The 144179-nt window shown below is 43.6% G+C and overlaps 3 protein-coding genes across 4 annotated transcripts in view; 2 read left to right on the top strand and 1 right to left on the bottom strand.

The window, feature by feature from the left end:
• The window catches only part of C2H13orf42 (chromosome 2 C13orf42 homolog), a 15229-nt gene extending 1112 nt beyond the window's left edge, over nucleotides 1–14117 (top strand). The window contains exons 2-3 of the mRNA XM_040339617.1: nucleotides 8723–8870; nucleotides 13809–14117. Of these exons, the coding sequence (XP_040195551.1) occupies nucleotides 8723–8870; nucleotides 13809–14035 (375 nt within the window). The 3' untranslated portion in view covers nucleotides 14036–14117. The remainder of the gene's footprint in view (nucleotides 1–8722; nucleotides 8871–13808) is intronic.
• A 10207-nt stretch (nucleotides 14118–24324) lies between these two features.
• On the top strand, nucleotides 24325–80991 carry LOC120928211 (guanylate cyclase soluble subunit beta-2-like). The gene is made up of 16 exons (XM_040339320.1): nucleotides 24325–24375; nucleotides 27513–27586; nucleotides 31700–31794; nucleotides 37581–37741; nucleotides 40291–40390; nucleotides 42296–42492; nucleotides 44494–44563; nucleotides 47133–47236; nucleotides 51923–52139; nucleotides 56286–56606; nucleotides 59175–59323; nucleotides 61580–61726; nucleotides 66385–66539; nucleotides 72226–72395; nucleotides 77602–77727; nucleotides 80486–80991. The coding sequence occupies exons 1-16, from the start codon at nucleotides 24325–24327 to the stop codon at nucleotides 80989–80991; spliced, it is 2643 nt and encodes an 880-aa protein (XP_040195254.1).
• A 10568-nt stretch (nucleotides 80992–91559) lies between these two features.
• On the bottom strand, nucleotides 91560–134667 carry RNASEH2B (ribonuclease H2 subunit B). Of its 2 annotated transcripts, XM_040340323.1 has the most exons (11): nucleotides 134525–134666; nucleotides 132001–132072; nucleotides 122051–122158; nucleotides 119732–119808; nucleotides 119146–119263; nucleotides 116022–116086; nucleotides 111422–111527; nucleotides 107970–108051; nucleotides 106445–106487; nucleotides 106068–106142; nucleotides 91560–91818 (listed from the first exon to the last, which is right to left on the bottom strand). In XM_040340323.1, the coding sequence occupies exons 1-11, from the start codon at nucleotides 134586–134588 to the stop codon at nucleotides 91711–91713; spliced, it is 918 nt and encodes a 305-aa protein (XP_040196257.1). In that variant the 5' UTR covers nucleotides 134589–134666; the 3' UTR covers nucleotides 91560–91710. The 2 variants fall into 2 exon arrangements, with proteins under 2 accessions (XP_040196257.1, XP_040196258.1); XM_040340324.1 differs by lacking the exon at nucleotides 106068–106142 and having other exon boundaries at nucleotides 134525–134667.
• Between the last annotated feature and the right edge of the window lie 9512 nt (nucleotides 134668–144179).

Below are 144179 nucleotides of genomic sequence, written 5' to 3'. Positions count from 1 at the left end.
ACTTATTTTTTTCCATTTAAGTTACACTGCCTTAAAATTTCTACCTAAGTGCCCGATCCACAAAGCACTTACCTAGAAATTTTGGGCTGTGTAACTTAAATTCCGCCGGCGCAAGGCGTTCCTCTTCAAATGGGGGCGATTCCCATTTAAATGAGGAGCGCTCCCGCGCCGGTCGTACTGCGCATGCTCTTGACGTCATTTTCCCGACGTGCATAGCGCGAAATTACGTTACGCCGTGCTTTGTGGATCGCGTCGGGTCAATAAAGTTGCGTCGGGAAAAAAAAAAAGATACGGCGGAAAAGATAAATAAAAAAAAATAAATAAAAATGGCGTCGCGGGACAGAAGGGTCTGCTTTTACATGGTGTACTAACTTTACACCTTGTAAAAGCAGCCCTAAATTTGCGTATGCAAACTAAAACTTATGGAGAAAAAACTAAGCTGAAAAGCTTCGTGGATCTCCGTAAGTGCTAATTTGCATACCCGAGGCGGCATTTCGACACGAAATGCCCCCAGCGGCGGATGCGGTACTGCATCCTAAGATCCGGCAGTGTAAGTCCCTTACACATGCCGGATCTTCTGCCTAACTATGGAAAACTGATTCTGTGGATCAGTTCCATAGTTAGGAACAGGGATACGACGGAGTAACAGCAGTTACGCCGTCGTATCCCTTTTGTGGATTTGGCCCTTGATCCCCAAGCAAACCATGACTTGGTACTTGGTGAAGAAATCCTTGTTGGCAAGCACAGAGATAAGACATTTCTTGTAGTTGGTGACCAGGGTCTAGATTCACATAGCCCGCCCTAACTTTGCGGCGGCGTAGTGTATCGTGTTTACACTACGCCGCCGTAAGTTAGCGAGGCAAGTACATGTTTCACAAAGTACTTGCCTGCTAAGTTACGGCGGCGTAGCCTAAAGCGAGCGGGTGTAAGGGCGCCTAATTCAAAATAGGCTGAGGGGGCGTGTTCTATGTTAATTTGTGTTGACCTGAAGTGATTGACGTTTTTTTGGAACTGCGCATGCGCCGTCCGCCTACATATCCCAGTGTGCATTGCGGCAAAGTACGCCGCACGGGCCTATTGGTTTCAACTTTGACGTAAATGAGGTAAATCCCTATTCATGGACGACTTACGCAAACGACGTAAAATTTTCAAATTTCGACGCGGGAACAACGGCCATACTTAACATTGGCTACGCCACCTAGGGGGCATGTTTATCTTTAGGCGGCCTATCTCTTACGGAAACGGCGTATCTTTAATGCGACGGGCGGATGTACGTTCGTGAATAGGCGTATCTAGTGATTTACATATTCTACGCCGACTGCAATGGAAGCGCCACCTAGCGGTCAGCCTAAATATTGCACCCTAAGATAGGACGACACAAGCCGTCGTATCTTAGATAGGTTTAAGTGTATCTCTGTTTGAGAATACACTTAAACTTAGGACAGCGCAAATTCCGAGTTAGGTCAGCGTATCTACTGATACGCCGGCCTAACTCTTACTGAATCTAGCTACAGGCTTTCACACTCAGGAGGGATTTGGTCCACTCTTCTTTACAGATCTTCTCTAAATCCTTACGGACATTCTTTCTTGGCCGCCTCTTGGCAACTCGAAGTTTCAGCCCCCTCCATACATTTTCTATAGAATTAAGATCTGGTAAATGACTGGGCCACTCCATGGCATTAATGTGCTTCTTCTTGAGCCACTCCTTTGTTGCCTTGGTGGCATGTTTTGGGTCATTGTCATGCTGGGAGAACCATCCACAAACTATCTTCAGTGTTCTGGCTGAGGGAACAAGGTTCTCATCCAAGATTTTACAATACATGGCCATGACCCTAAGAACACCATCCCTACAGTGAAGCATGGAGGTGGAAACATTATGCTTTGGGGCTGTTTCTCTGCTAAAGGTACAGACCGACTTTGCTGCATTGGTGGGGCCAATAGATGGGGCCATGTTTTGTAAAATCTTGGATGAGAATCTTTTTCCCTCAGCCAGAACACTGAAGATGGGTCATGGATGGGTCTTTCAGCATGACAATGACCCAAAACATACCTCCAAGGCAACAAAGGAGTGGCTCAAGAAGAAGCACATTAAGGTCATGGAGTGGCCTAGCCAGTCTCCAAACCTTAATCCTATAGAAAATGTATGGAAGAAGCCTTTGCTTTTTTGGAAGTGGGCAAACTTACAAAATATGCAGGGGATCAGATAATTATTTTCCCCAATATAAATTATATATATATATATATATATATATATATATATATATATATATATATATAAAATCTATACAGGGTATATATATATATATATATAGAGAGAGAGAGAGAGATATACAGTACTGTATATCTATATATTATAGAAAATAATCAAACCCCCCCTTTAAAATAATCAACTGTACATACAACTGAAATAAACAAAAAAATAAAAAAAAACCTTTGGGGTATTTAGAAATACAAAGAAAAGTGTAAAATACTAACAAAGGCCTGCATGATAGGGCCAAAGGCTGGCAGCACCAAGAGTAGATACTTCCCCAAGTAATAAGAGAGACATTCCCCCCCCCCCGTCCTAGTAGGGGTATGGAGCATGGACATATCCGTACAACTGTACAGGTCACCATGTATGGGTCTCGATCTTCAGGTTATTAAGAACCGGTGTCTACAATTTGCAACCAGCAATCCCAAATTTTGTTATGCCTGTCCACAACTTTATCCCAGAGATCTTTTGCCAGAGCCTTGCCACCCATAGTTAATTGTTTGCTTCAGTTGCACTATCAGGGACTGAAATGATCCAGGAAAGCGCTTTACATGCTGAGCTTATCAAACTGATCATAGCTGATTACAGTTGAAAGTTAAATGGCTTTGTGTGCCATTGAGAAGATGATCAGCTACACCTGATTGAGTCATTTTTAGGTATATGTCCCTAATTGTGCAAGAGGCTGGATCTGACAAAATCTCATGTGCCTGGTGACCGGTCCTTTTTCTGCCTCTGAACTTCCAGTGGAGTTAACAGCTTGAAGTCTTCTGTGAAGCTGCCATGAATGATGCCCAATGAGGACCTGTCCCCTGATTAAGCCCCAGTAGGTAGGGCAAAATTGGATGTGGGGAAACCCACATTCTATTCAAATAAATCAGGGTGTGTGGTTTGGTGGAGACATTTAGGCTGAGGCTGCTCTTTATTGTTTATTCACCTGGGCTGGTCGGGAGTAGCGGCGATCCTTTGCTCTTTTCGGTTGTTGTATTTTTGTGTTCACTATTGTTTGATGTTGCCACTTAGGAGCTCAGCTTCTCATATTATCTGCAATATGACTTGGGTCATACCAATGTACCAATGTAGCGGGCAGCTGTTTTTCTCTGCTGGCCCTGCTTTAAATTTAGAGGGTAATCAGGATTAGTTACCTATTTGTTTTCAAATTTGGGCCTCTGTTCCAGCCATGGCTGTACTGCAGGTGACCACTATTGTTGTCTGGGGTGTCAGTACCACACCAGGCCGAGGGTGGCAGCAGTGAGATTAAGGTGTGTTGGGTATTCTTGCTCAGCGGCCAATCATTGAGGGTTTTTCTCCTCGCTGTGCATGCTGGGGAAGAGTATTTAAGGGACAGACATCATAGGTGTGGGGTCGTCTTCGTCCGCCCTGGACAGTCATCCCGCCGCCCCTGTGTGTGGCCCTTCTGGCCGGGGGTGCATGTTCAGAATTTCCTGGCTCTGGGACCACGTTGGTCTGGAGTCGTGTCTTGCAGAGCAGGCCCAGTATTTAGACCGGGTTTGCATTGACAAAGTGGTCCTGCGCTATCCATCCTAGAGGGAGGAAGCCGCCGAATGAAGTACCTATCTGGAGAGCACCCAGCACGAGGCTGGTACACTCAGGGGAGGCATGGACTTCATTGAAGGACACATTACTACTGAAAGGCTGAGCAGTGATCGCCCATCTGTTTCCTGATTCCACAAGTAACTACTTCGAAAAGAAGAGATCCGGGTGCTTAATCCTAAAATGAGAGGATTCTGGACCGAACGTATCTCCACCTTTGGGAAGGTCAGTGGCAGAGACTATACCAAGGTTCCGTGTGGCGCCCTGGCTGCTAGGACTAGTGAGAGAGGCCTATCCAGGGGCACACTACCCACTCTGGCTAGAGTGGCGACGAGAGTTCATGTCTGGAAGCAGGAGTGCCTCTTATCAAGTTCTACACCTGAACCCACTACCTATACCCTATTCAACCTATTGTTCGTTCTTTTACCACGTTCGGTAAATAAAGCAGAGAAAAAGGAACGCAGCGTGTGGACATTGACTTGTTTCAGCTCTTATCCGGTACCCTAGACGGTGGAGAAATAGAGGTAACGTGCCACCCAAAACTAACCAGCAGCTCCTTCGGGAGTAGTGCTACACCAACATGGAGCTCAATGTGAGTTTCCCAATTTACTGGGTATATTCACCTTATTTGGACTCTGGTGATAAGTATGTGGGCTGGTTTTAGGTGATTGTATTGTTTTTGTATGTGTAATGAAGTTTATTGTTATCTATTTTTCCAGATATAGTGGTGTAGACATTTTTTGTTGTTTGGGGTTGCTGCAGAGATGTATACTGGTTGTTCCTTTTACTTTCTGCACACTCAATGGTGCTGGTTCGTTTGGCAGATATGGTCAGGTTTTTTGATATCTGTGTTCCCATTGGGGAAATACACTCTCTATTTTTGTTCCAATAACCATTTTAGCTGGGACTGAAAGTGAGGGAAAATCCAAAATTTAGAGTCGTCACCAAACCGAAATGCTTTTGAGTTATTTCCTCTTACTACCCTTTGAGCAGTACCCAGGCTGCCTTGAATAATGGCCACTGCCAACAGCTGGTCTACCTCCAGATTACACAGGTTCCAGGGCCCGTACAAGGGAGCGAACCCTTCCATCCACCTGACTGAGCTTGTTTAAACCCTCAGTCTCAGGGATAATCACCCGCTGAGTACAGTGCCTGCTTCCAGAACTCTGCAACCAGGTCTGGAAAGATAACAGTCCTTCTGCTACACTTCCCAGACATTCGCTGTGGATATACTTCCTATGCACATATTTAGTCCAGATCCAGATCTTAATAAAAAACCTAAAGATCTTGCATTCACTATATCTGATCTCCCACAGTACACAGAACATGGAAATGTACCGTATTTATCGGCGTATACCGCGCACTTTTTTGCCCTGAAAATCAGGGCAAAATTGTGGGTGCGCGGTATACGGCGATACCCGCTTTCCCGTGCTAAGTTTGAATACTGCGCCGACATATACCGAGCGCAGTACACTCGTGTATTGTCGGGCAGTCTCGGGTCCTCTCGCGCTGACGTCCTGGACGTACAGGACGTCAGCGCGAGAGTTGCCGAGCCTGCCCGACGATACACGAGTGTACTGCGCTCTGTATATGTCGGCGCAGTATTCAAACTCGGCGCGGGAAACGAGCGGGGAGGACGCGAGGACGCCGCAGAAGGACGCCGGACCCGACGAAGAGGACACCCGAAGCCGCAGACGGACGCCGGACCCCGACGAGGCTGCCGATGGACGCCGCGCAAGACACCAAAACTGTAAGTACAAAAAAAAAAAATTTCCACAAGAATTCGGGGCAAGTTTAGGGGTGCGCGGTATACGCGGGAGCGCGCTATACCCCGATAAATACGGTAATTATTTTAGTAAATATATACTGCTAAATACCATTTCACATCAGCGGTATATAGCAGTGTTGTGACTTCTATCAGTGTCTGGTTAAAGCTTGTCTGACTGTCCTATGAGGCTGCGGGACCCCTGACCTTCTGTCTGGACTGTGCTGATTGGCCCTGTTCTGATCACATGCACCCTCCCAAAAAAACTCTCTAGCAATAAACACCAAACTGAGCATGTGCAGATTGTCCCCAATGCTCTGTACTATCAGGTGATGGATTGGGGACATTGCTTGATGGCTTTAACGTTATCCAGGAAATGGTGAAACTGAATACAGTTCTCAGTTGATGGTAGTTAATGGAGGGTCTTCGTGTGGGAGGCATTTGTACCTTTGTAATAATCAAGTAAGTTGACTCTAACTAGGCCCTCTAACCACCCATGGCGGTACTGTACTCTTCTTGCCTCAATGCTACCCCCATTCCTTTCAGACCAATCACTGTGGGGGACCCCTCTGCAGCCCCTCCCCCCTTAGTGGGAGAGCAGGAAAAACCTCAACAGCCCTCCTCTCTGTTTAGGTCTTTCATGCAGCACAGCACACTGAGCCGCAACTCCACCCACCTTATTTAGAGGCTCTCACAATGCTCAACAGAGTAGGAAGAGCATCCCTTAAAGCGGGAGTTCACCCAATGATGTTTTTTTTTTCTCTTTTCCCTTTAGATTCCTGCTCGTTTTGTCTAGGGGAATCGGCTAGTTGTTTTAAAATATGAGCCGTACTTACCCGTTTTCGAGATGCATCTTCTCCGTCGCTTCCGGGTATGGGTCTTCGGGAGCGGGCGTTCCTTCTTGATTGACAGTCTTCCGAGAGGCTTCCGACAGTCGCATCCATCGCGTCACTAGTAGCCGAAAGAAGCCGATTGTCGGTGCGGCTCTATACTGCGCCTGCGCACCGACGTTCGGCTTCTTTCGGAAAATCGTGACGCGATGGATGCGACCGTCGGAAGCCTCTCGGAAGACTGTCAATCAAAATAGGAACGCCCAGTCCCGCAGCCCATACCCGGAAGCGGCGGAGAAGATGCATCTCGTAAACGGTAAGTAATGCTCATATTTTAAAACAACTAGCCGATTCCCCTAGACAAAACAAGCATCCATCTAGGGGGAAAAAGTTTTATGTACGGATGAACCCCCGCTTTAAAGGGGTTGTAAACCCTCATGTTTTTTCAACTTAATGCATCCTATGCAATAAGGTGAAAAAACTTCTGTTACTGACAGCCCCCCATTTTACTCACCCAAGCCCCCTATTTCCCACGCTGGAGACGTGGACAGGAGGAGAAAAATCTTCTTAGTAGGGACACTGACACCAATAATAGGTCTAACGCTCTAACCCTCTCTTATGCTATCCAAAACAAAATAAAACATGTGCTATGGATGTATACATGAAGTAGTTGCTTACGTACATATAACATGTGCTTATGCCACTATGTTGAATTGACTTTGCCTTGTGTGTGATTAAATTAAATGTACAAAATCTACCAGGAGCCTCCCCCCTGTGTTTTCGGGGATGCGGCCAAAAGGCAACGGCATATCATGTACAGTATGGTGGATGTGCCCAAAGGTTTGCGGATTCTGGATCCGCACGTACAATTTTATCTATTCCCCCACCAGGACTAAGGCTGGGTTCACACCTATGTGTTTCCCCACATCCAATTCGCATAGCAGGAGAATGTGACCGGCTCTCTATGGAGCCTTTTTACATATCTCCTGGGCTGCTGTGGAGATTTCAGGGCCAAAATTCAGGCAAAGATTCAGCCCTGATTTGTCTCTGAAACGGAGACGCACATCGTTCCTGTGCGATCCACAGCCGGTTCCAGTGTGAACCGAACCTAAGGCACTCTTCGGACACTCTGTTGGGGGACCCCCGAGACCCATCCCTCATCTCTGTCTTCAGTCCTGGACCTGGTGATGCTGTGTCTCGAGTTGTGTCCAAAGATCATAGCATCACCCACCCTTATCTGAGTTACAGAACAAGTGCAGTTACTCAGAAAGGGTACTAGTTGAGGGGGAACATGGCTACAAGTGGGTGGTTCCCTATAATCAGGGACAGGACTGCCCAAAAGGTGGACATATCAGGTGTGGGATGTGGGTGGGGGTGTTCTGAAGACTGGGCTGAAGATAATTGCAAGTGCAATCCATTACGGGTCCTCTTGTCAGGGTCAGTGCTACCACTAGGCAAACTAGGCAGCTCTCAGTGCGTCCGGCCACTGGTGTTCCTATTCTCTTCTGTCTGCAGCAAGCAACTAAGTCTCAGCATCAGCAAGCAGCTGTCGCTTGGTTCGCACATAGTGTCATAGACACATTGGCGGCAGAGGACTGTGTCTGTGTCCCGATTCCGGAGTAAATGGAAGCAAGCAAACATTCATTGATGGGCACTGGTAGGTTGCATTTCATGGGCGCTGGTAGGCTGTGTTTCAAAGGCGCTGGTGAGGCTGCATTGATGGGCACTGGTGAGGCTGCATTTGATGAGTGCTGGTGAGGCTGTATTTGATGGGCGCTGGTAAGGCTGCATTTGATGGGCGCTGGTGGGGCTGTATTTGATGGGCGCTGGTGAGGCAGAATTGATGGGTGCTGGTTGGCTTCTTTGATGGGCGCTGGTAAGGCTGCATTTGATGGGCACTGGTTAGGCTGCATTTGAAGGGCGCAGGTAAGGCTATTTTTGATGGGCGCTGGTGATACTGCATTGATGGGCGCTGGTGAGGCTGCATTGATGGGCACTGCTGAGGCTGCATTGATGGGTGCTGGTGAGGCTGCATTTAATGGGTGCTGGTGTGGCTACATTTGAAGGGCGCTTCATTAAAAAGGTGGGATATACATGGGCAGGGGAAAGGGGGTGGAGCCAAGGGGACAGCAACATGAGGTTTTCGCCTAGGGAGTAAAAAATCCTTGCACTAGCCCTGCCTCTTGTCCAGTAGCAATGAACTGGGCTGCTAAAATAAAAGTTACACTGCTGCATTTTGTGTATTTCTGGGAGTATCTTTCATTAGAAATTACACTACAGAAAGAACTTGGAGAATACACAGTTGACTACTGTTTTTTTACACAGGTCTCAAAGGGAATTTTGGAGCATCATCTCAACAGTGACATCCAAGATGCAATAGCTTATTTTGACTCGGTTATTGCAGAACTGGACACGGAGAGAAAAATAAGGACACTCCCAAGTGATTTCAAGCATGCCGATGTTGACTTTGATGGTTTGTGCTTTTTTTGTTATCAATATATATAACGATGGTCTAAAAGTTGCCTACCAAAGAAAAACAGGACAGAAATTGCTGATCTCCTTCCGAACTGCTGGCAGTGGTTACCTGACTTCAGTATTTTCTGCGTCATTTGCCCCGAACAAGTATGCATTTCTAGAAAGACTGTTTAAATTCTTAAAGTGACAATTTCCTATAGGAGATATGAAGCTGCTTTTGCTGATAAAATTCTAGTTGCCTGGCTTTTATTCCTACTTCAATATATTCTGAGCTACTGATCTGAAACAAGTATAAAATGCAAGAAAATCTGTGAAAAGTCAGAAATCCTAAAGTGGGTGTAAATATAGAAGGTTTTGTTCCTTAAAGTGGAGTTCCACCCATAAATATAACATTACATCAGTAGTTTTAAAAAAATGTCATTAGTCCTTTACAATTTTTTTTTTTTTTTTTAGATGCCTTCAAAGTGTTGTTGCTAGGCAGAATAGTTAATCTTCCCACTTCCTGCACCTAGGTGCTTAATGCTTCCTAACCTACACCGCACAGACTCCTGGGAATGTAGTGGGTGTAACTTTCCAGGAGTCTGTGCACTCCCCAGTCTCAAAGAATCATGTGACTTGGACAGCACAGGTGCTGAAACCTGATCTGGCACTGCTTGTGCAGCACTGAGCATGTGTGAGATCTGCAAGGCTGAAATCCAGGAAGTCATGCAGTCTGGCTTCATGATGCCCACACTTAAGATGGCCCCAGTCAATTTCTATTTTATAAAGTGTCTAAATGCTGTAACAACCTAACAAAACTGACCTTAATTTACAGACTAACTTTAATAGAATACATTAAGCTTGTGTATTACAGGGGTATTTATATTTAAAAAGTGAAATTGTGGCCGGAACTCCGCTTTAATTCATTCTATGCATCAAGGTAAAAAAAACTTTTACCCCACAGCCCCCCTAAATACTCATCTGAACCGATCCTGGTCCAGTGCTGAGCATGTCTGAGCCATCTTCTCCCCTCTCTCGGCTCTCAGAGGCTTGGCTGACAATCAAAACCTGTGATCAGAGTGGGGGGTAGGGCTGAGCCTATTGCGTCTATTCAGCTCGGAAGCAAGCATGCATGAGTGCCCCCATAGGAAGCAGCTTGCTATGGGGGCACTCAGCGGGGAGGAGGGGTAAGGATCCAGGGGCTGGGACCCGAGGAGAGGAGTATTGGGGCTGCTCTGTGCAAAATCATTGCATAGAGCAGGCAAATATAACATGTTTGTTATTTTAAAGAAAACATCCCAGAAGGGTTACAATTACTTTAAAGAGGAACTGCAGTCTGTTCACATAATTTGTAATAAAAATATCTTTGCCATTCTGAAGCTCCCCTCCAACCACTTTGCATATTATTTTATATATACTGTGATTCTGTACTTGCCAAATATGCTGCAGAAATCTCCTTCCACTAACTCTGGCTGCAGCCATTTTAACTGTGGGCAGCTGAAGCTGCTGCCTGTTCACTTCCTGGATTTACACAGACACACAGAAGCAAACACATATATATATACACATATATACAGACAGACTCACACCTCTTCTTGCCTGCACATTTCTCCTCTGTGGATGAATACACAAAGATCTCTGCACCCTCTCCACCCTCATCTCTGCACCCTCTCCACCCTCATCCAGCCCCCTCCAGCTCTACAGTTCTGATTGGCCCTCGTATGACTCACCCCCCCCCCCCCCCCGGCAAACTCTCACAAGAGTGAGAGAGAAAGCTGTGCATGATGTCATAAGCCTCGGCTTTTTACCAGACAAACAGGAAGTGGACTGTATAAGGTATTTACTGGCAGAAAATAAATGTTTTACTATCCAAAGTTAAAACAACAAGGGGCAGAGAATAATAGATGGAAAGTTAAAAATTACTGAAGTTCCGCTTTAAGCTGGCTATGCAGTAGCAACATTTTTTTGACATTTTTAATTTTACAAACATTTGTTGTATTTTGGAATCATTCGTAGGGTCAAATCAGCGTTAATTTTCGATGAGAAAAATGTAAACGAGCAGGATGCAAAATTTCATTCTGAAATCAAATATTAAAAGAAATTTAAATCTAAAAGTAAATAGACAATAAATTTAGTTTTGAACAACATTAGCCAAGTAATTGAATTTTAGAATGTTTATATGAATTTTCATGAGAAAGTTGTTGGAAGATATACTAGTGTATGGCCAGCTTTAGCAAATTAGTGTTCCGCTGTCAAAATGTCAGCAAGACAGCCTTATCTATGATGGCTGTATGCCATTTAGCTCATATTGCTCCTCCCCCCTCCCTCCCTTCCCCGCTTTCCCTTCTTTCCCCAAAGGCATTGCAGTATGATAAAAGCTCATTGTTGCGGTATCAACAGGAATAACAGTACATTTTCCAACTTTTTCCAACTGTCCATCTCCCAGGAGCACTCATTGTGAGCATCCTTGCTCCATTCACATAGAGAATTTGCATGAATCTGCAAACTCCTTGTCATATGTGTGCAAATCTTAGCAACAGACTGGAAGAAAAATAATATTGGGAGTATAGCTTGATGGCATCATCTTGTTGTGCCTACAATTACCTTTTTGATATTGTACATCCTCTAAACCAGGGATCTCCAAACTTTCTAAGCAAAGCCACTTTACTGTTCATCAGGCTTTAGGGGGGCCAGACTGTGGCCATCGGGAGTAGAAAAAAGTCCCAGCATCAGTTGGAGTAAACTTGCCCCATCTTCGGTATCAGTGAGAGCAATTGTGCCCCATCACTTGTGTCATTGGGAGAAATTATGCACCAATCATTGGTGTCTTTGGTAGGAATTGTGCCTGTCATTGGGCCCCATTGATGATGTCATTGGGAGGAATTGTGCCCCATCTTTGGTGTCTTTTGTAGGAATTGTGCCCCGTCATTGGGCCCCATTGATGATGTCATTGTGAGGAATTGTGCCCCATCTTTGGTGTCTTTTGTAGGAATTGTGCCCCGTCATTGGGCCCCATTGATGATGTCATTGGGAGTAATTGTGCCTCATCTTTGGTGTCTTTGGTAGGAATTTTCCCCCATCATTGGGCCCCATTGTTGATGTCATTGGGAAGAATTGTGCCCCGTCATTGGGCCCCAGTGTTGATGTCATTGGGTGGAATTGGGCCCCATTTTTGGTGTCATTGGGCCCAATTGTTGGTGTCATTATGAGTAACTGTGTACCATTGTTGGTGTCAGTGAATGAAATAGTTCCCCAAGGGCCGGATAAATGCAAGCAAAGGGCCGCATCCGGCCCCCGGGCCGCAGTTTGGAGACCACTGCTCTAAACATCAGCCCTATGGGTCCCACACCGTTTGAGGGCCTCGCAACAATGGATCAAAATAATATTGATTGGATCTTGAAAGCAAATGAATGAAGCTTTTGTTAAATTTTTTGCAAAAAATTAATCAACCCAAACAATTAAAAACTTTACATTAAAGCTACAGAGAAAATACTGTATTAATGTAATGTACCCAATAACAACCTAAAGTACATAAACCATAGACATTAGGTTCACATTACAGTTTGGATCTTAAAAGCTCATCTTCTTTTAGCTGTCAGTTTGTAATGTACAGTAGTGATGGTCATCTTCATCTTGCGGCCAACATGCACAATACTTGAGAAATAGAAAAAATGGCTGCACATCCAAAGTTTCCAAAAGTGCCTTTTATTGCAGACGGTCAAAATACACCAGGAACACCAGATGTTAGTCACATAGACGCGTTTCACAATAACGGTAATGATTAAGCATGTGTGAAACGCGTCTACGTGACTAACACCTGGTGTTCCTGGTGTATTTTGACCATCTGCAATAAAGGGCACTTTTAGAAACTTTGAATGTGCAGCCATTTTTTCTTTTTCTCAAGTTTTTACGGAGGCGGGCCGGGGCTAGCACTCCTGCTTGGTTCCAATCAAGGTATTGCACACACCTGGAGCAGCAGATTCCTCTTCTTTTGATTTATGCACAATACTTAGTTGTAATCGCACTATAGTAGGGGTCTCAAACTGGCGGCCCTCCAGCTGTTGGGAAACTACAAATCCCATGAGGCATTGCAAGGCTGACAGTTACAAGCATGACTCCCACAGGCAGACTTGTAGTTTTGCAACAGCTGGAGGGCCACCAGTTTGAGACCCCTGCACTAGAGCATGCGCACGAGAAACCTCCATAAAGTTGTTAGGTTTCGTCTGCCTAGTGGCCTCCCCAGAGTTTAATCCAGCACTGTCCTTTGTCAGGGGAAGCTTCCAAATATTCACTGAGTGAATAAAGGTTTCTGCACATGCAAGATTGAGATGTGAATATCATTTTCACAGGGTAGAGCATGGTGGCGCCTGCCTTTAACCCAAATTATGGTAGCATTGGTGTCACATTTGGCACCTTTCAGGGGGTAGGGGGGCAGATACCTGTCCAATATTGGTATTTGCTCCCACTTCTGGGCATAGATCGCCACAGTATCCACAGCGATCTACAACATGTCCGGCTCCCCTGCTGTCTTCTAGGAGACACACTGGTCCCAGAAGACAGCAGGGACCAGTGAGACAGCACAGCGCAACTCGAGCATGCGCAGTAGGGAACCAGGAAGTGAAGCTGCAAGGCTTCACTTCCTGATTCCCTTACCGAAGATGGCGGTGCCTCCACCTGGGAGCTGAGGGACGAATCGGCTTCGGGTGAAGACATTGCGGGCGCCTTGGGCAGGTAAGTGTCCTAATATTAAAAGTCAACAGCTGTAGTATTTAAAGGGGGAACTCTGCTTTAAGAGTAGGATTAGGTGACCTCAGAACAAAGATATTATTTGAGCAAGATTATTATCTAATCCAACCTAGCCAGTATAAAGCCTTGTTGACCCTCAGGACATATCCTCTATACCTATTACCTATATTTATGCTATATGGATTTAGTACTGTTTGTTTTCTTTATGCAGTGGCCACCAGTAGCCGGGAACATAGTTTACATTCAAACTGGATTATGCGATCACCACGAAGAACCACAGAAGACATCATCAAAGCATCAGCCTACAGCCAGTCTTGGAGAAGTAGCTTCGGGACCACAAATATGAAGAGGATAGAACGATATCCAATTTATTTGCCGAAAGCTGTGGAAGGGGCCTTTAACACACTGAAATTTAAACCTAAGCCTAAGCGAAAGTAAGTGAAGTATAGAATGGTTAAAAGACTATGTTAAATTTAACCTAAAATGCATATGCATAAGGGCTAGTTGCCATTGTCTCTGATAGGACAGATCAATGGTACTTTAGGTGGATATGGAAAATTCCATAACTGAAGGACGAATTAGGGTCAGTTCACCTAAAAAGTCTCTTATTTTGAGAAGATGATGATAAATAATCAACAATAAGTTTTATTAGTATCTGCCAGGGGCTCAAGTGGTGTGTTCCCTACACCAGAGAACTCAATTTCTCCGCCATGCCACATCCATTAGGAGAGGATCTGAGTAACGTTGGTGGATTTTCACGTATACTGAACCAAGGAACTATGGGGAAGTAACATTGCCAATGGAGTCTACTAACACCAACTATTATTAGATATTCAGGAAATCTTTGATGAAAATATACCTTGGCTGGATCACTTGCTACTCCGCAACAGACACTCTACAGCAGACCAGAGGACATCAATGTCTGCTAGTATGTAGGCAATTCAATTTACAACATCATCATCAAACGTACCTAGCTACTCGACCAAATACATTATATCTCACAAAGATTAGACTGTTGTTAAACCTCTATAAAAAAAAAGACAAAAATGGTTCATGATAAAGAGAATGTTATTAATTTCAATTTCATTCAAGCTCTGCTCTTCAGTTACCTATTTCAAGCTAACGGACATTTAGAATTAAAGTATTTGTATAGTCATGACCCAAATTCACCCCCAGATCGCCCTCTCAAGCATATGCCAGCTTTATTTCTTCTTTTACATCATTCCTGTAGCAATTATGACAACCCTGTAATGTCATCAATAGACCTATGAAATTCTTGCTGGGGCAGCTGTTGGGAGGAGGGATTACTAGGATTACTAAGTTAGTCCCCAGACCTACATCTTCCAAGAGCCTTTTCCCTACACACACACAACCAATCAGCTTTCAGATTTTATTGTCAATTGAACAAGCTGAAGTTAGAAGCTGATTGGCTAGCATTCACAGCTACACCAGATTTAGCGCTCTGCGGTTTCTAGTAAATTAACCCCACTATGTGGGCAGACTCTTGGAAGCTAAGACAGGGGGCCGGATTCAGAGAGCTTTGCCTATCTTTAGGCGGGCGTAGCGTATCTCAGATACACTACGCCGCCGTAAGTTTGAGCAGCAAGTTGTGTATTCACATACAACTTGCACTTAAACTTACGGCAGCGCAGTGTAACTGGACCGGCGTAAGCCCGCCTAATTCAAAGTAGGCTGGTTGGGGGCGTGTACTATGTAAAATAGTAGTGACCCCACGTTTTTGACGTTTTCAACGAACGGCCCATGCGCCATCCGTGGACATATCCTAGTGTGCATGCTCCAAATGACGTCGGCAAATCGTCATGCTTTCGACGTGAACGTAAATCACGTCCAGCCCTATTCGCGAATGACTTACGCAAACAACGTAAAAAATTCAAATTTCGTTGCGGGAACGACGGCCATACTTAAAGCGGTTCTCCACCCTAAAGTGGAGTCCCACTGATCGGAACCCTCCCCCCTCCGGTGTCACATTTGACACCTTTCAGGGGGGAGGGGGGTGCAGATACCTGTCTAAAGACAGCTTTAACATTGGCTGCGCCTCATAGACCCAGGGGTAACTATACGCCGGAAAAAGCCTAACGTAAACGACGTAAAAAAATGCGCTGGGCAGACGTACGTTTGTGAATCGGCGTATCTACCTAATTTGCATATTCCTCGCTGAAATCGACGGAAGCGCCACCTATCGGCCAGCGTAAATATGCAGCCTAAGATACGACGGTGTAAGACACTTACGCCTGTCGGATCTTAGGGAAATCTATGCGTAACTGATTCTAAGAATCAGGCGCATAGATACGATGGCGCACAATCGGACTTACGACGGCGTATCTGGAGATACGTCGTCGTAAGTCTCTCTGAATCTGGCCCAGGAAAGTTAAATTGTTTTGATGTGAAAAGATATGAAAAGGGACAGGGAGGGGCAGGGGTAACTTAATTTATGTAGCCCAGCAGGGGAGAATTTATGCAAGACTGACAATGCTGCTTGGGATTTCAGTGCAACAGAGGCAACATTGTCAACCAATTGCAGAAAGTTAGGTGCTCATTCATTTTCTGGCAGGATCACCACATATTTTGTCTGTACTTGCAGTGTTTTTATTTCCATTTCCATTTCAGCTAAAGCTCTCTTCAAAACAGAACATCAGACAAAGAGGAAATACGTATGCATGTTTTTTTTTCTTTTATATACTTAGTCTGGTGATCCAAGAACTACTGTCAGACAGTGCAGCCAGGTTAGTGACAACACAACTTTCTCATTGACCCTAATAATAAGAGATTGATGAAGCATCAGCATGCCCATGGGGTCATCATAGAGCCCCTGTCAGCATACCCCTAGTATCAGACAGACAGCACTGGGCAATAATGAGCTTGATTGGCTTAGAGGGCTGTGCTAGCCTGTGCCAATCTGAAGAGATTACAAACAGCTAATATGAAGATTAATTCAAGTACTTATATCAGCTGTATTTAAACATACAGTAAATGCAGTGATTTTTAATAACAACTATTTAAATGAAACAGTGATTTTTAAGCACCTACCGAGTGCTCGCAGTATATATTTTACATGTGCAGGATGAAAAATGTTGTTTTGTTTCGTTTTGATTCGTTATTAAATTACATTCGTTTTCGGGATTCATTTCGTATTCGAAAAAAATTCTACCGCATTCGAAAAAACTCTACCGCATTCGAAATAATTCTAACGCATTCGAAAACAAATCTATCGAATTCGAAAAAAATTATCAAATTCGAAATAATGCTACCACATTTAAACAAAACTATATATAACCATTTCCTGAAATTCGAAATTCGTATAGAATGAAATCGAATTTGAATAGAAAAGATTAAAATAGAATCGAAAATACTAGAAAAGAATAGTATAGAAAAACAATAGCACAGAACAGAAAAAAAATATTTTATATATTTCTATATATATACATCGAACGTGGTAGTTTTTTCTAATTTAGTAGATTTTTTTCAAATGCGGTATTTTTTTCTAATTCGGTAGATTTTTTTCAAATGTGGTAGAATTTTTTCGAATCTAATAAAATTTTTCAAATTTGATCGACTTTTTAGGAATTCGGTCAAAATTTTTTCAAATTCTAATATGTAACTAATCTTTTATAATCTTTTCTCTTCAAATTCGATTTCATTCAATAAGAAATTTGAATTTCGTATAAAATGAATTCAAATTCGAATAGAAAAGTTTAGAATGGAATAGAAAAGAAAAACAAGAGAATAGAATAAAATATAATATATATTATAATTGATTCTATTTTGTTCTATTGTTTTTCTAGTTTATTAACTTTTCTATTATTTTCTATTCTACTCTATCCTAATCTTTTCTATTCCAATTCGATTTCATTCTATATGAAATTAGAATTTTGGAAAATGGTTATATGTAAAAAAAAAATCGAATGTGGTAGTTTTTTCTAATTTAGTAGATTTTTTTTCAAATGCGATAGAATATTTTGGAATGCAGTAGATTTTTTCTAATCTAATTAAATTTTTCAAATTGGATCGACTTTTTAGGAATTCGGTCAACATTTTTTCAAATTCTAATATGAAACTAATCTTTTATAATCTTTTCTATTCAAATTCGATTTCATTCAATAAGAAATTAGAATTTCGTATAAAATGAATTCAAATTCGAATAGAAAAGATTAGAATGGAATAGAAAAGAAAAACAAGAGAATAGAATAAAATATAATATATATTATAATTGATTCTATTCTGTTCTATTGTTTTTCTATTCTTTTATATTTTAGTTTCCATAAATTTTAATTATTTTCCAATCTATTTTAGAATTCAAATTTATACTATTCGAGTTTCGGAAGACTGTCGTGTTCTATTATATTACATTCTATTAACTTCTATTCTATTCTTTTTGATTCTATTGTTTTATTGTTTTATATTCTATTTTATTGTAGTTTTTAGAAAATCGATTTATATTGTTTTCAAATTCGATTCGAATTTCGTTCGCGTTTTTTTCGAATTTGTTTAAATTCGTTAATTTTGTAATTCGGAAATTCGGATGCATCCGAATTTCCGAATAATTAAAAATTTGTCCGAATTCGAAACGAAACTAAATGCACATATCTAGTATATATACTGTGAGCGAGCGGCAGGTACAGGCACAGTTACATACATGTATGTGACTGGCCTTGTTCCAGATTTGGGGTGCATGCATGATTGGACGCAGCCCAAGTCTGGCGGCAAAATTAAGCCAATAATTTCAGCTGAAACCTGTTGATCAACTGTATCCAATCACACACAGAGTTCTGTGTTTACAAACACTCACAACTCTGAATGTACAGGAACAGCGATCTGGCTGTTTCTTCTCCCTGAAAAGCAGGGAGAAAAAACAGCCAGATCAGAAAGAAAAAGCAGCACGCTTTATACATTGTTAGGCATACAGTTAATCCCTCAATTTCCCATAGATGTTAACCCTTTCCCAGCCAGTGTCATTAGTACAGTGTCAGTGTACATTATTATCACTGATCCCTGTATTAGTATCACTAGCGACATCTGTGTCAGTTAGTGACCTTCCTAGACAGTGTCTTTTAGCTTCAGATTGCCCGCCACCCTATCACAGTCCCACTATATGTTGCTGATCCCCGCCATTACAGTATAGCATCTATAGCTGCATACATTCCTGTTTATATACCATATTTTGGAGATGCTGTAACCTTTTCACAAACCAATCAATATACACTTATTAGGATTTTTTTTTATACCAAAGACATGTAGCAGAATACATTGCACCCTAAATTTATGAAGAAATTTTATTTTTTTATTGGACAGGTTTTATAACAGGAAGTAGAAAATATAATTTATTTTTTTTCTTAAAATGTATTAACCTTTTTCGTATATAATAAAAAAAACACCACCAAAAGAAAGCTCTATTTGTGTAGTGCTGAATAGCAAACAATGCCTTGGTCATGAAAGGAGTAAAACCTTTTGGAGGTCAAGTGGTTAACAATCTGCCTGGAGTTAAAGTGTTACTAAACTCACAACTCTAAAATCAGTGTGTATATGCAGTAAAGCATGCATATTACACTATATATATATATAAGGGGTTAACCCTTATGTATAAAAAGGCTGTTTGATCCTGTCTCATCTGATCCTCCCCTTCTTCCACAGTCCCCAATATATCTCCTGATAGTACAGATTCTGGAGGACAAGCTGCACATGCTCAGTTTGATGTGTATTGCTAGAGAGCTTTTTTTTTCTTGGGAGAGTGCATGTGATCATCAAAGGGACAATCAGCACTGCCCAGACAGAGGGTCATGGGGTCTTGCCTCCTCATAGGACAATCATGGGAGAATGAAAGCTCCTCCTACAAGCTTAAACCAGACACTGATTGAAGTCACAAGACTGCTCTAACTGCTGATGTTAGAAGGTATTTAGCCGTTTATATTTGATAAAACGATTGCATTTCCATGTTGTGTGTACTTTGGGAGAGCAGATATAGTGAATGCAGGTACCTGGGTTTAGTAACACTTTAAGCTTTTAAGCTCACGGTGCTTTGTAAAAATCCATTGAAAAAAGGAATTGGATTTGGTTATCCTCTGTGAAAACAAATGAGCTGACATCTACCCCTTAGCTCAGAGATATGCAATTAGAGGACCTCCAGCTGTTGCAGAACTACAAATCCCATGAGGCATAGAGAGACTCTCACAGCCACAAGCATGACACCCAGAGGCAGAGGCATGATGGGACTTGTAGTTTTGCAACAGCTGGAGGTCCGCTAAACTAACGTGTTTCTGCTTACAAAGCCTTATGCCGCGTATACACAATCATTTTTCGGCTTGTAAAAAACGTCATTTTTCAGCCTCTAGAAAAAACGAATTTTTTTCCAACTTCATCATTAAAATGGTCTTGCCCACACACGATCGTTAAAAAAAAAAGCTTTAACAAAGCGCGGTGACGTACAACACGTACGACGGCACTATAAAGGGGAAGTTTCATGCGAATGGTGCCACCCTTTGGGCTGCTTTAGCTGATTCCGTGTTAGTAAAAGACGATTCGTGCTTTTCTGTCTGTTACAGCGTGATGAATGTGCTTACGCCATTCCAAACGCTAGTTTTACCAGAACGACCGCTCCGGTCTCATAACTTACTTCTAAGCATGCACAGGTTTTTTACGTAGTTTTAGCCCACATACGATCATTTTTTACAACTCGAAAAACGACTTTGTTTAAAACGTTGTTAAAAAATGCAGTATGTTTGAATTTTTTTTGTCGTTTTTCAGAACCCGAAAAATGATGTGAAGCCCACAAACGATCATTTTAAATTACATTTTTAAAAAACGTTATTTTTTACAAGCCGAAAAATTAGCGTGTGTAGTTTTTCCCGACGCGATTCTTGGCAAGAATCTCTTGCCGCTTGAGTGTACACACGGCAAGAATGCGGTGACGTCATTGCGTATGACGAACATGCGCTCGTCACATTCGATGCCGTCGCCGCCATCTTGCTTCACCCTACCTATGCCGTGGAAGCTACCGAGCATGCTTCAAAGTCATTTCGAGCATGTGCGGGTTTCCACGGCGACAGGTAAGTATACACACTCTCGAGTTTCTCGTCGGGAAACAGACCGCCAAGAATCTCGACGAGAAAATAGAGATCGAGATTCTGGCCAGATTTCCAGATGAGAAACCTGAAAGCCTCGTACAAACGCTCGGTTTACTCGGCAAGAAAGCTCTGCCAGCAGTTTTCTTGCTGGTTCTTGCCAAGAAAACCAAGCGTGTGTACGAGGCTTCACTCATGGCTTTGAGTTAGGCTATGTAAGCCAAAACGCGTTAGCTTTCTGATCTATACTGGACTAATGATTTTTAATAAGTAAACTCTGTCCTCCTAAGTTACTTTAAATATGACTATATACAGAAAGAGAGTGTTGATTAATTCAAGCGACTTTACTGCCTTTCAATACCATGCAGCACATGGCTTGTGAATGTAAATGATCAGTTGGGAACGGACTGATCATTTACATTACATTTTTTACTACTGGAATTGTGATCTGTAACTAATTGGATTCTTGCTTGGTAATGTTTGTGGATATTAGGTGAACAAAGGATTGTATGATAATATATGGCCAAGTAGAACAACCAATGGCTACTTTTGTTGCTTCTTATATAAGCTGAACTGGACAGTATGTAGAACACAAGTATAAAAGTGCCACTTACATTGTGAACAAGTGTTTGCTCCAAATATCTCAGCATGTATGATATACAGAATGTCAGTAATTAATATAGTGGTAATATATGAGACTGGAATTGGCAGGAAATCTCAAGAAAGAAGAACAGCTCCTGTCACTGAATATGATGAATTGTTTGCCATGCGTTTGATAAGTCTTCCAGAAAAGTCAACTCACCATGAAATTGCATTAAATAAAACATCATAATTTTGTATTTAATCTTTTTTCTGTGTGTGTGTGTTTTTAAATGTAATTAAAGGTTCATGTTTTATACTTCATGCTGATGAACTTCTATGTGTTTTTTGTCAGTAGAGTGCAGTAAATCAAAACAACTAATCAGATTCCAGTTTATTGAACTCAGACCAGTGAAATATGAGTTCTGATTAGTTGCTATGGACTATCCGCACTTTGAGCTATTTTTGCATACAGTGGAGAAAATAATTATTTGACCCCCTGCAGATTTGGAAGTTTGCCCACTTATCAACCAAAAATGCAGAAAAAAACACATGATACAAATGTTATAAATTGAGTTTCAGTTCAGAGAGTAAAATAAGTATTTGATCCCCAAGCAAAACATGACTTAGTACTTGGTGGAGAAACCCTTGTTGGCAAGCACAGAGGTAAGACATTTGTTGTAGTTGGTTACCAGGTTTGCACACATCTCAGGAGGGATTTCGGTCCACTCTACAGATCTTCTCTAAATCCTTAAGGTTTCTTGGCAAAGCTTGACAACTCGAAGTTTCAGCTCCCTCCATACATTTTCTATAGTATTAAGGTCTGGAGACTGGCTAGGCCACTCCATGACCTTAATGTGCTTTTTCCTAAACAACTCCTTTTTTCTCTTTGGCGGTATGTTTTGGGTTACTGTCGTGCTGGAAGACCCATCCACTACCTATCTTCAGTGTTCTGGCAGAGTGAAGAAGGTTCTCATCCAAGATTTTACAATACATGGCCCTGTCCATTAGCCCCTCAATGTGAGTGAGTGAGAAACTTATATAGTGCAACACATGCGAACTGAATCGCCTCTGGGCGCTTGGTATCCATTCCCTGGGCCCTCAGAAGAGATGGGTCTTGATCTTTCTCCTGAAGGCCAGGTGGTTTACCTCCAACCGGATGTTGGTTGGTAGAGCGTTCCATAGTCTGGGTCCTTGGACCGCAAATCTTCATTCTCCTTTGGACTTGTATCTGGCTTTGGGTATCTGGAGTAGATTTTGGTTGGTGGATCGCAGAATGCGATTGGTGTTGTGAGCTTTTAGTTTTTCGCATAGATATTGGGGGGCATTTCCCAGAATACACTTATGCGTTAGACAGAGTGCCTTGAAAGTGATTCTGTCTTTTTTTTTTCAACTAACAATTTTTTTATTTTCAGAAAAGGTCCATACAAAATATAGCAGCGGTTCAAGTACATTAGGAAGGCGGGTGTACAAAATTCTAGCTAACTGGACTTACACAGTGGCTTCGTACTTATTTATGCTATCAGTAACATGTAACACAACTGGAGATCAAAGAAGAGGGGGGTATAAGAAAGGGATGGGGTGAAGAGAGGGAGAGGGAAGAAGAAAAAGGAGGGGGGAAGAGGACAGGGGTGGGGAGGGGGGGGGGAGGCAATGATTCTGTCTTTTACTGGCAACCAATGAAGGGATCTCAGAGAAGATGAGATTGATTCCCATGGTTTTTTCCCAGTTACAAGTCGAGCGGCCGTATTTTGAACGACTTGCAGACGAGTGATTTGGTACTTTGGGAGTCCAAGATAGAGGGCATTTGCATAGTCAAGTCTGGAGTTGATAATTGTTCCCACCACGACTGCTATGTCTTTTTTTGGGAAAAAGGGAGTGAGTCTGCGTAGTAGGCGCAGCAGATGGTGAGATCCGCTGACTACTGACCCTATTTGTGCATCCATTGTCATGTTGGTGTCGAAGATGACTCAGAGACTTTTGACTTTGGTGCTAGGGGTGATGGTTTGACCCAGAATGGGCGGGGGCGTCCATGTTGTTGCGGGATGAATCTTTCAATTGGCCTGAAACAGGAGAAGTTCTGTTTTTGAGCCATTGAGTTTAAGATAACTCTTAAGCCTCGTACACACGGCCGAGGAACTCGACGTGCCAAACACATCGAGTTCCTCGGCCAGTTCAGCCCTGAAGCCGCCGAGGAGCTCGGCGGGACGAGAGCTCCCATAGAACAACGAGGAAATAGAGAACATGTTCTCTATTTCCTCGTCGAGCTCCTCGTCGGCTTCCTCGGCTGAAAGTGTACACACGACCAGTTTCCTCGGCAGAATTCAGCCAGAAACTCGGTCGGAAGCTGAATTCTGCCGAGGAAACTGGTCGTGTGTACGGGGCCTGAGTCATCCAATTTTCTATCAAAGAAAGGCATTTCTCTAGTCCGAGATTATGATCCTTTTTGTTGCAGATGCGAAAATATAGTTGTGTGTCGTCTGCAGTGTGTAGAGTGGTAGAGTAACTTCTGGTTACTGATGATTTCAAAAAGAGGGCGTAGATAGATATTGAACAGAACCGGCTACAATGGGGATACCTGGGGGACTCCGCATGACACCGTGCGTTTTTCAGAAGTGAAAGGACCAAGTTTCACGATTTGTGATCGGTTTTCCAAGAAGGAGAACCAAGATAAATCACATTCCCCGACTTTGGCTACTTCAGCTAGCCGTGTCAGCATTAATTGGTGGTCTACCGTATCAAACGCTGCGCTTAGATCCAGCAGTACTAGAAGACAAGATTCTAGCTGTTGTACAACCACTTTCTCCATTACCTTGGAGAAGACATTTAGGCCTGTTATTGGACGACGGTGGTTAGGGTCTTTGGGGTCGAGGGTGTTTTTTTTTTAGAATTGGTTTGATTATACCTTGTTTCAGCAAGGGTGGCACCATGCCTTCCTTGAATGACTGGTTTATAAGCTGCATGATAGCTGGTGCCAAAATATCGGCACATTCTTTCAGCAGTGTAGTGGGAATGATATCATTGGGCGCTGTGGTATTTCGCAAAGTCCCGATGATATTTTTAGTGGCATCGATGGAAATGGGTTTTAGAGTGAAGTTAGATGATTGCGGGGGAATTATGTGGGTATTAGGTTTGTGATTTAGGGGGGGGGGGTGGATGGAGGTTCTATTTTGCTGAATACTTTCACGAATTCTTTCAATTTTATTGATGAAATAATCCGATAATTAGTTGCAAAAATCTTGTCAATCAGAATTAGGGGCTTCTAGACAGACTGGGTTCATGGCCTTGGTGACTAGATTGAAGAGTTCACGGGGGCGGTTTAGGTCATTGGTGATAATATTGGAAAAAAAAATTTTTTTTTGGCAATAAAGATTTCTTTATGCTATTTTTTGTTATTATCTTATAGATAGTGTGATTTTCCTCTGAAGAGCTTCTTTTCCAGGCTGCTTCAGCTCTTCTGCGCTCTTGCTTTAGCAACGACAGCTGGTCGTTAAACCAGCTGGAGTTGTTTTTCCGGATGCACGTTGTGCGTTTTGGCGCTACTAAGTCAGCTGACTGTAGTATAGCCTGGTTTATGGCATCAATAGTTTCTGTGGCTGTTTGATGTGGTTGGATTGTTTTTATTTTGTTCCCTAATTCAGTTTTGAAGAGCTTTGAATGGAGCTTCTTCTGAGATCTAGTCCAGTGTGTTGTCACTAGTTTTAGAGTTTTTTTTGAGGGGGCATTTATGGTAATTGTGAATTTAATGGCATGGTGATCTGTCCATGGCTGCGGCTCATTTTCCTGAATATTAATTTCCAGATCTTGTCTGAAAATGAGATCGAGCGTGTGGCCTGAAGTATGTGTGGGCCCACATACTAGTTGCTGCAGACCTAAGAGTTGGCCCAGAGGTTAAAATCCCAGATCAGCAGGAGGTGTTTGGTGTTTAGGGTATAGGTGGAGATGAACTCTGTCAATGACATGAGCAGGTGCGTTTTTGGACCTGGTGGTCTATAGCAGAGTAGAATGTGAACGGTGTCCTGGGGGTTTGTTTGTAGTTGCAGAGTGAGGGTTTCCATGAATGTGACGAAGTCGGCCTGTACCTTTAGCAGAGAAACAGCCCCAAAGCATAATGTTTCCACCTCCATGCTTGACTGTAGGGATGGTGTTCTTAGGTTCAAAATAAGCATTTTTCACATGCCTGTACATGTGCCTTCTTGAGGAAGTGGACACAGCAGGATTTCAATCTATGGTAGCATATTGTGTTACTATTGGTTTGCTTGGTTACTGTGGTCCCAACTGCATGGAGATCTTGTGCAGGTCTACAATGTTGTCCCTGACAGCTCTTTGGTCTTACCCATGATGGTGAGGTTTGAATGGAAGAAAGAGATTCTGTGGACAGGTGTCTTTTATTCACATAACCAGTTGTCGTTGTGAACACCTTCTTAAATTGACAGGACCAATTTGTACACCACATGAGAACAGGAACATTTTCTAAAGCCGGAGCGACTTCAGTAGTGCCAATTAAGACAGCTCTCATTGACTAACATGGGATTGTACTAATGACACTGGCAGGGAAGGGGCAATCAAAGGGTTACATGTTTCTCTAGGGGGTGCTTTTTAACTGTGTGTGTGTGTGGAAGGGGGTGCTTTAACTGTAAGGCCGGGTACTCACGACCAAACATGTATGGTGAAAGCGGTCCGTCGGACCGTTTTCACCATACATGTCTGCCAGAGGGCTTCTGTACGATGGTTGTACGCACCATCGTACAGAAGTCCGCGCGTAAACAATACGCGGGGCGTGTCCGCGGTGTCGCCGCGTCGATGACGCGGTGTCGCCGCGACAATGACGCGGCGACGTGGGCGGCCCGCCTTTAAAATGCTTCCACGCATGCGTCGAAGTCATTCGACGCATGCGAGGGACGGCGGGCGCCTGGACATGTACGGTAGGTCTGTACTGACGACCGTACATGTCCGAGCGGGCAGAATTCCAGCGGACTGTTTTAAAACAAGTCCAGGAATATTTGTCCGCTGGGAAAAGGCCCGGCGGGCAAATGTTTGCTGGAATTCGGCCCGCTCGCGCCCACACACGACCAAACATGTCTGCTGAAACTGGCCTGCGGGCCAGTTTCAGCAGACATGTTTGCTCGTGAGTATGGGGCCTAAGAAGACAGAGATCAGTGTTCCTGCTTAGCAGAAACACAAGATCTCTATCTTCTCCTGTCACCGAACGGCGATCTGCCTTGTTTACGTTTTGTCTGCCACAGGAGCGATCGGCAGGTCCTGGTGGGTACAATCAGAGTGGGAGCGGGTCGCAGAAGCACGCGTGCATGCTGCAGACCCTGAAGAAGAAAATCCCACACAGGTACGTGATTTTATGCTAAAGGGCCACCCTTCCACAGTATATGTACGTGGGGAAATCCTTAAACGGTAATGACCAATGAATGCAAACCTATAGAGGGGAAATTTTGGATAATTAAGTAAAGAAATTACATCCATAATGATGTCTGAACTTTACTGATCTGCCCATCTGCAAATACTGGTAATTTCCAGAACCTGTGGACTGATAATTAATTTCCATGGATGTTGAGCTACTTCTGTAACCCCTCAAGGAAGCGATACCTTGTGGTGAACAATCAAGGTGCAATCTATAGGGATCTGGACATTGCAAATTAGAGAATTGGGGACACTACACTCTACTCCATAGATTCCTGGGTTACGGATTTCTATTAATTTACTATAAAAGTTTTATGCTCTTACATTTTACATACTATAATCAGTTCAGTTATGTGGTGCTAGTTAGCCTGACTTGAAATCCATACTTTTTTGTTGTTGCCATGCCTCTATTCCCACTGCCCCAAACAGGTTTGCTAAATGAACAGTGGTTGTATGTAATCTCCATAATCTTATTGGCACAGTTAAAACAGCGCAAAAGGGTGACAGAGAAATACATTTCACAAGTCCACTAACAAGTCACCTGGAGACAAGACAGCCGCTCTGCTTTTCTCAGCTCAACCATGGTAGGTAAACCATTCATTCGCTTGCCATTCTCATAGGATCAAGAAAATAAGATTGGGTATAAAAATGTTATATGAAGTCTTATGGGGTGAAGTATAATTATGTCCTGGTAATTCAAATATTTATTAAATATATTTGTGCCTTATTTTTAAATTCAGAATGAAAGGCTAAAATCTTTTTTGGCACCTTATTATAATATATATCTTATATGGATTCAAGCGCATTAAGCAATTTTAATAATTGTTGTTTCTCTACATTTCTAGTATGGATTCATTAATACTTGTTTAAAATCATTAGTAATGGAAAAATTTGGGGATGAAGCATGGCAAAAGTTAAAGTAAGTAGAAACAGTAATATTTATTTAACATTTTAGCTGTTTTTGTTTATTCTCTTTTTTTTTGTTCTATTTATTTATTTATTTTTACACAGTTTCTTACAGATAGTAATTAATAGGAACCATGATACTACTAATACATTAGGTACAAAATGTGTCAAATTCTTAACAAAAACATTTATACGTATTAAAAAAAAAAAAAACAGGCAAAGTAAATTATTTAATACTTGCTTAAAATTGTTAGAAAGGGGATGAAACACAGCATAAATGAAAGTACGGTAAGTAGAAATGCTAATATTTATTTGAAATTTTAGCTGGTGGGTTGTTTGTTATATTCTCTTTCTTTTAGTACAATTTTTTTTTTAACACAGTTTTTTTACAGAAAATAATGAATAGAAGCCATGATACTACTAATAATAATTCTTTTTTTTTAATCAAGAAAATATTTTATTGAGACAAAGTAAACATACATTTCCATAAGTGCAGGATATGAATCAATGATCAAGGATACAAACAAAAAGATTACGTACTTTATCAAGGCAAGTAAACGATAGTAGTAAAAGAGGGGGTTGATCCCAACCCCATTCAGCAATCAACCTATTTTTTTTAATTTTTAGGCTCTTTAATATTACCCCGACCTTACTTCAGGGACTAATAATAATTCTTAACAAAAACCTTAATATGTATTTTAAAAATTTAATGAATTATTACTTTTTTTAAATTGCTAGTAATGGAAAAATTTGGGAATGAAACATGGCAAAGAAATAACGTAAGTAGAAACAGTAAAGTCCCATAAATATTAGTGTTTCTGCTTACTTTAATTTTTGCCATGTTTCATCCCTAAACATTTATCCAAAAACATTTTTGTACCTAATACAGTATATTAGTAGCATCATGGCTTATTATCTGTTAGAAACTGTTAACAGTACACACCGATCTGTCCATTTTAGCGGGTGGGTTGTTTTTGTTATATTCTCTTTCTTTTCTTTTAGTTCTATTTTTTATTTATGTTTTACTTTTAACAGTTTCTAACAGACAATAAGCCATGGTGCTACTAATATACTGTATTAGGTACAAAAATGATTTTGGATACAAGTTTAGGGATTAAACATGGCAAAACATAAAGTAAGCAGAAACACTAATATTTACCGTATTTATTATCATTTTAGCTGGTGGGTTATTTGTTGCATTCTATTCTGACATGTATCCTATTCTGACATGTATCCTTCATCTTTTAGCTCTATTTTTTTTAATAGTTTCTTGCAGATAATAATTCATAGAAGCTATTAAACTAATAATAATACTTAACATAAACCTTTATAAGTATTAAAAAAAAGTAAATGTTTGCTGGAAGGTCTGTTACGTATGCAGATTGTGTCCTATTTTGTACATCTTCCTTTATGCTATATCCCATGCTTTTGTATGTTGTAAGCAATTATTTTCAATAAAAAGTTATTTGAGAAAAAAAAAAAGTAAATGAATTAATACTTGTTTAAAATTGCTAGTAATGGAAACATTTGGGAATGAAACATGGTAAAGAAATAAAGTTTTAGCTGGTGGGTTGTTTCTGTTATATTCTTTTTCTTTTAGTTCTATTTTTATTTTTTATTTTTTTACTTTTAACAGTTTCTAACAGATAATAAGCCATGACACTTCTAATATACTAGGTACAAAAATGTTTTTGGATAACAATTCTTAACAAAAACTTTTATATGTAGAAAAAAAGAAAACAAAAAGGGCAAAGTAAATTAATCAATACCTGTTTAAAATTGCTAGTTATGGAAAATTTGGGGGATAAAACATGGGAAAAATTAAAGTAAGTAGAAACAGTAAAGTCTATATTTATTTGAGATTTTATCTAGTGGGTTGTTTTTGTTATATTATCTTTCTTTTAGTTCTATTTTATTTTTTTAATTTAACACAGTTTCTTACAGATAGTAATTAATAGAAGCCACGATACTACTAAAACAGTATGTACAAATAGTTTTTGGATAAAAATTCTTAACAAAAACTTTTATATGTATTAAAAAAAAAGAAAACGGGCAAAGTAAAAAGTGAAATAAATACATACTTACATTTATAGTGCATATTGTATATGATATGCTATGCTATGCTAGTATGTACTGCAATTTACCACATATTTGAAAAAAATTATTTTGCTCTGTAGAATACGATGGTGCATACTTGAAGTTTTTTGTTTCAATATGAAAATACCGTATCCCTTCCATCCAAGATAGGCTATTAAACTACTTATTTCCTTAATTTAATAGGCATTCATGTTGTAATGGATACAAATTATGTGTAAATACAGATTAAAATATACAGTATGTGAGGGCCCAAACTTATAAGACATAGGGCCAGATCCAGAGAGCAAGTATGCCAGCGTATCTACTGATACGCCGGCGTACTTTCAAATTTCCCGCGTCGTATCTTTAGTTTGAATCCTCAAACCAAGATACGACGGCATTTGGGTAAGATCCGACAGGTGACGGCTTCGGATCTTAGATGCAATACTTCGGCGCCCGCTGGGTGGAGTTCGCGTTGTTTTCCGCGTCGGGTATGCAAATTAGAGATTTACGACGATCCACGAACGTACGCGCGGCCAGCGCATTTTCTAACGCCGTCTGTAGTCGGCTTTTTCCGGCGTATAGTTAAAGCTGGCATTTTGCGGCGTATAGATAGACTTGCCATGTAAAGTATGGCCGTCGTTCCCGCGTCGAAATTTGAATTTTTTTTTTTGCGTAAGTTGTCCGTGAATAGGGATGGACGTAACTCACGTCTAAGTTAAACAAATGACGTCCTAGCGACGTCATTTAGCGCAATGCACGGCGGGAAATTTCGGGACGACACATGCGCAGTTCATTCGGCGCGGGGACGCGCTTCATTTAAATGAAACCCGCCCCCAACCCACCCAATTTGAAATCCGCCGTCAGAAATACACTACGCCGCCGTAACTTACGGCGCAAACTCGCTGAGGATTCGAATATACGCCAGGTAAGGTACGGCGGCGTAGTGTATCTCTGATACGCTGCGCCGATCTAAATGTATGTGGATCTGGCCCATAGTCACTAGGATTACTTTTACATTAAAACGGAATCGCCAGCTGAAAAAAATGATATCTTGGTCATTCGCTATTGTCACACAATAACCCACCCTTTTTTAAAACCTATTAGAGCCTCTGGCTCTAATCACGTGCTTCCAAAGAAAAAAAAAAACACACCCCCTTTGGAATCCATGCGTCTGGCGCCCTGCATGTAGATTAGGGGGCTGGATGCATGGATTGGGGGTGGTGCCCATGCGCCCCTAATGAACGCGCCGCCACTGTTCAAATGCATTTTAAGTATAAGCAATAACACACTGGGGACTTTTTTGTTGATCCTGGTCCATTTTTACTAAATCCAGTTGAAGAACTGAATATAGGATAGGAGTGACAGATCTCAAACTTTTGGATCCTAGGTCATGTTATGGGTGGCCAGGCATTGCCTAGATTACATGGTCTTTGGCGTTGTGGGGGTTCAATTTTTTTAGACACTGCAGAAAATCTATTGTCTTCCATTTCAGGCAGACTTGTATTAAGATAAATGATAAGAGGATAGGCAAAGCGCCGCTAAGCTACAGTAGGTTACCCATAGATACATTTTTCTGTTGTTCTGCCAGTGAGCTGAAAAAAAACCCCAGATTCCTCCATACACAGAGGTGAAGGTGGATGAAGGAATCCTCCCCAATGTGCCATTGTATTCTAACCGCGGGGACTCCTCCACTGTCAGAATACATTGATCAGCGGCTGCAGCCGATGGCCGGAAAAAGATTCCCAACATTCCCATTTGACAGATGTAGATTGTTAGATTGACTTCTGTTGAGCAAGAATAGCCATAGATGGAATAAAGTTCAGTTGGTCCCTGCTGAATTCCAATCCATCTATGGCCAGCTTAAGGCAGACTCTGCCTAAGTAAGGAGTACCCAGTTATGATGAATAGGTAATCCAATAGTGTCATTGGTTCAGGCATTAGAAATAATTAGTGGTGTGGTCTATCTGCTCTCGAGACAGGAATGATATTGATTATAACACTGCATTATTCTATGCTAAAGCATAATGGATGTATATTTCTTTTGCAGAAGTTTGGCTGGTGTTCAGGATACATTTATGACTTATGAAGTTTATGATGATGTTATTACAATACGAATGGTTAAAGAAGCTTGCAATATGCTTAGTAAGTGTTCTATTAATATTACACAAGCCAACACACATTTTGGTGCCTTAAATATTAGACTTCTTCCTGGGTATAAATGACCAGCTGATTCCAAAAATGGCCCCAATTCCCATATCAGCTCTAGTTTTTGAGATAAAGCATAAATGCCATTTGGCACTCTTCAATATGGTCACCCATCAAAAATCAACATATAAATATATCAAAATGCATTGGGATGATTCTGGCAGTACCATAGTGAATTAGCCCTTACCTCTACGGTGCTTGATCTGCATAAAGACGATCATAACTATAATACAGTTAATAATTACACTTTAGGATCCAATGTTTCCAAAGTTAAATTATAGTTGGAAGTACATAACACTCTCACTATATCTGCTAAGTTGTAAACACAAATTAGGTAACAGAAAAACAAGCTGATCATCTTTTTGAATACATTGACCATATCTAAGAAACTAGAGCTGATGCAGTCTAGCCAATGCAATTATCTGAATCAGTGCCCCAAATAACCCTTAGCTTAAAAAAATATATATTTTTATCACCACATATCAATACTAAAGCCCTGATTATCCAAAGTGACTCCTCCTCTTTTAATACTCTTTATCATCTCCTTCTGTCCACACTCTGGTGCTCCCTTCCTTTCCTGCACTTCCAGTGTGTACTCCATCCTTTCCAATGCTGCTACTTTCTTTAATGCACTCTGGGCCAGATTCACAAAAGGGATACGCCGGCGTTTCTCCCGATACGCCGTCGTATCTCTGTTTCTATCTATGCGACTGATTCATAGAATCAGTTACGCATTGATATCCCTAAGATACGACAGGTGTAATAGTTTTACACTGCCGGATCTTAGGATGCAGTTCCGCGGCTGCCGCTGGGGGGAGTTTGCGTCGTAAACCAGCGTCGGGTATGCAAATTAGGAGTTACGGCCGATCCACGACGGTTTTTCGCGTTCGCTACGTCGCCGCTAGTATAGTTTCCCGTCGCTAAGTTACACTTTTTTTTTGGTGCCTTAACTTTAGTCATTGCTGTCTAAAGTATGGCCGTCGTTCCCGCGTCGAAATTTAAAAATCAACGTCATTTGCGTAAGCCGTCCGGGAATACGGAAGTACGCTACGCGCATCGCCATTCAAAAAAATGACGTCACGGCGCACAAAGCACGGCGGGAATTAGGAAACGGAGCATGAGCAGTAGGTCCGGCGCGGGAGCGCGCCTAATTTAAATGGCACACGCCCATTTGAATTGGCCCGCCTTGCGCCGGAGGCCGCGGCCGTAGGTTTTTATCGCAAGTGCTTGGTGAATCAGGCACTTGCGATGAAAAATTGTGGCGGCATAACTTATCTAGGATAAGTTACGCCGCCGCGATTCTTCGTGAATCTGGCCCTCTGATTTTTATATGCTCCCCTATTTTTTTTTCATTGCTCAATCCCAGAATCATTGGACTTCTTATCCTTTCTGGTATATCCATCCTTTCCCTGGTCTACCCAGTCCTCTTTCCACTCTTGGAGTCCCTTCAGACAATATTTCTAGGCTGATTGCCCTACCTCCAATCACCAGGCATTGAGAGTCCCTAGAATGGCCATAAATTGCTGGAGCCAAATAAAAGGAAAATTAATGGAAAGCTTAAAATGTTGCTAAACCCAGGAGTCAGACCCTGCATTCACTATATCTGGTCTCCCACAGTACACAGAACATGTAAATGCAATTATTTTAGTAAATATAAACTGCTAAATACCTTTTTCTCATCAGCAGTATATAGCAGTCGTGTGACTCTTATCAGCATCTGGTTAAAGCTTGTAGGAGGCGTTTTCATTCTCCCCTGATTGTCCTATAAGGATGCAGGACCCCTGATCCTCTGTCTGGGCAGTGCTGATTGGCCCTGTGCTGATCACATGCACACTCCCAAGAAAAAACTCTCTAGCAATACACACCAAACTGAGCATGTGCAGCTTGTCCCCAAGCTCTGTACTATCAGGAAATTATTAGGGGACATTGGGAAAAGGGAAGGATCAAAGGAGACAGGATCAAACAGCATTTTTACACTAAGTAGATGATTAACCCCTTAGGTTCCATAGTGAGTATAACACACATGCTTTACTGCATATACAGATTGATTCTTACTGTTGTGGGTTTAGTAACACTTTAACCCCCCTGACGGTAAACCCGAGCGTGACTCGGGGTTGGTTTTTCATGTTAGGATCGGTAACCCCGAGTCACGCTCGGGCTGGACGGGCTTACCTTTCGCTGGATCCACAGGCTTGGTTTACTTACCTTGTCCCTGGATCCAGCGATGCCACCCCGCTGTGTGAGCGAGCGGGACCTCCTCGCTCGATTCACAGTCCCCGTGTGCCGCCGATCTCCGTTCCCTGCGATGTTACGACGCACGGGGGCGGAGAACGGCGCCAAATTCAAAAAAGTAAACAAACACTTTACATACAGTATACTGTAATCTTATAGATTACAGTACTGTATGTAAAAAATACACACACCCCTTGTCCCTAGTGGTCTGCCCAGTGCCCTACATGTACTTTTATATAATAAAAAATGTAATTTCTGCCTAAAAACTGTAGATTGTCCAAAAGTGTCCCTTTATGTCAAAAATGGTTTTAGATCAGCTAGAAAACAGCGATAATAAATTATAATCACTTGCAGAATTGTGCGATAGCGATTTGTGGGGAAATTCGTCATAAAAAAAAAAAATAATGACAGCGACAATTCTGCAACTGCAAATTTCAGTGATTTTGAGTTGATTACATTATTGAATAATTTTTATTATAATTATATTATTATTTGTTATAATTATGTATAATTATTTATTATATTATAATTTATAATTTTGTTTTAAAAAAAAAAATCATACCCGGGATGCCTACAAGACTCTTGCTTGGTCAGATTTAAGTGAGTTATTTCTAAAAATTACAGACCTACAGTATAAAACGCCAAGTTTCCTTGCAAAATAATTGTACCGCTTTTGGTACGTAATTCCAGACAGAATCATACCGCCAGGGAGGTTAAATATGGATTTTTTTTATTTATTTTTTTTGTTTAGTTAGAAAAGCTGTGTACCATCAGGGAGATTTTCCTTTATCTTCTGTCCCGGATGCCCAGAAGAAAGTGGGAGAAATCCTATCTTGGACTGCAGTCTCTGATATAGGTGTACCTGTTTGCAGATTTTTCCTTTATTCATATCCCAGTGACAACCATAAACTTTTAGGTTTCACATTACTTTTTGATCTAGTGATAATGGTCACCAGGGCAAATAAAAAGGGTGACCGTTTCCAGCAGGGACACAGACAGGAATAAAAACCTTTCATTGGGTTTTAGCTTTAGATACACTTATATAATTACTTCCAGACCGCCCGCAGGTAAATATCATCAAGCCCGCTCCAGTTTAGGGACATGTAGAGTTCCACTCCTGTGACCACTGTATCCATCGGACACAGCACATTACAATTATTGGTAACCGGGAATCATATGATCGATATGATTGGTCATGGATTTCCATTCAGTAACAGCTTGCTTACAGTTGTGATCTGCAAATGGCCCACAGCAATCACATGCTACCTGGCTACCTGTACCATGTGATTAGCTGTATCCAATCACACAGATCACAACCATAATCAAACAGTTCATGAATGTTAACCCATTCATGACAGCTAAAACTATTGCTTATAGAGTAATCATCACTGTATAAGCAATAACAGTATTTAAAAAAAAATCCCTCATCACCCCTCAGAGTAGTACAGTGTCACTATGGTGACACCGAACTACTCTGATGACAGCATTATGTGTATTACAGTTGTGATCTGCAAATGGCCCACAGCAATCACATGGTACCTGGCTACCTGTACCATGTGATTAGCTGTATCCAAACAGATCACAACCATAATCAAGCTGTTCATGAATGTTAACCCATTCATGACAGCTAAAACTATTGCTTATACAGTAAGCATCGCTGTATAAGCAATAACAGTATTTAAAAAAATCTCTGATCACCCTCCAGAGTAGTACAGTGTCACTATGGCGACACTGAACTACTCTAATGACAGCATGTACAAAATAATTTAAAAAAAAATTTAATAAAAATTTGTAGTGTATTTTTTTTATATACTGTCACCAGTATCCCTGATCACCACCACACCAGTCATATGATGATGCTGTACTGCACTGGTGAAAGTGAATTTTCTTTTAATTTCTTAATTTTCCCAAAATTGTGACAAAAAATTACAACTTCATAAAACTACTTTTCAAAAAGGGGTCATTTGGGGATATTTGTACTGTCCTGGCATTTTAAGGGCCTCAAGAAATTAGATCGGCCATCAGTACATCAGAATTGATCGATTTTCAGATATACAGTATATCAGAGTTTGTAGACACTACAACTTTCACACAAACCAATTAATATACATATGTAGCAGAATCAGTGGCGGCTGGTGCTCAAAATTTTTGGGGGGGGCGCAAACGAAAAAAAAAAATTGCAGCCTCACTGTGCCATCAATTGTCACCACTGTGCCATGCCATCAAATGCAGTCACTGTGCCATGCCATAAAACGCAGCCACTGTGTCATCAATTGTCACCACTGTGCCATGCCATCAAACGCAGCCACTGTGCCATCAATTCTCACCACTGTGCCACGCCATCAAACGTAGCTACTGTGCCATGCCATCAAACGCAGCCACTGTGCCATGCCATCAAACGCAGCCACTGTGCCATGCCATCAAACGTAGCTACTGTGCCATGCCATCAAACGCAGCCACTGTGCCATGCCAGCATAAACTTTAAATGCCATCTATAAACTATAAATGCCCTCTATATTCTATAAATGCCATTAATATTCTATAAACAATAAATACCATTTATATGCTATAAACTATAAATGTATGCCCAGGAGCCGCACACACACACACACACACACACACACACACGGGGGGAGCCCACTGACACAACCCACGTGCAGTAGTACAAAGCATGGATGCTGGAAGCTGGTGGTGTGAATGCTCAGCCCTGTGTGCGATCAGACAAAGACACAATACCTGGGCGGTGGTGGCGGCGGTGTGGTGTCACTGGCGGCGGTGTCACTGGCGGTGTCGGCTGTGTGTGTCCCGGGCGGTTTAGCCAATCAGGTTACCGATAGCCAGAAGCGGTCAACCTGATTGGCTGAGACGCCTGTCAGTCTTATCCAAGGAACGCACGCCGGTACGTTCCCTGGATAAGCATCCGGAAGGCTGAGGGCTGTACTCGGAAAGCTTCCGTGCAGCCAACCAGCTGCCGCTATTCAGATGGTCGGCGCTCATATCCGAGTCCGACCATCTGAATCCGGCCAGCGGCGACAATAACATCGATTCATGCAATGCATGAATCAATGTTATTAGTCAGTGGTATGTGCGGGAGCCAGAGGGGGTGGCGTTCCAGCGCCCTCTATGGACGAACAGCCACTGAGCAGAATACATTTTGGCATAAATTTATGAAGACATTTGATATTATTGAATATGATATATAAAAGAAAGTAGAAAATATATTTTTTTCGTCTATATCGCAAAGAATATAAAAAATCCAGTGGTGATCAAATACCACCAAAATATTTGTGTAAAAAAATTATACAAATTTCTTTTGTGTACAGTGTCGCATGACTGCGCAATCGCCAGTTAAAGAAGCGCAGTGCAGAATAGCAAAAAATGGCCTAGTCATGAAGGGGATAAAACCTTCTGGAGTTCAAGTAGTTAACTCTGTAAACCATACAGCAAAAATTCAGAACTTTAACGGTATAAATGTATTATTATATTTTCAGATGTATCAGAAGAAGAAGTTTTAAAGCTATTCGGAGAATATTTCTTCTCCTTTTGTAAGCAATCTGGATATGACAGAATGTTAAGAACATTGGGGGGAAATCTAATGGAATTTATTGAGAATCTAGATGCCCTTCACAGTTTCCTGACACTCTCTTACAAGGTATTGCCTAATACAGTTTAACATTTTTTTCCCCCCAAATTTTTTTATTGTTTTCTGGATAAGATTTACAAATACAAGATTACAAGACAGAGTATAGCAAACAAAACATATACTGGGTATAAGGGAAAAAAATTGTATATAGGAACTATATAATATTAAGTCATATTTATTATTAAGCATGGATGAACGGTTTGGAATTTTGTCCATACCCAAAAAGGAAGAGAAAGTTAAATAAAGCAAAATAAAATAAATTAGAATTAAAATAAAATTTATCTGAAGGTTTAGTCTAATATGGTAGCTCTGATAATAAAGGATGTGGCATGCAGCTCAGTAGATTGTTTTAAAAAAGAGCTGGATGCATTCCTAAATGCACAAAATATAACAAGATATTAATGCCTGGAGGTAGCTGATACAATATCTGATTGCCTTCTAGAGGAATCAGGAAGAATTTCCTTTCTCCCATTGTTTCAAATTGGACCACACCTTATTGTTTTTTTCCTGCCTCTGGATAAATAATAGGTATAGGATTGTGAAAATGGTGGTTTTCTTATATATTTTTTTTTGGTTGAACTAGATCAGTGGCAGGGGCGGACCGACCATTTGGGCACTGCCCGGGGGCCCCATGCCCCTAGGGGGCACCGTCAGGGTTTCCAGCCTCAGTAAAACCAGGGACAGTATGTAAAAATATGTTTGTTTTTTTTTAATCCCAAGGTTATAGCTGCCCCGCTGTCTTTTCAGTGTGTGTATGTGAATTCTGTGTGTATGTATACTGTGTGTGTATACTGTGTATGTATACTATATGTGTGTGTATACTGTGTGGTCCCATAATCTCCTATTGTCTGGGGGCCCCATAAACTCCTATTGCCTGGGGCCCCATAATCTCCTATTGCCCGGGGGCCCTATGAGTTGTCAGTCGGCCCCTGATCAGTGGTCTCCAAACTGTGGCCCTTTGCTAGCCTTTATCCGGCCTTTGGATGTAACGGCTCTAGGGAACGGGAGTGAACCACAACTGCAGATGCAAGGATTTCAAAGCGCTTCTTTATGTGACAACTCAGTATTAGCCCCATGCATCACTCCTCACAAACAGGAGTTTGGGGGATCTCTACATCAGCTCTCTGTCACATAAGGAAAGGCATTGAGCTACTAAAAATGGACACATTACAACATGCGACCAGAGCTTAGCGTTTAAAATTATAGTATGTACTAAAAAATTGCAATGCACAACTGTACGCTAGTGATTATGAGTATTAGATAGCGTTGTGCATTAGGCGACCAAGGGAGAAGGTATAGAATACTTCAACCCTTAGCATAGAAAGTTTAGGCGAACATGTTCCTGCAACTTTAGGGCATAGGCCCATTTACAAGTAGCACTTATGTCAGCACGTAGTAAATAAGCGTTGTAGTGACAACTACTAGTTACATAAGAGTAGCACGGCTACGGCTGACTACAACAGAACAGGGCATCTGTCTCCTTTGAATGCCTTTTTAGGCAGGAGACCAGGTGCAGTGCATCGAACTGAATTCAAGAAAACCGCCGTTAGCGGCGCACTTCCGCGTTCCAAGCTGGAACGCACCACGCCGCCGGGCGATGACATCATGACGCGAGCGCCGTATGCGTTCCAGCACGGAATGCATTACGGCACTGAAAGCGGCTGTTGTGACAGGGAACAGCCGGCGGCAGAAGCGGCTGTTACATTGGAACACTATCCTTGCACTGACACTCAATTACTCCCTCTGAAACCAACGATGGGACACAATTCCTTCCACTGATACCCGCTCACACAAATGAAAGGGCACAATTCCTCCCACAGACACCAATGATGGGACACAATTCATTTCATTGGCAACAACAATGGTGCACTAGTCCTCCCACTGACACCAACGATGGGGCACGATTCCTCCCACTGACACCAACGATGGGGCACGATTCCTCCCACTGACACCAACGATGGGGCACTAGTCTACCAACTGACTTCAAATATAGGGCATTGTCTACTCCAGCTGGACATGAGGACATTTTCTACTCCCACTGGTCCTACTCTGGCCCTCCTAAAGTCTGAAGGACAGTAAACTGGCCCTTTGTTTAGAAAGTTTGGAGACCCCTGAACTAGATGGACATTCCATAGAGGGTGGTGACTGTTTTTATTGGTGTATTATTCATAACCTGAAAAAGTCTGGTTACCTTGCATGGCAGAAAACACTGCCCCCCACCACCACAAACATTTTTTAAAAATGCAATAGTTAGTAATCTTCTATGTTATATGTCCTTAAAGTAATAATAAAGATGAAAGTTGCCTAGTAAAGAATGCACCACGCATCAGCATTTCTATGGGAAATCGCATTGAAACCACAGACCTCAGCAAACATGCATAGTGACCTCAGGGGAAATTCTATGAGCAGGGTTAGATTATTTTAGCCTATTGTTCCCCAGCGATGAGTGCACACAGACAATGCTCCCTTGTTTGATGTTCCTTGTGCCTACTGAGAGCTGGTCAACCATTTCTAAATATATGACAGCCATATGATGCTAATAATTTATTATTCCATAGGAAATGAATGCACCATCTTTTCGAGTGGAGAAAAAAAATGATGGATCCATGTTTCTTCATTACTACTCGGACAGAAGTGGATTTTATCATATAGTGCCAGGTGTGGGAAGATCTAGGCTTTCTCCTGTATTTGGTATGGTCAGAAAACATATGAATGTTGTACTAATAGTGGCACTGTGCAGTCCCAACTGGCTGACTAGAAAAATGATCACATGCTAAAGATGTACACTACAGTGGAAAAGTTTTAGGCAGGTGAGAAAATGCTGTAATTTAAAGTGATACTGAATGTCTTTTTTTTTTAGTTAAAAATAAAAAAATGTATACTTACCTGCTCTGTGCAGTGGTTTTGCACAGAGCAGCATAGATCCTCCTCTTCTCTGGTCCCTCACTGGCCCCTCTCTTCAGCCAAGTGCACCTACAGCAAGCAGCTTGCTATGGGGACACCCGAGCCGAGACGCTGCTCACTGACTCACTGACTTTGACAGCAGCGGGAGCCAATGGTGCCTGCTGCTGTGTCTCAGCCAATCAGGAGGGGGAGTCTTGGACAGCCGCATCTCTCATGCAATATCGCTGAATCTAGATGGGGCTGCTGCACACAGAAGGTTTCTTATCTTGATGCATAGAATCCATTAAGATAAAAAAAAACTTCTGACTTTAGAACAACTTTAAAAATGGCTCTGTGACGTAAGCAGGTGACCCCACCCCCTCTCACATCATGTGACATCACGTAAGAGAGGTGGCGGGGTCACCCGTTTACATCACCAGGTGGCCTAGCCCTCAGCTAGATAACAATTGTCAAAGCAAAAAGGCTGCAGTCAGGGGGAGTCTCCCATCGAGGAAGAGTTTTTCTATTTTTTTTTCTCGGCCCGTCTGCGCTGTGATCGAAGATTGATGGACATTGCAGGACATTTTTTTTTTTTTTTTCATAAAGGACTTGTCCCAAACTGTCTGTCATTTATACATTTTTTACACTTTTTTTGGTGAATGTGGGGGGTACAATGTACCCCATACCCATTCACATAGGAGTGTCGGGATCTGTGGGTCCCCTTGTTAAAGTTGGCTTCCAGATTCCGATAAGCCCCCTATCCGTAGACCCCCACAACCACCGGGCAAGGGATATGGGGAAGAGGCCCCCAAAACCCCCTTCCCATGTTGAGGGCATGTGGCCCGGTAATGTTCACGGGGGGGCGCTTTTTTGTCATCCCCCTTTTTCATGCCAGATTGCGTATTCCGATAAGGGTCTGGTATGGATTTTGGGGGGACCCCCACACCATTTTTTTCATTTTAGAATGGGGTCGAAAAAATGAAAGTTGATTTCACCCTACTAATGATTAGAAAATCAAAGAAAAGGTTTGTACAATGAATTTTTTTAAATGGAATTCTGCTAGTGCATGCCCAGCATAAGGTGGTTCCAAAGGCCCAAAGTTATATACCTTCATGTATTCTATGCATGAAGATAAAAAACCTTCTGTGTGCAGCAGCTCCCCCCCCCCCATTACTTACCTGAGCCCATCACAATGCAGCGATGTGCATGAGAGCAGCAGCTCTCTGGGGTTTTTTGCCTCCACATTGGCTGAAACAGCAGTGGCAGTCAATGGCCCTGGCTATTCTCAATCACAGCCAGTGAGTCAATGAGGAGAGAGCAAGGGGGGGGGGGGGGGCGAGCATCACTCTGTGTCTGAATGAAGAGACAGAGCAGCGGCTTGGGAGCAAGCCTGCTCAGGTGCCTCCATAGCAAGCTGCTTGCTCTGGCGGCAGGAGCCAGGAGTGGCTGCAGGGGACCCAAGAAATGTTGTTTTAAAAAAATATATAAAAAAAAGACTTTAATATCACTTTACCTGGTGCCTGTTAGACTGCACAGTATATTAAGGCCCCCTCCAAAGTCCTTTATTAGATAAGTGGAGGTAAGACTATGAAAATTATGTATATTATATATTTTTCTGCTGAACTTTAATCTGGATCCTCACTGTTTCAATAGCCCCGATTGTTTCACCTACTCTCACAGGGATAATAGAATCTGTGGCAAAAGATTTCTTTAACAGCGAAATAACCATGAGCATTGTCTATCATACGAAGGAGAAGGATCGCACTGGGAAGCGTGAACATGTTGTATTTGAAATTCTCCAGAATACAGAAGCTCAGAAGAAAACAATGAGGACGAGGCTAAATTTAGAGGATAAAATTAACTTTCTTCAAGATCAGGTAAGCAATTATGGTCTTAACAAGTGACTAATACTTTTTGAGCTTGTCTATTGTGGATACAGGGTTTCACTAAAGCCCTGTACACACGCTCGGTTTTCTCTGCGGTAAAAAGTCCACCGAAAAAAACAAGGGGAAAGCCGAGAACCCGGCAGGAAAACTGCCATGGAGCTTTGGCCGGGATGCTCCATCAGCACTGCCTCGCAGTCTTTCCCATAGGAAAGCAGTAGATCTGGCGGGAAAAAAAACTCTGGGAATCCCGACGAGAAAATAGAGAGCAGGTTCTCTATTTTCCCAACGGGATTCCCGGCTGTTTTCCTGATGGGAAAACTGCGAGGAAGCATACACACATCCGGTTTTCCCGGCCAAAAGCTCTCCTGGCAGTTTTCCTGCCAGGAAAACCGGGAGCGTGTACGAGGCTTAACAGTAAGACTAATATTAATGTAAACCTGTGTTAGGCTTAGAGCATACAAACTTTGATGTACTGTATTTATTGGCGTATAACACTCACTTTTTTTACCCTGAAAATAGAGGGTAAACTGTGCCTGCATGTTATACGCAGGGGGCTGTGGAAAGTTTTTTCCTGAAACTTAACCCTAATGCTGCGTACACACGATCTGTTTGTCTGATGAAAACGGTCTGATGGACCGTTTTCATCAGACTAACCTATCGTGTGTGGGCCCCATCGTTTTTTTACCCATCAGTCAAAAAACTAGGAACTTGTTTTAAAATTATCTGATGGATAAAAAACCTATAGAAAAAAACGATCGTCTGTGGGTACGTCCAACGGTTAAAAATCCACGCATGCTCAGAATCAAGTCGACGCATGCTTGGAAGCATTGAACTTCATTTTTTTCAGCACGTCGTTGTGTTTTACTTCACCGCGTTCTGACACGATCGTTTTTTTAACTGATGGTGTGTAGGCACGACTGATCATCAGTCAGCTTCATCGGATAACTGATGAAAAAATCCATCAGACCGTTTTCATCAGACAAACTGATCGTGTGTACAGGGCATTAAAGTTAGGGTGCGTGTTATACGCCGATAAATACGGCAATTTCAGTGGCTTACAGCATGTCAACTTTTCTTTAGCAATGCGATCCTCCAATGCCACCAGGATCCCCCTTTAGTGTTTCCATTTTGTGATAAAGTAGACCATGCATGTCCAATGAACTCATCCCATAATGCAATGAGTTAAGCTTTGGCACTGCAAAGTGGGGGAGTAATTTTTCTGTGGATATGCAAAGAGATTTTTTCAACCAGATTAACTATGTAACTAAGTAATTTGAACACATGGTGCATCCGTTTAAACTTAGGGAATTCTAGACAAACATTAGAAAATCTCAGTGTTTGGTAATAAATCATTAAAAGACTCATAAATACTCATTGTTGCGCTGAACTCTCCAATGTCTAGATAGTTGTCCATCCATTGTGGTACTTGATTCCAAGGCATTTCTTGCAAAAACTAGGTCACTCATGGCCATCGTAATTTAGGATTACATTAATGCCGAGGGTTATATTAAGGGAGCTGGCAGTTTTTACAACCTGAATAAAAATACATCCTGCACAGTACCTTTAGATGCTTTTGGGAGGGTGCACTGCCAATGGAAATCCAAGGTACAAAAATGGCCAGCACACCAATGGGTAAAGACCTCAAAACTTTACTGACATCTGTCACTTTGAGAAAGGAGGCCATATCGTCTCTTAAATGTTGGTGGTTTTGATGCTTACCTACCAAGTGCTTAAGATCCTGTTATTGCAACTAAAGTTTTGAGGTATGTACTCTTTGATGGTCTGACCATTTTTGCACTTTGGTTTTCATAACCTGGCAGCTACTTAAGAAATGTGCTTGTAGAACCTTATAGAACATGAGTTTATAGGAAATGACTGTATTTAATATTTCTAGTGTTGGGCAATGTTTCACAATATTACACAGCTGCCTATTCTTTTTTTTTACATTAACAGGATCATAACAATACAAAAACAAGTATGGATGTAAATAAGATATTATCTTGCTGTCCTGTAAAGAAGTCCCATTGGGATATCATAAGGAATGTGGTCATGTTCGGAAGAGGTTTGTGACCTGCAGTTTGCATGATCTCCTACTGCACCCAGCTCACATCTATCAAAATTACCTATGAACCTAACACTAATGCTACATAGGAAATACCTCCAGAGATTTTAAAATCTTTAGAAGTTTGGCAGTGTTAAGTTACATGTATTGAAACAGCAAGTGTCAGGGGTGAACAAAAATGGACTTTGTAGGCACCAATTATAAAAATATGAATACATTTATTGACACAGAACCCAAAAGGGTTGTTGAACCAACAGCAAGAATAATACAATAAAATTAATTAAAACATTAAAACAAAAAGAAAAAAAATTCACAGCAACAGCCGTGTTGACAGCAACATAATCCAATAATGATCCAAAAGGAGGCATCAGATCTCCAAAGAGATGTAATGACTATCATATATAGTAAAACAGAGAAAAGCTCAACATGTTTCACAGAGGCCGCTTCTTCGGGAGCTATTGATATTTGTAAAAGAGAACAGACCATTATTGGTTTCTGGATTATTGGTTTCTGGATTATATAGACATACAAAATATATATTAAAAAACGTTAGCAAGAAGAATATACCACGTGCATTAAAGCACCGTAGAGCAATCAAGACATGCGAGTAGAGAACCACCAAGTGTGTCACCATAAGAAGACTGCATACTAGGGGCCCAGCAACACATGGATGTGGGGACACATCAGAAAAGATAATGTAGAAACAGTATGGTATTTTATACCAACAGTATAAGGATGTTAATTGGTTGATTAATTCAATCCAATATAATAAACCATCCATAACTGCTCATAAGGAAAGGGCTAATCCAAAAAGAAGAGAGTGCACTTGTATAAGTATAATATCACCACCACCAAAGCCATATAATAAGGCAACTCAGGAAATGCCATACAAAATATTGGAATATGCTTAAAGATGGATAATCTTAAACAAGATTATGATAGTGGGTAATGCATTCAAACTTCCAACAATGCCTCATTAGTATCCAAGGTGAAGCACATCAATCATAGACAAACAAAGAGAAAAAACAAAAAGGGAATAGAACAGTCATGATAATGTTACTAGTTAGATCTAGTGAATAAAATAAAGAGCGTGACTAAATAAGTGTAAAAATTACATAGGAGCCCATACCTATTTATCAGCCACAGGATGTTAAACCATGGCCCGGTAGGCTAGATGTGTGAGGATGGTTTGAAAACCAGTAAAGTGAAGCAAGTGTCACAAAGTTTACACAGTAAGATTTAGCCAAGTAAGTTATCGCAATAGCTGTGTCATTGATGTGGTATTTGGTAAAGATAGAAAAAACAGAAAGCATGGACACTAGGTAAGCTTGCTGATAAAAAGCCCAAAGAACAGTGCATATAAAATTCGGAAAGTACATACCACCAAAAGGGCAGTCATAGAGGAAATCCGATGGGAAACAGTTGGTGGAAGTGTTACCTACAAGCCGGGCTGCACATCAAGCATTAAATGTGCATCCCAGTCACGTGTGCGACGTCGATTTCCGCATCACGTGACTCGGCCAACACACAGGCGGACCAATTCCAGCACGCCAGCCACCCAGGCAACTTTGAGGATGCCACACCATGGAGGTCGGCTGTGTGTGAAAGAGCATCTGTGAAAGGAGAGGAGAATGAGACCAGCCCCACCCAGTGGTCCCAGTAAGGCATGCCGACAAACGGCAGCCTGTATGATGGAAAAAAAAACAGCTGGGAAATGCCAACATGGAAATGGGGGGCCACAAAAATCCATTCCAAACGGCAGAGCACAGTGAATAACAGCGCGCTCCACGGTTGAATGGCCGCACATCCCCATCCAAAGAGCCCAAAAGAGTACACTAGTCCTAGTGACAACAGGTGTGTATTTCAAATCCGCTCGCATGTGTTGAGCAGTAATAAACAGATAAAAACCAACAGTACAAAAAATATATATAATACATACATGATATATATATTATACATACATAATAATAATGTAAGTAGGCATATAAATATATGACAAACAGTTATGTTATATACAGTTTATTTGTAAGCAAACAATAAATGAGACGAGGGAGGGGGGGAAAGGGGGGGGAAAAGGGATAAGGAAAACAGAGGGACAAGGAAAGGGGGGGGGAAGGGGAGGGGGAAGAAAAAAAGGGGGGGTGAAAGGGAATGAAAAAAGAGGGAAAGAACAGGGCAGAACAGATTAAGAGGGCCCAGACTAAGTAAGTAATCGGTTTAATTGAAAAGGTACCATAGGTATTACATAAATGATTTATACGTTTGTAGCACATTAATATAATTGTCCCCTTGTGTCTACATCTGTAGGCAGCGTAAAGTAAATATTGTATAGCAGCTGTGATTAAATTAATAACATGATACATAGCAAGTGTATTTTTCCCTGTCAGGGCAGACAAAAAAACGTATATTAAATTGTAAGATGCAAACACAATGTAGGCTAAGGACGAACATAATACTGATTACATTAACATAAATATCTAATAAAAAAACATTTAAAAAATGCTGACTTTGTATTACAGTAGAAATCATTTTTTTATGAATTGTTTCCTTTTTGCTTACTTCTCTTCAGGAAGTTTGCTAAATTCTTTCCAACCAGTATATCCAGACAGATTGTGGATGGACGAGAAGGCATTTTGTAATGAATTTCCTTTCCATATTGTGTTTGATAAAGAGGTAAAAGCAAAACTTTTTTTTTTTTTTTTTTTTAAGTAGACTAGGAGAACACTGTGCTAATGCACTAATCTGAGCCAACCATGTGCTTATGGAGCTGAAATAGGTTAGGGCACAGGCAGCTATTTGTTTACCAGATTTGGAATATGGGACGATTACCAAGTTTGATAAAGGTGAAGGTTCTAAAAGAATCTAATCGCCCAATAATCAAGACTTATAATTATGTAGCATCACTAGTTATAATTGTCTCTCTCTTGTTCATTAACAGTTAGTAAGCACTATTGTGCAACAAATGTACTGGCACTGGCTGAAATATCTCATAACCTAGCCAAACAAACCATTGCAAAAACATGGTAGAAACAATATGTATACTTCACATAAGTTAAACAATGCATGGACACATTTTTTATAAATGAAAAACTTACCAGCACACTCTTTGATACCCACAAGGAATTCCCCAATGTGTGTTCCCCATGGAACCATTACACCAATGCCCCACTTGTGATTGACAGTCATACTTTTTAATAAATACTGATGTTAGGAGGTGACCATCAGGACCAGGGGTCAAGTCCTGGGGAAAAACGTGTGGGAACTCCCACCCAAGATCCACTCCCCCACCAAAAAAAAAATGATATGCTCATATGCATAATTACTAAACCGCATGTTTTTTTTTTCCGATCAACTTATGTTACTGGCCGCTTTAAGCAAGTTCTTTCTAAATCCCACGATAACTCACGGCAGACCTCCGCAATGTCTCCTGGGAACAATGACAAAAGCTCCCAGGAGACACTGCGGCATCGAGGAAGTGACGGAATACCCGCACACTACCTGATGAATCCATATACAGGAAGCGGCCAGTAACAAAGGATTACTAAGGTTCGCCTGCCCCTGACAATGACTCGAGCTGGGCATCGCCGCTTAGTGAAGGATTGGCTCGGCTGCTCTCGGCTGCTCTAGTCCTGCAAAGGGAACTGCGTTCCTGCTGTGAAAAAAGTGCAGGAACTCCGTTCCCACGCGTTCCCGCAGGACTTGAGCCCTGATCAGGACAGTCATACTTTTTAATAAATACTGATGTTGGGAGGTGACCATCAGAAATTCCCAGCAACTCCTTAACTAATAAAGAAAAAAACAGTGCAGCGCTAGTGAGTGATATTGTGCTCATATAAATTAATAATAAACAAAAAAAGTCATTCTGGAATAAACTGAAAATTTAGCCAGAATAGGAAAAAACATAAAAATGCAGATGGATATATGAAGAAAAAGTCTTAAAAAGCCACGAAACAAAGTTCATATGACTCTATCCAGTAATTTTCCTTGTGAAAGAGAAGTGGATTGTGCAGACAATGTGAAAGACTCTTGATTGATGTGAGGTAAGCTGTCACCAATACACCCGTGAGGAAGGATAAGATTGCCTGCTTACCAGATGAAAAGACTGTTTTGCATCAGTCTAATAGGGCCTGTGGGAAGTCTGGTCTCCCAATACCTTAGCCGTCAAGATAACCACGGTATAGCTCAGCATACAATCCGAAGAGTCATAAACCAAAAAAAAGAGAAGAAGGACCTCTCATAGCGTATAACGTTTAAAAATAGAAGAGGGTTTAATAAAAATTGCACTTACAATTAGGCAATATAAATACAGCATGGATAGCAAAACGTCTCCGATCTCTTGTTCCGATGCTTCTCGCTACTCGGTCAGGAAAACACAGCCGGCGTTCAGGACGGAACGCGATGACGTCACGGCACCCTACGATCGTTTCTTCGCTAATGGACTTCAACGGGGGAGTAAGCCGGATGTTGACGTCAACATCCGGCTTACTCCCCCGTTGAAGTCCATTAGCGACGAAACGATCGTAGGGTGCCGTGACGTCATCGCGTTCCGTCCTGAACGCCGGCTGTGTTTTCCTGACCGAGTAGCGAGAAGCATCGGAACAAGAGATCGGAGACGTTTTGCTATCCATGCTGTATTTATATTGCCTAATTGTAAGTGCAATTTTTATTAAACCCTCTTCTATTTTTAAACGTTATACGCTATGAGAGGTCCTTCTTCTCTTTTTTTTGGTTTATGACTCTTCGGATTGTATGCTGAGCTATACCGTGGTTATCTTGACGGCTAAGGTATTGGGAGACCAGACTTCCCACAGGCCCTATTAGACTGATGCAAAACAGTCTTTTCATCTGGTAAGCAGGCAATCTTATCCTTCCTCACGGGTGTATTGGTGACAGCTTACCTCACATCAATCAAGAGTCTTTCACATTGTCTGCACAATCCACTTCTCTTTCACAAGGAAAATTACTGGATAGAGTCATATGAACTTTGTTTCGTGGCTTTTTAAGACTTTTTCTTCATATATCCATCTGCATTTTTATGTTTTTTCCTATTCTGGCTAAATTTTCAGTTTATTCCAGAATGACTTTTTTTGTTTATTATTAATTTATATGAGCACAATATCACTCACTAGCGCTGCACTGTTTTTTTCTTTTTTATGTTACCAAGTTGTTGTACACAATTTAGTGCTAGCAGCTATTTACATTTATAATTCAATATTTAATTTAGCGCAGCGTCAACCTTTTGGTTTTTGTTTATTTCTATACTCCTTAACTAATGCCCTGTACACACAATCGGAATTTCCTACAGCAAAAGTCCGATGTGAGCTTTTAAACGAAAATTCCGACCGTGTGTATGCTCCATCGGACTTTTGCTGTCGGAATTTAGGACCACAACAATTTCGATCCATGTATGACCAACGTTCTTCTTTATTTTTGGAAATCCTGCAGGCTAATGGAAACTTATGTCTGTGACCAACTGTGCAGGCTTGTTATTAGTATTGATGTGCCTTTTGTGCTGGCTTTATCTGTTTTGACATGAAGCTTTTTGCAATGTTCATTCGATTTTGTAAAGGTTAGCAGGGTCAAATACATTTTTTTTTTTTTTTACCATAGTGATGAGAAAACTCAAAGGAGTGGGATGGAAACAATTTCTCCAATAAACAAAGTTTTAACTGTGAATGTGTTTTTTGTTAAAGAAACGTCATACATAGTGTAATGAAACCTGTTTAATAGATCTGAGATTTCATTCAAATAGTAGGTCTGGATGAAATTTTAAGGGTTTTGGGACAAAGTTGACTCAGTGAGGTTGATTTATTAAAGGGAAGTAGACTGTTCACTTTGCAAGGGCAGTTTCACTGTGTATGGGAATTTACCCCAGATTATTTTGGACTCGGACAAATGTCTATACGATTATCTGCACCTGGCCTGATTCAAATATAATATATACGTGCCGTGCAGGTGGAAGAAGAAAACACAGTGACACTTCGTTCAGCTAAATTAATCTTCTTGTTTATTGCTCTGGACATATAGCCCTTCTTATAGTGAAGCATGAGTCATTGTTTGCAATGCAGTAACATAGCCATAGCTGTGTTGTCATCCATGGATTGGGTGATTCTTTATCTAAGTCTTTTAGCCATATCTATCCAGTCTTTTGGAGGTCTCAGCAATCCTTGTTTTCCTTGATCGGAGGGGGTGCCTAGTCAGCATTTTGAGCAAGTAGATTTTTAGCATGTATATGGTACATACCGTATTTATTGGGGTATAGCGCGCTCCCGTGTATAACGCGCACCCCTAAAGTTGCAGCGGATTCCTGTGGAAAAAAGTTTTTTGTACTTACAGTTTTGGTGTCTTGTGCGGCGTCCATCGGCGGCCTTGTCGGGTCCGGTGTCCGTCTGCGGCTTTGGGTGTCCTCTTCGTCGGGTCCGGCGTCCTTCTGCGGCGTCCTCCGCGCTCATTTTCCGCGCCGAGTTTGAATACTGCGCCGACATATACAGAGCGCAGTACACTTGTGTATTGTCGGGCAGGCTCGGCAACTCTCGTGCTGACGTCCTGTACATCCAGGACGTGAGCGCGGAAGGAGCCAAGACTGCCGACTATACCCGAGTGTACTGCACTCGGTATATGTCGGCGCAGTATTTAAACTCGGCGCGGGAAAGCGGGTATCGGCGTATACCGCGCACCCACGATTTTGCCCTGATTTTCAGGGCAAAAAAGTGCGCGGTATACGCCGATAAATACGGTAATAGAAATAGCCATTTAATGTGAGTATTAAACAATCCATAACAAGAGCTTAGTGAATGAAGTGAAGATCTGCTGACTTCCATCTAATCATGTTCAAGCAAAAATGCATTTTTTTTCCACATGATTGGGTATATTTTATATAGTGGCATTTTACCACATTCACTAAGTTCTGGGGAAAACTCCAATGTAAAGTGCAACTTTGTTGCGAAGTAAACAACCTATTTCCCTTTAATAAATCAAGCCCATTGATGGCAAGAAAGAAAGTTCAAATGAATGATTTTTCAGAAATTCTACATTCTGGCAAGCTTTATTTCTGTGATGCCTCCCAAGAGCCCCTTTACCTCTGAAAAGGACTAGATTCACCCATGTCCAGTGGCAGACAGAAAATGACAATTGTAAAAAAAAAAAACTTAACTGCAATTAGAAAATGTTGTGGTTTAGTGCTACATCTCTAAGCCTGAGCCTAGAAGTGTTTAATGCACTTTTAGGCATAAAATCCTTCAGGTCATTATGCAGATCTGCAAATGAGAGTTGATCTTTATAAGTTTTGGGCCACTGATTACAATGAAGCCTTCATCCTTACTAAAACAGTCTATATGGTGTTATCTTTTCATGGTATAGCTAAGGGTAAAACAGTCTGGAGTGAACATACAGAAATATGTTCCTGGAATACAGATAATGGACATCAGGCTGGATGAATATTTCACAATTGTGCATCCACAAGTCACATTTACCATTGCCAACATTCAGACTTTTACCAACAGTCAGTTTGTGTTGAGAACAAAGCAGGAAATGATGCCAGAATCCTGGAAGAAGCAACCAATGTTGAAACTTAGAGGTATGTACTATTGTGTACTTATCTGTATACAGAGTTGCTTTTGTTTTTGTAATACTTTATTCAGACACCACTGCTTCTTATACAAACCACATTGAACAAATAAATAGTATACCGTTATTTCAAAATATAATTTATGACTATTCGAGTCGGCCAGAAGATGGTGGCCAGATTTCAGTAGATATGGCCCGACACCCTTGAGTAGAATGTGGTATATATACACTTGTCTTTTGCAAGCATATGGATCTATAAACTTTACACTAATATTGTTGGCTGAAAATAAAATCCACCTACGCAAGAACCTTCTACCAAAGTTAGGTCTGCTGATAGGACACAAATGTCCCTTATTTCATAAATTTCTGTAGGACTGGATGACTTTCATCTTATACCTGCAAGTAACTTGGGTAGTAGGGCTGCATTATTGCAATTTTTTGTATTTTGTCATTTTTCATACCTGCTTCATAGAACCAGACTACATACTGGCAAAATCAGTTAACCCTCACCCTTTGCAGCTCACTATAAAACAAAACGGAAGTGTTCCTACCTGTGGACTAATACATAAGACATTGGGTCTGAGCATTCCCAGCTTTTCACCAGCATTCAATGCTATTTAGACCCAGAAGATGAGGTAGGATATGTTCCTACCTGTGGACTAATACATAAGACATTGGGTCTGAGCATTCCCAGCTTTTCACCAGCATTCAATGCTATTTAGACCCAGAAGATGAGGTAGGATATGTTCCTACCTGTGGACTAATACATAAGACATTGGGTCTGAGCATTCCCAGCTTTTCACCAGCATTCAATGCTATTTAGACCCAGAAGATGAGGTAGGATATTTAAATTAACAGATTAGGTAATCTTAAACGGCAAAAACGGAGAACACTTTGAGGTTAAAATCCTCCTCAAGCATAACAAACAGAGTCTATGTCAGTGTTGCCAACCTATTAGATTGAAATTTACTGACACAACACCCAACATTTACTGGCACAGCCAAGTTTTTACTGGCATTTCCAAAAGTTACAAAATTACAGTTTTAAGTGCAAATTAGAGTATTTAGGCTACAAACAAATACATTATGCAATTAGCAATATTATGTAAGGTAGATAATAAGGCAAAAAACATATTTCTTATTTTATTTTTTATATTGTAAGTAACCAGCCTCAGTAGGGCAAGAAATTACAATCGGCGGCACACACACATAAAGTTGACTCTTAGGCCTTGTACACACGACCGGATCTGTCCGATGAAAACGGTCCGCGGACCGTTTTCATCGGACATGTCCGCTGGGATCATTTGGTCTGATGGCTGTACACACCATCAGACCAAATTTCCCGCGGACAGGATATGTGGTGACGTGGCCGCGCCGTGGCCGCGGCGACGTGCGCGACCATGGAAGGTCAATGCTTCCACGCATGCGTCGAATCACTTCGACGCATGCGAGGGCTTTCGACCGAGCGGACATGTCCGGTGAGTCGTACAGACGACTGAACATGTCCGACGGACAGGCTTCCAGCGGACATGTTTCTTAGCATACTAAGAAACATTTGTCCGCTGGAAACCTGTCCGCTAGGCCAGGGAATCCGGTCCGGTCGGCCGTACAGACGACCGAACATGTCCGCGGAAACTGGTCTGCAGACCAGTTTAAGCAGACATGTTCGGTCGTGTGTACGAGGCCTCACAGTTACACCGACAGCAGTGTGCAGCTGCACAGATGATGACGAGACCTCACTGACACAACACGTTCCCTCCTGAGTCACAGTGACAGTCTCTCTCCAAGCCAAGTGGTCCCTCCAGTCCAGTCCACTCCAGTCTAAACAGCACTGACAGTCCTGGTCCCAGCCTGCCTTGCTCCCATACACAAGGCTCTGGCCACAGTGCTTGGCGAGATTTCACCTTGAAATCACACGACATGCTCAGGCACCGCCTCCATCAGAGCTGCCTGATCACACTGTGGCAAGCACTCGGATGTTCCCAGCCGGCTCCGGAACAAACCGAGCATCACAGTCATGATTTTTACTGGCAACCTTTTACTTTTACTGGCATTTACTGGCAGAGGAAAATTGTCTGTTTTTTACTGACTGCCAGTTTATTGCCACACAGGAAAATGTTTTGCAAAATCTTGCTGCAAGCACTGCCTGCACTTTAATTAATGTCAAGCGAAAATCATGAAATGTCCAGGGATTTAGATCAAGGATGGCCAAATATTTCCCTGTCCTTTTATTCTTAGGTATAGACATTTTACCTTCCAAGGCCACCTTTAAGCTGCTGGTACGTGTCTCAATGCTACCCCAATCTGAGCAATCAACACAATGATTCAGCGAGGATCTAAATGATCTCTTTAACCACTTCTCTACTTCTCTGGGTGTTTTTCAGATTTGGTGTTTACAAGACTAAAACAGTTTTTTTCGCTAGAAAATTACTTAAAACCCCCAAACATTATATATATATTTTTTCTAACACCCTAGAGAATAAAATGGCGATCATTGTAATACTTTTTGTCACACCATATTTGCGCAGCGGTCTTACAAGTGCACTTTTTTGGGAAAAAATTAACTTTTTTGAATTAAAAAATAAGACAGCAATAAATTTGGCCCAATTTTTTTATATAGTGTGAAAGATAATGTTATGCCAAGTAAAATGATAGCCAACATGTCACGCTTAAAAATTGTGCCCGCTCGTGGCATGGCGTCAAACTTTTACCCTTAAAAATCTCGATAGGCGACGTTTAAAAAATTCTATAGGTTGCATTTTTTTGAGCTACAGAGGAGGTCTAGGGCTAGAATTATTGCTCTCGCTCTAACGATCGCGGCGATACCTCACTTGTGTGGTTTGAACACTGTTTTCATATGCGTTCGCTTCTGCGCGCAAGCTCGTCGGGACAGGGCGCTTTAAAAAAAAATGTTTTTCTTATTTATTTTTATTTATTTTATTATTTTTTACACTGGAAAAAATATTAAAATAATTAATCACTTTTATTCCTATTACAAGGAATGTAAACATCCCTTGTAATAGAAAAAAGCATGACAGGTCCTCTTAAATATGAGATCTGGGGTCAAAAAGACCTCACATCTCATATTTAGACTTGAATGCAAAAAAAAAAAAAAAAAAAAAATGTAAATTTTGTCATTTGAAAAAATGACAACAAAAAAATGTCTCTTTAAGACGCTGGGCGGGACTGACGTTTTGACGTCACTTCCGCCCAACAATGCTATGGGGACGGGTGGGGGCCATCTTGCCCTCACTCGTATCCCCACAGAGCAGGCTGAAGCACCCGATCGCCTCCGCCGCTACCGACGGCTCCGGTAAGCGGGGGAGGGCACGGGAGAGCGGCGGGTCCCTACCGCCGCCGATAACGGTGATCTCGCGGCGAATCCGCCGCGGAGACCACCGTTATCTTTTACAGGACCGCTCACACTAGAGACTTGTAAAGCGCAACAACACACATGCGAACTAAAGATGGATATCTCGGTTGTGGTAGCAGCTGCTGCCGTTACCGAGATATCCATCTTTAAAGTGCCGCCGTATATAGTCGTAAGGCGGTCGGGAAGTGGTTAAAGGAGTTGTAAAGGAAATTTTTTTTTTTTTTTTTTGCTGAAATGACTGTTTACAGGGTATAGAGACATAATAGTTAACTTATTCCTTTTAAAATTGATTAAAAATAGATAAAAATCAATCATATAATGTACCTCTAGTTTTGTTTTTGCATCTAGTTTTGTTTTTGCATGTTATCCTGCCTCTGTGCTAGACAGAGCCATAGAGCAGTGATGGTTTAGAAAATGAAACTAGAAGCTCCCAGTACTGTGGTCATCAGGAAACAGACAACCAGAAAGTGTCCAGAACAGAGAAGGATTACAGCAAAAACGAACAATGAGGACATGAAACCAGGACTGCAGTAAGGTAAAGAAAGCTATTTAGCTAAAAAAAAAAATTCCTTTAGTGACCCTTTAAGCCTTTTCTCTATTCACAGAAGATATTAGTTTGGGGATTTTGAAATATATTGAAACATTTTACAAGATTGTTATAGATATTCAGACTACATTGTTTAATAAAATTGTCTATGACCTCAGTATACCATCACCAATTCTGGTGTTTATTGACCAATTAACTGCTCTAAACCTTTCAATTTCTAATCTAAAATTTTACAAGGGTACATGATTTGGATGGAATCCATACAATGCATGATCTACATGTGTTCTCCAAAACTACGCAGCCTACAGGAACTAGAAGAGAGAAACATGCACATTTCTGATATAGCAAAACATGATGTAACCAGGGACTTGATCCTACTGAACCACCAGAGACTGGCTGAGATAGAACTGACCAACCAGCTGGAGAAGAAGAAGGAAGAGTTACGCATCCTGTCTAAAAACCTGGAGATCGAGAAGAAGAAGACAGAGACCTTGTTATATGCCATGCTTCCCCCTCATGTGGCCAATCAGCTAAAGGAAGGCAAGAAAGTCCAAGCAGGTATTTACTTCATAAATAATAATAATAAAAAAACATAAATTGCCACCACTGTGCCCATCAATTGCCACCACTGTGCCCATCAAGCGCAGCCACTGTGCCCATCAAGCGCAGCCACTGTGCCCATCAAACACAGCCACTGTACCCATCAAACACAGCCACTGTACCCATCAAACACAGCCACTGTACCATCAAAAGCAGCTACTGTACCCATCAATTGCTGCTAGTGTGCTGGGCAATCTTCTGGGACCTGTGACGTGTCCCAGAAGATTGCAGAGAGGGAGGTGGGAGAGGAGAACTTCCATATGGCGCCACAGTGCCATGAGTAGAAGTGGGAGCTGGGTACCTGTCAAAGCTAGGTACCCCCCCCCCCCAAAAAAAATGACATGCCAAATGTGGTTACTTCAATTGCATAGGTGAGAACTGGACCCAAAGACAGTATTGGACATACATGTGTTTTGGAAGTACTCAGCCCAATCAAATATTAGAGATGTATTATTAGAGACGCGCTCCTAAGGGAGCACATTTGGCGCAGTACAAATCCCATATTAAATCAATGTACCACAAAACGTGCAGGGTTGAGAATCAATGATCTAAAGTAGTTGGATCACCAACAGGATTATCTGCCTGCTCTTACCAGCCATTCTCAGCCAGGATTTTAACAAGAGATTCCAAGCATGATTACTGACCAGTCTGCACAACAACCAAATTGGCCCCATCTTTGCCCTTTCACGTGCAACTTTTTTTTTTAAACCTTACATACTTACTAGAGAGTAGAATAAAAGAACCACATTTATTTTGTAAATCAGTTGTCCATTCATCTAATGAGCACAGGACCAGTTTCTCCCTTAGCACCACTCTATAGCTACACTATATTACCAAAAGTATTGGGACGCCTGCCTTTACATGCACATGAACTTTAATGGCATCCCAGTCTGCGTCCATAGGGTTCAATATTGAATTGACCCACCCTTTGCAGCTATAACAGCTTCAACTCTTCTAGGAAGGCTGTCCACAAGGTTTAGGAGTGTGTCTATGGGAATGTTTGACCATTCTTCCAGAAGCGCTATATTGAGGTCAGGCACTGATGTGGATGAGAACGCCTGGCTCACAGTCTCCGGCTCTAATTTGTCTCAAAGGAGTTCTATCGGGTTGAGGTCAGAATTCTGTGGAGGCCAGTCAAGTTCCTCCATCCCAAACTCACTCATCCATGTCTTTATGGATCTTGTTTGTGCACTGGTACGCAGTCATGTTGGAACAGGAAGGGGCCATCCCCAAACTGTTTCCACAAAGTTGGGAGCATTAAATTGGCCAAAATGTCTTGGTATGCTGATGCCCTTGGAGTTCCCTTCACTGGAACTAAGGGGCCAAGCCAAACCCCTGAAATACAACCCCACACCATAATCCCCCCTCCACCAAATGATTTCAACCAGTGCACAAATCAGTTCATAAAGACATGGATGAGCAAGTTTGGGGTGGAGGAACTTGTCTGGCTTGCACAGAGTCCTGACCTCAACCTGATGGAATACCTTTGGGATGAATTAAAGTGGAGACTGCGAGCCAGGCATTCTCATCCAACATCAGTACCTGACCTCACAAATGTGCTTCTGGAAGAATAGTCAAACATTCCCATAGACACACTCCTAAACCTTGTGGACAGCCTTCCAATAATATTTGAACCTGTTATAGCTGCAAAGGGTGGGCTAACTCAATATTGATACAAACTAAGACTGGATGCCATTAAAGTTCATGTGCGTGTAAAGGCAGGCGGCCCAATACTTTTGGTAATATAGGCCCAGATTCTCGTAGATAGGCATAAAACTGCGGCAGGGTAACGTATGTCATTTACGTTACGCCGCCGCAAGTTTTACAGGCAAGTGCTTTATTCACAAAGAACTTGCCTGTAAAGTTGCGGCGGCGTAGCGTCATTTCCCCGGCGCAAGCCCGCCTAATTCAAATGAGTCGGGTAGGGGGCGTGGAGCACTTAAATTAGGCGCGTTCCCGTCCCGAACGTACTGCGCATGCGCCGTCCGGAAAATATCCCAGGGTGCATTGCTCCAAATGACGTCGCAAGGACGTCATTGGTTTCGACGTGAACGTAAATGGCGTCCAGCCCCATTCACGGACGACTTACGCAAACAACGTAAATTTTTAAATTTCGACGCAGGAACGATGGCCATACTTAACATTGTTGCCCCTCATATAGCAGGGGCAACTTTACGCGTCGCAAATCTAACGTAAACGTCGTAACTTCACTGCGTCGACCGCGCGTACGTTCGGGGATTTGCGTATTTTGATAATTTGCATACTCGACGGGGAAAACGACGGAGGCGACACCTAGCGGCGAAAAAAAAAATTGCATTTAAGATCCGACAGCGTAAGAGCCTTACGCCTGTCGGATCTAATGGTTACCTATGCGTAACTGATTCTAAGAATCAGTCGCATAGATACGACGGCCCAGATTAGGACCTACGACGGCGTACATTGCGTTGCGCCGTTGTAAGCCCTTTCAGAATCTGGGCCACTGTGTATATGTCTTGATGTATACTAACTGATTATTTTTCCTTGCAGGAGAATTTCCAACTTGTACAATACTCTTCAGTGATGTAGTGACATTTACAAACATATGTTCTGCTTGTGAGCCCATCCAAATTGTCAACATGCTCAATGCAATGTACTCAAGGTTTGATCATCTTACAAATGTCCATGATGTATACAAGGTACAACTTCATAATTTAAATGAACCAATTAAAAAAAAAAAAAGTAAAAAAGAAAGAACCTACCTTCTGTGCAAAAGGCGTAGATCCTGTCTGGTGCTCCACATCCTATTACAGTCCTTGCAAAGATCCTATGATTAATATTTGTAATAACACTCCAATCCACAGATGAACTCTATATGACAAACGGCCACTCAGGCTCTGAGATTTACATTAAGGGAGGGCAAGAGAAGCATGATTGTGTGCCCCAAACACAGAAGCATTGGTTTCCTTTTAAATAAACAGTATCTCACAAAAGTGAGTACACCCCTCACATTTTTATAAATATTTTATTATATCTTTTTATGTGACAACACAGAAGAACTGACACTTTGCTACAATGTAAAGTAGTGAGTGTTCAGCTTGTATAACAGTGTACATTTGCTGTCCCCCCAAAATAACTCAACACACAGCCATTAATGTCTAAACCACTGGCAACAAAAGTGAGTACACCCCTAAGTGAAAATGTCCAAATTGGGCCTAATTAGCCATTTTTCCTCTACGGTGTCATGTGACTCGTTGGCGTTACAAGGTCTCAGGCGTGAATGGGGAGCAGGTGTGTTAAATTTGGTGTTATCGCTCTCACTCTCTCATACTGGTCACTGGAAGTTCAACATGGCACCTTGTGGCAAAAAACTCTTTGAGGGTCTACATAAAGATGGCCTAGGCTAAAAGAAGATTGCCAAGACCCTGAAACTGAGCTGCAGCACGGTGGCCAAAACCATACAGCGGTTTAACAGGATAGGTTCCACTCAGAACAGGTCTCGACCAAAGAAGTTGAGTGCACGTGCTCAGCATCATAATTAGAGGTTGTCTTTGGGAAGAGGTTGAAGGGGTGGAAGGTCAGCCCGTCAGTGCTCAGCCAATACGCCGCACACTGCATCAAATTGGTTTGCATGGCTGTCGTCCCAAAAGGAAGCCTCTTCTAAAGATGATGCACAAGAAAGTACAGACAAACAGACTAAGGCAATGGATTACTGGAACCATGTCCTGTGGTCTGATGAGACCAAGTTAAACTTATTTGGTTCAGATGGTGTCAAGCGTGTGTGGTGGCAACCAGGTGAGGAGAACAAAGACAAGTGTGTCTTGCCTACAGTCAAGCATGGTGGTGGGAGTATCATGGTCTGGGGCTGTATGAGTGCTGCCAGCGCTGGGGAGCTACAGTTCATTGAGGGAACCATGAATGCCAACATGTACTGTGACATACTGAAGCAGAGCATGATCCCCTCCCTTCGGAGACTGGTCTGCAGGGCAGTATTCCAACATGATAACAATCCCAAACACACCTCCAAGATGACCACTGCCTTGCTAAAGAAATTGAGGGTAAAGGTGATTGACTGGCCAAGCATTTCTCCAGACCTAAACCTTATTGAGCATCTGTGAGGCATCCTCAAACAGAAGGTGGAGGAGCGCAAGGTCTCTAACATCCACTAGCTCTGTGATGTCGCCATGGAGGAGTGGAAGAGGATTCTAGTGGCAACCTTTGAAGCTCTTGTGAACTCCATGCCCAAGAGGGTTAAAGGGGTTGTAAACCCTCATGTTTTTTTCACCTTAATGCATTCTATGAATTAAGGGAAAAAAAACTTCTGACAGTGACCGCCCCCCAGCTCCCCCGTTTTACTCACCGCTATACCTCTCTGCTCAGGGTTCTCGGGTCTTGATTGGATAGATTGATAGCAGCGCAGCCAATAGACGCCGAATGCTGGACTTGGGAGTGTGCAAGGAAACCCCCGGGAGAGCGCTTCTCCTAGGGGGTTATACAATACGGGGAGGCAACACAAAACATTGCTATTTTGGACCCATTTTGGACATTTTCACTTAGGGGTGTACTCACTTTTGTTGCCATCGGTTTAATCATTAATAGCTGTGTGTTGAGTTAATTTGAGGTAACAGCAATTTTACACTGTTATACAAGTTGTACACTCACTACTTTACATTGTAGCAAAGTGCCTTTTCTTCAGTGTTGTCAAAGGTTATAATAAAATATTTACAAAAATGTGAGGGGTGTACTCACTTTTGTGAGATACTGTTTATGAAAGATTATAATGATAAACAAGACACAAAAAAATTTAAAAATTATTAATGTTAAAATAGAGATGTATTTATGGTTTCTTTTGCGTTATTGTAAACAATGTACATATTGAATACCTTGCACTAAAATGTACATCCTTATGAAAATAGAAATCCCACCAAATTCTTTGTTTGTTGTTTCTTTTACAGGTAGAAACTATAGGTGATGCATATATGGTGGTGGGAGGTGTTCCCATACCTGTGGAAACTCACGTGGAGAGAGTTGCAAATTTTGCCCTTGGCATGAGAATTGCAGCCAGAGAAGTTATCAATCCCATAACTGGAGATCCTATTCAGGTGACTGAATTGTTGGGGTAGGGAGTTCCAGAGGATGGGAGAGGCTCTGGAAAAATTCTGGAGGTGAGCATGGGAGGAGGTGACAAGGGAGCTAGGGAGAAGAAGATTTTGGGAAGAACGAAGAGAACGATTTGGTTGGTATTTTGAGAGGTTTAATGATGTAGCTGGGGGGAGTGTTGTGGATGGCTTTAAAAGATGATGTTAGTATCTGGAATGCAGAGGCGGCTCTAGGATTTGTGGGGCCTTAGGAAAAACTTAGACATGAGGCCCAACTCACGGCCATAATGGGAAAAAAAATTCAAGTCCGTCCATTAGCGACGCAGCAGGCGTTCCCTTAACAATGGATGAGTCATCAGCTGTCAGCAGTGTTGCAGCCAATGAGGGAGTTGCAGCAGGGTTCCCTGCTGACAGCGGAACGTAAAGAAAAAACTTTTCTCAGCAATAAAAAAATGTGAAAAAAACGTCCCGCCAATTCATATCAGACCCTTTCGGTCCAGTATGGATTTAAAGGGGCAATCCACTCCAAAAAAAAAAAAGAGTGCCATGGGTTCCCCCCAAAACCCATACCAGACCCTAATTTGGGGATGCAGCGTGGCAGGCCAGGAAACCCTGCTGACAGCTAATGACTTATCCATTGTTAAGGATACGGCGGCCGACTTCCTGCCCTCTCCTTAACCAGCTATTGTTAAGAATGCCAGCGGCCCACTCCTGAAGGAGACAAGGCTCTTAACGCTGCCTGAGCACAGCAGCGTTAAGGTCCCCTGTCCCTCAAAACTAGGGTAATGTGTTCAGCAAAGTAGGCTACTGCAAGGCCCCTGTTATTGCGAGGCCTTAGGCAACCACCTAATGTGCCTAATTAAAGAGAAGCCTCTGCTGGAATGCATTCTGTTGGGTGAGCAGAAGCCAGTGGAGGGATTGGCAGAGAGGGATAGCAGACACTAAACGATTGGGAAGGTGGAGGAGTCTGGCAGCAGCATTCATGACGGACTGAAGGAAGCATGCCAAAGTAAAGTACGCCAATGAGGGAGTTGTAGTAGCTGAAGCAAGAGGGGGCGTATTTTGGAGATGTTGCAGAGGTTGAGGTGGCAAGCTTTGGACAGTAATAGGATGTGGGGCCAAAAGGATGGTTTAGAGGCCAGGATTACACCTAGCCCCTCGGCATGGAAGGACGAGTTGATAGTTGATAGTTGAGCCATTGATTTTGATGGAGAAGTCAGGGGAAGGGGAACGTGGGGGAGGAAATATTATGAGCTCAGTTTTGGACAGGCTGAGTTTGAGGAAGTGGTGTGACATCCAAACTGATATGTGGGATAGTAAATTTGTGATGCGTGAGGAGACTGGTGGTGAGGATCGGAGGGGTAGGGGAGGATCACTAGGTGAAAACAGAGGACCAAAACCTGGAAAAAATAGAAAACTAACACAGTCACCACTATCTACTAATCTAATGATTGGTAAGCTGCAATATTTTACATATTTGGTTTTAAGTTCAATACCGCTTTAATTCTTAAAAAGTAAATCCACTTTTCTGACCATGTTTCATGTTACACTTATTTTATCAGATATTTAATTAGATATTAGATATACATTCAGATAATGAAGATTAATAATTCAGAATACATATTTTAAAACCCATTAACAAATAGTTTTTATGTACAGTAAAACCTTGGTTTGAGAGTAACTTGGTTTGAGAGCGTTTTGCAAGACAAGCAAAATGTTTTAATAAATGTTGCCTTGATATACAAGCGATTTCTTGATATAAGAGTAGCGTCATGTCACAACTGAGTATAAAAAAGAAGAGAGGGGCCTCTAAGGCCTCGTACACACGGACAGATCCGATCGTGTGTACAGGCTAGCGGACAGATTTCCAGCGGACAAATGTTTCTTAGCATGCTAAGAAACATGTCCGCTGGAAAGCTGTCCGGCGGACATGTCCGCTGGTTAGTACATCTAACAAGCAGACCGAAATCCCGCGCATGCGTCGAATTGATTTGACGCATGCGTAGAAGCATTGAACTCGCACGAGAGAGAACGTTGGTGTCGTCTACGTCACCGCGTTCTCTGTCCGTGCGGATTTCGGTTTGATGGTGTGTACAGCCATCAGACCGAAATCTCCGAGCGGACATGTCCGACGAAAACGGTCCGCAGACCGTTTTCATCGGACATGTCCGCTGGTGTGTACGAGGCCTAAGTGTAGCAATATGGTTACATTTAATGAATGTACAACATTTAGCAACTTATTGCTACACATATGCCCTGTACACACGATCGGTTCATCCGATGAAAACAGTCTGATGGATTTTTTCCTCAGATATACAATGAAGCTGACTTTCATCAGTCGTGCCTACACACCATCAGTTAAAAAAACAATCGTGTCAGAACGCGGTGACGTAAAACACAACGACGTGCTGAGAAAAATGAAGTTCAATGCTTCCAAGCATGCGTCGACTTGATTCTGAGCATGCGCAGATTTTTAACCGATGGACGTGCCTACAGACGATCGTTTTTTTCTATCGTTTTTTTTTAACCATCAGATAATTTTAAAACAAGTTCCTAGTTTTTTCACCGATGGATAAAAAACCGATGGGGCCTACACACGATCGATTCGTCTGATGAAAAGCAGTCCATCAGACCGTTTTCATCAGACGAACCGATCGTGTGTACGCGGCATTAGAGATGCCGCTCTTCTCTTTTATAGCCTTTAAAAAAAATGCTTTGATATACAAGTGCTTTGGACTACAAGCATGTTTCTGGAACGAATTATGCTCACAAACCAAGGTTTTACTGTACACTGATATAGTGACATTTACAAACATGTTCTGCCTCTAAACCCATCCAAATCGTCAACATGCTCAATGCAATGTACTCAGGGCTTCACTGTGTCAAATGTCCACTATGTATACAAGGTAAAGCTTTGTAAATAAAGTGATTACATTTTAAAAAGGAAAAAGAAAAGAAAGAACCTACCCTTCTATGTAAGTCACTCTTTAGTGTCTGTACTTACTTTCCCTGTTCCTGGCTGGTGTCCCACATCCCAGGTACAGTCCTTGCAAGGACCCTATGTTAATACAGACTACCCTATGATAGGTATTTGCATTCTGTGATGCCGCGTACACACGATCATTTTTCGGCATGAAAGAAAACATAGTTTTTCAGCATTTCCAAAAAACAAAGTTTTTCCAACCTCATCATTAAAAACTACATTACCCACACACCATTGTTTAAAAAAAATGATGAACAAAGCGTGGTGACGTACAACACGTACGACGGCACTCTAAAGGGGAAGTTCTATTCGCCTTTGGGCTGCTTTAGCTGATTCCATGTTAGTAAAAGACGATTTGCGCTTTTCTGTCTGTTACAACGTGATGAATGTGCTTACTCCATTATGAACAGTAGTTTTATCAGAATGAGCGCTCCCGTCTCATAACTTGCTTCTGAGCATGCGCGAGTTTAAAACGTTGTTTTAGCCCACACACTATCATTTTTTACAACCTGAAAAATGAAATTTTTTAAAACGACAATAAAAAAGCAGCATGTTCAAATTTTTTTTTTTGCAGCCCACACACGATCATTTTAAATTACGTTTTTAAAAACAACGTTTTCTTTCATGCCGAAAAATGATCGTGTGTACTCGGCATTAGACCAACCACTTCAATCCTTAAAGAGATTGAAAACTCTTTTGAAAAAAAAAACCTGCAAGACAAAGGCATAATAAGCTAGTATGCATCGCAGAATAACTCATTATGAAATACTTACCTTAGAATGAAGCCCCCACACCGCAAGGGCGGCTGACATTTTTCCCAGATTTTTTTTCCGGATTTGTAGGCTCCAGCACTGTGATTGGCCAAAGCCGTGATGACATTTACAGCACCTGGCTCAGAAGGCAATGACATTCACGGGCACCTGGCTCGGAAGGCAATGATATTTACGGGCACCTGGCTCGGAAGGCAATAACATTTACAGCACCTGGCTCTGAAGGCAATGATATTTACGGGCACCTGGCTCGGAAGGCAATAACATTTACAGCACCTGGCTCTGAAGGCAATGATATTTACGGGCACCTGGCTCGGAAGGCAATGACATTCATGGGCACCTGGCTCGGAAGGCAATGATATTTACGGGCACCTGGCTCGGAAGGCAATGATATTTACGGGCACCTGGCTCAGAAGGCAATGACATTCATGGGCACCTGGCTCGGAAGGCAATGATATTTACGGGCACCTGGCTCAGAAGGCAATGACATTCATGGCACCTGGCTAGGAAGGCAGCCAAAGCCGTTCCATCAGAGCGCATGCGACAGTGATGTCACTGGCTGCATGTAATGTAAATATCTCCTAAACGATACATGCTTGGGCGATATTTACACTACCTATAGGTAAATGTCTGCAGAGGAAGTTTACTTCCTCTTTAAAGGCCAAGTTCACTTTTCTGACTATATTTCATGTTTATATCATATGTTATATTTCATCGGATATACTGTAGATTTACATTTAGATTGCGAGGATTAATAATTCAGAAGACATTTTTCAAAAACCATTAACAACAAATATATTTCATCCTGTCTATCCAAATGGAATAAAAACAAATTTGGGAGCTATCTACAAGGCTGGTATCTTACACTTACAGCATAACCAATGATCACTTACTTTTTTTCATTTCAGATCAGAGTTGGGATTCACACAGGGCCTGTATTAGCAGGAGTTGTTGGTGATAAAATGCCCAGATACTGCCTATTTGGAGACACTGTGAATACAGCTTCCAGGATGGAGAGTCATGGGGTTCCAGATAAAATCCACCTTAGTCCAACAACTTTCCAGTAAGAACGCAAAAAAAAAAAAAATACAATAATGAAAAAATAAAAAACAGAAAAAAACTAAGGGCCAGATCCTCAAAAGAGATACGACGGCGTATCTACTGATACGCCGTCGTATCCCTGTTTCTATCTTTGGAACTGATCCACAGAATCAGTTTCCAAAAGATAGGCAGAAGATCCGACATGTGTAAGGGACTTACACTGCCGGATCTTAGGATGCAGTACCGCATCCGCCGCTGGGGGCATTTCGAGTCGAAATGCCGCTTCGCGTATGCAAATGAGCACTTACGGAGATCCACGAAGCGGTTTAGCTTCGTGAAATCTCCGTAAATACTTACGTTGCAATCGTAAAATTAGGGCTGCTTTTACAAAGTGTAAACTGTTTACACCTTGTAAAAGTAGACCCTTCTTACCCGCGACGCTGTTATTTATTTTTTCCCGCCGTATCTTTTTTTTCCCCCGACGCAACTTTTTTTACCCGGCGCGATTCTCAAAACTCGGCGTAACGTAAAACCGCTCTATGCACGTCGGGAAAATGAAAAAGTACGTCCGGCGCGGGAGCACGCCTAATTTAAATGGGACTCGCCCCATGAAAATAGGAACGCCTTGCGCCGGACGGATTTAAGTTACACAGCCGAAAATTTCTAGGTAAGTGCTTTGTGGATCGGGCACTTAGGTAGAAATTTTGCGGCAGTGTAACTTAAATCAGAATATTTAAGTTACGGCGGCTCTTTGTGGATCTGGCCCTAAATATGATAGGTTATATATGATATAAGCCAATTTGAGAAGAAACACAATCCTGTAGCTAAATGCCCAGACCAAAGTAAACAGTTTCAGTATGCATTGGTTAACTTGACAATAACCCTATGACTAACTTTCTTACTTGAACAACATTTACCTTTGCTTTTGAAGCATATCTACATCCTACTTTTACATTTGACGTATTCCATGCGACACAATGTTAAAGTGACGCATTTTAGAACTACCTGAATTTGGTGCACGAGTCACTGTCATAAGGAAAAGTTTTGCAAATGCTTTATGAATTTGGTGGAATACATCAACAATAGAGATTAATGCCAGAGACGTGGCGCTCTAGATTTATTGAATTACCCCCAATCCCTGGAATTCATCAAGCCTGACACAGACAGATTTTTTAAAAGTGTCTCTCATGTGTTCTAAAAGTGGTGTGGCATGCACCAAATTCATCTCCCGTCTAGAACTTGTACATAGTTACATAGTTAGTCAGGCTGAAAAAAAGACACAAGTCCATCTAGTTCATACATAAAAAAAAAAAAAAAAAAAATTATCATACAATCCCATATACCCAAATCTATACCCACAGTTGATCCAGAGGAAGTCGAAAAACCCCAGCAGAGCATGCTTCAATTTCCTACAGCAGTGGAAAAAAATAATTCCTGATCCCCCGAGAGGCAATCGGATTTTCCCCTGGATCAACTTTATCTATAAATGTCAGTACCCAGTTATATTATGTACATTTAGGAACGAATCCAGACCTTTCTTAAAGCAATCTACTGAGCTGGCCAGAACCAACTCCGGAGGGAGTCTATTACACATTTTCACAGCTCTTACTGTGAAGAAACCTTTCCGTGTTGGAGATGAAGAGTGCCCCCTTGTCCTCTGTGTTGACCGCAAAGTGAATAACTCAACACCAAGTTCACTATATGGACCCATTATATATTTGTACATGTTGATCATATCCCCCCCTTTATCTCCTCTTCTCAAGAGTGAATAAATTAAATTCCTCTAATCTTCCTTATAGCTTTCCTCATACATGAATTTGGCTTTTGCTGCACCACTTTTAGAATGCACACTAGACATTTTTGTCAAATCTATCTGTAAAAGACAGAAATAGAGGCGCTTCTTAATTAAAACTGTAAAACATTTAATAACACAATAAATAAAAGCACTTATGCCGCGTACACACGACCGCTATTCATGTCATTGAAAAAAACAACGTTTTTCTCGAGGTGATTCCTCTCAAGCCTGCCTTGCATACACATGATCGTAAAAAAAAATGCTCGAGCAAAGCGTGGTGATGTACAACACGTACAACGGCAATATAAAGGGGATATTTCATTTGAATGGTGCCACCCTTTTTATGCTGATTTTGTGTTACTGCGTGTTATTAAAAGTTTGGTGAGAGACGATTCACGCTTTTCAGTCTTCGTGCTTTTCAGTCTGTTACAGCGTGGCGAATGTGCTATCTCCATTACGAACGCTAGTTTTACCAGAACGAGCGCTCCTGTCTCATAACTTGCTTCTGAGCACGTGTGTTTTCCCACCTCGTTAAAGCCTACACACAATTGTTTTTCATGACGCGAAAAACAACGAGAAAAAATAGAGCAGGTTCTAAATTTTTAACGGGCATTTTTCTTGTTGAGAAAAATGCTCTGGAGCATACACACGACCGTTTTTCCCGACCAATTAAAAAAATAGAATTTTTCTCGTCATGAAAAACGGTCGTGTGCATGCAGCATCACATCTTGGTAAGTGAAGTAAGGCACATCAGGGGTCCTGTAGGGTGAGTCTGTGCTCTCGCCAGACTTCTGCTGTGGATGCTTCATCCTGCCTGGTCTCCTGTGTACACCGATCGTCTGCTCAGAGTGTGACTTTAACAGTAAGAGGGGCTAGAATGCATGTCACGGCACTCTAGCCCCGGCAATGTTTGACGTCACTCGGTAAGATGCAACGTGTTTCTGAGCGTGCGCTCTGCCGATGGTATTGACGTCACAAGCCCGACGCTGCAGTCTACGTGCGTTCTATCCCCTCTTCCTGTTCCTGGACCCCCTGATGTGCCTTACTACACTTACCGAGATGTAAGTGCTTTTATACATTGTGTTAATAAATGCTTTAAAGTTTTACCTAAGAGGCGCCTCTACTTCTGTCTTTTACATGTTCCCTGGAGTATGCTTCTTTTTCCCTCAAGAGGCTTGCCGTAAGCTCTGAACTGTTATTATCACCACATGACTTATATCTGCTGTTCACTATTAGAGACTTGTTCCCCCCTCTTATTACCTTCCACAGCTATCCTATAGACCACCCAACCCATGATTGATGCCCCCCCACCATTATCAGTGATTAACAGCTTGAGCCAGTTTAATTCCATTGTAAAATCTATCTATGCCAGCTTATCTCTGTATGCCAAAAAATGGTGTTAATTAGCTTCACTTTTGGAAGATACAAACTGCCAGTATTTTATTTTGGATTTAATGCATTGAATGCGACACAATTGATTTAGGTGCATTCAATGCGACAACATGTAAAATGGGCACATTTAGGAATTTGGGGCATGAGTCGGTGTTGCATACACTTCATGAATGAGTCGGTGTTGCAAACACGTCATGAATTTGGCGCAATATCTTAACAAGAGGAATTAAACACTAGAAAAAGTGGTGCACCAGCTTTATTGAATTCCTCCCAACATCTTTAAATCTCTCAGGCCTCGTATACACGACCGAGTTTCTCGGCAAAAACCAGCAAGAAACTTGCTGGGAGATATTTTTTTGCCGAGGAAACCGGTCGTGTGTACATTTTCGTCGAGGAAGCTGTCGAGAAACTCAACGAGCCAAAAAGAGAGCAAGTTCTCTATTTCCTCGACGGGAATGGAGAAACTTGCCTTGTCGAGTTCCTCGACAGCCTAACAGGGAACTCGATGAGGAAAACGATGTGTTTCGCCCGTCGAGTTCCTCGGTCGTGTGTACGAGGCTTCACTCTATAGCAGACTGCTGCATGACTTTGAAGTTGAAGTCAATGCTTTGGGACTGGATGCTGAAGATCAGTATTTAAAACATACTAGATTGAGGATTACACTCTAAGGCAGGGGTCCTCAAACTTTTTAAACAGGGGGCCAGTTCACAGTCCCTCAGACTGTTGGGGGGCCGGACTATAGTTTAAAACAACCTATGAACCTATGCACACATCTTATTTGAAGTGCAAAAAAACAGGAAAAACCAATACAAAATTTAAAATAAAGAACAATTTTAATCAATATAAACATATTAGTATTTTACAAACTCCCCTCATCACAGAACCCCTCCCCAACACAGACCCCCCCTCATCACAGAACCCCTCCCCAATACAGACCCCCCTCATCACGGAACCCCTCCCAAACACAGACCCCCCACATCACGGACCCCCCATCATCACAGATTCCTCTTCATCACAGATCCCCCCCATCAAAGATTCCCCCCATGTTAGGCCCCCCTTCACAAAGCCCCCCTAACACAAACTGCTCTCCATCACAAAGTCCCCAATAACTGACCCGCCATAGCAAAGCCCCCCAACACAAACACCTCTATATCACAAAGCCCCTGATAACAGACCCCCCACCACAAACTCCTCTCCATCAAAATGCCCCCATAACAGATCCTCCCCATCATAAAGCCCCCCAACACAAACTCCTCTCCATCACAAAACCCAAAATAACAGACCCCCAATAACAGATCCCCCATCACAGACTCCTCTCCATCACCAATTCCCCCCATCAAAAAGTCCCCACATTAGGTCCCCCCCCCATAGCAGATCCCCCATCACAAAGCCCACCCAACACAAAATCCTCTCCTCACATAGCCCCACATTACAGACCCCCCTATCACAGACTCCCTCATCGCAGATCTCCCCCCCATCACAGATCCCCCCATCAATATTACACTGCCGCCCCTTCTATACCATCCCAGCACTCCGCCTGTCTGCTACCTCAATCACACAAGACGCGAAGCATGGCAGGTCCGGACAAAGGGCGGCACTTTGCTAGTGAAAGGCAGGTGTTTGATTGCTGAAACCGCCCCGCTGCTTAACTAAAAAGACCCGCCTTTTGTCCAGACCTGTCGTGTTTCTCATCTTGTGTGCTAAAAAGGTAGCAGAGGGGAGGGGGATTGCTGCGATATTAAAGGTGCCGTCCGCGTGCCAGGTAAATCACACTGGTGACCCCTGCTCTAAGGGAACATTACTTACAGAGACTGTTATTTTCTAAAAACATTTGTAACCGCAGTAGCCCAAAAGATAAGGACCATTATACTCACTTCTACTGAGATCTGAGTCTCCTATTTTCTGTTTGTTCCAGTGCTGCAGTCGTTGTCATCCTCTTCGGAACTTTGGGAGTAACACGCTGTAGAACCTTCTGCTGACACTTATGTCATTACGAGATTTAGCAATAACCTAAGGGTCAGAGGATAGAAAACCACAATACACATTGGGAAACTATGTTCGCACCTTTGATAGTTTGCAAGTTGAATGTATTGCATGTAGGGGACTTAGGCCCCTTTCACACGGGTGCCTTGGTCTTGTGGATTCTGCTTGCTCAGCGGGGGTCCTGTCCACCCCGCTGTGCAGAGTGGACATGGACACAGTTCCTCTATGGGAAAATTGGGTGAAATCGGACCGCCTGTCCGTTTTCATACAATCCGCCAGACAGATTAAAAATAGAACCACCCTCCATCTGGAATTTACGGGCAGGATCAGATTGGATGGCAGCGGGTGTCCGCTGACATCCGCTGCTTCATAGAGGAGACTGAAGGGTCCGATCAGGTCCGCCTGAAAAACTGAAAGGGCGGACCTGATCAGAAAGCCTGCGTGAAAGGACCCTTACTGTATTACCTCTTCACCTGCAGGGTGCTGCTGGTTCATTTTTTTAGCCTCTTAAAAAACTTTTAATTAAATCATTATACAGGGCCTTGAAACACAAGGACTTCGACATCGTGGACAGAGGAATTATTGATGTAAAAGGGAAAGGGAAAATGAACACATATTTTCTAATTAAGAACTTGCTTCTATCTGAAGAGGAAATTATGGGCATGCCAAAATGTGAAGACCCTCAGGCAGAACATAATCTGACTGCTGGTAAGTGATGGTCTTTGTATTCCACATTCTGTGAACCTTTTGGCTAAAGCCCATGCAAGCCAATTGATACATTTTGTTTTACTTTTCCACTTATTGCGGAGACTTTCCTTCACTTTTTGTCCCAGTAACAGTTGACTCTGGAACAGGAAGGGTCGGGAAATGTTGTCAACAGGGAAAAACAATTAATAGCAGGCAGGGCCGCCATCAGGGGGGTACAAGCAGTACACCTGTAAGGGGCCCGGATGGCAACCCCCTTTAAAAAAATATATTTTTTTTTTAATTTTTTGTTTTTAGAGGTCCGGAGGTCCCCAGGGGCCCGAAGGCCCCCAAGGCCCCGGATGGCAACCCCCCCCTTATTTTTTATAAAAAACAAATATTTTTTTCTAATATATATGTATATATTTTTTTTAGGGGTACGGGGGGCCCGGAGATCCCCAGGGCCCGGATGACAACCCCCCTTTTTTTTATATTATTTTATTTCTTTTTTATATATATATTTTTATTAAAGGGCTCAGAGATCCCCAGGGCCCCATGTGGCAAACCCCCTTTTTTTTTAAATGTTTATTTATTTATTTTTTATTAAAGGGCCCAGAGGTCCCCAGGGCCCTGGATGGCAACCCCCCCTTTTTTTTAATAAATGTTTTTATTTATTTCTTTTTTTATATATTTTTTTATTTTAGGGCCCAGAGGTTTCTTTTTTTATTATTATTATTAAAGGGCCCAGAGGTCCCGGATGGCAACCCCCCTTTTTTGTAATTTCTTTTTATAAAAAAAAATTGTATATATATATATATATACACACACACACACACACACACACACACATATATATATATATATATATATATATATATATATATATATTTGTATTTATTTATTTTTTATTAAAGGGCACAGAGGTCCTCAGGGCCCCGGATGGCTACCCCCCCTTTTTTATATATATTTTTCTTTATTTCTTCTTTTTTTTGTAAAGGCCCCCCCGCTTCTCAATTCGCCCCCGCCCCCCCCCCCCCGCTTCTCTGCTCCAGGGGGCCCATGCCTGAAGCTGTGTAAGGGGCCCCATAATTCCCGATGGCTGCCCTGATAGCAGGGATAGCGATAAAAACATTTTTAGAGTGGGGAAGGGTTAAATCTTCTGATGGGATTTTATTGCTGTCCATTTTTTCCCCTTACTTCCTGTCCTGTTCACAAGTAGTTCTTGGGACATGATGTGAAGGGCAGGAAGTAGGGTTGCCACCTTTACTTCAAGTCACACAGCAATTTTTTTTTATAGTATAAACTATACATATATTTTGCAATTAAAAAATATTTCTAATCACATGAAGTTAATCACAAGAGTCCCCCTTTACATCTGAACCCACAGAGTTCCCTTACACAGTAAAGCGGGATTCTGCAGACTCTGATGTAAGGGAGTACTCTGGGGACTGTAACATAAGGGATGATCTGAGAACCCTGATTTAAGGAGGGACACTGGGAACTCTGATGCACGGAGAGGACTCTTATGTAAGGGGGGACACTGTGGCCTCTGGTGTGAAAAGGAACTGTGATATAAGGGGGGCTCTGAGAACCCTGACTTACCTTAGTGTACTCACTCAGAGGCAGGAGAGAGAAGGGGGAGACTTCAGTCACAGACAGGGATGGATGGTAAGCTCACTCACCCCTTGGCAGTCAGCACTTCTCACCCAGACGTATCTGAGGCTGCTGCACTTCAAATTTTCGGTCCCAACTTTCCTTTTCTGAAGCCCAGTGCCTGGGATTGGAGTGTGGGCAGACACAGAGGGGTAGGGGCGGGAGGAAGAGGAGCAGATCGAGCCCTCTCTTCTCTTCCATCTGTATTTGAGGGGATTGTTAGTGCTGGCTTTGGGCAGTGTGAAAGAGAATGTAATAGACACCCTCAGCTTAGACAACTGGAAGCAGCAACCCTGCTGGGAGGCCATAGTCCAGTCTGAATAATGTGTCCGGGTTTTAGGCAGTTTGAAACTCAGACAGATGATTCCAAACCCGAACTGTCCGGGTGAATCCTGGACAGGTGGCAACCCTAGCAGGAAGTTATAAAAGCAGGGAGTGAGGAAGAACCTTTGTAAAGTATATGGGAACCAACTATAACCAACAGAAAAACTTGGACTATAGGCACCAGTACATAAAGATTGACAATTTTTTTTGTTGGTTATAGTTGGTTGCCATATACGCTTAGGGACATGGCACAGTAGACTACTTGGTACACCCCCAGTGCCACCTGGGGAGTTACATACTTAACACTATCCATGCCTTTGTAAAGTAGGTACTGTTGTTTCGAGAATTACCTTCATGTCATTATATTTCACTAGTATTCAGAACTGACCAGCTTTATTTAGAAAGAAAATCCAATTTTTCATTTATTATGCTTTTTTTAGAAACATGTGTACATTTAATTACTCTCATGTAAATGATAGTTCTTCATTTGTACATTTGCTTTCTCTTTCAAAGCAAACACTATGAGGCAGTATAACTATGTAGGTTATGGTGAGAAGGTACCAACGAAATTAAAAATCCCTCCAACCGAATCAGAGCAAAGCACAGTAAAGTCTTTTCAGAAAAGAAGATATTTACATGTCTCATTGCATTTAATAATATAATTATTCCTTATTTCAGGACAATGGGCAGTGCAAAGCAAATCATTCCTTTGCACTGCATCAGCCAGAACCGCTGGTGCTAATATAGACTAATATTATAGAGACATTTATTTCAAATTGCATACAGCCGTTTCAGGCTTTTTGTCCATCAACGATAGAGTGCATGGATACCATGGACTCTATGGAGTAGGGTTTGGGACCCCTGGGATCGTACAAACATACACACTATGGTGACAAGGTCTAAAAGAAATCAAAAAACCCTACAACCATATCAATGAAGATTGATCCTCTTAATTTTGGGATATGCAATTTCCTTGTCTTCTAAGAAGGCTTTACTATGCTACACATTAAATGGGGAGCATTTGTGAGGTCAGTTACCGATGTTGGCAAAGAAGGCCTGGCTCATTATTGGCATTCCAATTCATCCCAAAGGTGTTCAGTGGGGTTGGGATAGGGGGTCTCTGCGGGGCTCCTAAATGTCTCCAAACCAAACTCTTTACTACACGGACCTGGCTTTGTGCACAGAGGCCAGTCATTCTAGTACAAAAAAAGGGCCGTCCCCCCAAACTGTTTGGAGGGGTACAACTGTCTAACAACTTTGTACTGAATGCTGTAGCATCAATAGTACCTTTCACTAGAAAGACATAAATTAAAAATAATTCAGAGGGGTGTTCACATAATCCTGCCCATAAAAAATACTGATAAAATGAAATTATATTTGTATGTGATATTAGGTTTTCACTTGGGAGGAGGAAATCAAGGATGATTTTTGTGTGTTAACAAAAGAAATCTGAGGATGTGTTGCAAGAATACCAACATCTAAGAAGATGTACCAAAATGAAGTTGCTGGCTTCTGTCTCTAATGCCTTCTACACACGATCGGAATTTCCAATGAAAAAAGTCAGACAGAACTTTTTCATCAGATATTCCGACCGTGTGTGTGCCCCATCGTAAATTCCGACGAACTTACAGTTGTATTCAAAATTATTCAACCCCCACTGAAATTGATTGTTTTGGCCAGTTTGACATTGATTTTGATCATTCAGTCATCCTGCTTACAATTAAATCAAAGAGGCACGTGTAGGTCAGACAAATATAACATAACATTTATAATGAAATAACCACAAATGTCTTTTCTGTGCTCACATCATTATCAGTTTTATTCAACCCCCAAGTGACATTCAATCTTAGTACTTAGTACAACATCCTTTTACAGTTATAACAGCTTTTAAACGTGAAGCATTGCTTGACACAAGTGTCTTGCAGCGATCTACGGGTATCTTCGCCCATTCGTCATGGGCAAAAGCCTCCAGTTCAGTCACATTCTTAGGCTTGCGCACTGCAACTGCTTTCTTTATGTCCCACCAGAGGTTCTCAATCGGATTTAAGTCTGGTGACTGCGATGGCCACTCCAAAATGTTCCAGCCTTTAATCTGCAACCATGCTCTAGTGGACTGGGAGGTATGCTTGGGATCATTGTGAAGAGTAATCACCTCTTCTCTTGTCTTCCTGGACCATTCTCTTGACTTCACCATGTTTGTAACCACACCAGTAAATGTCTAGAAGGAGCTGAGTATCACAGTCATTTTAAAGCTGCCTATGGTGCTAATTAGGCTTTATTGCTGCTCCCTGACATACACAGGTGTTTTCAATACCTGATTGAAAACACTTCAATGAACCTCTGTTCTTCAGAGTGGTAGTCTTTAAGGGGTTGAATAATTGTGTAAATAAAGAATTCACAAAATAAACATTTACTACTGTATTACAAAACCAATTGATGTCATTTTAGTTGCATATGGTTCTTTAAGAAGTCCTTGTAGGATTTCATTCTGAATACAATTACAAATGTACACTAAATTCCCTAAAACCCTTTACAGCATTGGGGGGTTGAATAATTTTGAACACAACTGTAGAAAGAGAACATGTTCTCTTTTTTTCCGATGAAAAAGATTTCTATCGTAAATTCCAGCTTAAACTATTTATATTTAATGTTTTTTTTTTATATATTCATTTACCACTTACACTATAGCTGTGAGTAAATTGGCGCGGAATTTTTCACTAATCGTAAATTCCATTCGCCTGTATGGAACTCTGACGGAGAAAAAAACACGCATGCTCGGAAGCATTGAACTTCATTTTTCTCGGCTCGTCGTAGTGTTGTACGTCACCACGTTTTGGACGGTCGGAATTTGGTGTGACAGTGTGTATGCAAGATAGCTTGAACGGAATTCTGTCAGAAAAATCCATCAGAGTTTATCCTGACGGAAATTCCGACCGTGTGTATGGGGCATAAGAGTTTGAGGAGTGTAGCATTGTGTGTAACCTCTTAGACAGGGAGATTTTGAGCTTACAAGATTGCTTCTCTCTATTGTTTCTGCAGTGAAGAGCCTAATTTTTTTTAATTTCTTTTCATGTGGTTTTGCTCACTTTTTGCTGATAATATGCTATTACCTGGCATTTGCCCTTTTCCCCATTAGAAGTAAGTAATGCATTCTCGTAAATTCCTACCATGACAAAAAGATTTTGACAAAAACCATGGATCATGTACTGTTGCTGTAGGTGAAATAAAGTATAACAAATGTTCTTTATTGCAGTTTTGGATCAACTAGGAACTAGAGAGGATTATGTAATAAATGGAACAGAAGATGAAGTTGCATTGGACCAGAAGACCAGCGATACAAACAATCAGCCCTCAACCACCGCTACTTCAAGAACATGCCGTATTCTGTAGACAATTCACATTTTTACCAGCATCTGTTTGATAATATACAGTAGATTCATGAAACACTTCTCTTCTCTTCTCTATAAGTGCAATATATATTTTGACTGAAAGCTATTTTAGAAAAACTAGTACAAAAATAGTCACTGTGTAATCACTACTGTAAGAAAAAAATTCACTATTTTCCAGCTAGTAAACATTTCTCTACATTGTAATTCCTTGAATTTTATACTCTAACCCAGTGGTCTCCAAACTGCAGCCTGTGGGCCAAATGTGGCCCTTTGCTTTGCTTTATTAGGGCCTTGGGGCACTATTCCTCTTACTGATGCCAACAAGGGGGCACCATTCCTTCTACTGACACCAACAGTGGGAAACCATTCCTCACCTGACACCAACAATTGGGCATTTTTCCTTCCACTGACACCAATAATGGGACACTATTCCTCTCAGACACAAGCAATGGGGCATAATTCCTCTCACTAATATGAACAAATAGGCACTATTTCGCCTGTTAATACCAATGATGTGTCACTATCCCTCCTTCTATTGGCTACAGGCACTATGTCTTTTTTTACACCCACTGATGCTGGTTAATTTTTTTTTTTTTTTATACCAAACCCATAGCAAACTGACATGGTACAGTGCAACATATACACAAAACAACAACATAGTAGAATCACGTCTAAGGCCCCGTACACACGACCGAACATGTCCGCTGAAACTGGTCCGCAGACCAGTTTCAGCGGACATGTTCGGTCGTCTGTACGTCAGACCGGACAATTTTCCGACGGATCGGACAGGTTTCCAGTGGACAAATGTTTCTTAGCATGCTAAGAAACATGTCCGCTGGAAGCTTGTCCGTCGGACATGTTCGGTCGTCTGTACAGACTCACCGTACATGTCCGCTCGGCCGAAAGCCCTCGCATGCGTCGAAGTGATTCGACTCATGCATGGAAGCATTGACCTTCCAGGGCCGCGCACATCGCCGCGTCACCGCGTATCGTGTCCGCGCGGATTTCTGTCTGATGGTGTGTACAACCATCAGACAGAAATCTCGAGCGGACATGTCCGCTGAAAACGGTCCGGCGGACCGTTTTCAGCGGACAGTCCATCGTGTGTACGAGGCCTAACAGAACAACCATTGCAGATGAGGGAGCAATTTTTACTTCTGCTGGCCCCCCTAAAGTCTGAAGGACAGTAAACCGGCCCATTGTTTAAGTTTGGAGACCCCTGCTCTAACAGATAGGCTTCAGAGACATCTGCTCCTCTAGATGTTAATAAGCTGCCCAGTGACATTATCTATTATCTCATTATTGTGATTTGCAGCTCTGAACCTGTGTCGGCACTCAAAAAATATAAAACCAGACGATCAGCCAGAATTTCGAAGTAATTACCAGTATTTCTGGCTTTAGTTATGCATTTTATGCACATGTTAGCACTATATGTACTGTCCAATCATATGACAACTTCTAGTTTCAAACTACAATAAAGTGATTTACTGTGTATTTTCAATAATTGTTATTTTTTTTTTTGTCACTCTTTTTGTGTTCTAGACTGAATGGGGAAGGGTCAGACGTGATTAGGGTTTGGTTGTCTATGTCCCCCATAAGGAGTTTTACTCAACTAAAAGGTTTCTGTTTTTATGCTAACAGACCAGTTAGCCTTACATCAGCATCCTAACATCAATAGTATGCAAGTTCTTGGAGGGGATGATAAGGGACTATATACAAGATTTTAGTAATGACAACGGTATCATTAGCAGTAATCAGCATGGATTCATGAAGAATCATTCTTGCCAAACCAATCTATTAACCTTCTATGAGGAGGTGAGTTGACTTCTATATAAAGGAAGTCCCATAGACGTGGTGTATGTGGACTTTTCAAAAGCATTTGATACAGTTCCCCATAAATGTTTACTGTACAAAGTAAGGCCCGTTTTCATGGACCATAGGGTGAGTACATGGATTGAAAACGGACAACAAGGGCGAGTTTAGAGGGTGGTGATAAATGGGGAGTCCTTGGAATGGTCGGGGTTGGTAGTAGGGTCCCCCAGGGTTCTGTCCTGGGACCAATCCTATTTAATTTATTTATAAACGATCTGGAGGATGGGGTAAACAGCTCAAGCTCTGTATTTGCAGATGACACTAGGCAGGGAAATAACTTCTCCACAGGATGTGGAAACTGTGCAAGAAGATCTGAACAAATTATTGGGGTGGGCAACTACATGGCAAATGAGGTTTGGAGGAAATTAGTTATGAAGAAAGGTTACGAGCACTGAACTTATTCTCTTTGGAGAAGAGACGACCAGGAGACAGGACTTCCTATTACAGATGGCACTGAGTAAACAGGAGATTCTCCTGTATGTAATTTGACAGCACTCCTTCCCCCCTCCGAGGCAGCGCCGATAAATACAGTATATATATTTTGTGGCCCTGGGGGCCACAAAAGATATATATCCAAATTACTAGGGGGCCACATTAAACTGGAACGGGGGCCACAATTGGCCCGCGGGCCGGACTTTGGACATGCCTGTGTTATAGCGTCTACAAACTATGAGGTATATTTATGGCATTTTTATTACACCCAGCAGGCATCCCTGCTGTCCATCTCCTCAGCTCTCGCCCAGCTGCACACCATGATCAGCACGCTGACTGCAGCAGTCTCTGACGTGCAAACAAGAGTATGACTCCTAGAGGTGAGCCCAGCGGTGACCTTCCGAGATGTGGTTGCATCGCCCGTCTTGGCACTACCACCCACAGGTACACTGGACACTAGTTCCACTATTTTCCCTGCCGGCATCAGTAAGGACATCCTGGAGGGAAAGGATGTTAACCTGGCCTCCCTGCTCATCTCGGTCCACAATCTGGCCGAGAATAAATCCTACAGCTGGGGGCACTTGTTCGTGGTTCTGAAGGCCAAAGACCCCAGGCTCAATCGCAGACTGTCGATCACCGGGTTTGTGCTGGCTTTCAGCATGTATAGGGAAGTGTTGTGCTCGGCCAACCCCGGCAGGAGGAAAGAGATAGATTTGTACCGCCATAGTGTGGTTGACATAGGATACAAATACGGAGGCTCTGCGTTTTACGGCTACCACCACTCGAATTGGAGCATCATGGACACTGAGCTGTTCTGTCGCCACTTCTCCTCCATGCACACAGCAAACTGGTGCTCTAATATGGACGCCAGACGCAGCAGCTCAGGTCTGGGGACACACCTGGGTGGGGCAGACCGTGGTCTTCTCCACGGACAACTTAGCCACGGCTGAGATTGTCAACAAAGGCAGGTCCAAGTCCCTGGCCATCATGTTCTTCCTACGGAGGATGGTGCAGCTGTCCCTTCACTACAATTTCAATGTGCACTGTACTTACATACCTGGCAAGTGCAATCTCGCAGCAGATGCACTATCCCATCTCAATTTTCCTTTGTATTCAGTTGGAGGGCTCCGACCATAAATTAGAAGGCAGGTATGGTGGCCTGAATTTATGGGAGGAGCCCGGGCGAGGGTGGGTATTTAAGCAGCCCACTAACCTTTGTTCTTTGTCGGATCAAGTGCGCATTACCCTCCCTCTCATCACCTTTACAGGACACTTCCTTCTTATCCCTCTTCTACAATCAACCAATTGGGCATACCCAAAGATATCTCGGGTATGCCCCCTTTTTGGTGTACCAGCCAGCTGACCAGGGCACACCTCAGGTCTATGTTATGTTGTGAGTCTTGTGATGTCTTTATGTGGTTTCACGTCTATCTTGGTTGGAGGGCTCCGACCATAGATGCAAGTTATACCGTCGCAAGTGGCTAAAGAAATGTTTTGATCACTTTTATTGCTGTCAAAAGGAATGTAAACATCCCTTGTGACAGCAATAGCAGTGACAGGCACTCTTTATGGAGAGATTGGGGGTCTATTAGATACCCCCATCTCTGCTTTGGGCTCCAATACAGCCGATCAGACACAGATTGGTCCGATCGGTTACTTCACTGGCTGCAATGGGGCCAGTAAACAAAGAGCCGGAAACAAACAGCTTCAGTTCCTCTCACGGCCGTATCGATAATGGTCTTCTCGATCACCTGTAAAAGTATTCCAGTGGCTGCTTAGCTTACTAAGACTACTTTTACATGAAAAAGAATTGCTGGGGCTTAAAAAATGACATCGGGGTCATGGTTGTAGCCTCAACCATGATCCCGGTACAACTGCTTCTCTACCATGATGTGTAAATATACTGTGGCTCGTAGGGAAGCAGTTAAAAAATAACTCCAGTATTTTTGCTTGTATACGATTTGGTGACAGAAGTCAACAGAGTTGAAAGCATTTGTTACCCCAGAACTTCATGTCCCTGATATGTGGCTGTTGTACCATGTACTTTGTATAAGAAAGTATCCTGTTCTCTTTGTATTGCTTCCTTTGTGTGAAATCCCTGGTGTTCCTGACAGTCCCTCTGCTTTCCTAATAAAAAAAAAAATGATCGCACTAAGCAGGAGAGCACACCATGGTCAGTTCTCCATGCTGGAAACTCAAGTATGTTCTCCCCCAATGATCAGACTTGTCCTGACACGCTCCGTTGCAGAGCCATTCACTGGGAAGCTCAGTGTCCTACTGCTTCTCTTGCCCCCAGCTAATATGCAGCTGAGAACCGAGGGAATGTGATCACTTATAAAAAAAGGTATTTATAATGATTTTTCTATATCTATACACACATGATTTGCCTTTCTTTTCTATATTAAATTGAATAGACTGTTTTACAAGGTGATCCTTTACCATCACTTTAACCTCATTCACTCTAGTGAACAGTTGATTTGCCTTTAGTAAATCAACACCAATATCTCACCCATCTAATATCCAGTCCCAATTAGATGGGGAAGTTGGGTGCATATCATTTACATGGCTATAGCCATCAGAAAATCTGAAGATATTTAGTTTGTATATGTGAAACTATAGATTCAGTAAAGGGTGCTTTCTGTGCATAAGCAACGTGCCTAAAGTATATTATCTGCTTATGCATGAAGAAATAAGTAGTGTCACGTGAAGTTTTCTTTTACCAGTCATCCATTAATGAGTGATTAACTACACCTGTCACTAGGATAACCCTTATTAAACTGACCCCGTGACAAACATGAAGGGATCTCGTAGTGCACATACCCGTCTTCCTAAGCACCTTCACATTTTCAAATAGAAATATATAAAAACCATAAAGCAAAAAACGGAGATCTGGCGTTCTGTCTTCCATACCTTCTTGTTGGCTACCCATCACGGACTGTCAAATACAAAACAGTGAATGGGCCAGCTTTCAACACTACTAGTCCCATGAAAAATATGAAAGTACCATGGGGAGTTTTACCACTATCCTAAAAGTTTTTACTTATTCATAATGACTAAAAACATTGAACTCTAAGGCTAGGCTAGCCACATATGGCGATTCAGTTCGCATGTGCCACGCTATATAAGTTTTTCATTCATTCATTCATATGCATAGATAGATTCCTCCATCCACACCATGCCCAACACCAAGTGTTTTGTTGGTTTTTGTATTTAAACAACACCAACAACTGTGGCTGCCTGGATACCAAAACAGTGACTGCCTCTGATAGGATGCAGGCATTATTCGGCTTACATTTTTTCACCGGGCTCAGTGTATTTTTAAATCAACATTTGTTGAGCAAGGTAGAAACCTTTGACCGTCCACAGTTGAATGTTGGATGATTCAGCTGAAATCAGCCAAATTTGAGCAGTGTATGGCCAGCTCAAGGGTTCCATTTTAAAAGCAACCGTTTCTCCTTCAGTCAAAGGGTTCTCTCAGACCCAGAGGACGTCCTGGGACGTCCTCGGCTTTGTGCGGTGATATCTGAATGATGCCTGCAGCTGCAGGCATCATTCAGATATCGCCGTCTTCAGCCGGCGATTCTGTGCACCAGAAGAATGATCAAAGCGGCGGTTCCACCACTCGATCGATCGTCTAGGCAGCGGGAGGGGACGTCCCCCCCCTCCCGCCGCCATCCGGTGCTTCTCCGGGCTCTCCCGTGCCATCGGGGGCCGGAGAGCGAATCGGCCGGCGCTCGTTGGTGAACCATAGAGATGACTGGTGACCAGACGGTCACAGTCATCTCTATGACCGTCGGAGGTCCGGGCGCGACGTTATTACGTCACGCCCAGTACCCGAAAGTAAACAAAGCCGCTATCGCGGCTGTCGGCATGTAATCGGTGATTTGTTTTTCACCGATTTCATGCTTGTAAGCCTGTAGGAGAGATGTGGGGTCTTATTGACCCCACATCTCTCCATAAAGAGGACCTGTCACAGTGATTCGTATTACAAGGGATGTTTACATTCCTTGTAATAGGAATAAAAGTGATAAAAAAAAATGTAAAAAAAAAAAGTGTAAAAATAAAAAAATTAAGTAAAAATAAAAAAATAATAATAATAAGAAAAAAAAATTAAAAACGCCCCTGTCCCGGTCGCTCGCGTGAAGAAGCGAACGCACATGCAAGTCCCACCCACATATGTAAACACCGTTCAAACCTCACATGTGAGGTATCATCGCGTGCGTTAGAGCGCGTGCAACAATTCTAGCACTAGACCTCTGTAACTCAAAAATAGTAACCTGTAAAAAAAATTAAAGCGTCGCCTATGGAGATTTTTAAGTACCGAAGTTTGAAAAATTATTGCGCAAATACCGTGGGAGAAAAAAAAGTTACAATGACTGCCATTTTATTCCCTAGGGTGTCTGCTAAAAAAAATATATAATGTTTTGATGTTTGTGATTTTTACATAAAGGAGAAAAGTGCCAAAATAGGCCCGGTAACAAAGTGGTTAAGCAGAGGGATGCCTAACACACATTAGACTCTACATTGTGGCCTGCATTTTATGAGTGGGCTTTAAAATGCAGGCTGCAAGAATATGGATTCAGCTTTTTTCAGCAAGGCGGAGTACAATTAAATGATTAGACATGCTCTATAATGAGCTAGCAAGCAATTTATCCCTGAGTGGTCACACCTTTTCCTTCAAGGCAACAGGTGATAATTGCCTATGTGGACACAGGGAATATGGCAATCCCCATGAGCCTCTAAATTTCACACCTCACTATCAACAGAGCTGAGCCTAAATAATCCCTAGATGTAAATGCTGCTTGGGATAGAAAACATTAACAATTTTATGAAAACCAGAGGCAGCACTTCAGGCCTTGGTCACAGTTGATCTGTGGTAACCAGTCATTCAGTTGTGGTGGGACTCTTGTATGCTCTACTTGCTTAAATGTCCCCCTGCTTAAATGTCCTCCAGGTGGGTAGTACTTAGATTATGGATTTATATGCTTGACATGGTAATTAGAACAGATAAAGAAGAATCATTGCAGATTTTAGAAAACCTGTTTTTTAGATGTTATTATAGTCTCAGTCTCAATAGGTAAATGTATGCAAAAGTTCACATACAAATGCACAATCAGATCTGTGCCATTATAATCAATTTAAAGATAAGAATGAAAGCAGTTATAGTAGTGGACTATAATGGCACATGATTAATGAATTTTAGTATTAAAAGTGTGAATAGTTTTAGTGAACTATGCTACAAGAAGGATTTTTACATATATTTTTGTGTTTGTTGTCACGTCCTCTTGGTATCTTGGACTGAATCTATGATCACACAGGATCTTTTGCAATTCTACAACCTTAATAAATTTCCTTTATTTACAAATGCCTCTACAGCCTTCAGAATAAACTTACCTCAGTACAGCACTAGGAAGACCCTCTTCATTTCTCAACTTTACTTGCACAATGGCACCGTTGTCCCTCCAGGGAAAAGGAAACACGTTCACCCAAATTGCATAAAGGCGGTCCTCCAGGCCTCCCCCTTCAGTTTTCACAAGAACCGCTGGAAGGCTCTGAAAGACATAACACACTGGCACAATGTCAGTATACGTCGCCAACACCAGTCAAAATAACACTGGGTGGGAAACCAGGATGTCCTGAAAGACTCCTAGAAAAAAAGAGTTACCCGTAAGTCCAACTCTGGTTTTTTACTTTTGTCTTCCAAGACAGCCTCTGAGATAATAAGCAAGAAATGTACTCGGTCAGGGCGGGACTACTCCCTGGAGGACCTTTCGTCTGAATGTCTGCTCCTTATCGGACAACAAATCCAGACAGTAATGCTTTGTGAATGTGGAGTAGCTGGATGATGTTGCCACTCTGCAGATATCCTCAGGAGTGGCAATGGCCCTCTCTGCCCATGAAGCGGAGACAGCCCTGGTTGAATGTGCCTTAACTAGGGGCACTTGCCTTCCTGCCAAGCCATATGCCTCCATAAAGGGTCATTCTAATCCATCTTGCAATAGAAAATTTTGACGCACGACATCCCTTGCGTGCCCCCACAAAATTAACAAATAAAAGATTCTGACTTCCTGAAGCTTACTGATCTCTAGATAAGCCAACAAGCTTCTCCTAATCTAAAGGTTTCCTCCTCATCTACTTCAGAGGTGGGAAAAAAATGTTGGCAAGATAATGTCCTGCGTTCTGTGAAATGCAGAAGATACTTTAGGGAGGAAACTAGGATCTGTTTGAGCACAACCCTCTACTCCATAATTAACAAAAATGGCTTTCAAATCAAGAGCGCCTGCAACTGACTCCCCCTTCTGGCTAAAGTGATTGCTATCACAAAAAAAGTACCACACACTTAACCTATGATTTCTCCAGGGGTTCAAAGGGACTACCTGTAAGCGACAAGGACAGATCCCAGGTGGGGCAGGCCCAAACCTTCACTGTCCTGGACCTAGAGAGGGCCTTGAAGAAGTTCTTAACAAATCGATCTTGCTGTAGTGAGACTTGAAGAAAAACACTCAAGGCGGTGGCCTGCACCTATAGCCTGCTGATAGAAAGGCCTAACTCTACACCTGCCTGGAAAAAATCCAGTAATGCAGGAATCCCTGGTTGTTTCAGCCCAGGAATGGAACCTTCTCCAGACTTTGGTACAAATGGCCCTGGTTATTGGCTTGTGGCAGTTTAGAAGGGTCTTAATCAATCTCTGAGGAACAGCTGTTAAGGGCCCAGGGGTTCTCAGATACCACGCTGTTAGTCTGAGGGTCTCTACCCGTGGGTGCCCGATAGGACCCCGAGTGACAAGATCCTCCCTCACCGGGAGTGGCAACTGAGTATATATGGCGAGCCTCCTTAGGTTGGCAAACCAGGCTCTCTTCGGCCAAAACTGAGTTATCAGAATGAGGTCTGTCGCTTAGGTCAAAAACTTCTGGAGAACGGCAGCTATTAGTCTCACTGGGGGAAAGGCATAGCAAAGGCTGAATCGCCATGCAATGGCAAAAGTGTCTATTCCTCTGGCTCGATCCAGTGGATGGAGGGAGAAGAACTGTATGACCTTCTTGTTGCTCTCTGAGGCAAAGAGGTCTACCTTTCGGCCTTCCCCAAGACCTCATGATCCCCTCGAACACATCCATGTCGAGAGACTATTCATCCTGTCTTATTCGCTGGCAGATGAGAAAATCCGCCAGCGAATTCTGCGCTTCTTTTAAATGAATGGCAGCCAACGAAGCCTGCTATAAACTGCAGGACAGAGCTCCTGTTCCCCACCTGCTTGTTTATATATGTGACAGCCGCTGCATTGTCTGGCCGCACCTGCAGATGCTGCCCCCATATCTGAAACGGGAATGTCTCTATAACTCTCTGAATCGCCAGGAACTCCCTCCGATTTGAGGTCCATCTGGCTTCCACTGGAGACAAAGTTCCCTGAGCTAAAGCTTCCTGTAAGTGGGCACCCCAGCCAAAAGAACTGGCGTCCGTTTACATCACTAATGCTGATGGTCTCGACCATAGAAGGCCCCTGTCCAGATTACGACAGGCCTGCTACCACCACAGCGCCCTCTTAAATTTGGTTGGTAGGGGCATAGGCTGTTCTAAGCTCTGCTGGTCGCCATCCCAACAAAGTAGCATGCGACCCTGTAGTGGACGCTGGTGAAGTCTAGCCCAGGGGACTGCTGGGAAACAGGACGTCATCAAACCTATCACCCTCATGACCTCTCTGATCTGGGCTTCTTGATTGGTTTGAAGCCATGCCACTGCCTGCTCGATCTTCTCAAGCTTTGCTGCAGGGAGAAAGACTTTCATCTCTATTGAGGAGATTCTGTACCCCAACACTGCACCTCCTGTGTTGGGACTTGTCCCAGTTAATAAACCAACCGAGGGACTGCAGGAAATCCTGTGCTTCTTTTCTTGCAAGTCCTCCTCCAGTTGCCGAAAGGATTGGGCAACAAACAGCAGATCGTCCAGGTAGGGGATTACAGTAATGGCCTTGATTCTTAACAGGGCTAAAGCCTCTGCCAGGACTTTCATAAAAATCCTCGGAGAGGGTGCTAGTCCGAATGGAAGTGCCAAAACTGAAAATGAAGAACTTTTGAATCTAGCCAGCCTGAGAAACTTCTGAAAAACCTGATGTATTGGGATATGCAGGTATGCATCCCTGAGATCGATTGTTGCCACATAGGAAACAGGAGATTTGTTATTATGAAAATGGACTCCATTCTGAAGCGCTTGTACTTCACAAACCTGTTTAGAGGCCGGAGATTGAGTATTAACCTGAACTTGCCTGATGGCGTTCTGACCACGAACACATGGGAATATACTCCCTGGCAGCGTTCCTTCTGAGGCACCTGCTGATCCACTAGCTCCCCTAACAGAAGACTCAGAGCCTTTGCTTTTTCCCAATCTCTGGGTAAAGGTGACCAGAAAGCTGGAAAGGGGAATTGAATGCCAACTTGTAGCCATTATCCATTATGTCTAATATGAATGGACTTGAAGTTGCCATGGTCCATTGTGGAAGGAAGTCCCCCAGTCTCCCTCCCACCGGGATGCAGGAGTCACTGGGGCTTCATTGTGGCTTGAGGAAGATTGAATAAGATTCCTCCTCTTCCTTGCCTTTTGTGCCCTACCCAGTGCTTTTTAGGGTGGCCATCTCTCTCCCGTTGGCCCTGCAGCCTGGGGCCTTGAAAAAAACGTTTAGTCTGCCTTTTTCTTGTTTTCTGGGGAAAATAAATAAATAAATATCCCGAGTTAGCTCCAGTGCCTCCTGGAGACTAGGTCCAAACAGGTGATCACCTGAAAAAGGTAATCCACAAAGTTTGTTTCAATGGTTCGTCACCCGTCCAAGCTTTCAACCACACAGTCCTTCTTGCGGCATTCACCAGTGCTGCTGACCTAGCTGCCAACTTCACAGATTCTGCCGAGGCAATCTGCCAAAAAACCAACTGCCTTAAATAACAATGGAATATATTTAAGTTGTTGCGGCTTGGACGTGCCTGCCTGTGAGACTGTGTTAACCAACACTCCAAGTTTCTGGCAATGCATGTAGCTGCTAGGGCTGGCTTTAAACCAATAGACAAAGCCCTTTTTAACAGCACATCCCCACTTTTGTCCATGGGGTCCCCAAGTGACCCCAGGTCATCAAAAGCCAAATCGGTCTTTTTAGAGACCTTGGCCAGCAGTGCAGCCAACTTGGGAACTTTTTTTTTCCAAGGATGGGCCGCATCCTTTTCGAAAGGGAATCTACGCTTAAGGCTGCCTAAGAGGAACTCCAGCAAGATCAACTTCACAAGAGACTTATGTATGGGGAATACCCCGACCTTCTGCGCACTAGACTCTTGGTACATGAGGTTGTGCTTTAAGAGTCATACCGACTCCTCCTGAATCTCCAAGATGTCATAGATCGCCTTGAGTAAGTCCCCCACACCGTCCAGCGACAACCTGTACCTGGACCCCCTGCAGGAATCCTCCTCTCCCTCAGACGCTTAGTCTGCCTGAGAGGAGGCGAGTGACCTGGGTTCCCTCTTCCTGACTAGGTTTAGACAGGGAAGGCCTACTCACTGCCCTGGATAGGGATGTCGAGGGACCCTGCATCCTATCCATCATCCTTTTAAAAACACAGGTATCAAACACAAGTCCCGCGGGCCTCCAGGCCATTTCATGTGGCCCTCGCACCTCTCATGCAGCTGCAGAAGAGCTCCAGCCCTCTTCCAGACCCTTACTTTCTGCTTTCAACCAATGCATTCAGCTTCCTCCCAGCAGCAGCATAAGGAAAGGGGGGTGCACTGTGATGTAAGGTAGAGTGGGGGGACGCAACTTCTAAAGGTGGGGTGACTCTTGACGTCTAATGTAAGGGAAGGGGATGCACTGGATATCTAATCTTACAGATACAACCGGCCCTTTTGAGAACAATCATAATGCTGATTGGGCCCACAATGAAATTGAGTTTGATATCCCTGCTTTAAAAGATTGGAACGTGGATGCAATCTCATCCTTAACGGACGTGTCGTCACAGAATCATCCTTGACCAGACTACCGACACATTCAGGGCAAAGTGGTTTCTCTCAATTGGTGCCTAACTTTGACTCACATACAGCACATTTTCTCCTAAGAGGCTGCATCTGGATCCTGGCAATGGTGGTGCATTCCTCGCAAAAGTGGATGCTGCATTCCTAGCAATGGTGAGGCTACATTCAAGGCAAATGATGGGTCTGCAGATGGGCACTGACCCTTATTTTGCTTCACAGTTCTTTATTTAAAACTACATTTTGTTTTACTGAAACTTCGCTCTTAAAGTGAAGGTGCGGGTTATACGCCAATAAATACGGTATAGCCAAATAACACATCGGAGATCATCTCTTTACACACACACAGCCACAGAGGCAAGAGAATTTTTGTTGGGCAGTGTATTAGTGCTCGAACGAACACATTTAGACCGAATTTTAATGGTTCAAAGAATGTCAGGCAAAATGGTCGGCCCTCACGCATGTTCACGTCATCAAATCTGGCCCTCTTTGAAAAAAGTTTGGACAACCCTGTGTTAGAGGGACATTGGTCCCCTAAGTGCCCACCAGTGCTTCAAATCCGAGCCCATCAGTACTGCTAATCAGTGCCACCTATCAGTACCTCCTCATCAGTGCAGGAGAAAAAATACCCGTTTTTTTTTTATATTTTGTTATAAAATTTAGCAAACCCTTTTTCCCGTTTGTTTAGCAAAAAATAAAAACCCAGTGGTGATAAAATACCACCAAAAGAAAGCTCCATTTGTGTGAAAAAAAAATAAATAAAAATGTTACATGGGTACAGTGTTGTATGACCGTGCAATTGTAATTAAAAGTGTGAGAGCTGGAAATTGGCCTGGGCAGGAAGGGGGTATAAGTGCCCAGTAAGCAAGTGGTTAAAAACATTAAACATTGAGGGTATAAGTGCCCAGTAAGCAAGTGGTTAAAGGTATTAAACATTGAGGGGGGGAGAGACACCCTCTTCCCTGCAAGGTAAAAGGCATAATGTGCTAGTATGCATTGCATACAAATGGTCGGATTATCCGACAAAACCCTGCCATCACACAATTGTTAGAAAATCCGATCGCGTGTACAGGCCTTTAGATGCACTAACAGATTTAGATGAAATCTATCAAATTAAATCTGAACTCTAGCTAAACACTTTTTAAGCAGTTAAATGAATACATAAATTAACCACTTGCCGACTGGCCACAGTACATTTACTGCGGGCGGCCAGCACAGACAGGCTGGATCACGTACAATTTATGAAGAAATTAGATTTTGCGATTGGAAAGGTTTTATAAAAACACAAAAGCAGAAAAACTAAAATGTTGTTTATGTAATAGAAAACCCTTGCCGACTATTTTCAACTGGCGATTTAAAGGGAAGAGAATAAAAAAAAAATTGGCGGCAAGCACAACATCTAACAATTGGTAAATTGCAACAGAATATTTTTTGTTTCTCAGGTTAATCCCGCTTTATACATAATTTACTCTTGGTAATTTCTGAAGCAGCATGGTTTAGCCAAAAATACAGTCCAAATATGTGTTCACTGAAAATGTATTTACTACAAAATTTCCATTATTACAGCATATAAAATACATGCTCTGACAGAGAATTCAAAAATAACAGTTTTTATTTAAATAAAACATCTTTTCTTTCATGTACAGTTCGTGTGCGTCCTTTCCTACATTTCTATTTTGTGCTCTTCCCTTTTGGACTAAAAAAAGAAGATATGTTTTTCATCCCAGTTTTGTCCACTTTAGCCAGAGATTTTTGGGCTGCAGTCATCTTGCTATTGGCCTACAACAAAACAAAATATTAAATTAACTTGGCATACATTTTACATAGCAAACTGCATCTCCTATTCATGCTTGCCAACGCAATGTGTTTTCCTGCACAGGACTGTATGGTATAAAACCATGCGATTTGGTTGCAGCATGTTCTAAAACGTCTGCATGCATGACTTTGGTGTGGATGCGGTGCCATTTGAACAATTCAAAATGAATGTGCTCAAATTGCACCGCACTAAATTGCATGTGAACTGTGCAGGAATGTTTTGCATGTTTCCTGTGCGATTCACAGTGTGAATTTTTCCCCACAAAAAAACATGGTGAACTTACCTGCCTGCTTACCTGAATATTTAGTGTGACCACCTTTTGCCTTCACATCAGCAACAATTCTTCTAGGTACACTTGCACACAGTTTAACCACATGCGGACTGCCCCACACACAAACTGTGGGCAGGCAGGACAGCCGGCCTGTGCCAGATCCCGTACCTAGCATGGGATCTGTCACTTCCAGGTCTGTAGAGCGCGCACCGCGGGCAACCCACTCTCGCTGCGATTGGACACAACGGGAGCCAATCAGCGGGTCCGGCAGACTAGGGCAGCCGAAACCCGATGATCGTTGAGGACACAGGCAGAATGGCAGTCTGCCTATGTAAACAAGGCAGACCGCTGTGCAAAGCATTAACGCTGATCTTTACTTTGCCCAGTCAAAGCACCTCCACCACAGTTAGTAAGCACTCCCATGGCATACATTTAACCCTTTGCTTGCCCCATGATGCTAACCCTTTACCTGACAGTGTCTTTAGTACAGCGACAGTGCATATTTTTTAGCACTGATCACTGTATTAGTGTCACTGGTCCCCAAAAAGTTTTTAAAAAAAAGTGTTCGTTGGGTGTCAAATTTGACTGCTGCAGTATCCCAGTCCTGCTATAAGTCGCTGATCACCACCATTACTAGCAAATAAAAATAAAATATCCCATAATTTGTAGACGCTATAACTTTTGTGCAAATCAATCAATATACGCGTATTGGTATTTTTTTTTACAAAAAATATGTGGCAAAATACACATTGGCCAAAATTGATGAAGAAATTTATTTTTTACATTTATTTTTTTATTGGGTAGATTTTATAGCAGAAAGTGCAAACTATTCAAACTGCTGAGGTGATCAAATACCACCGCCATTTTATTTGGGTACAGGGTCACGCGACCGCGCAATTGCAAGTAATAGCAGCACAGTATCGTATCGCAAAAAATAGGATTTTTGTACTCACCGTAAAATCCATTTCTCTGAGTTCATGGACGGAGACAGCAGCCTTTGACTGTAGGGTTACATCCACTTCCTTCCAGGAGAGTTAGGCAGAAATTTAGCACTTAAAGTGTTAACAACCTTTCTTTAGTGCAGCTCCTCCCAGGGGGCGTGGTTCCCCCGGGTACAACCCACACCCTGCTTTAGCAGCCTCAGTTCGTAACAAGCAGTACAAACAAAGGAGGGGTGGGTGCTGTGTCCGTCCATGAACTCAGAGAAATGGATTTTACGACGAGTACAAAAATCGTATTTTCTCTTCCGTTCATGGACGGACACAGCAGCCTTTGACTGTAGGGACGTCCCCAAGCAGTGTCAAAAAGTTTGAGGGGTGGGAAAAACAACACAGCAAACCAAGCTTTACCCCAAACAAAACCGGAGTTACTCAACGGAGGAACTCCAAACTTAAACTGCCGTCTGTAACACCCTGTGGCCGAAGGAGGCATCAGAAGATGCACTCACATCCACCTTGTAAAACTTTGAGAAAGTGTGGACCGACGACCAGGTCGCTGCCCTACACACCTGCAACACAGAGGCTTGATGACGGAAAGCCCAAGAGGCACCGATCGCCCTGGTCGAATGCGCCGTGACCCGAAAAGGAGGCGCCCGCCCCTTCAGGGCATAGGCCTGAAGCACAATCTGTCGAATCCACCTAGAAATGGTGGCCGACGAGACTGCCAGACCTTTTCTGGGACCAGTCACTTACACAAACAGTGAGTCCGACTTCCGGAATGGAGCCGTCGCCGATAAGTATACTCGAAGAGCCCGAACCACATCCAGGGAATACAAAATGGCCTCCTTCGGGTTCTTCGGCTGAGGACATAAAGATGGAAGAACAATGTCCTCATTAATGTAAAAGGCGAAACGACCTTAGGAAGAAAAGAGGGCTGCGGACGCAGTACCACCTTATCCTGATGGATGACCAAGTAGGGGGCCTTGCAGGACAAGGCCGCCAGTTCAGACACCCATCTGATCGAGGTAATTGCCACCAGAAAATACACCTTTTTGACAGAGTCAACAAAGGGATCTTCCGAATGTCCTCAAAAGGGAGCTTGTTGAAGCACCGAGAGGACCAAATTCAAGTCCCATGGGGGCAGTGGAGGGCGCACCGGAGGGGCCACATGCCGGACCCCCTGTGCAAACGTGCGTATTAAGGAGTGCGCTGCCAAGGGACGCTGAAAGTAAACAGCCAGAGCAGAAATCTGACTCTTGACCGTGCTCAAGGCGAGAGCCTGATCCACTCCCCGCTGTAAGAACAGCAGAATCCGGGACACCACGTATGTACAAGGGTGCCACTTCATCTCCTCACACAGAGATGTAGGCTTTCCACGTACGATGGTAAATCTTACGTGAAGTAGACTTCCGTGCACGTAGCATGGTAGAGATCACAGAGCCCGACAGGCCCCGGTCTTTTAGTACCTGGCTCTCAACAGCCACGCCGTTAAAGCCAGCGACTGTAAAGCAGGATGGAAGATCGGACTCTGCGTCAGGAGAGCGTCTCTCAGGGGTAGATGCCAGGGGACGTCTGCCACCAGACGCACCAGGTCCGCGTACCAGGAGCGGCGAGGCCAATCTGGGGCAATCAGGATTGTTGGAATCCCTTCAGCTTCCACTCTGCGCAGCAGGCGAGGAAGAAGCTTCAGAGGAGGGAAGGCGTTAATCAGGCGATAGCGACCCCAAGGTGCCACCAACGCGTCTGATGCGTCCGCCCACGGGTCCCTTGACCTGGCCACGAACCGTGGCACCTTCCGATTGAGACGGGACGCTAGGAGGTCCACGTCTGGAGTGCCCCATCTTTGGCACAGACCCTGAAACACCTCCGGGTGGAGAGACCACTCCCCTTGATCCAGAGTTGTGCGACTTAGGAAGTCGGCTTGTCAATTCTGTACTCCCAGAATGTGCACGGCCGATAGAGCCGGAACGGACCTTTTGGCCCACCGAAGAATGTGTGCGACCTCCGTCTGTGCAGCTGAGCTCCTTGTGCCTCCCTGATGATTGACGTACGCTACGGCCGTGGCGTTGTCAGACTGGATCCAGACCGGTCGGCCCTGCAGCTCCAGGGACCACCTGGCAAGGCACAGCTTGATTGCTCGGAGCTCCAGAATATTGATCGGTATGCGGGACTCCTTTTGAGTCCAGCGCCCCTGGGCTGACTGGGTGCCCTCAAACGCCCCCCCCCAGCCGGAGAGGCTGGCATCCATCGTGACCACTGTCCAGCGGCACGGCAGAAAAGACTTCCCGTTCCGAAGCACCGGAGATGTCAGCCACCACACCAGGGAAGACTTGACCAGATGGCCCAACTAGTCTGGTAATCCAGAGAAGACGGGAGCTTGTCCCAACGTGACAGAATCTCCTTCTGTAGCTCCCTGGTGTGGAATTGGGCATACAGGACCGCCTCGAAAGAGGCCACCATCAGACCCAGAACTCTCAAGCAGAATCGAAGAGATGACCACTTCTGGGTCGACAACTGCTTCACTGCAGATTGCAGGGTCTTCAGTTTCTCCGTCGGGAGGAACACTCTTGCCTCCGCGAAGTATTCCAGTCTCTGGGACGGAACTAACACTGACTTCTGGATATTCAGAAGCCAGCCGAACTCTTGGAGAGTTTGACACGTGATAGACACGTCCTCCAATTCTGAGCCTGAGGAAGCTCGCAGGAGAAGGTCGTCCAGATATCCCACGATAGCGATCCCTCGCTGTCTCAGCAGGGCTAGTATCGGGCGAGCACCTTGGTGAAAACCCACGGTGCCGAGGCCAAGCCGAACGAGAGGGCCACAAATTGAAAGTGATCCTCCCCAATCGCAAAGCGCAGAAACCTCTGATGCTTTGCGCATATAGGAACATATAGGTATGCGTCCATGATATCCAAGGACGCTAGGAAGTCCCCCTGATGGAGTGCCGCTATCACCGAGCGAATCGACTCCATCCTGAACTTTTGCACTTTAACAAAGCAATTGAGGGCCTTGAGGTCCAGGATAGGGTGGACCCCATCCTTCTTGGGGACCACGAACAGATTGGAGTAAAACCCCTGAAACCGTTCCAACGAGGGAACTGGTACAATCACCCCCCTGTCCAGTAGATCCCTGACAGGGCCTGCCGGCGAACTGGAGGAAGCTGGAGGTTGGAAGGAAAAAATCTGTTTGGAGGACAAGAGAGAAATTCTATCTTGTACCCCAAGGCAACCACTTCGCAAACCCAATGGTCGGAGAGAAGAGACCTCCACCGAGCCGCGAAGCCGAGACCCGGGCAGACCTTCATGTGGAAGCAGGTTTGTCCGCAGGCTTGTTTGGCTTGCGGTACCAGGTGCGCTTCTGCCCCGCAGCGGGGGCCTTAGCGCCTTGCGGATTCTTTCCCGCCGTGCTGGGCACACAAAAAAAAGCTTTGGGGTAGTAAAGCAGGGTCCTTGCTTGCGGCGAGGCTCCTTGCCCTTCCTAGACTGTGGGAGCAGTGTGCTCTTACCACCAGTGGCATCCTTAAAGGGCAAATCCACTAAGGCCTTTTTAGAGGACTGGTCTGCAGACCAGCATTTCAGCCACACAAGGCGGCGCAATACCACCACATAGGCGGAAGCCCTGGAAAGCAAGGGGAGCGTATCCAGGACCGACTCACAGACGAACTTCAGACCCTGAACCAATTGTTCAGCCAGGTCCTTACAGGTCTCGGAAGCATCCTGTTCCTCCAGCTCCTGCAGCAGGAGCTTCGCCCTTTCAGTCAGAGTCTGTGACACCAGAGTCCCGGTCAGAACCGGCCTCACCGCCGAACCCACTGCAGTGAATAGGGAGCGGGCCATAGCCTCCACTCTCCTATCAGCAGGGTCCTTAAATGCAGGAGCCCCTTCCACAGGCAACGTGGTGGCCTTGCTTAATCTGGACACGGAAGGCTCCACAGACGGAGGAGAGACCCACTTTTTTTTAAAAGTCCTCCTCAAAGGGATAATTGTGATGCATTTGCCTATATGTCTCAGTTTAATTCTCCCTGCTTGCCATGTGTGATTCAGTCCTCGGCTAACAGGTTATTGAAGTGCTAATGTCCCCTCACTATTTCTAAAGGTTAATTGATCTATTGTGTTGTGTGAAGGAGATCTGTGTTTAAGTGGCTTGTGTTAATTATTCTGATTGCTCCATTGTGGTAATTATCTCTCTATATGCGGGGTCGAGCAGTCTAGTTAATGTATTCTTTAAAACTAGTAATCAGCGTCACTGATGTCATTGTCTAAAGAAAATGTGTTTTCAGAATCGGCTCCGTCGTGTCTGCCTAATCATCTGTATGGAAGCCCCAGTGTGAGGGGGCGGAGATTTGTCATTGTAACAGTTTTGGAAATTACATATAAGCTCTGTGTTATAGCATTAAACTCTGTCTTGTTCTAGCAGTAAGCCTGGACTCATGTGTGGCTTAATGGGCGATCTCAGGAATATTCCTCCTAGTGGAATATTGGGTGATGTTCTTATGGAAGAAGGGAATCTTTGACGGGGATATCATACCAATACCGTCACAATTGGTTGGCAGCAGAGGGATTTTCCCTTCTACTCTCCTTTACACCCGGATTCCAAGCAGACACTGGAAGAACTACTGGAAGTTCGTGGAAGGATTGCTAGCAACAAAACCAAGCGGGTCATCATAGCAGAATCAATGGAGCTAGACCAGGACGACGGGATTGCAGCAACGCCAGCAGTACAAGAGATGGAGACACCAGTGATTCAGGAGGAGGAATCGCCAGCCAACAAGCTAATGAGAGAGAAGCTAGCATGGTTTGGTCCGAACCCAACGACGGATGTGGTGCTGAAAGTGATGGACCTGTTAGTAAACGCAGAGCTACAGTTAAAACTGGCAGCAGTCCGACAAGCAGCCGCACATTCTCCAAACAGTGAGTACAGCACAGCAGACGCAAGGAAGATTCCGTTTAGCGCTTTTAATGAAAAGGACTGTGAAATTGATAACTACCTGGCAGATTTTGAGAGACAATGTAACCTGCACCGAATAGCTAGAAGAGAGTGGGTTGCAATATTGTCAGGCAAACTGTCAGGCAAAGCTTCTGATGCTTTCCGGACCGTGCCAGATCAGGATATCCATAGCTACGCCCGAGTTAAAGAAGCGCTTCTGGCTCGTTATGCAGTAACCCCAGAGTCCCACCGACAGAAGTTCAGGGACTCGCGCAAAACCACGGAAGACTCTTACGCGGAATGGGCATGCCAGTTATCCCTGTCGGCCTCTAACTGGGTTAACAGCAGCCAGGCCACCACCGCAGAGGACATTTTGCAACCAATGCTTCTGGAGCAATTTTACAATCACATCCAGACGGATGTCAAAGATTGGGTGAGAGATCGCAGGCCCATGACTCTACCAGAGGCCACAAAGTTGGCGGATGAATATGCGGATACTCGCAAGACAAACCAGGTCACACCACGGGTACAACCTCCACGACCAACGGCGCCCTCACACCCACCAGCCGCTAGATACCAACCTCCTAACAGACCGATGACATCTAGCCCTCGCTATCCACGCCAGGAGGACAACGAACAACGCTGCTTCCGGTGCAAACAGCTGGGTCACTTCAAGCAGAATTGCCCCATGAATGACAACACCAGGTCAAATTGGTCTCAACCTGGGTACCGCCCACCAGCAGCAGCCCATTGTGTAGACTCGGCTTGGGATCTCCAGGAGCTGGGTCAGGAAGAACCATTGGGCACCCCTTACGAAGTCCTCACGGTACAATCTGTTATTACGGACAACAGGGAACACCATTGTCAGCTAGTCATGGGCGACAGCCATGAGACGGAGGGGCCCTGGAGGGAGCTGGGCAGAAAGAGGCACCGCCGGCTACCCCCCAAGAAGAAGAGGTCCTGGAAGCCGTATAACAAGCTGACCTGGGAGGATAAGAAGCGACTGGAGGAGAGGGAGTCGCAGCGGGCGTCCCAGATGCGGGCCGAGATGTTCGCCAAGGGCCCACCCGTGGCCCCTTACACCACCACCCAGTTCCTGATGATGAAGGACCACGTGGAGAGCCTGCAGGACATGAGCAAGCAGGAGCTGATCCGTGAGTACATCGAGCTGAAGGAGTGCATAAGCCGCATGGAGGGGGAGAACAACCACCTGAGGTCACAGCAGGCCGACCTCCCCAGGCTCCATGAACTGGAGATGGAGCTGGAGAAGCTCAAAGAGGAGAACTGGCGGCTGCGGAGGGAGCAGAGGGTGGCTGACCCTATGGGGCCCTGTAACGGACGTATGAACTATTCTGCCGGGACATCCTATAATACTCCTACAGTGAGGTCTACAAAGAACTGCATGGCTCGTTACAATTGGATTTACCACATTGTATTCTGAGCTCAAAGGGTTAATTATACAAGGGACTTTTTCACTGCCGAATGCTAATATTCCCTTTACATAGCTAATGGACTCTCCTTTGTGTAGTAACAGCCTCCTGCCAGGTGTATGCTAATGGGATGATCTGTGAGTGTTTAATTGAATTCTATTGTCTGATCAAGTCATGTTAAATAAGATTGGAGCCAAATGGTCTAGAGACTGATTGATTCAAGGGAATGTCATTATTTCAAAGTATGTGTGTGAAGGGGGGGGGCGGAGAGTGTCATTGTTCATGTAAGCTTGTAACCATATAAAAAGTGAGGTGAAATGTGCAATAAAAGTCAGTCCTGCTTGACTCTGCAAACGTAGCCCGTCTCGTTTCTTGAAAGGGCGTTCGATGGGATATACCGGCGGTACCTGCATATCGCAGCTTGCCAGGGAAAAGGACTTCTCCAACGGCTGAGACCCTCTTCCTAGCTGGGTAGCCGTTACAGGCCCTGACCCCCCCCCCGAACTCTGAGCACCGGTGCTACAGCATTTCAACAAATATAACTTTCTTTTTTATGAATCACCTGTGATTGTCACTTCAGAGCCATAACCTGCCCCTCCCATAGCGGGACACCTAGATGGCGGCGCACAGACCCATTCGCCGTCTTCACACTGACTTCTGGTGACTCTGCAGATTGCACATGGGGACTGAACGGCGTGTGATCTGACGACCTAGTGGCATACCTGAGTCTGAAGCAGTTGCCAAGGGAGGTCAGTCACGCCAAATGGAGTTAACCTCGGACTAAAAGCTCTGAACCCGTCAACCCTATTAGACCAGGGAAGGTCCAACCGGGTTTGCCGGAGCAGGGAGAAAAAGGGGGGCCATTGTGATGCATTTGCCTATATGTTTCAGTTTAATTCTCCCTGCTTGCCATGTGTGATTCAGTCCTCGGCTAACAGGTTATTGAAGTGCTAATGTCCCCTCACTATTTCTAAAGGTTAATTGATCTATTGTGTTGTGTGAAGGAGATCTGTGTTTAAGTGGCCTGTGTTAATTATTCTGATTGCTCCATTGTGGTAATTATCTCTCTATACGCGGGGTCGAGCTGTCTAGTTAATGTATTCTTTACAACTAGTAATCAGCGTCACTGATGTCATTGTCTAAAGAAAATGTGTTTTCAGAATCGGCTCCGTCGTGTCTGCCTAATCATCTGTATGGAAGCCCCAGTGTGAGGGGGCGGAGATTTGTCATTGTAACAGTTTTGGAAATTACATATAAGCTCTGTGTTATAACATTAAACTCTGTCTTGTTCTAGCAGTAAGCCTGGACTCATGTGTGGCTTAATGGGCGATCTCAGGAATATTCCTCCTAGTGGAATATTGGGTGATGTTCTTATGGAAGAAGGGAATCTTTGACGGGGATATCATACCAATACCGTCACAATAATGGATTGCAAAGTTTTTTTTGGAACAGCAAAAACCTTTTTCGGCGTATCCAATTCCTTGTACAACATATCGTCCAAATAAGGAACACAAGGAAACACTTTGGCGGTGCGTGGCGGTTTGCGGAACCCAAAAGGGACTGGCACCTCAGGTGCCTCCGCCACATCCTCAAGTTTCAGAGTATCACGCACCGCAGAAATAAGAGCTCCAAATTCCTTGTCAGCAACTGACCCTGAAGCAGAGTCATCCCCACTGTCCGCGTGGGTTAAACCCGCAGCCTCTGACACTACAGAACCAGAGGCAGCAATAGCAGGGTCCGACTCTGCGTCAGACACATCCCCAGAAGCAGGCTCGGGAAGGGGGCGCTTTTTACCCCCCTTCTGGGCACTAGCTGCTTCAAACCTGGCGAGAAAAGACTCCAGGAAAGCCGACATTGCCTCAACAGATGTGGCAGGGGGAGGGGCATCAAGGGTTAACTAAGGCATTGCTGGGGAAGAAGTACCTGGTTCAGGCTCCATAATGCCCCACCGCTGTGACACCCTCACTGCAAAGCACTGATCACTGGTCACCTCCAACCACTGGTCACCTCCTGGCCGTTACAACAGAGTATGGGGGCCCCCCAGGGAACTCACCACCCCACCTGGTGCAGCGCGAGCTGAGACAAGTCTGAGGTGTGCTGACAAGCCGGCTGCGTTGCGTCTGTCCCCTCAGGCAGATTTGCGGTCTTTTTGCAGCGCTAAAACGGCCGCACAAGGCCAAACGAAATCCAAGATGGCCGCAGAGTGAAAAAAATAAACAGCATAGGACCACAAGAAAATAGAAAGCGCGACCCCGGCAAAATAGCGGCCGTTGCGCATTTAAAAAGAACCCAGAGTGACAGCACCTCAGCGCAGCACAGATTACACACACACAGCGCAGCACACAACAGACCCTCAGTGAACACACACAGCCCCCGCTTACACACAGGCCCCGGTGTAATAAAGAGACACCAGAAAGCCCCCCCTCACAGCTGCTACCCAAATGGGAAAGGAGGGAGAGGAATTAGAGCAGAGAGGGGAAAGCAGGGCAAGCCCTCAGTCGACCTCCCAGGGGAAAATTCCAGCCATACCACCTTACCTGAGCAAGGGGCCACTACTTACCCATCCTGCGACCACCGGCTGGAGGTATCCCAGACAGAACCAACGTCCGCTAAACGGCATGACTGTCGGCCAGACACACTGTGACAAAGCCATGAAGGCCGGTCATATGTGTGCCCCAAGAACAAGATGTTCCCCGGCCACCCCTGGAGCAAAGGGGCCTGTTGTGGACGACCCAGAGCTGAGCTGAGGGCCGGCACACGCTCGATGGCCAAACATGGAGGGGACTTCAAGAGTCAAGACCCAGCCTGTCACCCAGTCGGCAGTAGATAGAAGAATCTCAGGATTCAAAAATGCAGGAACAAAAACAATAAAAAAAAAAAAAAAAATTGCAAAAAAAATCTCCAGAGTACAGGACTCCAGAGTGCCTGTCCTCTGACTTTAGGTAGAGAAAAACTGAGGCTGCTAGAGCAGTGTGTGGGTTATACCCAGGGAACCACGCCCCCTGGGAGGAGCTGCACTAAAGAAAGGTTGTTAACACTTTAAGCGCTGTATTTCTGCCCAACTCTCCTGGAAGGAAGCGGATATAACCCTACAGTCAAAGGCTGCTGTGTCCGCCCATGAACGTAAGAGAAAATGGCCTGATCATAAAGGGGGTAAACCTTAATGAGCTGAAGTGGTTAAAGAAACTCTGCAAGTAGGTTGTGCCAAACATCTTGGAGAACCAACTACAGATCCTCTGTGGATGTAGGCCGCCTCAAATCCTTGTTTCTTTGTGTAATCCCAGACAGACTCCATGATGTTGAGATCAGGGCTCTGTTGAGGCCAAACCATCACTTCCAGGACCCCTGGTTGTTCTTTAAAACGGAAAACAGTCCTAGTGACATTGGCTGTATGGATCCAATCGCACTCCTCCCTGATGGTATGGGATGATGGATAAGTATCTGTCTGTATTTCTCAGCATTGAGGACACCATTGATCCCGACCAAAGCATGGAATCTCCACAATGCTTCACTGTTGCATGCAGACTCAATATTGTACCACTCTCCAGCCCTTCGAAAACTACCTCCTGCTGCAGCCAAATATTTCAAAATTTGACTCATCAGTCCAGAGCCCCTGCTGCCATTTTCCTGCACACCAGTCCCTATGTTTTCATGCATAGTTGAGTCGCTTGTTTCATGTCGAAGGTATTGTTTTTTTTGGCCACAATTCTTGCATGAAAACCACAGTAGATGGGTGTACCTGGGCCCCAATGGTTTCTGCCAGATCTGTGGAAGATGTCCACCAGTGCCATTAGCAATGTTGAAGTGAAGCAAGCATGATGTGTCTTTCAATAGCTGCACTGAGTTTCCTTGGCCAACCACTGCATCTACGGTCCTCAATGTTACACAATCAATGGTGTCCTCAAGAAATACAGGCAGATACTTATCAATCATGCCAACAGGGAGGCATGCGATTGGCCCCAATTCTATAGCATGGTGTTCTTTTGAGAAATGTTCTCCGTCCAAAATGCCTCCGATGGGTCTGCGTATGCACAGTATGCAACGTCACTCCAGCTGATATGTTGACCAGCTGGCGTGAAGTCAACATGGCACAGAGGCAGCATCCGACAGCGAAGCGCCGAGAGAAAATTAAATTGTCAGATTCTGCCTCACTGTTGCGAGTTGGGTTTTGGCTGTATTGAACAACGTGTTTTCTGTCTGTTGCAGGCGGTTTGGGTGTGTTATACAGTGGGTTTTGGCCATGTCTAAAGGTGGGTTAAAACACACACAAAACCTGTCCCGCAATAGCGCGGCAGAATCTGACAATTACAGTCTTCATCGGTGCTTAGCAGATCGTCGGACACTGCCTCAGACGATCTGCGCAACATATCAGCGGGAGTGATGTTGTGTACTGTGCATGCGCAGACTCTCCATAGGCATTTTTTGATGGAGGGCATTTCTAGATAGAAACATCTTCAGCTTGAAGAAGAACAAGGAGTCCTGGAAGTGATGGTTTGGCCCACACAGAACCTTAATCACATCGAGTCTGTCTGGGAAGATCTTTGGTTAGTACTTGTTGTTTGGAACAACCTACTTGCTGAATTATTTCAAATACTGTGTGTAAGTGTACCTAGAAGAATGTATACAGTTTTGAAGCCAAAAAGGGAATACACACTAATAGCTGGATTCAGGTAGGGTTACGCCGGCGTAAATTTAAGCGTATTCTGGAAACCAGATACGCCTAAATTAGGCTAAGATACGAGCGGCGCAAGTCTCCTACGCCGTCGTATCTTAGGGTGCTATTATTCAGCTGGCCGCTAGGTGGCGCTTCCGTTGAGTTCGGCGTAGAATATGTAAATGACTAGATACGCCGATTCACGAACGTACGTGCGCCCGGCACATTTTTTTTACGACGTTTGCGTATGGCTTTTTCCGGCGTAAAGTTAGTCGAACAAATAGCTGGCCTAGTCAATGTTAAGTATGGCCGTCGTTCCCGCGTCGAAATTTGAAAATTTTACTTCGTTTGTGTAACTCGTCCGTGAATGGGGCTGGATGTAATTTACGTTCACGTCGAAACCAATACGTCCTTGCGACATACTTTGGAGCAATGCACACTGGGATATGTACACGGGCGGCGCATGCGCCGTTCGTAAAAAAAGTCAATCACGTCAAGTCACATAACATTTACATAAAACACGCCCCCTCATCCTCATTTGAATTAGGCGCGCTTACGCCAGCCCCATTTACGCTACGCCACCGTAACTTAGGAGGCGAGTGCTTTGTGAATACAGCACTTGCCTCTCTGACTTACGGCGGCGTAGCGTAAATACGATACGCTACGCCGCCTTAAAGATGCATCCGGCTACCTGAATCTAGCTATAAATATTGATTTGATTTAGATTTTTATTCTGTTCGCTCACTTTGCATTTTGTAAATTAAATAAAACAAAATATATATTTTTTAAAGCATTCTTACTTTACAGTGTGTTAGGGTAAACAAAAAAAGTCCAAATACCCCTTTCCCCCCTAAAACATCAAAGCTCAATTATTTGGAGAGAGAGTGTCTTTTTTTGTAGCTGAAAATTGTCCATTTTATACATTAACAAATAGGAATAAATACAAAATTTGCAAAATAACAGATACTGAGGAAATTATGGGATTTTTATGTCATTTTTTGTCCTAACTTAGTGAAATTTCCCATACATAGGCAAATTCTGATCCAAAACCATTTGGACTGACCATTTATGCTTACAAACTGGAAGCGTGAATTCAGATATGCTCAGTACCAACGTATGACATTGGGGTGGACTCAACAGCAACCAGAAAAGATTTTCCATCAATGCCCCTCTCCTATACACCCCCTGCAAAAAAAAAAAAAAAAAAAAAAAACACACACAGCTGGCAAGTCTGCTAGTGCTCACTCACATTCAGCCACTAGACCTCCTGTTTTTTTTTTATGGCAAGCTCACATCAATAGGCTTAGCTGGAGGCCGCTTTGGCCCAGGGGTGCAGTTTTGGTGGGACCTTTCTCAACTGCCATCCCCTGAAATATACATGCTGTTAATGTCTGCCTATACCACCTCTCTGTTCTAAGGGAACTTTTATCCTCCGCGTCACCATTCTTTTTTCTGTGGGCAACCTTAGATTGTAAAACAGGTTTTCAACCACCAATGAGAACTGGTATATTTATTGATATACAACTGATCAAGCTCAAAGTACTTGAGTTACGATGCTTTGAAATATCATGCAAATCACATGGATAGAATAGAGGTCTGGAGGCAGAGCATCAGTAGGAAGGAGGAGAGCTAAACCACAGAGTCAAGCCAAATAAGTTTACAGAAAAAAAAAAAAAACGAACTTCAAAAATAAGCCATTAACCAAAAGGGATAAATAAATAAAAAAAGTGAAAAATCTCTAAAATGGTAAGGTTACTGCGACATGGTCTGCAGATAAACATCACGTCAGCCTTGAAGTAGGGCCTTCTGTGAAATAAATATTAAACTGAAACTCCATATAGCAGAGCTACGATTATGTATCATACATGTATAGCATTTATTCCCTACACAAGCCGCCATAAATAATAAAAAAAAAAAAAAAAAAAAAAAAAAAATGTATGTACGTATGTATGTATGTAAAAAATCCATGAACTAGGAAGATTAAAATGCCCACCTTTTTTGTTGAACTGGAATTACATTTTGTGTAGTCCTCGTCTGCTTCCACGGGTTTCTCAGACATTTTCCTTTTCTGTAAATTTAGATTGGGGAAGTTCTCAATTTACTGTCAGGTTACCATTTTATGAAAACTTCCCACTAGTTACAGTGTAAAAGTAACCTTCAATTCAAAATGACATGCAAAAAAATAAAAATAAAATAAAACAAAACCAGTGCTGACCCATTATTGCCCGATAATGAAAGTGTTTCTAAGAGCGTGATAGTAAAATTGTAGTGCCTCACATTAAAAAGGAAGAAGGAAAGGTGTTAGTTAGATTTTTTTTAAACTACAGAGCACCGCACCGCAATACACAAACACATTTCTACGTCATTTACCTTTGCAGGAGGTTCAGGAGTTGCATTGGAGATATCTGGAAGGCTGTATGGTAAAATAAAGAATTATTAAATATTTAAGCTGACATTTTATCTTTTAGAACAAGTCACAACCCTTTCCCCAAACCATGGCGAAAATATGCAATTTCTACAGGAAAAAGGAAAGCAAGTTACACTAGTTAGCCTTTTCTAATGGTTCTCAAAACGACCTAGACATTTCAGTATGCAGCTCTACAGGACTAGAATGGTAATCCAAAATTAAGTTTATAGATCTCCTATCTACTATATAATAATGAGGCCATTTTACTAAAAGAACTGAAGCAAACAGGAACTGAAGCAAGCCTTCAAGCAATTTATTGTAAAAATAGTCTCAATGGGGCAGATTCTCGTAGATCGCTGCATCTCTGCGGCGGCGTAACGCATCTCATTTGCGTTACGCCGCCGCAAGTTTTACGGGCAAGTGCTTGATTCACAAAGCACTTGCCTGTAAAGTTGTGGCGGCGTAGCGTAAATCCCCCGGCGCAAGCCCGCCTAATTTAAATTAGGCAGGTAGAGGGCGTATAGCATTTAAATTAGGCGCGTTCCCGCGCCAAACCTAATGCGCACGCGCCGTCCCTAAAATTTGCATACCCGACGGGGAAAACGACGGAGGCGACACCTAGCGGCGAAAAAAAAAATTAATTTAGGATCCAACGTAAGAGCCTTACGCCTGTCGGATCTAATGGTTATCTATGCGTAACTGATTCTAAGATTCAGTCGCATAGATACGACGGCCCATATTGCGTTGCGCCGTCGTAAGCCCTTTGAGAATCTGGGCCAATGTCTTTAGTGAATCAGCCTCAGAATGTCAGACTGCTTATTCTCATCCTTTGTTTAACTATTCTCTGAGCCATCCACAAAGCCTGAAGACAATATATGCAGCCTGCTGTATGGGTCATGGCTTTCCAGCATTCCATTGGATGCTAACAGAAGGACCAAAAAAAAAAAAAAAATACATACTCTGAATAACCTCGTCTCCTAATGCTAAGTGGATTATGAAAGCCTTTAATTGGAAATGCTTGCTGTAACTTTGATGGTATACTAGTTTTTGACCAGTTAAAAAAATGCTGTCACCTTGTCCAAGCATTGTGAGAGCGTTTCTGCAAAATCCACCCCCTCAAACCCTATATATTCTCCTTCCAAGCAAACCCTCGCTATTTCTTCCTCCACTGTAGGCGCCCACAATACCCGACACTACCGAGGATAGAGAAGCATGTGATCTCCTCACAAGCTCAGCCTTATGAAGGGGGCAGTAATGTCACCGATCCCTTGGGTTGTGGATATCAGTCATATTTCAGCGCTGGCTTGGGAAGAGGCAGAGGCATCAAGGAAGCACAGGTAAAGTCAGTAGAAGGATGTCTGGAGCAAGCCTATGAAGAGATACTGCCACTTTGGATTTCACTATATGACGATTGCCAACCATGTTCTAGCACTAAATAACTATAATATTTTATAATCTAAAACATGTAAAGTAGGGTGTAAATCTTACTTTAGATACTGGGACAGCTCAGTGCGGAGTTCTTCTGGTATATATTCTGATATGAAGCCATGAGCATACCGGAGGTAGTCCTCTGTCAAAAAAAAAAAAAGGGAGGTTTAAGAGGTTGAAAAACAATGTTCACATTGATTACAGTGCCTGGATATTCCAGAGTGTTTAAAACACTTCATTAGACTTCACACTACAATTTTACCGTACAATCTCTCTACAAGTAACTTTACATTTACCAAAGTCATGTACTATGAGGACCTACCTGTTCAATCAGACAGGCACTAGAAACTTGTTGGTAAAGTTAAAAAGGAGATTGTACAATCTGATTGTAACCTGTGCAGTGTGCTTCAGGATATATGTACAAAAACCATGGAATCACAGAAATTAGGCAATCTTTTTTTTTTTTGTTAACTTTTTCTTGCCAATCAGCAGGATAACCCACTTATAACACAAAGACCCTTTTCCATTCAGCTCATTGGAGGCTTCTCCCAGATAAGTCTGACCTGAGCCAGTGAAAGCTCTCTCGTGTCAAATCTATATACGTAAAACAATAACAAAATTATCGAAGAAGAAACTAAAAAATTATGGAAGTCACATAAAAGTTTGAAGGTAAACACTGCAACAGTAAATCAAATATGCTTGTAGTGCCGCTCTAAGCAAAAAAAAAAAAAAAAAGGAGATTTATTGTCCCGCTGGTGCTCAGCCTGAGGCCATCTCTCACATGTTAACAACATAGACTGGACTGGGAGAGTGGCGATTTTTCTAAGCATACTACAAAACATACCGTCAACAAGCTATATACAGCAGCAGTCCCCAACTTTTTTTGGCACCGATGACCGGCTGCATGGAAGAAAATTGTGCTAAGGGAAATGAGGGGCGCATTGGGGGGTAAGCGATTTTTCATGGGCAATTTGACGGGTCAATGGCTGGTGTTGGCTCTTCAATCATCCCGGCACCATGGTTGTTATGGTGTCAGGGTGATTGAAGTGCATTCTTTCTATTATTACATTGTAACATACAATGAAATAGTTAAACTCACCATAAGGCAGAATCAGTGGGAGCCCTGAGCATGTCACTTGCCACGTCGCCTATCACCAGATATAGATTGTTACTTGCCACATCATCTGCTAGTGCCACCAGATGTGGATGGTCTCTGCACTGGTGGCAGCACTGGTCCATTTAGCACAGAGGCAGGCCTCTGTGCAGTGGTCAGCACTGAGTGAGGGCAGGAGAGAGAGATGCGGGGCAGGCGGTGAGAGATGATATCATCCCTCTGCTCACCACTGCACCTCCGACATTGAAGAGGCTGGGCTGTGAGGGCGGAAGAGCTGTGATGTGGGGTGAGTAGAGAGAGATGTCATCTTTCACCGCCTGGATGCTTCTCTCATCCACCTCGCTTTTTCACAGAACACTGGCTCTTTCATGCCGCCCGCCTCCGACATGCTGCCTGCCCAGCTGCACAGAGGCCACGGCATGGTAATGGGTCGTGGCCCAGTGGTTGGGGTCCCCTGATATACAGGTTTGGGAAAGATCCCAACTTTATAGTCGGAATCCACGCACATGCCTTAGCCAGCCACTCCCTGCATACTGGGATGCTACATCCGCCTAGGGGAGTGCAATTTCGTTTTTTCCCCAGGAATATCATACTTCATTTAAAAAAAAAAAACTTTCTGGATTGACAGGACTGTCTCTGGCTGAAACCCTCCCACTGTGAACTTCAGTGTCTGGGAGGTGGAATGAAGGAGACACAAACAAAGAAGAATTATGTCTCTTTCTGGGAAGGTAAATTAACTGGATCACACAACTGGATTCGGTACTGGTTTTAAGGAGTCTTTAGTTGTACTTTAAAATCACCAATTGCCATTTTGCAATTCAAACTCATGAGGCAAGAGCACCCAATTTGGGTTTGGGCACCTCCTCCCTCAATGACTTACTGGCTCTGGTCATTCCTCTAACTACAACTTTATAATGTGAGATTTTGCATCCAGCCTTTCTTCAGAGAAAGTAGAGACTCCTGTATTTAATGTTTACACCAATCTCGACTTCTTTAAGCTCTGTATTTTAGGGTTGAAAGTTAATATTTTTGGTAGTATAAACAGCATAACAATGACATAACTGATATATCAAGTAAAGTGGCAGCGAGTGGGCCAAGTGGCTATATAACCTGCAGCAGTGCTTGCGCCGTAAAACATCATAAACATAGATACGTTAAAATTATATCAAACAATGAATAATAAGAAGGGGAGAAAACAAAAAAAGGATAGGGAAAGAAAGGAATGGGAAAGAAGGAAAAGAGGGGGGGGGGGCAAGAGGGAATCTGCTGAGAGAGCATAGAAGACAGTAGAAAAGACATTAACTTGACTAGTGAGGACCATCATGGCACAGTAAAAAATTAATGGTAAAAGGTTGAACTGAAAGCTCTGCATTTTAATTGAACAAAGTAAATCTGACTATTCATTTATCATTTTAAAATGCAAAACCTCAAGAGAAAGCGTGCCAAGGAAATCAAACACATTTCCTGAGAATTCTCCAGAGTAGAAGGCTTCCTAAATCTGCTTTAATGCTAGACATATGCAGGACATGCTGAAATATATAGCGTACACTGCTTCTGCTCCCAGCATGTTGCAGCAATCTGCCAGATGAGCAAAATTTCTCCAGTTCAACTCAAACATGATCTAAAATTTCTAGAGAGGGTGTATAACAAAAAGGTGTGTCAATGGTACATGAATTCCAAGTTCTTTAGAGCTTGAAAGTAGAAAATTGTTGCATAACTTTTCTTTTAAACATATTTTAACATAAAGCCTCTACAAAAAGTATTTTATATTGCAGAAATTAAAACGATTCTAATGGCTTATTTTTTTTAAAAATAAAATGTAATACTTACCTGCTCTGTATAATGGTTTTGCACAGAGCAGCCCCAATCCTCCTCTTCTCGGGTCCCTATTCAGCGCTACTGACCCTTCCCTCCTGCCGAGTACCCCCACAGCAAGCAGCTTGCCCGAGCCAAACCGCAGCTTCCTGTGTTGATTCAGATATGGCCCCGTCCCCTCTCCTTATTGGCTCACTGACTTTGACAGCAGCGGGTGCCAATGCTGTGTCTCAACCAACGAGGGGAAGTCCCAGACAGTGCAGTCTCTCGCGCTGGATCGAGTTGGGCTCAGGCAAGTAAGAGGGGGGGGGGGTTTTCATCTTAATGCATTAAAAATAAACTTCTGCCTTTACAACCACTTTATTATAGCTAAAGCTAACTGTACACAGGATTTCAAACAAACATCTTCTAGCACGTTGAAAACGTGCTTGACAGGTTGATGTAGTTTATAGTCATTAGGAAAACTTGATTCTCTACCGGCTCAGTGGGGACTCCGCTGTTTATAGACTGGGAAAAAAAAAAAACAACACACACACACTTCAGAGCAATAAAGATATATATTTTTTTAAATTGGGGTTTTTACCTTCTTTTACATCAGATTCCTGCTTGATCCGAACAAAGCTGGCAGATTGAACTCCTCCACCCACGCACACATCATTGTTCTTTAAAACTTTGACAGTCTGGTCAACCTATAAAAGACATGCAAGCAACATTTTAACACAAATAAGATCCAGGGGTTTATTTAAATGGCTTTCTAGTTAAAATAAAAAAAAATGTATGGGAAAGGTTTTCACTCAAGGCTTATCTGTGGCAACTGTTACGCAAGTAAAGGCTGCTATAGATGAGCCTTGAGTGAAACAATTTCCCATGGATTGATGTGAAATACTTGGGAGATTGCTGAGAGGGAGACCAGTTGTAGCTATACTGACCCCGGTTTAAGAATTCGCATTGGACCCAAGAGCATTTGAAAATCCGGGACAGAAATTGCAGTGTATTCGGAGCACGACTGCACGGGAAGTTATTACAACATTTTGTATGGACATAGTTGAAAATATATGGTGAACTGATAATATTTATTGAAGGACTCATTTAATTATCATTTTATGTTCTTCATTTAAATAGTGCATTTTCTTTATAATATACCAGCTATGCAATTGCTTTCAGTCAGTGCCTCAAAAGGCAGACATCTAGCATTAGGGTTTATATGAAATTGATATATATATATAAAATCATTCACAGTAAGTTGAAACGCGTAGAGACATTGACTTGGTGAAACACACTAGTCACACATAGTGGCACTTCTGTTTCCGAGTACATTCTGCAATTGTTATGCAAGTGCATTGGATTATTTATGGTTTTTCCTATGGTGCTTTCACTATGAGAGGCTTGTCTCATTCCACCTTACATGTTCACTAAATAAATTGGGCAAATGATTACCTGGGGTGGCAAATAAGAGACGGGACATCCTGGAAGATTGATACTGGGATGCGTACCTACCAGGTGACATCTTGAGCATTTTTTCTCTCAATTGAAGGAGTCGATATTCTCGGTTTAATGTGTGGCATGCATTTGACCAACTGGGATGGTGTGGAGGCAATGAGTTGGATCACAAATTCACTGAGCATGGTTACAAAACTGCACATAATATTAGGCTGACGATTTATGTTTTTATGGACTTTATTTCACCGAGTTGTGCATTTGTTTTAAGCATATAGCACTGTGCCTGCACTGGACTTTATAGGATCACAGTTCGGGGCACACCAGCAGCTGACAAAGTCTGTAAGCTCACTTTATTAGCACAGGCGTTTTCTGTTTAGTCAAAATCTAGTATTTTCAGAGGGAGGTTTGTAGTGCCAGCTCGCCATATTGTTCTCTGGACCATATTCTATTAAGATGCATAGAAAATGTGAACATGCTGGGCAGACTACCCTTACGCTAGTAAAACACTACTGTTAAGCCCCGTACACACGACCGGGATTCCCAGCGATATAAGTTTCCCCGTGTACACATGGCCGGGTTTCCCCATCTGGAAAACTGCGGGGAGAGCTTTGGCCGGGAATCCCGGCCGTGTGTATGCTTCCTTGTAGCGTTTCCCCATAGCAAAACTGCCGGGTTTAAAACCGCCAGGAATCCCAGCGGGAAAATAGAAAGCCTACACACAGGAAAACGGCAAGGAAGCATACACACGGCCAGGATTCCTGGCCAAAAGCTCTCCCCACAGTTTTCCTGGCAGGAAAACCGGTGAACGGGGCTTAAAAGTTGCCTTCCCTGCCCAGGAGGCAACTATCTGAAGATCATAGGAACATGCATGCTTGATGGGCAACACCATATATTGCCTGGTACACACAATGAGAATATCAAACAAATAATTGTCCGTTTTTTGTTTTGCATGCTAGCCTCATATCAAAAATGAAGAGTTTATTAAAAGGTGATGAAAATTCTTGTACGACAGAATCAAAATTCGGAAGTGTATGTGTATTAGAGCTGCACGATTAATCGTTAAAAGATCGCAATCTCGATTTAACCCTCACAATCTTAACCGACATTTCCTTGATTCTATGTGACAAGTGCAGAGCCGCTCAGAGCTGTAAAAAAAAAATAAAAAAAAATGCAACATTGGAGATAGAGAAAAGAAGAAATACAACGTATCTCTCATATATCTTCTAGATCAAAAGGAATGAACTTATGTGTGAAAATGAGGTCAGTTTAACCACTTAAAGCGGGGGTTCTGTGGGACATCGATTTTTTTTATTTATTTGTGCATCTAAGGGTTTTAGGGTTGGCAACCTTGTACTCACCTGTCTTATGTTTCTATTCATCCGCACTGTGAATCGACCGTAAATAAAGATTTAACAAAAATTGCTGCTGGAATGTTCCATTTTGCTTGTGGGCATTGTGAAGCCCACAAGCAAATACTTCCGGGAAGTCCCACATGAGTAGTGTTGACGGCGAGCAGCCGTCAACACTGCCATCACAACGGGCGGCGTCATGAAAAGTGCACGCCCCGTTGTAATAGCATACACAGCATCATAAATATCAGCTATAGCTCAGAATGGCGGAATTAGTGAAATCCCGCGAGATTTCGTCGCTGGGAATTGTCTCCTGGAAAGCATGACACGATGCTCCCAGGAGACAGTGCGAACAACTCCCAGCAAACACTGGGGCGCTGGGGAAGAGAAGAGAATAGACACGCCCACTCCCGCGGGAGGTATACCAGGAAGTGTCTTCTTCAAACAACAGAATCACGGTATTTGAATGCAACAAAAAAAAATGTAATAGCCAAATGTTTATGTACATAATGAGCTAGTCTGGATAAGCTGTAGTTTATATTTAGGGTGAACCTCCCCTTTAAAGACCAAGCCCTTTTCTGACATTTATTGTTTACAAGCTGAAATCAGTATTTTCTACTAGAAAATGGCAGTTGTTGCAATATTTTGTGTCACACTGAATTTGCACAGCCGTCTTTCAAATGCATTTTTTGGGGGGGAAAAATACTAAAAAAAAAAAAAAAAAAAAAAATGAAATTAGCACAATTTTTTGTATAATGTCAAAGATGTTACGCCGCGAGAATTGCGATCTTTATTCCAAGCAAAAAAATTGAGATTCACATTTTAGCCAGAATCGTGCAGCGCTAATGTCTATTAGATTTCCGAACGACAACTGTACTGATTAAATGAAAAATCGTACAATCTGGTATCGTACATGAGAAATGTTTGTGCTTGTCGGATCGGATAATATCAGATCAACGGTCGTGGTCGGCTCTCGAAAGCTGTGTACCAACAATTGGATTATGGCAGTAAATTGCTTTGAAAGCGGAATTTTTCGTACAATTTTCTAAACGTGTGTACGGCCTAATATCAGTGACTGCTGAAAGAAAAAATGACCAGCACATTCCGTCATTCTAATAATGCCAGCACCAAAATTAACAATGAGATTTAGGCACCTGAAATAGCCTACATTTTGCTGTCGCTGAATACAAATAGTTCTATTACAAAGGTAGTCTCTAATTGGTAAAAAAATGTAATAAACAAATTGCTCCAAAGACTGAAAACTTACAATAGTAGAGGAACTTAGACTACAGCTGACTTATCAATACTTACGGATTTTTAGCCCTTTTTTTCTTTAACGTACAACAAATGGAACAGTACTTTCAAAAATTTATGTTAATTAAAAAATAAGTCTGTTTTTTTCTAATTACAATTACCTCAGTGGATGCAGCTTCAGACTGACCCCCTGTGTCTCTGCACCGAGAACCGAGCCACCGAACACCGCCAATGGCTCGGTTCTCACTCCTCCCGATGGCTCTACTTCTCAACACCCATTTAAGCGCTGAGCCTTGGAGGGGTGGGGAGCATCAATCAAGGCAGCTGGTGGATCCCGACTTTGAAGTTGTGATGACGCGCTGCCCCAACTGATGGCAGTGACATCAGCAGGGAGCGGACTTCAGACCACTCTCCACTGAAAACGGGTGACAGGAGTGCAAAACAAATTGCACTCCTGTGACCTAGAAGAGAAGTCCAGCCAAAAAAAGCTCAGGCTGGACTTCTCCTATAAGAAGAGCTACAAGGATACCAGAAGAATTATACTTCAGGTAAGCCTATGCATTAATGTCTGCAGAAGTAGATGGTTTCCTGGCTGCACTAACATCTGCCCAGTCAGCAGCTTCCCTCCAAAAGGAAAAGATACTCTAGAGCACATATGTCTAACACATGGCCCGTGGGCCCAATGCGGCGCGCCCAGACCATTTCATGTAGCACACGCACCTCTCCTGCAGCTGCGACACCCCCTAGTCTACACCTCTCCTTGTCTCAGCAGAGGACAGAACTACTCCTACAGATTCTGGGCCTCTCTGTACAGCCGCAGCACCCCCTTGTCTTCATTAGTAAACAGATAGAATTATATAGTATATACACAGCCAAAAATGCTAGGGAGATGTTTTTCAAAGCGATTTCTCAGCAAAATAAAGCATGGATTGATTATGTTGCTTTGGATATTAACAATTAAATAGCGTTTTTGATTTGTGGTGTTCAGATGCAGTGTAGTTCTGCTTCAAATAGCCTTGATAGCTTCGTCCGTCCACCCATGGCTCACACAGAACAGGAACATTACTGGAAATGTAACTTAGTAACCTAACCAACATTATAATCATAGTAAATTGTGAGCAAAAAAAAAAAAAAAATCACCTTTTTCTTAAGCCATGCTAAAGTTTTTTCTTTGCTGTATTTATAATACTTCTTGCTGCCAATATCTAGAAAGGAAAAAAAAAAGAATGCAAAGACAAACGTTAATTCTGAATAAGGGCTCATACACTCAGAGCTTAAAAAAACAAACAAACAAACAAACAAACAAAAAAGGCAGTTTTACAGGCATTTGGCTTTTTTTTCAATGCCCCTAGACGCACCCCGTTAGCATTTACATGCATATTAGAAGAGTAGCGTTAACACCCAAAAAATAAACAAACCTATTACTAGTACACTCCAATGACCATGTTTTTTTAGCAACTTTTCGCCTACCAGAAGAAAAGGCATTCAGAGGAGCTGAGCAAAGGCTCAGTGTGCACGGTGCCTTATTCTGATACTTTTATGCCTCCCCTCCCCTCCCCCCTACAGGATCATTTATGTTCTTAGTAGATCACAAGACTTAAGACAAACCTGATCTGCTTTTGCAGACCAAAAAGTGACAGGCAAGTTTAAAATACAAAGACGCCGGGACGATAAAATAATCCCAGCCCTGACTGGAAGTAATGCAAAGACACTCAGTAACTCCGCCCGTCAGGGCTGTGGATTGTTTATCGTCCCGGGGTGTTTGTAATTTAAACTTGCTTGTCACCTTGAGTAAATGTGAGTATACCTCCATTGCTTTTTGGATAAAATAACGTTTTTAAAGAAGTATTATGCTATGGACACTTTCTTCTTCCATATATGAGAAATACTTGGGATCAGATTGTAAATAAACATGCCGAGGATCCATAGAGTGCTGCACAGTGTTATATATTGTGATCGCGCAATACCCCTGTGTGGGGTAAGGGAATCCGAGTGCATTTCCAATAAGGGCACTACAAAGAGCACCAGGATCGCTAAAAACAAGATCACATGAAAAGTCACCTTTTTTTGAATAGCACCAGTCACTTTGTTTATTCTTTGGAACATATGTTTTTTTTTACAAGGAATCTTCTTTTGTACACAATTTTATATACACACGTTGTGAAAGACTGCAATTATCTACATGAACTGAACAATTTTTACTGTTATTTTAAGTGTCATATTTAATGCAGGGGGTGCAACACACACACACACACACACACACACACACACACACACACACACACACCTGAAGCACTTATCACTTTAAAGCTTACTTTCAGCGGTACATACAGCAGGGGGTGCAACACACATGCACCCGAAGCACTTATCACCTTAATAGGTCTTATCTAAAAGGTTTAATCTAAAAATTGCAAGAAAAACAATATATCAATCCTTTGCATATATTTTTACCATTTATGATGTCCATTGCCAGCATTTGTCACTTTAGATCCTCAAAAGTATTCCAGTAATTTTTAATTTTTTAATCACACTGCCATTTTTTTAGACTTTATATGAACAGCGCCACACCTGCATCTATCCCAACTAGTTATCTGCACTCCATCTAGGCGGTTGTATCTGTAGGGGCAGCAGTTTTGTTTCTTTAACCCATTGCACGGAATCCCACATAACCATCGGATTACACAGAGAGATCTTCTGTTAACTTGGCACTCAGTCACACAGTTTCACCTTTTGGATGGCTCATAGAATAGACATAATATGTCCCGGCACGGGACCGATGTTCTGTCTATCCTATGAGCCGAACAGAAGATCCATCTGTATAATTCAGCAATGGTGAGGCTGCAGATGGGACTAATCAGGCAGCATTGATGGGCAATGGCGAGGCTGCATTGAAGAGGCTGAAGATGGGCACTGATCAGGCTGCATTAATGGGCACTAACCCTTATTTTGCTTCAAAGTTCTTCATTTCAAAATTATTTTTTTTCCTTGAACCTTCCCTCTTAAAATGAAGGTCTGCGTTATATGCCTGTGCATGTTATATGGCAATAAATACGGTAAATGCTACACGAATCATTCGCCCATACTCAAGATGGCCACAGACAGAAATGATAGGGGATTGTTTAGCAGAGTGATTTCTCAACATAGATAGAGCTTAGAGCAGTGATGGCGAACCTTGGCACCCCAGATGTTTCGGAACTACATTTCCCCCATGATGCTCAACTACACTGCAGAGTGCATGAGCATCATGGGAAAATGTGGTTTCAAAACATCTGGGGTGCCAAGGTTGGCCATCACTGGCTTAGAGACATGTATGGATGGGGGAGTTTGCTTTGAACATTTAAAATTAATTACCTGTATATACTCGAGTATAAGCCGAGTCACCTAATTTTACCAAAAAAAAAAAATGGGAAAACGTATTGACTCGAGCATAAGCCTAGGGTGTCCATCTGCATGCCTCACTGTGCCCATGACTAGACTGACGTTGAACATGGGAGTCTATGGAAAGGGTGCCCAGTTTTGAAAAATTGGTGCTCCCCAGCCGTAGGTGCCCCAGACAACAAGCTTGGCACACTTAAAGAGAAATGGGACTACATGTGTGCCAAGTTCGGGTCCAGGGGACCTACGACCAGCTGGTACCGGGTCCCCAAATCACCGGGGAAATGACCGTTCAACATTGGAATCTATGGAAGGGGTGCGCGGCTTTGAAAATTCGGTGCTCCCTGGCCGTAGGTCCCCCGGACAACAAACTTTGCACACTTGTAGGGAAGAGAGTTTGGGGTCCAGGGGACCTAAGGCCGGCCGCTACTGGGTCTCCAAAGTCCAGGAGAACAGGCGCATAAAAGGTGACTCGAGTATAAGCAGAGGGGGGCATTTTCAGCACAGAAAAATGTGCTGAAAAACTCGGCTTATACTCAAGTATATACAGTAAATAGCGCTTTTGGTGCTTAGATGCAGAGAAGATCCGCTTTAAAGTTTTGCCAAAAGGTGGAATCATTGAATAAAAAAATGTATAGGGACAGAGAAAGATGGGCAGGAAATTCCAATGAATGTTCATAGAAAGCAAAATTCAAGTTATTCATGAATGATAAAAAATATTGCGTCTGTCTAAACAAGGACCTGTAATCCCATTTTAAACAAAGACACATGTTCTTGAAAAGTCAAAGATATTTTGAAAAAGTGAAGGCTTGCTTTCCCAACGCCCATTCCGATATATAAATGCCTAGACAATGTCACCAATATCACAACAAATGTAAGAAAAGAGCACCTTTTTCTTCTGTCAAATGATGGAGGGACTTCTCTACTTGAGTGCACTTCAGCAACAAGTTACAAGATGGAAACTCTTCATCTACCACAATCTGTTCCGCTGGCTGAAACTTTCCTTGCTAAAAGACAAAAACTGAAAATATTAATAATGAGAATGCAGAAATCTGATATAAAAGGGGCCATTGGGGCTGCTAAATTAGTGGACTGGAAGTCATCACCCCTCACAATGGCTAAATCTCAAATCTGTGACATTGTTCAAGCAATCTATCATCTAAAAGTTTGTTTATATTTTTCCCCAGGTATGATAAAAAATGGGTGGAGCTCAATTACATAACTGACATTTATTTGCATAACACTCATGACAGAGCTGTTATACGAAGCAAAAGAGGTCAGGTCAAATTAGGTATGCACTTCCTTTGGGTGTGTATAGAAAATGCAATCAATCATTTTAAATAGAATACTTGTGAGTAAAACGGTAACAGGTTGAGCAGGCTGAAAGCTGTGTCCGATCACATGCTCATCACTGAAACATATACATACTGACTAATATATCTCCTGTTTACATATGCATACAAATATTACTATACCTCTTTGTCTGCCTTTATAAAGTAGTATATCACCAAAAACAGAGGATCCACTGGGGTTGCGTATAATAACCTGCCATCTAGAACAAAGTAAAAAAACATGAGAAAAGGTATTTGACGAGGCAGATGGAAAAAAATTCTTGAACAAGTTTCTAACAGTCTATGTGGTTTTCATCGGTAAGTCTCTTTGTTGCAAAATCGATTGTCAAAAGCAAACTAGATTTAAAGGGGTTGTAAACCGTCGTGTTTTTTCACCTTAATGCATCCTATGCGTTTTACTTGCATTAGCAATACCGCGTTGCTTTCCCCCAGCGCTTGTTGGCTCTTCATTGGATGGTTGATAGCAGCCCAGCCATTGGCTCCCGCTGCTGTCAATCACATCCAATGACACAAGTCATACAATTGGCGCCTATACACGGAAGCGCGCCCGCAAGCTATTCCCCTTGAGAGCGCTTCCCAGAGGGGGTTGGCTCTTGCAGGGAGGAGCCGCCGTGGGACCCCAGATGAGGTAGATCGGGTCCACTCTGTGCAAAACGAACTGCACAGTGGAGGCAAGTATGACATTTTTTTTTTTAATAATCTGCGGACCTTTACACCCCCTTTAAGTAATTTTGAATGTCATTTATCAAGTCATCGAACATACTGAGAATTTCCGTATTAGTCTAGGTTCACACTTGTGCGATGCGGGAACCGTCGTGATTCCAGCATTGCATCTCTCTTGCAGGCCGTTCACAATGTCTTCTGTGAACCGCTGCAGGTGTCAATATTGTATATTATTGTTAATGACACCCCCAGATCGGTTCACAGTGCGAACTCTGGATTTGGTCAGGAATCGGATCACATAGGTGAGCACACCCATGCGTTCCGATTACAGTCCCTGCACCTTTTTCTGTGCAAATCCAATGTGAGTACGGCCATACAACTGTATGGCTGAACTTGCATTGCTCAGACATCGCATGTGATCAGCACCTGCGGTGCATGTGTGAATCACATGCGATGTCTGATATCGCACTAGTCTGAACCGGAGCTGAATGTTTATTTGAAAACCTACTAGTGTATGCTGCTTTAGCAAAAAAGAGAATCCTCAGAATTTGCTCCAGTAATAGTATGTGGGAGCTCTTAACCCAAGTTAAAGTCAGGTGTTGATTTTAAGGAGACCTGTACAAAATAATAATAATAATAATAATAATAATAAAAAAAAAAAAGGGCAATTGCACTACTCCGATATCCATGCTGAGGATGACATCTGTATTAATCTGTATCGCTGTAGATAGCAGCAGTAGCCATTGGATCCTGTGATAATACCTGCTGTATGCTGATACCAAGACACTGGGAATTGTAGTGCCAATACCTGCTGAATGTTGATAAGGATTCCGGGAACAATAGCTACTTGAATGCTTTGACAAAAGTCCTCAAGGCATTGTGCATCGATTCTAATTATTTCTCCCCTTGTAACAATCACATGGTGGTGCCCTAGGTCTCCTGTTTTGTGCATTGTTAGAACTCTGAGCCAGTTATATTTGTCCTTGCCATTACTGTCCTTTCCGCCCTATGGCATCCAAGACTGTTTAGTTTTCAAAATTGTCCGTCTTTGTTTAAAACCGCAGAAGTGATCAAATACCACCAAAAGAAAGCTCTATTTGTGGGGAAAAGAAAAGGAAAGGACAAACATTTTATTTGGGTACAGTGTCGCAATTGTCAGTTAATTTAATGCAGTGCCAAATCACAAAAGATGGCCTGGTCCTGAAGGGGGTAAACCTTCCAAAGCTGAAGTGGTTAAACACCCCACTGGTAGAGGCACCAAGGCTGATCCTCTAGTTTCAGAGGTGCACACTCCATAAATAAGGGCCGAAGCAGTCTCCTTTAATTTGAGAGTGACTCAGAATGACCCAAAGGCTGGAAACAACACTGGTAGAAACAACAAGGTGAATAAAGTCATAGAAGTAACAGATGAAAAGATCACCATTCCATTTTTTCAAGCAGAGACAGTTGTGGGGAGAGGTCAGTGGGGCCTGAGTATGGCACTGTAAAAGTCAACCATGCTGGAAAGCTTAAATTGAAGAGACAAAGCTCAAGCAGTGGATTATAAAAGAAACTTGACTGACAAAAAACAAAGATCCTTTCTAAAGCTCTGCTGTACCAAGACCAACTCCTAGATCACTAGCCATTAATTGAGGTTTCCTGGAATTGGAGGGGTTATCCTCAGCTGGCCAAGATTTTTTGTTTGCCGGTGTCCAATTCTCCTGTAAATGTCAGTAGAACTCAAATGTTTAGGGATTCCTGTGTACCTCAATGGATAAAATACGCTTTAAGGGCTCTTACCTTGTTGAACTGTCTGACCTATGAACCAAGATCGGTATTCTTCTTGGAAAGCTTTCATTTCACAGATCTGCTGTCCAGAGTTAATAAACAGGTACATGTTGCCTTTTTCTATAAATAATAATAATAAAAAAAAAAAAAAAAAAAAAAAACATAAATCTCATGTATTTCTCATTATATGGCAGGTCTCACATACACAGCAAAATGACACAGCAAAATGAAACAACCAAAGCCACTTGTAGGTCAACCATAACCATTAAGTAAAACAGTCCCTTTCCCAATCCCCCCGACAAACCCCTGCCGCTTTCCGGTCATTTTCAGAGCCGTCGGTAAACCCAGAAGTGATCCAATCCATCCGATGGCTAGGCAGGGAGTCAAGATGGCCCCCACTTGGGGAGATATATATATATATATATATATATATATATATATTATATTATATACACACACACACGGAGTAAAACCCAAGTTTTTGTGCTGAGAATGCCCCCCTCGGCTTATACCCGAGTCACCTTTTTGCGCCTGATCTCCCGGACTTTGGGGACCCAGTACCAGCCGGCCGTAGTGTGCACAGTGTGTTGTCCGGGGACCTGGGGAGCACCGATTTTTCAAAGCCGGGCACCTCTTCCATAGACTCGTATGTTAAACAGTCATTTCTCTGGTGATTTTGGGGACCCGGTACTGGCCGGTCATAGGTCCCCTGGACCCTAATCTTGGCACACATGTAGCCCCATAGGTGTGCAAAGTTTGTTGTCTGGGGAGCACAGCTTTTTAAAGCCGGCACCCCTTCCATAGACTCCTATGTTGACCGTCAGTCTAGTCATGGACACAGTGAGGAAAAGTGAGACACAGTGAGGCATGCAGAGGGACACCCTAGGCTTATACTCGAGTCAATAGGTTTTTCCATTTTGTGGTAAAATTAGGTGCCTCGGCTTATACTCAAGTATATGACCCCCCCCTTTAAAAAAGGGTATACGAGAGGTCTGGATGTTTTTTTTTTTTTTATATAAAGAGGACCTGTCATGCTTTTTTCGATAAGAAGAGATGATCCTTGTAATACAAAAAAAAAAAAAAAGGGGACAACGTTAAAGTGCCGCTAGTTTACTGCCGACACTCTCAGCGCCCCAGTGTGAAACTGCTATAATGCTAAACAGGTGGACATTTTTAAAGCGTCGCCTATGGAGATTTTTAAATACCTTTGTGTGTTTTAAAAGCATGACATGTTAGGTATCAATTCGAGCTGCACAATTAATCGTTCAAAGATTGCGATTCAACCCCACACAATCTTAAATCAAGCATTTCCACGATTCATGTAAACAGAGCAGAGCAGTTTGCCTGCTCACAGCTGTCAAAAAACAAAATAAAAAATAAAATAAAAAAAAGAGCAGCCAGCAATGTTTATCAACAACATTCCTGAGTTCTTAAAAGAGAAAAGAAACATTGCATCTTATCTTTCCTTCCGTTTATTAATTTACAGATCAAAAGGGATGAACTTTGGTCTGCAAATTAAGTCAGTATAAAGCAACCTTGTCAAGTAAAAACAATTTTTTTTTTTCGGCTTTTAAATAAAATGTTCCTCTGTTTAACCCCTTATTAACCCTTAATTTACTCTAATCAGTCTTAATAGCTCCTTATTCTCCCTCATTTATTATTTTCCTGATGATTTTCCATTTTATAAACTATTAATTAAAAAAAAAAAAAAAAAAAAAAAATTTTTTTGCATTGTTCATTAACCACTTCCATACACCTTCCCGCCCAGACCAATTTTTAGCTTTCAGCGCTGTTGCACTTTGAATGACAATTGCGCGGTCATGCTACAATGTACCCAAACTACATTTTTATCATTTTGTTCCCACAAATAGAGCTTTCTTTTGGTGGTATTTGATCACCTCTGGGATTTTTATTTTTTGCAAAAAATAAATAAAAAAATGACTGAAAATTTTGAAAAAAATATGTTTTTTTCTGTTCCAGTTATAAAACATTGTAAATAAGTTAGTTTTATCCTTCACGGATGGACACTGATGGTACTGCACTGATAAGGCGGCACTGATGGGCACCGATGAAGTGGCATTGATGGGCACTAATATGCGTCACTGATAAGCGGCATGGATGGGCACTGATAGGCGGCATGGATGTATGTGTTGTACTAATGGATGCCAATCAGTGCCAAACAATGCCTGCCAATCAGTGATGCCCATTGTGGGCACTGATTGGCATCCATTATTTGTAAATTTTCATCCCTGGTGGTCTAGGGTGGCATACCTGTGGTGGGCATCCCTGGTGATCTAGTGGCATCCCTGGTGGTCCAGTGTGGGCATCCTCAGGGGGGGGGGGGCTGTGCTATTAATCATTCAGCACAAACTCCCCCCCCCCCCCCCCGTCAGAGAAGCAGCCGATCGGCTTTCCTCTACTCGCGTCTGACAGACACGAGTGAGGAAAAGCCGATTACCGGCTTTTCCTGTTTACATCGTGATCAGCCGTGATTGGACACGGCTGATCACGTGGTAAAGAGTCTCCGTCTAAGACCCTTTACCTAAATCGGTGTTGCGGGGTGTCAGGCTGACACCCTGCAAAAACGATCGCCGCGATGCGCGCCCCCTCATATGACATCCACTCAGGATATTGAAACCACTTTGCCGACGTCAAAGCGGCCGGCAAGTGGTTAATATTTTTACACCTTTAACAAATATTTGTAGGTTTCACATTGAAAAAAAAAAAAAAAAAGCGGGAAAAAACCCCCGAAATAAAAATATTTCATTTGTAAAATAACTTTTCAGTGCTATTGCTGGCAGCTAAAGTGCAAACAAAAAAGTTGTGGTAGGTATCAGTAATTGGTATCAGCGAGTACTAAAAAAAAAAAAAAAAAATATATATAAAACTTAATGGTCATTTTTTTTTATTTCTCTTTACGCAATTGCATTTCTTTAAATTTGATTGAAACAGAGTATTCGGTCTTATTTTATTGCCATTTTGTTTGATGACCTAATGTACAGGGGTTGTAAATCTTTAAACTAAAACTATAAAAAAAAACTAAAAAAAGTTTAGAAACGTGATTTTTTTTCTCTCTCTTTTTTTTTTTTAGGTACTTATATAGCGCCGTCAATTTACACAGCACTTTACATATACAATGTACATTCACATCAGTCCCTGCCCTCAAGGAGCTTACAATCTAAAGGGCCTTAACTCACATTCATATACTAGGGCCAATTTAGGAAGAAGCCAATTAACCTACCAGCATGTCTTTGGAGTGTGGGAGGAAACCGGAGTACCCTGAGGAAACCCACGCAGGCACAGGGAGAACATGCAAACTCCAGGCAGGTAGTGTCGTGGTTGGGATTCGAACCAGCGACCCTTTTTACTGCTAGGTACTACACCACTACACCACTGTGATATTTATTTTAAGCCAAAAAATTGCAGCTCTAGTATCTATTTACTCAACGTAACATCTTTCACATTATACAAAAAAATTGGGCTAACTTTAGTGTTTGGCTTTTTAATTCATTAAAGTGTATTTTTTTTCCATTTGAAACATGTATGTGCAAATAGTGTGACATCAAATATTGCAACCATTACCATTTTATTCTCTAGGGTCTCTGCTATAATAATAAAAAAAGTAATTTTCTAGCAAAATGTAAACTTGTAAAAAAAATGTTCCAGAAAAGGCATGATTAGCAAGTGGTTAGTAATAGTGATATGTTAGAACTCAGAACAAACAGAACATAAATAGCACTCATACAACCATATAGTTACATATGTTTAATTTTTTATTCAGACAGAAATCACAAATCTAAAACGTTATTTTCTATGGGCTTATTCATACCAGCCGCTGGGCTGATTGCATGGCCACTGGTGTGTCCTGTGAGGAAATTGCATTGCTTTTTATAATCACTCCCATTTTAGTTGTGTGAAATGAAAAGACATAAAAAGCTTTGAGCTGGAGGGAATTACCATGCTTCTGGCCAATCAGACAGCATGCTGGAATTGTGTAAATCTGGCCACACAAAGTAAGATTTCTCTTGTTCAGCCCTGTGATCTGAAGGAGAGAAGTCTATTGAATTCCCCATCTATGTTAAACAGAGTGCAAGGAGTAATGTCCCTTGCCAATCATTGTATTTTGACAGCCGCCGGTTCTGATTGGATACAGCCGCTGTTCAGCTGATCATTTCTATCTGGCAAATAGATTTTCAAAAGGAACGATGTCAGGCAGTAGTTGCTGCCAGGGACACCCATGGCTCCATATCATCCGGTTCGCCACGAGTCCGAAATTCGCTCCGTGTATGGCCAGCTTTATAACTTCCGGTCCAGCACCTGCTACAAAATAGAGTCAGCCTGAGTGCTGCCCAGCCATTCACAGGAAGCTTTGTATTTTATGAGTAAATACAAGGCTTCTTCTAATTGGCTGAGCTGAAGATAGTGATTCATCTACCCACCTCTGTCAATCAGAGGATGCCTTGAATTCATTAATACAAAAATGGCTGAACAGCGCTCAGCCTTACTTAATATTGTTCCAGGAATGGACTAGGGAGTCCCCATACCACTGCCAGAACACAGTGCTGTATACGGCATGTAGCTTATGCCGGGGCTTGACAAGTTTGCTTTGAATCTAGGAGCCAGCTAAAAAAGTTAGGCGCCAGTTTTATTTAATTTGGTATGACTCAATGATGAGCCCCAGTGTCATCACTAGGGTTGGTATAACCCCCCTCCACCAACTATAGTCCCCCCTCCACTAACTATAGACCCCCCTCACCCACAGTATAGATCCCCCTCACCAAGTACAGACCCCACTCCCGTAGTGTAGATCCCCCTCACTGAGTACAGACCCCCCTCACTGAGTACAGACCCCCCTCCCGCAGTATAGATCCCCCTCACTGAGTACAGACCCCCCTCCAGCAGTATAGATCCCCCTCACTGAGTACAGACCCCCCTCCAGCAGTATAGATCCCCCTCACTGAGTACAGACCCCCCTCCAGCAGTATAGATCCCCCTCACTAAATACAGACCCTGCTCCAGCAGTATAGATCCCTCTCACTAAATACAGACCCCCCCCTGTAGTATAGATCCCCTCACTAAGTGCAGACCCCCATCTATCAGTGTAGACCCCCCTCCATCAGATAAAACTCGCCCTGCAACAGCGAGGCACAATCTCGAAACTACGGTGCCCCTCCACTTTAAATTCTGCCCGTCCAAAAATGCCTCCTACGATGTGCACATGCGCTATAGCGACATCACATCAGCTTATTGGGAAGTCAGCTGGAGTGGCCTTCCTTACTGGGCAATTTTCAACTAAGGGCACTATACGATCGTGTATTTAGGTAGCTGTAGCACAGGCCCGGATTGGCCATAGGGCAAACCGGGCATATGCCCGGTGGGCCGCGGCCGCTGTTCTTGCTTGCGGGGCCAAGGCAGGCTGCTCTGTAAGCCCGCGCCGGTCCTCCGACCTTTCCGCGGCCGCCCGGCTGCCAGTTCAGCCTTCGGCATCGGCATATGCAGCAGGAGGACGTAAACAAGAAGGGGGAGGGACTAGAGGAGACACCGCTCCACGGCCGCCAATGAACTGCAGCCGTTGGTGCCGGGGGGCGTGACCAGGAAGGGAGAGGAGCCTGCTACAGCATGTTCTGCAGATGGGATCTCTCCGAGAAAACGTAAGTGCCGGCCCCTGTAACCTGAATAGGAGGAGCGGTGGGGTGGCTGCATCTAAAATAATCATTCTCTCCATCGTCCTCCCGTGGTCTCTGAATGCCTGCTTTTGCTCCTCTCCCTCTCGCAGGCATTCAGGTACTGCGGGAAGAAGATGGAGAGAATGATTCTTCTATATGCAGCCACCCCACCGCTCCACCTATCCTACTCATCTCTGCTGCCCCCACAGTGCTCTCCCCCCCCCCCACAGGACTCTCAAGCCCCCCCAGTGCTCTCCACCTCACCCATGCTCTCTGCTGCCCCCTGCCTCTCTTCCTGTGCTCTCCTCCTCCCTCCTGTACTCTCCACCTCCCCCCATGCTCTAGGCTGCCCCCCTGTGCCCTCCGCCTCTCCCCCTGTGCTCTTCACCTCCCCCAGTGCTCTCCAGCCCCCCCAGTGCTCTCCACCTCCCCCCATTCTCTACGCTGCCCCCCTGTGCCCTCCGTCTTTCCCCCTGTGCTCTCTACCTCCCCCCATGCTCAACGCTGCCCCCTGTGCTCTCCACCTCCCTCTGTGCTCTTTTCAATTCCCCCTAATTCTCTCCAGCCCCCTCAGTGCTCTCCACCTCCCCCATGCTCTACGCTGCCCCCCTGTGTCCTCCGTCTCTCCCCCTGTGCTCTCTACCTCCCCCCATGCTCTACGATGCCCCCTGTGCCCTCCGCCTCTCCCCCTGTGCTCTTTTCAATTCCCCCTAATTCTCTCCAGCCCCACCAGTGCTCTCCAACCCCCCTTCTCTCCACCTCCCTCCTGTGCTCTCCACCTCCCCCATGCTCTACGCTGCCCCCCTGTGTCCTCCGTCTCTCCCCCTGTGCTCTCTACCTCCCCCCATGCTCTACGATGCCCCCTGTGCTCTCCACCTCCCCCTGTGCTCTTTTCAATTCCCCCTAATTCTCTCCAGCCCCCCCCCCCAGTGCTCTCCAGCCCCCCTCTTCTCTCCACCTACCTCCTGTGCTCTCCACCTCCCCCATGCTCTACGCTGCCCCCCTGTGTCCTCCATCTCTCCCCCTGTGCTCTCTACCTCCCCCCATGCTCTACGATGCCCCCTGTGCTCTCCGCCTCTCCACCTGTGCTCTCCACAATTCCCCCTAATTCTCTCCAGCCCCCCCCCCAGTGCTCTCTATCCCCCCCAGTGCTCTCCAGCCCCCCTCTTCTCTCCACCTCCCTCCTGTGCTCTCCACCTCCCTCCTGTGCTCTACGCTGCCCCCTATGCCCTCCATCTCTCCCCCTGTGCTCTCCACCTCCCCATGCTCTATGCTGCCCCCCTGTGCCCTCTGCCTCTCCCCCAGTGCTCTCTAGCCCCCCAGTGCTCTCTAGCCTCCCCAGTGCTCTCTAGCCTCCCCAGTGCTCTCTAGCCTCCCCAGTGCTCTCCAGCCCCCCAGTGCTCTTTAACACCCCAGCGCTCTCCACCTCCCCCATGCTCTACGCTGCCCCCCTGTGCCCTCCACCTTCCCAATGCTCTACGCCTCCCCCTGTGCTCTCCACCTCCCCCCATGCTCTACGCTGCCCCCTATGCCCTCCATCTCTCCCCCTGTGCTCTCCACCTCCCCCATGCTGCCCCCCTGTGCCCTCTGCCTCTCCCCCAGTGCTCTCTAGCCTCCCCAGTGCTCTCTACCTCACCCTGTGCTCTCCAACCCCCCGTTCTCTTTAACACCCCAGCCCAGTTCTCTCCACCTCCCCCCATGCTCTACGCTGCCCCCCTGTGCCCTCCGTCTCTCCCCCTATGCTCTCCACCTTCCCAATGCTCTACGCCTCCCCCTGTGCTCTCCACCTCCCCCCCATGCTCTACGCTGCCCCCTGTGCCCTCTGCCTCTCCCCCAGTGCTTTCTAGCCCCCCCAGTGTTCTCTAGCCCCCCTTTGCTCTCCCCCTCCCCCATGCTCTACGCTGCCCCCTGTACCCTCTGCCTCTTCCCCAGTGCTCTCTAGCCCCCCATTGATCTTCACCTACCCCCTGTGCTCTCCACCTCCTCCCATGCTCTCTGCTGCCCCCCTGTGCCCTTCGCCTCCCCCCAGTGATCTCCGCCTCCCCCATGTGCTCTTCACCCCCGTGCTCTCCTGCCCTCCCTGTACTCTCTGCCCCACCCTGTGTTTTTGCTTCCCCCTGTGCTCTTCAACCCCCCACTCCCTGTGCTCTCCAGACCCCCATGCTCTCTGGCCCCCTTGTGCTCTCCTCTTCCTCCCTGTGACCTCTGCCTCTCCCCTGTGCTCTCTGCCCCCTCATTCTCTCCACCTCCCCCCCCGTGCTCTCACCCCACCCAATGTTCTCAAGGTTCTTCCCTGTGCTCTCTGCCCCCCCTGCTCTTTCCCTGTCCCCTTGCCCCCTGCACCTTTGCAGGGTTTCCCCCTCCCCCGAGGGATCCTTTAGGATGGAGAGTGGGGATGTGTCGGTTAAGGTGTCATGGGCTGCTCATTCCAAAATGCCCGGGCCTATTTTTTGTCCCAGTCCGGGCCTGCTGTAGCACGTGCCATAATGTACTGGTATGGGGTACATTATGTCAGAACACTTGCAGGTGACTCACCTACACTTTATTAGGAGTTAATAGTTTAAGCCCTGGGGGGATGGAGAGTGAGTATGTAGATGGTCATCGTAACTGTGACCTGCCTGCGGTGATGTCAGAACACAGTAGGGGGAGGGACTGGGTGACATTGGTAGGCCTCTAGCACACCTGATCCTGCGGGAAGCGGCGATAGGATGCAGCTCCCTCTCAGCGAACTCCCGGCATGTGTCCCGCAGCATGCAGTGTGTATCAGGCAGCTCGGCGCTCTGGTAGACGGTGTGCAGGCAGCGGGAAGCTTTGAGGACATAAAACAGAGGTCAGCCGGGGTACGGCGGTCAGCATACACAGACGTCAACCCACGGTACATGTCATTATTGTCTGCTATACTCTTACCGTACACACCTGGGGGACGGCCACTTCGGATGACGTCAGCTTCCCGCTGCCTACACACCGTCTACCAGACGAGCTGCCTGATACACACTGGACACATGCCGGGAGTTCGCCAAGAGGGAGCTGCAACCCATCGCCGCTCAGCTGGACAGAGAACACTGCTTCCCGCCTAAAGCACGTAAAAGTTGTAAACACATTGCACGTGTTTTCAAAGGCGGGGCTCCGCCTACCTCAGACAACTGCTTCCGCGTATCTCCTCCCCAGCGTTTTTTCTCTGTGTTCTCTCAATCAGTTTTACATCGGTTTTCCTCCCGTCTTGTCAGCCGCTGCAGTGCCGCTCTCTTCCAGCTCCATCCCCGCTGCCACCACTAATCACATCCCTGGCCCCGCAAACCGCCCTGTAGCAGAAGCACCTGTCACTGATCAAAGCCCAGGCGCCAGTGTGAAATTTCTAGTCGCACTGGTGACCTGGCGCCTGGGATTTGTTGAGCCCTGGCTTATGCTAAATGCAATTTACAGCACTGACAGAAGGCACATATCTTAGGAACGGGAATAGTTTGTTTGGACCTGGAGTTAGGCTTTAAGGATTTACCACCACCATATCCCCACTAGAGCTAGGGAGTGGCCACCACACATAATTACTAGCCCACTTTTGGGTAGGGGGTACGCGCCACTTCTATCGTGATTAGTCACAGCAGAAGCCGATCAGCGGGTGCCGGCCAATGGATATCCACAGGCACCCACTGATCGTTGAGAGGTTAGATTGAGCTCTGCCTATGTAAAACAAGACAAAGTTCCATCCTGATAGCGGGGATGTGATGGATTCGCTGTCCCGCTATAAGTTGCTGACCAGTGAGCCCATAAATGCCTTATCCTCACCGTAAAATTCATTTCTCTGAGTCCATGGACGGACACAGCTCCCACCCCTCCTTTTTAGGTTTGTACTGCTTGTTACGAACTGAGGCTGCATGCTGCAGTGAGGAGGGTTATGTCTGGAGGGACCGCCCCCTGGGCGGGGCTGTTCAACTCTGTTAATGTAACATGCATTTAATTATCTAACATGTTTCTGCCTAGTCCTCTCCTGTAAACAGGGAAAATAACCCACTTGTCAAGATTTAAGGAGCTGTGTCTGTCCATGGACGATAAGAGAAACTATAATTTTTATTTGTGTGCAGCGTTGCATGACCACGCAACTGTCAGTTAAAGTAACAGCGATGTATCGCAAAAAAATGGCCATGAAGGGGGGTAAATCTTCCAGAGGTCAAGTAGTTAAAGTATGCTCACATATTTTCAAAATGATCAATATGGCAAAGGACATCTTATTTTAGAATTTGACTCCTATATATTGTACACATTTGGAAAGCAGTTAAAAAAAACAGAAATTCACAGCACCTGTCAATGGACTGCGCAGCTTTGCAAATAGCGTTTTACTGCTTGGCTTCTTTGCATCATCTTTTAAGGTTTCTGTAAGAAAACAAAGCATGAATGAGTAAGCGGATAATACATATATTGTATGGTCTTTAAATAATGAGGGGTATCTGCATAATAGTTTACTCCATTTTCTCCTTTTGTGACCACATGTCCTGACCTAACCCACCTACCCTCCCCCTCTACAGATGCATACTTGCAGGAAAGGTTAGATTAGGTCAGGGCACTAAAAGGATATGTGCACTTTATTCTGAGGTGCACTTATTCTTTAACCACTTTACGACCACCCTATTGTAGCTTTACTGCTACAGGGCAGCCACTGTGCACAGGATAAGGTATATATACGCGATCCCGAACTTCCAGGTCACGGCCGCAAATGTGCGCCAGCCTCTGTGATTATGCACATATGTCCGCCGGCACCTGCCAATCATTTTTTGCACAGGCAGAACGCCAGTGTGCCTATGTAAACAAGGCAGATTGCCGTTCTGTCAGTACAGAATACATGGATCCTGTGTTGCTGTCAAGCAAAAACACTGATCCATGCCTTCCAGTAGTAAAAGCATCTTCCCCACAGTGTGGGAAGAGGCAGATTAGGAAACTCTGCATAGCAACCGCCCTTTCTAGTAAGTAAAAAAAAAAAAAAAAAAAACAAACAAAAATGTTTTAATTTTTTTTGCAGGATTTTGGTGTTTTTTTTTTTTTTTTAGGGTGAAACTCCACTTTAAATCGATGGGTTTACTTCCACTTTAAGTTTGGACATGAAGGTTCAGCTTGCACCGGAATGTGCACATTTGCACCCACACTTTCCATTGCTAGCGCTAAGGATGAGCTCCGGCGTGTTCGCACACTCCACGTGCAGAGCCCGCCAGGAAGTGAGCACAGCGCTGCGCTAATCACAGGCAGCGAGACATTTCCCGATCTCTGCAGCCCAGCATCGGGACAATGTCTGCCTGCCTGTGATTAGCGCAGCGCTGTGCTCACTTCCTGGCGGCAGGGCCGGCCTTAGGTGTTCAGGCGCCCTGTGCAAGCTAATCCTTTGGCGCCCCCATCTTCACCCCCTGGTCACCTAAACATACACAAAGAGGAAAAAAAACATTTGTAACAAATAATTTGTTTTAATAACAGTTAATTTAAGTACATGTGCAAACAATTACAATAATAAATAACTGTATAGACTGGTAACAATGATGTAAACAATGAAAGCTCCATTTGTGGGGAAAAAAGGACGTCAATTTAGTTTGGGTACAGCGTCGCACGACTGCGAAATTGTCCAATAAAGTAATGCAGTGCCAAATCGCAAAATAGGGCCTGGTCATTAAGCAGCAAAATCTTCCGGTCCAGAAGTGGTTAACATAAGACAAATAACAAAGGAGTAAAATACAATAAAATAAATAAAAATATTAAATATGTTTATTACATAATTGCATTGGTATTGGCAATTACATACATTAGATTAAATATATGCATACATTACATACATGTATACATTACATACATGTATGCAATTGCCATTACCAATGCAATTATGTAGTACACGTTATTTTTATATATTATTTTATTGTATTTTACTTTTTTTTCCTTTTCTTATGTTAAGTCCCTTATATGCTCCCCCCTTCGGTGTGTAGGCCGGCTATAAAAAGTAAATAGTTTTTATTTTTATCTGAAAAAGTAGGTGCATGCAGGGCCAGAGTGTGACTTACCTTTCGGTGGACGGTGCGGCTTTGCATTTAAAAATGGCGCCGCCCGGCGCTTAGACGCCACTGCGCATGCACCGTCTGCCCGAGAACAGCCAAGCGTTTTCGGGCTTTCCCGAGCAGCGGTGGCGCATTCGCAGTGTGCCTGTCGGGGGCGGCAGCAGCCATTTTTTTTCAGGTGCCGCAGCCGATGCGTTGCTCTTCACCCAATCCCAGGGCAGGGGGACCTGGCAGCGCCTGCTGCTGTGACTCGTAGGAGTCGGACTCCTGTGATGATCATGTGAGTAACTGACTGCGACTCAAATTCTGCGAGCTGTGATGGCCGCACGGCGCCCCTGTTGCGCATGGCGCCCGCACACCCCAAAGGCCGGCCCTGCCTGGCAGGCTCTGCACGTGGAGTGTGCGAACACACCGGAGCTCACCCTTACTGGCAGCCCATTCATTTCATTGGGCTGCCCAACATACGGGACGTGTACAAAGTAGAACATGCGTGAGGCGGCACCAAAACATTACCATGCACACTGCTGGCCACAAGCGCTCTGCGATCATTAGATGTGTTAGGCTGCCAATAACAGGTAATAGAACCCACACACATCTAACCAGGGCAGTGCCTCACCTTTCTACATCTGCTGGGAATGGTCCCCTAAGGCAGAAGCTGATTGGCTCCAGTTTTGTATTGATAAATCCCCTCATAGTTTCTATCCAGCAGTCACATGTTCCCCTCCTCTGTATACAGGAACCTGTGCAGGGAGAGGACATTACAGAACATCAGTGACTTCCCTGGAGGTGAGTACCTGGAGCTACGAGCACCCACTGATCACACTGCACATCCCCGACCTTCTTCTTCCTGGACATCATCCTTCTTCTCCTCACACCGGGGACACACAGCCTGGATAGACTTGGCGCCCTCCGGAGCAGTACAACACTATGAGGGAGGGGGGGAGGAGGCGCAGCTATAACTTACACCGCTAAGCAGGAGGACACAAATCTACACAGACCAATAAGAGGATAATAAACTCTTCCGTATGTGGTGTTCTGGTGTGTCTGCGGACGGATTTAGACACTTATTCTATTTCTCCCTATCACAGTACAGACCCCCCCCCTCCTCCGGCAGTTGGTACGTTCCGCATGTGGTTACAGTGTTGCAGGAAGAGGATATCACCGTGCTTCCTGCATAACAAGGTGGAGGGACTATACAACACAGTTCTGGGTTCTGATTGGTTAATTTCTGATAGTGGAATCGGCGGCAGCCAATTAGCGCTGACATGTACAAGTTCAGACACAGTTTATGATGTGATGCGTAGAATGAGCAGAAATGTATCTATAAGCGGAGCGGACACAGAGATGGACATGTACACGTTACATGTGTATGGGGTGGATGGACAGACAGGTGACATGGGAACCTCCATTATCCATCAGCAGCAGGTGATCACTGGGGCGGGTTTACTAAAGGGAATATATTGTACAGTTCCCCGTATTTCCCCAGAGCTCAGAAATGGTGGTAAAGTTCTGCTGATTTCCATCATCCAATCAGGTGCAAGAAAAATGCTGTTTAAAGCGGTGGTTCCCCCTAAAACAAATTTCTAACAATACATTCGTAAGACCCGTTACACTGCGGGTAGGCTGGCTTTTGTTTTGTTTTTTTAGTACATACCTCGATATCGCTGTTTCGTCCCTTGGCGGTGGGCGTTCCTAGTTGATTGACGTTCCTCCGACGGGCACATACGTGACGTCACGACTTTCCAAAAGAAGCCGAACGTCGCTGCGCAGGCGCCGCATAGAGCCGACTCTATACGGCGCCTGCGCAATGACGTTCGGCTTCTGTCGGAAAGTCGTGACGCGCAGTATGCGCCCGTCGGAGGAACGTCAATCAACTAGGAACGCCCACCGCCAAGGGACGAAACAGCGATATCGAGGTATGTACTAAAAAAACAAAACAAAAGCCAGCCTACCCGCAGTGTAACGGGTCTTGCGAATGTATTGTTAGAAATTTGTTTTAGGGGGAACCACCGCTTTAAGCACTTGACCACCAGGCACTTAAACCCCCTTAATAACCAGACCAATTTTCAGCTTTCGGTGCTCTCACATTTTGAATGACAATAACTAGGCCATACAACACTGTAGCCAAATGAAATGTTTGTCCTTTTTTTCCCACAAATAGAGCTTTCTTTTGGTGGTATTTGATCACCTCTGCGGTTTTTATTTTTTTCCCTATTAATGAAAAAAGAACGAAAATTTTGTAAAAAAATGAATTTTTCTTGCACTGATGGGCACAGGTGGCACTGATTGGCAAAGGTGGCACTGATGGGCACAGGCGGCACTGGTGTGGCTCAGATGACACTGGTGCGGCACTGGTTGGCTCAGATGACACTGGTGTGGCACAGGCGGCACTGGTGTGGCACTCGTGGGCACAGGCGGCACTGATGGGCACAGGTGGCACGGATGGGCACAGGTGGCACTGAAATTGGCAGTGTTGTGGCACTGGTGTAACACAGGTGGCACTGGTGGGGCACAGATGGCACTGGTGTAGCACAGGTGGCGCTGGTAGGGCACAGGTGGCACTGGTGGGGCACAGATGGCACTGGTGAGGCACAGATGGCGCTGGTAGGGCACAGATGGCGCTGGTGGGGCACTGCTGGGCACTTACGTTTTGTCACTAATCTCTCTCCTCTTCTCTCACGCTGCAATGGTGAGAGGAGACCTGCAGGTGACCCATCCGCCTGTGTTTGTTTACATTTGTGATCGCGCAGTCATTGGACGGCGCGATCACGTGGTAAGGAGCCGCTTCCATTGGCTCCTTACCGCGATCCTTGTTGCTGCGGGTCCCGTGGACCCGGCGAGCGCCGGTGATCGCGTGTGCGCGCCCGCTCGGGCGCGCGGGTCTGATTTTCCGGGAGGATGTATATTAACGCCCTCCCAGAGTTAGGGAACCACCTTGTAGCCGTATTTCGGCTATAGGGCGGTTACTAAGTGGTTAAAAAAAAAAAAATCCTTGTACCTGATTGGTTAAAGTGAAACATCACCCCATTAACTAAGCTCTGGGGAAAAGTGCCTTTAGTAAATCTACCCCATCCATGTGTCCATGCCAGTGTGTTTATGTGACTTTTTAGGAATATTCTTCCCATATGTATTATTATTTTTATTTTTTATTTTTACTAAGTTGCATTAAAATGCATTTGCACTCATTCATAAGTGTTTGTGGTACATGTGTGTGTTTGCAGTACTTTCTAATGCAAAAAAATGCAGCACGCTGTACTTTTTGTAAACACACAATGAAAGCACTGCATTGGTGTAAACTAGACCCATTTGAATACAGTGGAACCTTGGATTGCGAGTAAACGCGGTTAACGAGCGTTTCGCAATACAAGCACTGTTTTTTTTTAAATCCTGACTCGGTTTGCGAGTGTTGTCTCACAAAACGAGAAGGATTCAAGCCTCTGCGGTGTGCAGTACCGCATTTGGCCAGAGGCGTGGGGGCGCTGGAGCCGATCAGGGGCGCCGGAGCCATTCGAAGCGGTTACTCCGTTCCAGAGTGTTTCTGAGACTTTTCCAGGGGGTTTCCGAAGGCAGCCGAACGATCTCCAAGTATTTCTGATGCCGCGTACACACGATCATTTTTCAGCATGTTTAACTACTTGCCGACCGCCCACCGTCGTTATACGTCATCACTTTGAAGATGGATATCTCGGTAACGGCAGCAGCTGTTGCCACAACCGAGATATTCATCTCTTCAGTGGGCGGTCCTGTCAGCGATAACGGCGGTCTCCGCGGCGGATTCGCCGCGAGATCGCCGTTATCGTGGCGGGAGATCGGGACCGTTCGGCAGCTGTGCGGGGTTGCGAGTGAAGGAAAAATCTCCTTCACCCGTCCCCATAGCTCTGCTGGGCGGAAGTGACGTCAAAACGTCAGTCCCGCCCAGCGTCTTAAAGAAACATTATTTTTTTTTTGTCATTTGAAAAAATTACAGTTTCAATTTTTTTTTCTTTTTTTGCATTTAAGTCTAAATATGAGATCTGAGGTCTTTTTGACCCCAGATCTCATATTTAAGAGGACCTGTCATGCTTTCTTCTATTACAAGGGATGTTTACATTCCTTGTAATAGGAATAAAAGTGACCCATTTTTTTATTTTTTTTTATTTTAGTGTTAAAAATTGTAAAATAAATAAAAATAAATCCGAAAACCCCCAAAAAAATTTTTTAAAGCGCCCCGTCCCAACGAGCTCGCGCGTAGAAGCGAACGTATACGCGAGTAGCGCCCGCATATGAAAACGGTGTTCAAACCACACAAGTGAGGTATCACCGCGATCGTTAGAGCGAGAGCAATAATTTTAGCCTTAGGCCCACTCTGTAACTCAAAAAATGCAAACTGTAGAAATTGATGGCACAGTGGCTGCGTTTGATGGCATGGCACAGTGGCTGCGTTTGGCATGGCACAGTGACTGCATTTGTTGGCATGGAACAGTGGTGACAATTGATTTTTCATTTTTCCACCCTACTACCTGTAGGGTGACCACATTTCCAAACTACCATTCAGGGACACCCTCCCTTCCCAAAAATCAGCTTGTGCTGTAACGGATCACAGCACAGTGATTGGACACAAGAGGCAGGATTTATGATTTCTTCAATCCCAAGCAGGGGGCGGGATTGTGCTCCTCTAGGCATTCCTGACCAGGATAAGTACTGTCAGTGAGTAAAGCGGTGATGTGGCAGCCTTTTTTGGGGGCATCAGATTGGCCCGGGGGGCTGGCTGTGTCAGTTTCATTCTGGAACACTGTATTGTCCTGGACAGACCTGCAAAATGCGGGACTGTCTCAGGCAATCCGGGACACATGGTCACCCTAACTACCTGGGCATGATCAATAAAGCGGTGTTATTTCTAGGTGTACAACATCTAGTGGCCATAATGTGGTATTTTTCCTGAGGTATTTAACAAAATATATTGCATTGTGGCCACTAGATGGAGCTGAGGATAATTTTAGATAATTTTACTGTACAAAATATGACGAGTTTTGTTGGGGATGTCCGAATTTTTGTCACATTTGTACAGCAATTTATTCATGTATTAACCCCAAGAGTCTTTTTTTTTTTTTTTGAATGTACAGATGAAACGTGGCTCTGCTCATAAACCAAGCTACAATAGGGCATATAAGCAACAGTGGGGTAGATTCACGAACGATTTACGCCGGCGTATCCATAGAAATCCGTAAATTCAAAGCTATGCCGGCGTATCTATTTTCTGTATTCAGAAAGCTAGATACGCCGACATTAGCCTAAGATACGACTGGCATAAGTCTCTTACGCCATCGTATCTTAGGGTGCATTCTCACGCTGGCCGCTAGGTGGCGCTTCCGTAGTTGTCAGCGTAGAGTATGCAAATTACATACTTACGCCGATTCACAAACGTCGTTTGCGTAAGTCGTTTTCGTCGAAACGTTGCTCCTGCTATTAGGAGGCGCAGCCAATGTTAAGTATGGACGTCGTTTCCGCGTTGCGATTTGAAAATTTTACGTTGTTTGCGTAAGTCGTCCCTGAATGCCGCTGGACGCCATTTACGTTTACGTCGAAACCAATGACGTCCTTGCGACGTCATTTACCGCAATGCACGTCGGGAAATTTTAGGGACGGTGCATGCGCAGTACGTTCGGCGTGGGAACGCGCCTAATTTAAATGATCCACGCCCCCTACCGGATCATTTGAAATACACGCGCTTACGCCGGCCCCTTTTACGCTACGCCGCCGCAAATTACGGAGCAAGTGCTTTCTAAATACAGCACTTGCTCCTGTAAGTTGCGGAGGCGTAGCGTAAATACACTACGCTGCGCCGCCGTAACTTTAGGCGGAGATACCTGAATCTACCCAGTGTTTACTACAATATTCATTTGAAATAAGGGAAGGAACTTGAATAGAACACAATTCTAATTCAGGTTTTCCATGAGCAACATGAGCTTTTATCTAACCTTTGCCCTGCACACAATTCAGTAACGTGCAGTAAGTGAGCCGAAAAGATATTTGCTTCAGTCATCTGATAAAATCACAAGATAAAACTGTTTGTTCAGCTTTGTGTAAATTGTCCAATGAAATGTAAATTGCAGAAATGAAAGTACGAATCTGGCAGTATTTGTGCATTTTGCAATAATGTCCCTAGGAGGAAGTGATGATGAGAATTCCTTAGAGAAGAGAAGACTGACAACAATTCTACTGTATGTCTACATTACATAAGTCATTCTACCCCCCCCCCCCCGACCAAAGCGCTGTACCTAAAAACCTGCAGTGAGAAAATAATAAGGCTGACACCGCTGACCTCCTTCTAAAAATGCAACTTGCTTGCCTATTTTTAGTGTGACTACATTACAAATAAATAAAAACAAGCATGTGGCGAGCAAGGTGAAGTCAGAACCCCTACCTGCATGCTTATGGGTCAGTGACTCAGAAAATGCTAAAGACACTGGATTAGGGTGATAGGCAACCTTCAGTAAGAGAGGTTAGTAATGGCAGCCTTCATATTTTCTCAGTTCAGATTGAAGGTGCACACCAGTGTAACATAAAAGTTTTGTTAGAAGTGGTTGTAAACCTCTGACATGAAATATGAACAAAGCATATCCATGTATAGTGTGTACTTGTCTCAATCCAGATAGGGGTGCAACGGAAATAAAAAAAACTCACGGTTTGGATGGTTTCTCGGATCAGAGTCAGTGATCGGAATCATTTTTTTGATTCTCCACTGTAATATCCACATCTCCCCCACTGTAATGTCCGCATCTCCCCCACTGTAATGTCCGCATCTCCCCCACTGTAATATCCACATCTCCCCACTGTAATGTCCACATCTCCCCCCACTGTAATATCCACATCTCCCCTCTGTAATATCCACATCTCCCCCACTGTAATATCCACATCTCCCCCACTGTAATATCCACATCTCCCCCACTGTAATATCCACATCTCCCCCACTGTAATATCCACATCTTCCGAATGTAATATCCACATCTCCCTACTGTAATATCCACATCTCCCCCCACTGTAATATCCACATCTCCCCTCTGTAATATCCACATCTCCCCCACTGTAATATCCACATCTCCCCCACTGTAATATCCACATCTTCCGAATGTAATATCCACATCTCCCCACTGTAATATCCACATCTCCCCCCACTGTAATATCCACATCTCCCCCCACTGTAATATCCACATCTCCCCCACTGTAATATCCACATCTCCCCCTACTGTAATATCCACATCTCCCCCCACTGTAATATCCACATCTCCCCTCTGTAATATCCACATCTCCCCCACTGTAATATCCACATCTTCCGAATGTAATATCCACATCTCCCCACTGTAATATCCACATTTCCCTCACTGTAATATCCACATCTCCCCCACTGTAATATGCACATCTCCCCCACTGTAATATCCACATCTCCCCACTGTAATGTCCACATCTCCCCCACTGTAATATCCACATCTCCCCCACTGTAATATCCACATCTTCCGAATGTAATATCCACATCTCCCCACTGTAATATCCACATCTCCCCACTGTAATATCCACATCTCCCCCCACTGTAATATCCACATCTCCCCCCACTGTAATATCCACATCTCCCCCCACTGTAATATCCACATCTCCCCCACTGTAATATCCACATCTCCCCCACTGTAATATCCACATCTCCCCCACTGTAATATCCACATCTTCCGAATGTAATATCCACATCTCCCCCCACTGTAATATCCACATCTCCCCCCACTGTAATATCCACATCTCCCCCCACTGTAATATCCACATCTCCCCCCACTGTAATATCCACATCTCCCCTCTGTAATATCCACATCTCCCCCACTGTAATATCCACATCTCCCCCTACTGTAATATCCACATCTCCCCCCACTGTAATATCCACATCTCCCCTCTGTAATATCCACATCTCCCCCACTGTAATATCCACATCTTCCGAATGTAATATCCACATCTCCCCACTGTAATATCCACATTTCCCTCACTGTAATATCCACATCTCCCCCACTGAAATATGCACATCTCCCCCACTGTAATATCCACATCTCCCCACTGTAATGTCCACATCTCCCCCACTGTAATATCCGCATCTCCCCCTACTGTAATGTCCACATCTCCCCCTACTGTAATGTCCACATCTCCCTACTGTAATGTCCACATCTCCCCCCACTGTAATGTCCACATCTCCCCCCACTGTAATGTCCACATCTCCCCCCACTGTAATGTTAACATTATCCCCCCCCACCCCACTGTAATGTCCACATCTCCCCTCACTGTAATGTCCACATCTCCCCTCACTGTAATGTCCACATCTCCCCCACTGTAATGTCCACATCATCCCCCCACACTGTAATGTCCACATCTCCCCTCACTGTAATGTCCACATCTCCCCTCACTGTAATGTCCACATCTCCCCTCACTGTAATGTCCACATCTCCCCTCACTGTAATGTCCACATCTCCCCCCACTGTAATATCCACATCTAGGCCGCCGCCGGGTGTACCAAGATGGCCGCCGCTCCAGAGCGTTTTCAGCATCTTTGGGGCAGTGCGGGATTGGTGAATACACCTCTACTAAACCACCCCTGCCTTTGATAACAATGGGCAGCCCTTCGGCAGCGGCGCTTTGCGGGTACTTTTAAAATGTTATTTGGCCGCTAGCAGGGGATAAAAGCACCCCACTAGCGTCCGAAAAGTGTCGATAAAACAGTGGTAAAACTAGCAACACTTTATCACTAATGCCCCCCCCCCCCCCGCCCCAGTGTGAAAGTAGCCTAACAAAATGTAATAAATATCATAAGTAGAACAACTCATATGCAATAGGAGACTAAAAGGCTCATCAGTGTAGAAGTCCTCATCGAGGGTCGCCACTGGTAGGTTGGTAGGAGCTGGGGGGAACTCAGTACAGTCGCTGGCATGGACAACTCATGTGCAATGGAAAGCTGGAAGGCTGAACGATGTGGAAGTCCGGATGGAGGGTATGCCACTGCCCAGTGGTTGGTAAGGGAGGGAAACCGACGTGAAGCTTGCTGGTATGGGTGAGGAAGCCAGCCTAACCCGTCTGTGACAGGAAGCAAGGACTGGAGCACCAAATGGATTGCACCATCATTGAAGGAGACGATGAGTTTCTGAGCATGCGCAATAGGCTATAGGAGCCTTTATGCTGGGGACAAGCCATGGAAGTAATAGGGCTACAACCACCAGCATGAACAAAACATAAATTTCTTACATATTTGTTAAAATAAATGTAAGAAATAACAGCATATAAAATCCAACATAATCAAGGACATGGTATATTAGTAAAGGAATAGATACACATATTGGATGCTAATACATTAATCATAAAGAAATAATAGGTAATGGCTTATTAATTCATTTATTGAGAACTGATATCTGGATAAATATGTTAAAAAATATTAAATAATAATTACAGTTTACCAATGTATGGATCTGATGGGGAAGTGGAATAGAAAGCCCTTGAATGAAGGTGCATTCAGTGATATGAGCCATATATTACACAAATGTGATTCAAATTGAACACAAGATCATTTACAATAGTTTAAGTTAATAAAAATAATAAATTCATACACAGCATCAAGGAGTATATAGATAATAATGTACCCGATATATATAAAGAGGAAAAATATAATGAATGAAAGATAAGGGATCATTCCACATCAGGAATAATTAAGGGGATAATAATCATGTTATATTACAATAGTATACTTACTATGGACGTGACGATACAAGTAAGATCACCCATATAATTACCGGTAATACCCGACCACCTATGTTAATTAATAATAAAAAAAAAAAAGTAAAATCATGTAGAATATATATATATATATATATATATATATACAGTATATATATATATATATATATATATATATATATATATATATATATATATATATATAGTTAAATACTTATTAGCCTGTTGTACCTATGCCCTATATACAAAAGAACTATAGGACATATTATTAACAACAGTGAAAGGTGTGTAACAAAACTCATATACAGAATTATAAGATGGTACCAACTTCTAGATCTTCATTGAGTCCTCCTGGGGAGAGTGTATCTAGTGTATACATTCAATAGGTCTCTCTTTCGCACAGTTTATGGAAACGCTTTGTGTCAGGGAGACCCTTGCATGGATTCAATAACCCAGACTCTCAAGCCAGAGGTGGGTTTTTTATGGGCTTCCAAGACATGGTGAGGGACACTAAGTTTGTCCTTCCCTTCCTTGGATGTTCGCCAAATGTCTTTCTCAACAGCCTTATGGTATGGCCCACGTATAGCAATCCTCAAGGGCAGGTGAGACAATAGACCACAAAGTCAGGTGAACCATTGTAAAAATCATCTAGCCTATAGTCCTTGCCCTTGGCAGTGTCTTTTTTTTGGCCATGTATGAAATCACAAGTTTTAC

Source organism: Rana temporaria, chromosome 2, assembly GCF_905171775.1.
Source record: "Rana temporaria chromosome 2, aRanTem1.1, whole genome shotgun sequence".
In the NCBI taxonomy this organism is placed as follows: Eukaryota; Metazoa; Chordata; class Amphibia; order Anura; family Ranidae; genus Rana; species Rana temporaria.
This window is presented reverse-complemented; position numbering and strand designations above follow the sequence as displayed.

Coding starts and splice junctions, on each gene's coding strand:
- LOC120928211 (XM_040339320.1), top strand. CDS start 24,325: ATGGAAATGGGTTTTAGAGTGAAGTTAGATGATTGCGGGGGAATTATG. Junction 59,324..61,579: donor ATGTCCATGATGTATACAAG/GTACAACTTCAT, acceptor TTTCTTTTACAG/GTAGAAACTATAGGTGATGC. Junction 72,396..77,601: donor AGAACATAATCTGACTGCTG/GTAAGTGATGGT, acceptor TCTTTATTGCAG/TTTTGGATCAACTAGGAACT.
- RNASEH2B (XM_040340323.1), bottom strand. CDS start 134,588: ATGATGTCCAGGAAGAAGAAGGTCGGGGATGTGCAGTGTGATCAGTGG. Junction 119,264..119,731: donor TTATAAAGGCAGACAAAGAG/GTATAGTAATAT, acceptor TTTGTCTTTTAG/CAAGGAAAGTTTCAGCCAGC. Junction 111,528..116,021: donor TAGCATGGCTTAAGAAAAAG/GTGATTTTTTTT, acceptor TGTCTTTTATAG/GTTGACCAGACTGTCAAAGT.